General features: G+C 45.4%; 3 protein-coding genes and 1 pseudogene across 4 annotated transcripts in view; 3 read left to right on the top strand and 1 right to left on the bottom strand.

Annotated features, from left to right (window-relative positions):
* The window catches only part of LOC146007448 (uncharacterized), a 102,289-nt gene extending 89,194 nt beyond the window's left edge, over window positions 1-13,095 (top strand). Inside the window, 2 exon segments of the mRNA XM_083145800.1 lie at window positions 4,495-4,635; window positions 4,638-13,095. Coding sequence (XP_083001926.1) covers window positions 4,495-4,635; window positions 4,638-8,164 — 3,668 coding nt within the window. The 3' untranslated portion in view covers window positions 8,165-13,095.
* A 10,254-nt stretch (window positions 13,096-23,349) lies between these two features.
* On the bottom strand, window positions 23,350-42,887 carry LOC146007447 (uncharacterized). The gene is made up of 3 exons (XM_083145799.1): window positions 42,748-42,887; window positions 30,874-30,965; window positions 23,350-25,857 (listed from the first exon to the last, which is right to left on the bottom strand). Exons 2-3 carry the CDS (start codon window positions 30,938-30,940, stop codon window positions 24,047-24,049), a joined length of 1,878 nt encoding a protein of 625 aa, XP_083001925.1. The 5' UTR covers window positions 30,941-30,965; window positions 42,748-42,887; the 3' UTR covers window positions 23,350-24,046.
* On the top strand, window positions 42,704-93,854 carry LOC146007446 (uncharacterized). 2 transcript variants are annotated; one of them, XM_083145796.1, is made up of 4 exons: window positions 42,704-42,909; window positions 60,111-60,165; window positions 85,338-85,505; window positions 89,528-93,854. In XM_083145796.1, exons 3-4 carry the CDS (start codon window positions 85,361-85,363, stop codon window positions 93,094-93,096), a joined length of 3,714 nt encoding a protein of 1,237 aa, XP_083001922.1. In that variant the 5' UTR covers window positions 42,704-42,909; window positions 60,111-60,165; window positions 85,338-85,360; the 3' UTR covers window positions 93,097-93,854. The 2 variants fall into 2 exon arrangements, with proteins under 2 accessions (XP_083001922.1, XP_083001924.1); XM_083145798.1 differs by lacking the exon at window positions 42,704-42,909 and adding an exon at window positions 50,657-50,851.
* LOC146012793 (U2 spliceosomal RNA) lies at window positions 86,148-86,283 on the top strand (annotated as a pseudogene).
* Window positions 93,855-144,179: the final 50,325 nt, after the last annotated feature.

The raw sequence follows: 144,179 nt of genomic DNA, 5'->3' as shown, positions 1-144,179 counted from the left end.
GGAACGCCCATGAAACGCCGGGCGTATGCATAGGGTAATGAGGCTAAGTAGCCCCTCACGCCCCTCTACGCCCCCTGTGCGGCGTATAAAGAATCCGTGCGGCGAAATCGCCTGCACATGCGCAGAGTGACCTCTGCACATGCGCAGACGATCAACATCGGCGGTCCGTCCGCATGCGGGAATTTCCGCACCGATCAGAATAAGGGCCAGAGTCCCGTTCTGAGGACTTGCGGGCATTGCATCTCAATGTGTTTTGGAATTTACGATGCTGTATTCTGTTGATTTAGTTATGTAGTCATGGTGATGGTGGCACACACTGGCAGTTCAAGTCCCTGGCGCTATAACACTTGTCCCTGCTCACGGGCCCCTAGTAGATGTCAGCGCAATGAGCACCAAACTAAACAAGGTTTAAATCTCTTTCCCTGCAATCAGCCCAGTTCCCACCTGTGGTTGTGCAGGTCTGAAAACCTGGATTGGAGCTGTGTGCCTGAAAGCCCATCCATCTTTCCTCCAGGCACACCTCAGAGATCCATTCCTGGCTTTGCAGTGAACCAGGTTCTGTTACCTGGTTGCAAAGCACTCTCTCTCTCTTTAAAGCTGAATGCCCTTTATAGGGCAGTTGTTACCAGAGAAATACACAACTCTGTGGTGAAACTAACCCCGTTTCACTACTACTATAAAACGGACCCCTAGTAATTTTGTCCGTGTATTTTGGGAACCTGGACTGGCCCTTGAGCCCGGCGCTGGTTTTAAAAATTCATTTTTTTGGCCCGCAAAGTTTTAAAACCAGGATCGTCTCTTTAAGCCCAGGGCTGGTTACAGCCTTGGGAATGGGGACCCCGTGCCGTTTAAAAAAAAAGGTTTTATTAAATGTATTACTTTTTTTTTTACACTGCAGCCTGCACAGATCTGACTGATCCGTGCAGGCTGTGACTCGTATTTGTATTTAGCGGCCGTATATATGGCAGCCAAATATGAATATGGCGGTATTTGACCACCTACACCAGGGGTCTTCAACCCGTGGCCCGCGGGCCACGAGTGGCCCGCTGAGTTGTTTTGAGTGGCCCGCCGCATGTCATTCCGTGTAAAAAAAAAATCCTTGTGGAAGAGGTGGATGTGCAGTGGCTGGGGCGGACGGGACTGTGCGCAGACATGCGCATTGTATATTTCCTGATGCCGCGCACACGACCCGGCTGCGCCCTTTCAGTGAAGAGAGTGACAGCCACCAGCCCTCTGACAGAGCTGTTGTGTTTCCTGAGACCTCTGCCAGGGACACGGCGCATCTTGTGACATTGCAGAAGATTCAGGCAGGTTTCTTAGGGAAGGGGAAGCTGGCTAAATGCAGTGCTAACTACGGGGGGGCTGTCTGCAACGCGGTGCTGACTATGGGGGGTGGGCTGGCTGCAATTCTTTGCTGAACATGGGGGGGTGGGTGGGCTGCAATGTGGTGCTGACTATGAGGGGGGGGGGGGCTACCTGGCTGTGTGGTGCTGACTATGGGGGGTGGGCTGGCTGTGAAATGTGGGACTGACTATGGGGGGCAATACTGGGGCATTTTGTGAGGGACACTACTGGTGGCATTTTGTGAGGGACACTACTGGTGGCATTTTGTGAGGGACACTACTGGTGGCATTTTATAAGAGGCACTGCTGGGCGCATCATATGTATAAGCAGGAGTATTGGGGGCATCATAGTGCAATGGGCATCATGGCCAGGGCAGCCGAGAGGTATTCCCGGGCCCCGGGAAAATTTGGGGGGTGTGTCCTAATAACGGGAGGCATGGTCACCTCCCCCGATCAGGCCACGCCCCAAAATGTTTAGAGGTGGTTGAAAAACCACTCCAAAGTCCCCCCCCCCCCACAGCAGGCTCAGCATGAGCTCTCACGCTTTCAGTGAGACACTGCTGCCCGGGATGGAAAGGGGGTGGGTGGACCAGGGCCCATCTAGAAAGCCCGGGCCCAGGTAATTAGTACCCGCTCCCCCCCTCTCAGCGGCCCTGATCATGGTGTGTAGCATAATGTGTAATGGGCATCATGGTGTGTGGTATAATGTGTAATAGGCATTACGGTGTGTTGCACAATGTGTAATGGGCATTACAGATAAACAGTGTATATTGATTTAAGTAGCCTGTCATTGTTTGGGCTTGATTTGTGAGGCATACTAGGTCACTGTGTGGTCCTTAACCCCTTCCCGACGCAGCATGTTTTTGCCTTCCTGACAGAGCCCTTTTTTTCCAATCTGACATGTATCACTTAAGTGGGGATAACTTTTTTTTGCTTTTACTTATCCCAGTGATTTTGAGATTGTTTTCTCGTGACACATTGTACTTTAAATTAGTGGTAAATTTTGGTCAATACAGTTTTTTTTTTTGTGTGAAAAATACCAAAATGTCGTAAAAAAATTGAACATTTTGCTATTTGCAAAATGTAAAATTTGCTGCTTGTGAGACAAATAATCATACCACTCAAAATAGTTAATAACTAACATAGACCATATCTAAACTTTATTATTACATCATTATTTCAACCTCCTTTAATTTTTTTGGACACTAGGGGGCAGCAGAGTCTAAATTTTACACATTACACAGTAAACGCTGCTTTTGGCTGTTCACGTTTGAACAGCCAATCGGAGCGATCGCCTATGGCGGGGGGCATCGCTGCCCCCCCTGGGCAATGAGGGAAGATGTCTGCTGTCAGGGACAGCAGACATCGTCCCTCTGTCACCGCGTCTATAGACGCGGTGGCACTTCAAAGGCATGACGTACATTTATGCCATGTGTCGGGAAGTACATCCCGGCCATGACGTAAATGTACGTCAAATGTCGGGATGGGGTTAATGTTTATATGTCACTGTGCGGCCTTTAGCCAGCCAAATTAAGTGTATAAGGACAACAGCCATTCCTGCGGTAACCAATGTCTGGTCATGCAGGTTGCAAAAATGAGATGTCAGGTAATGGTTTTCCTGCTAGTTCATACTCTAAAGGTGCCCATACACTAGTAAGATTTATCTTCAGATCTGGCTGGTTGGAACAAAAACATGGTTATGGACGAGTGACAGTTTGGCAGTTTTCCAGCATTTCCAAGCAAATGGTCAACTGTCATTTGCTCTCATCCATAACCATGTTTTTGTTCCAGCCAGCCAGATATGAAGATAAATCTGCATGTGTATGGCCACCTTTACAATTAGACCACGCACTTAGAATTAGGCCACATCCCTTTTTGGGGTGTGGCCTAATTCTCCCCATACATAAAATGTCTTCAATATAATACTATGTATGGGGGAGCTGCATTTTTTCTGTTTGCACTGGGACCCTAATTGTCTACAAATAGCCATGGTGCTGACTATATATTGGGGGTGGGGTTTATGTGTATGGGCAGCTGTGTCAACTATGTATGGGGGGGGGCTGTGCTGTCTATCTATAAAGGGCTGTGCTTAATGTGGGCTGTGATGTCTATCTATGAAGATTAGTGGCCCTCGGGCTTCGTTGAATTTTTTAATGTGGCCCACACTGTCGTAAAGGTTGAAGACCCCTGACCTTCACCATTGGGCTAATATGAATCTGTAAATACAGCAGATTAGTAAATCTGCCCTACTGTATATATGAATTGTACATTTTAGAATCTTAGTAAATAAACAACATATACATATTCGCAGTGGTACTATGGACCCTTAAATAAAACTGAGAGTCTGAACGCAATGCATTTAATAATGAATTATATAAGTAATGGTACAAGCACCATGCGGGAGTGCTTGTACCATTACTTATGGAACTTGATGCTTGTACCATTGATTATTTCATTCATTATTCAATGCATAGTTGGGCCGATTCAGGATCGCTCCTTGCGATCCAAATTCAGCTCCAGCCCATTTCTGCGCATGTGCAAACCCCGGCAGCGAACAGCTTTGGCGAGTTACACTCTTGCTGAGACGTTCGCTGTGGTGATGTGTAGTTGCCGGAGCAGGGGAATTCCCAGCGTTTTATGAGTGTCCCCATAAAAATACCGGGCGTTCCCCTGAGATGGCAGATGAGGGTGGGCGTACTCCGACGGAAATAAAAGTCAGTTTACAGTGACTTTTATTACCGAAGGGGAGAGAAATCATTCGATGGTCAGCGACCATCAAATTATTTCACTCCCCTTCGGCCGCATGCGAGGTGATGTGTTCACGTACATCCCCTTGCATGTTACCAAGTGGATTCGGCGGCGGAGGAGGGGGCGGGCATTTAGCCGGGCGTGGGCGGCGTTTATGGGCCTGCTAGCCAGTAAATGTACGCTGCTGGGTGAGCCATGCTGAAACAGGCCCAGCGTTCGGAGTACCATTAGTTTTATTGGCCACATAGCGCACCCACTTCTATCTCCAATATTTACAGTATATTATATATTTAGCTTGTTCTTACTAGCAGCTGTAACATTTATAAAAATTAAAAGGTTACAATTGAGTCAGGAAGGAACCTTCTTCAGCATAGATGACTGTATGTGTTTTGTTGTTATACAGGTATCACTTTATGGAACCGTCAGACATTGAGAGAGAATGTGCATCCATCACCTCAAGAGCACACATTTTTTGACATTGTAGTCAACGATACGATTTCTGATAAATTATCAGCTCTGGATGTCTCAGGATCTATAACACTCAGTTCCTCTCTGGTCTGATAGAAGTTGGTGGATCTGGAAGATACCTAAAAGACAAGAAGACATCTCAGAACCAAGCCAGAGTCACTCTAAAGTACTCAAGAACCACAAGGTTTGAGCAGCTGAGTGTGGACCATTTAGGTGGTCAGAACATGACTTACCCAGATGTGTTTGACCATGAGACGGCCACCCATGTGGTCACTGGTATAATGTATGGGGCCAAAGCCTTCTTTGTATTTGACCGTGAGGTGTCTACATCAGAGAGCACTCAGGATATACAAGGAAATCTCTATGCCATGATTAACAAAATTCCTAATTTAACATTTGGTGGACAGGTTGATCTGAAAATTAACGATAAAGAGAAGGAAGATGTTAAAACATTTAGCTGTAAGTTTCATGGAGACTTTGCCCTGGAAAGAAAACCGGTCACATATGAAGATGCTGTAAAAGTTTGTACAGACCTCCCAAAGTTGCTAGGAGAGAATGGAGAAAAGGCCATTCCTGTGACAGTCTGGTTGTATCCACTGAGGAAACTAGACAGTAGAGCCACCTGGTTGGTTAGAGACATTAGTGTAGATCTTGTTATCAGGACAGAACAGGTGATACAGCAAATGATAGACGTTACCATGCAGTGTAATGATCTGATGAGACATCCGGTTGCAGAGACCTTTCCGGACATCAAGAGTGACCTCACTCAGTTCAGAGAGCTGTGTGAGCAATTTACTCTCACATTTAAGAAGCAGCTTGCACAGACTCTCCCCTCTATCCGTGGTGGGGGAGCAAAGGAGGCCGCACTTCATGACATATTGCTTGGTATAAATCAATCTCCATTTGACAATCTCCATATTACACAATTTTTGAGCCGAAAAGAACAGGAGATGGATACTGTGAGCTCCTATCTCAGCAAGATGCCCAACATCAAAGTGTTTCCAAATAAAACTGAAAGAAAGAAACTAATATCTGACCCTATCAGTGAATATGTTGTGTGTTTTAATTTTACTTCTTTAAATGAGGAGGATCCATATCTTTCTGATATGGTTAATTGGCTTCAATCATCTGAACACAACGTCTATGAGAATAAAAACATCTCATGGTTGAAGGACACATGTGTCGCTGAGAGAGTCAGGGAATGTGTGAGAGCATTTCAGGAATTTGCTGCAGTCAACGCATCCAGTGAGAAGACCCGATTCATAATATCATCTGTCCCCGACCCAAGTAATCCTGGAGCCTCTATTTACCTGTATAAAGGTGGAGAATTGGTGAGCACAAAGTTTATGCCTCCAACTAAACCTAATCCTCCCGTTATCAGTGGTAGGACCCATGATAGTTTGGAGCTCATCCTCAGTCCTGCAGACTTTGGGAAAGAGTTCATAGAAGGACACCACATAGAGTATAGATCTTCTGAGGAGGAGAACTGGTCACCTGTTTTAACAAATAATAAAAATGTGAAGACCACAGTTGCAGGACTAAAACCTAATACAAAGTACCAGTTCAGATATTCTGCAGTGCATAAACTAGGACTCAGTGCTGCCAGTGATGCTGTAGAAGATGAGAGAACTCTTCCCACTAGTCCACCAGAAGCCAAAGTGGTCACTGCTGACCCGACTTATATTATATTACATGTCAAGGAACCAACTATAATCGGAGATGGAGCCATAATCACCGAGTATAAAGTAGAATACAAGGTAGAGGCTGAAAAGGAATCAATGGGTTGGCTGGAATATAGATCCGGATGGAAAGTAGAGACTTTTAATATTGAGGGTCTTAACCCAATGACATCCTACATAACACGTGTGTCGTCCATATGTGGTGACTCTGGTGACAGCGCTCCCAGTGAGGAGATTGTAATTATGACAACAAAAGAAAACTCCACTAATCTAAAAAGAAAAAAAAAAGAAAGCAGCATTCTACTAAAGGAAAGAGAAAAGGGAAAGCCTTCTGTTTATCAGCTGGGCATGGGACTTTCTTACTCTGGATTCCGTAAGTACAGACTGGGAAAAGAAAATCTAGAGAAACCCAATAAAGTGATTCTATTAGTAGGAGCCACTGGAACAGGGAAAACAACCCTGATAAATGCGATGGCCAACTACATCTTGGGTGTGGACTGGAAAGATGACTTTAGGTTCCAACTTGCCAATGAGGTTACAGATAATTCTCAAGCGCATAGCCAAACCTCTGTAGTTAAAGCCTACGAGATGAACCATGAAAATGGCTACCAAATCCCTTATTCCCTTACGGTGATAGACACACCAGGGTTTGGGGACACACGAGGAATAGCACAGGACAAAAAGATCACTGAGGACATCCGTGCATTCTTTACAGCAGACAATGGCATTGATCAGATAGACGCTGTGTGCTTTGTAGTTCAGGCATCTTTGGCTCGACTGATGCACACCCAGAATTTTATTTTTAGTGCAATTTTTTCTATCTTTGGGAAAGATATCAGAGATAACAACCTGATCCTTATCAACTTCTCAGATGGTGAGAGACCTCTAGTACTGGAGGCCATAATAGCTGCTGATGTCCCCTGTCCATTGAATGGAGATGGTGACCCTGTTCATTTCAAGTTCAACAACTCAGCTCTTTTTGCCAACAATCAGGCCAGTAACATGAATTTGAATGAAATGTTTTGGACCATGGGAGCAGAAAGTATGAGGTCATTTTTCAGTGATCTAAGTAAAATAGAAACCAGAAGTCTGACTCTGACCAAGGAAGTCCTCGGGGAACGTAAACAGCTTGAGATTATGTTGCAGGCCTTACATCCAGAGATTAAGGCTGGGCTAATGAAACTGAATTACATAACAGAGACCAAGGAAGCTCTGCAGCAGAACAAGGATCATATGGATGCTAATAAAGACTTTGAGTATGAGGTCACCAAAACTATCCCTATACAGAAAGACATAACAGATGCCAACATAACCAACTGCCAGCAATGTCATTTTACCTGTCACTTCCCATGCCGGATTCCAGATGACTCACAAAAACATCGCTGTTCTGCTATGCGTAATGGATACTGCACAATGTGCCCAGGTAAATGTATCTGGAGTGTGCATTTCAATCAAAAGTATAAGTGGGATTATCTGAGTAGAACAGAAAAAAAAACCTTTGATGAATTGAGGAAAAATTATGAAGCCGCTTCTGGAGAGGTGATGACTGCAGAAAAGTTGTTCAACGAACTAAACATGGAATATTTTATTGTGAAACAAGCAGTGTTAGACCTTATTAACAAGTCCTCCCAGAGCCTGAAGCGCCTCTGTGAGATCGCCCTAAGACCAAACCCTCTGTCAACCACTGAATACATTGACCTGATGATACAGAGCGAGGAACGAGAATCCAAAGTAGGGTATCGGGAGAGAATAAAGTCCCTGCAGGAGGTCAGGCAGCAGGCGGAGTTGTTAGGGAAGATCCAGAAAAGAGAGGAGATGCTGCCTGATGGGCATGTAAACCGTACTGAAAAAACGCATTTGGAAACAGTATCGGCTGCTACCGCTCAATGTTCCAATAGGCAGAGTAACGGGTGCCAGATGATGTAGCTGGGAGAGCACTGTTTGCAATGCACAGTTGTGGTCCATGTTGTTGGGGCTTCCATCCTTAAAGCTACCTATGAGAATGCCATAAATGATCACAGAAACAATTAAAAATAGTGCAAAGTGCTGAACACACAAGACAAAGGGGAACACAAGGTGGAAGCAACCTCAAGTTAAAAAAAATACAAATAGAACATAAGTCAACCTAAGTGGAATAATTCTTACAGAGACACAGAAAAAAAGTATTAAAAAAATTACTTAGAAGAAAAAATACCACTAAGAGAGCTTAAAAAAGACAATAGAGATAACACTGGCTGGTAAAAAGGGGGAGTAATAGTTATGGGAAAATATGAAATATTAAATTTGCCAAAGAGCTAGAAAATCATTTAGAAGAAGGCTTACAGATAGGAATCCTGAATAAAAAGAAATTTGAGTATATAAAACTAAGATTCCAAAGTTCTACTTCCTTTGCAAAATCCACAAAAAAACATTACTACCCCTACGGGACATCCAATAATATCAGGCATAAATTCTATTACTTCAAATTTATCAAAATACACTTATTATTAGTTACAAGAATTTGTATCCCAAAAAAACTACTGAATAGATAGATACCACAAGGATATTACAGACAACTGAGGAATTCTAGCTATAAGATGTGCACAACAGCTAGATCACTGTACATATGTATAGTACATGACAAATTATGCAACCCCACCAGATATTACCTGTCTTTAAAAACAACACTACCTAATCAACAAATCAACTTCATTATGGCCAATATAGAATTTATTTTAACACACAAGTATTTCTAACACAAGGAATTTTTTTTATTTAAAACAAAATAAAAAATATGCAAACACCATGGGCCTCCTATGTTGCCAAGTTATGCAAATGTATTTGTGTCCAAGTAGGAAACTGACAACATTTGGAACATGAATAAATAAAGAAAAAAAAATATCTGATATGTTGGCACAAAACACATAAAAGTTGTCTTTTTTGTCTGTGGAGTAACGGAGAAAGAATTGGAAAAGTTCATACAATATATTAATAAAAACAGATTCAATTTGGAATTTCACACCACAAAAAGTAAACAGAAAGTAATCTTTGTTAACCTAAATATTCATAGTTAACAACCCAATAAAAATTAGAACGCACATCAAAGAGGTTAATAGTCACAATATGCTACCTTCATCCAGCAATCATCATAAAAACTGGATATCAAATATCCTAATAGGACAAATCAAAAATATAAAATAGAATTGTACCAAAATGGACACTTTCCGAATACAGAGTAAAGATATGATGAGAAACCTTGTTGAAAAGGGATATCCAGAACACATCTCCTTAAACAACTCAAAGAAATAGAAAAAATAGACAGAAAATAATTAAATATAACAAAATGTCAGAAGAAAGGAAACCCAGCATTGCCTTCATCACACAATTCAACAGCAACACAACATGCGGAAAGCCTGACAGTAGCGCACGCAGGGGGGTTTCTGAGTACCCAGAAACCCCCCCAGGAGTCTAAGGGCCCTGAGGGCCCCTCTTTCCATGGGTACAACAATTTAAAAAATCGGTCCTTGGGAACCGGAGATATCTGACTTCAAAGCAGTGGTCCCCATCCAAGCCTGTTAATTGCTTTTCCCAGTCAGATATTTCAGGTTCTGTCTGACAGTTTTTCTGAGGGTATATTCCAAAAGCTGGGACTCTCCCCCTTTGATGGACACTAGTAGCTTGTCTCTACTATTCCCAGAAACAAAGATATCAGCCTTCCAGCAGCTGGTTACTGCTCTAGCTCCACACACCTGGTATGTAGTTTTGTATACTCGTTGGCAGATTGCTCTTCCTCCTGAACTCTCATCCCCTAGTCCCCAATACCAATTGGTAGGTGGAATTCTCTAGTTTTTAATTCCATTAAAATCTAAGAAATCTATTTCCGGGAACTGGAGATATCTGCAGTCAAGCAAGCTGTCCTCCCACCAGAAAATTATGAATAATAAGCCCACTCCACTATACACCCCTCCTCCTCATATTAAACATCCTCTACCACCCTGGAAGTTATGTATCAGGGCCCCTTCATTCAGCCCAATGCCCCCTTCTCCCACCCCATCTCCCACCATCTGTGCAGTAAAGGGGTAATTAGTGTAAATTACTGATCCAGGCCCTACATGCTGAGCGGTTGATATAATACCCCCTACCACCCGCGGGACATCAAAGCTTCCCCCACCCCTACCTCTGGAGGATCGGTAGGGGCCCCAATACATTGCTATGCCCAGGGGGGTACACTGCTGTTGACGCCCCTGTATTTATGTATATATATATATATATATATATAATTATTATTATTTATATACATTTGGTATATCTATAATACTTTAACTGATCCGGCATGTAATGGGTCACCTAAGTGTCCATCTCCGTGCTTTGTTCCGCCCCTCTGGAAACCCCCTTCTGAAAATCCTGCGTTTGCCCCTGCCTGATGTGTTCACATTGGCACATCTTACAACTGGATGGAACTTTGAAACTTATCTTAAAAGAAAATCCATTAATTATCTATCGAAAAGCAAAAACATGTAAAACACGAGCTGGTATACAGCTTCCTACTGTAACTAGTCTAGATAAACCAATGACTTCAAAGAAAACAAAATGATTTTATGACTGACTCAACTGCGTGGCATTCAAAAATAATGAAATATCAATTAAGGTATCAGACACATTCAAATCAAACAAAATGGGAAAAACCTATAATATTAAAGATCCTCACTTGTGACATAGAGGAAGTTGTTTACCTTCTGGAATGCCCTTGCGGGCTACCATACATAGGGCAGACAAAAAGAAAAAAATGAAATTGAAGTTTGTGTAACTTTCATATAAAATTAGAAGGGGCACAACCTATTGAACCATTTTTTTTTAGAGCCACGTGATTTCTTTCATCTGGATTGAAATTTACACCAATACATAAAGTAAAAAAGAATTGGAGAGGAGGAGACGTGGTACACTTAAGGAAAACAAAGTGGATTTTTTAATTAAAAACCTTAAAACAACTTGGCCTTAACATAGATATAGAATTAAATGTCTTTTTTTAATAAATACCCTATCAAAGTTTTTTGATGGACTAAAAAAATGAATATATTTGTTTAAAAATGAAATTTTACAAATAACTACAACATTTATATACACAACATCAACACAGAAAAAAAAATGTATTTTTAGAAATTTTGTAAGATTTTATCCAATTGCAAATAATTGCACAAGGCTTAAGTATTAAATGGGGTACCTGTTATTTTTAATTGTTTCTGGGATCATTCCCAGCATTCTCAATAAAGTTACACAGCATAACAAAATGTTTAGAATTCGTTAATTGTTCTGATTCATCACAATAATTGTAATACATATTTAATGATCACCCTGGCTGGTCAGCCTGGGCTGGGTCCCCTCCAATAAAGATCCCCCCCCCCCTCCAGGGGAACCCTGGCCCCGGTTGTCCGCACCACCCCTGGGCTGTGGGTGGAGTGTTAAAAGTGTAAAACAAAATAGAGTAGTATTGTGTGGTGCTGTAGAACTACAAGAACCAGCAAGCCTCCCTCACATGCAGGGACTTGGAGCGCATGCGGGGCATTAATGGACCAGCTGTTTTTTGTAGTTCTGCAACACAACCGGAATTAAACACTCACACACTGAATAAAGTAAAGCTTTAGGACATACTACATTCACACATACGTCCCAATAAGGTCTCCCGTAGGCCTGACCTCTTCTCCAGTAGAAAGCCACAATGGGGAACTGTGAAAAGAAATGATACTTACAATCCCATCTGGTGTAGATCACGTCCTCTTTGGTCTATGTAGCAGATTGTTCCAGTGTGTTGACACTTGCAGCTCCTCCCCAACAAAGAGGGAGTACTCGGTGATGTCATTCATAGGTTCCTTCCTCAGTCAATTCCATGTTATGAATTTTTAACATGGGCATCTATGCTTCACACCATAGACGCCCATGTTAAAGGTTTAACATGGGCGTCTATGGAAGTTTTGTCTTAACTAACTACAGTATCCTTAGTAATCCTTTGAATAAACCAGAATATCAGATTTTAGTTATTATTCAAAAATGGCAGCAAGGAACAAGATGGCTGCTCTGAACATTTCTGATTTCATTAATCATATTGGACAATTAGCTTGATACACACTGATGCTAAGCTTCTCCCTAAAATAATTGCGGTACTTAGGGGCTCGCCATGCTTCAGGCACGGTGGCTCGCTGCGCTCGCCACACTATATAAAATCAACTCCATGCGTAGTTGGATAGTAGGGGTATGAAAAAATGTGGTGCATTTAACATGGGAGCCCAGATAATACATAAGTACCATAATTGCTTATAGACGGCAAGGCATTGGAGGTGGGAAGGATGTGGATTTGCCACCTACTCTTCCGGGGTTGCAGCCTTCACTGTATACAGCAGACCTTCTTAAATCCCTTAATGTCTCCTGTAAAACTTACCTACTCTCCCAGAAGTTGAGGGAGACTCATGCTTTTGGGGTAACCCACCTCATCCCTGGAAGAGTTGGTAGTCCTTCCACTTCCCACCCGCTTGATAGGGAAGTAGGCAAGATGAACAGATAAAGTCAGTAATCATGACTCCTCAGAGTGGGTGGGGCTAAAATACAAATTTTAGCCCCACCCTCTCCTCCGATGATTTGTTGGATTTACCATCATGCTAAAATTTTGAAATGTTCAAGCTAACCAGGGTGGTGGAGGGGGGGGGGGGGGGGGGTTAGGTGTGGGTGGATTACTGAGAGAGAATGTCCACGTTCTTTCTTTTCCTTGTTTATGTTTTTCCCATTTTTTTTAAATTGTATTGGATTAATGTATTAAACAGTAACATAATTATATTGTAAATCAACACATTTATGTTGTCTGACTTTTGTATCATCTAACAACTCGTTTGCCACAAAAATGATTGCTTTGTATTTTTCTGCATATAATGCTTCAATAAAAAAAGAATATTTAAAAAAATAAATAATAATAAAACTTTTCCTGCTTTTCTCTCTTTTATTCTGCCAAAATTTTGCTGCACATATGAGATAAACGCTATTTGTGGAAACTTGATTGTAACATTTGCACATTCTCACACAGCCTCTGCGCACAGAATCGGTGGCGGCATTTACAGATGGAGCGCCTCTCGCTCTTGCAGGGGATGGTGGAAGATTCCCCGCCGAGGTTCGCCCGGGGTCCCCGCCGCCTTGCCGCCCCCCCTAACCCTGTCCGTCTCCCTGAAGCGGAGACGGACAGGGTTCCCGTCCCCCCCGCCGACGGGAAACTGAGACGCGCGTGTGTCAGATGGGGCGCCTCTCCGCCAGATTCTGGCACTGGCGGAGGGCCAGCAATAATGAGAGGCACTCCATCCATACGTCAGTCTCTGAATACTCACTGTGTCAGGGGCCCATAGTAACGGGCATGGGTCAAAGGGTCGACTGCTTGAAGGTCGACAAGCATTAGGTTGACCACTGAAAATCGACAGGGCTTAGATGGCAGCTGAAATATGTCGACATGGCTAAGGTTGACAGGGTCAGAAAGGTTGATACAAGCATTAGGTCGACAATGGAAAGGTCGAAAGTCAAAAGGTTGACGTGAGTTTTTCATGTTTTTGAACCGAATGTCAACATGGACACCGTCTAAGTGTGCCCTTGCGTGGCTCGCTGCGCTCGGCACAGTATTTTATTCTCCCACCACGCCGTAGTCTATGGTAGGGTATGAACCTACCGCCTGTCGGTTGAAAAAAAAGTGTAAAACTCATGTTGACTTTTTGATTATCGACCTTCCCACTTTCAACCCAATGCTTGTGTCGACCTTCCAACCTTGTTGGACCTTAGCCATGTCAACCTATTTCTTATGTCGACCTTCAGTGCTCGACCCAATGCATGTCCACCTAATATGGGTGGGCCTTATATTGGTCTACCTACTGACAGTATCCATTCTTCCGTCAGGTCACCGCAGTTTACCCCAAGCTGTCCTCTGCCGCGTACTAATGCTGACCATATCTTCCCACAGACTAACCGTGACCATCCCCCAGAGAGAGAGAGAGAGATACAGATGTACCACCGTACTCACCATTCCAAAGAATGGAGTGCAAACAGCACCCACACTTTCCAGGTTGGGGTGCAGTGGCCTGGCCAACCTGTGGCTCTCCAGATGTTGTCAAACTACAAATCCCATCATGTCTTGCCACAGTTTTGCTATAAGGGAGTGTTAAAACTGTGGCAAGGCATGCTGGGATTCGTAGTTTCACAACATCTGGAGAGCCACAGGTTGGCCTGTCGTGCTCTAGTAAATACAAGCACAGGGGGCCCAGCACTCACCATAATAAACTAACTCACTTTACCATACAAATAATCAATGAAATAAATAATGGGGTTTTAGTTCATGAATTGATCAATGCATTTAAGCTTGCAGCCCATCGCCAAGGAACCTCATTTCACTGCAAGTCCTACACTAACAACTGGTCTCTCAAGGACCTGGCAACGACTGACACATAGCTAAAATGAACTTGAGTTTTTTCTTGGTTTAGAGCTCACCTGCCAACTACCTTCTTTGGCTCCTGTGAGAACTGTCGACTCCAAGAGTCGATTGTAACACTTTATTGAGGGATTGAAGAATTGTGGTTCAAACGTTGATTTGGGTCTGAATGGATGTGCAATCCGGATGTCTTCCTCATTTAAGTTTTAAGTTGCGCAGATGTCGACTTGTGTCAATCTTCCAATCTATCTCATTAAAGTGATTGGTCGGAACAAAGGATAAACCATGATTCAGAACTTTCTCCTCAATATCGGACAAAATGTGATTGGAGAGGATGACTATAAGGTTTACTTCTTGTACTTCCGACTTTGTCTCCCTCTTGCTCTGCCCACCCCTACAGGTGCGGCGCCGCCGGCTCCTGTGCGTCTCATTGAGCTCCCAGAACCTTGTATGCAGAACCCAATGCAGCCATAGCCATGACTCCTTCAACCCCGATCATAAGCCACCAAGATCAGCAAGCGGAGGTAAGCGGCTCCTGTTGGAGCGCACACTTCCGGATGTTTGCGTTCCAGTGAGTTAGACCGCGGCGCGGGAGATGACGTTATGTGATGGCGACTACATGCGGGCAGCGAAAGGTGAAGGGATCATGTCACTGTATGTCGGGTATAAAGGTAAGCAATTTTTTGTATTCTATGTTCTATGAAGAAAAATCCAATTCGAGATTTGAAACGTTGGATAAAGATACCAAAGTGCGGTGTATTTATTGACATCTTGGAAGTTCGTAAGAGTGCCGTCTGACTCACGCTATATATATATATATATATATATATATATACATATATATATATATATATATATATATATATATATATATATATATATATATATATATATATATATATACACACCAATGTCTTGGTCTCGGCACTCCAAACGATAAATTTGTAATCCAACTTGTGCGGTGCCCTCCTAGGACTGGCGGTCCAAATATACAGGTACGGGACGGCGGCACTCACATTCAACAAATATTAACGTTTTCGGTTTACTTAACCGTCATCAGATCTGATGACAGTTAAGTAAACCGAAAACGTTAATATTCAAGCACTGAGTGGACTCAGTTTATTTGTTGAATGTGAGTGCCGCCGTCCCGTACCTGTATATATATATATATATATATATATATATATATATATATATATATATATATATATATATATATATATATATGAAAGCTGCTGCTGGTGACAGAACATTGCTTGTTCCCCTATTCCAGAACCTAAAAGGAGGGCACTTATACAAAATTTTGACCACCCCAACCTAAACATGTTCTGATGCCCCTTAACATCAGCCCGGCGCCCACAGTCCAGGGGTGCCAGGGAGTTTCTACGCTCCCCCAGGGACCTGGCCAGGGCTGATCAGCCACAGCTGTCATGCTTTGTCCGGAGGAACTTCTGTCAAAAGTTTCCCCTGGCTGTGGCATGACACTGCTGGCTATTGAAACCTGGTAATGGTTTCCAAAATACGGGGGACCCCTACTCTTTTTATCAACTGTATTTCGGTAACCAGGACTGGGCCGAGAGCCCGGTGCTGGTTATGGAAATACAGGGGGAAACATGTCTTTTCCCCCCTGTATTTCTGGAACCGGGACTGGTTATACTCATGTGGGGTTATTAATATATATATAGGGCACCCCAAAACTAGGAAAGGTGAGTGCTGATGTTAAGTGTATATATTATATATATATATATATATATATAGTCGCAGTACGGTCCGGCACTCACTCCAAACGGTTAATGGCCCCGGTGCCTGTCTCAGTGAACAGTGTAGGCTAGAAAAGAAGACTAGCACTCGTAGGTCTTTCTTAGAAATTTGTATTCAGCAAACCAACGTTTCGGGGCAGCGCCCCTTTGTCAAAGGGGCGCTGTCCCGAAACGTTGGTTTGCTGAATACAAATTTCTAAGAAAGACCTACGAGTGCTAGTCTTCTTTTCTAGCCTATATATATATATATATATATATATATATATATACGATAGTGCGGTCCGGCACTCACTCCAAATAATCAGCTGCCCCGGTGCCCATCCAAACAGTGGGATACTTGCAAAGAAGAGACTAGCACTCCAGGGTCTTTGTACAAAAACAGTATATTCACAGCGGGTGATAAAACATCCAACGTTTCGGGGGTGCGCCCCTTTGTCAAGGTGTGTGTGGTAATTGATCTTCTCATTGAGACCACCAGGCTGGATAGAGCCAAACAGTTACTTTTGCTTGAATCAAGATGGATCTTCAGGTTGGGTACTATCCAGCCTGGTGGTCTCAATGAGAAGATCAATTTGAATAGCCTTATATGAGTATCATATGATTCATGTACTGTATTTATATGTATCCCATCCTGCAGTATGCTTTTGCCTTTCTCCCTATGTTTTATTAGTATTGCATTGTATTTATTCCTCTTTTTTGTCTTCTTTGCCCAGGCCACAGCAACCCATGACATTTGGAGTTTGTGGGGACAACCAGAGCTGCACATCTGGATTGGAGGTTGGTTACTCCTGCATGGTGAGTACCTGGTACTAATCCGTGATGGCGGGGGTGCAGTTCCCAAACAGTATAGGTTTAAACAGAAGGCAAGAGAGGAAAGGACTGTTATTTAGGGAGCGCACTTCAAACGAAAAGAGTATTTACATCAAATTTAACTTTTAATATGTCATATTCTAAAAAATCCCATTATATGATATGATGGGAGGCCGCAGTGAATTTCTAGGGGTTAAAATCACACATACAAACATATATATACACAAATGGTGTTTACGTGACAATAATAGAAGAGAAAAAGTGATCCGAAAAAGATCTCTAACTGAAAATGTCAATTTTATTTATTCCAGCATGACTTCAATGTATAAAAAGAAGGTTTATTACCAAGAGGATGTCTTTATTTAATGAATTACTCTGATAATTAAACTCCTTTTGCAAACACTCAATATGTCTACTGTTTTCACTGACACTCTTGTTTTCTATGATTTTGCTGTCCTCTGCTGGTCAGCTGAGGGATCCTAGGCACTTTTATATACAAGAGCCAGGAATAGAAATATGTATGTCTCCTGTGCTATATTCTCAGGGGCAAATGCAGGATTTTCAGAAGGGGGTTTCCAGAGGGGCGGAGCAAAGCACGGAGATGGACACTTAGGTGACCCAGTATATGCCGGGTCAGTTAAAGTATTATAGATAGACCAAATGTATATAAAAAATAATAAAATAAATAAATATATATATACAGTATATATACATACAGGGGCATCAACAGCAATGTAGGCCCCTGGGCATAACATTGTATTGGGGCCCCTACCAATCCTCCAGCGGTAAGGGTGGGGGAAGCTTTGATGTCCCGCAGGTGGAAGGGGGTATTATACAGTATCAACCCCTCAGCATGTAGGGCCTGCATCAGAAATTTCCACTAATTACCCCTTTACTGCACAGATGGTGGGAGATGGGGTGGGAGAAGGGGGGCATTGGGGGCCCTGATACATAACTTCCAGGGTGGTACGGGATGTTTAATACGCAGAGGAGGGGTGTATAGTGGAGTGGGCTTATTATTCATAATTTTCTGGTGGGAGGACAGCTTGCTTGACTGCAGATATCTCCAGTTTCCGGAAATAGAATTCTTAGATTTTAATGGAATTAAAAACTAGAGAACCCCATCTACCAAATGGTATTGGGGACTAGGAGATCAGAGTTCAGGAGGCAAAGCAATCTGCCAACGAGTATATAAAACTACATACCAGGTGTGTGGAGCTGGAGCAGTAACCAGCTGCTGGAAGGCTGATATCTCTAGTTTTGGGAACAGTAGAGACAATCTACTAGTGTCCATCAAAGGGGGAGAGTCCCAGCTTTTGGAATATACCATCAGAAAAATGCTAAGTCAGACAGAACCAGAAATATCTGACTGGGAAGGGCAATTAACAGGCTTGGATGGGGACCACTGCTTTGAAGTCAGATATCTCTGGTTCCCAAGGACCGATTTTTTTTAATTTTTGTACCCATGGAAAGAGGGGACCCTCAGCTTTAAGCCTAGGGCCCTTAGACTCCTGGGGGGTTTGTGGGTACTCAGATCCCCCCTCACCTGCGTGCGCTTCTGATTCTGGTACAAACAATTAGATACAGTCACCTAAATCGGACCGGGTGTAGTAATGCTGGCAATATTGCCTCTATTCTGTTTAAAAGAACATAACATTGAATTTTTTCTATTCAGTGTAGTACATATTGGTATAGTTAAATATCTAAATACATTGAGGTAATATTTCTATTCTGCTGATTGACATTCAGTTTAAATCTAAATTCTGGGTACTGTTAGTAGTCCTTCATCAACCGATCGCAGTAATCAAGTGGGACAATAAGGGTCATGTAGAGCTTTAAGTCAGTAAGCCAATCTTGAAAATTATTCGCCATCTTATAGGCAGCCAGTGAAGGGAGTACAGAATGGGTGTTCTGTGGCTGGAACGGGGCTGATTGCCTGGCAGCTGTATTTTGTACCATCTGCAAGCGGTGCAATTCTTTTGATGGGAGACCCGGGTAGAGAGCATTGCAGTAGTCTAGGCGCGATGATACAAATGCATGTATTGACTTTAGGCAGATCTTCTGAGGGAATTAAGTGCTTGATTCTGGCTATATTCCTTAAATGATAGAATGAGGATTTAATTGTGGCTGATACCTGATGTTTACATGTCAAGCCACTGTCCAGGACCACACCAAGATTCCGCACATGTTCCGTATTTTGAAGTTCTGAACCCCCAAGCGTAAGTCCTGTTGGTTGGCTCTTCTGCAGTCTTGTCCTGTGACCTATAATAAACACCTGTTTTATCAGGGTTCAGTCGCAGCCACCTGGCACTCATCCACTCCTGGGTACTTGTGTATTATCTGGGCACCCAATTTTTTTATTGGGTCGGAAAAATCGGGTCGATCGCATCGCATGCGTCCAAATCGCATGCGATGCGATCGACCCGATTTTTACATTGGATCCAATGTTAAATGGTCCCTGAGACACGATTTTACATTGGGTCCAATGTTAAATGACCCCCAGACCCAATTTTTTATTACCGTATATACTCGAGTATAAGTCGACCCGAATATAAGCCGAGGCACCTAATTTTACAACAAAAAGCTGGGAAAACCTATTGACTCAAGTGGTACCCTCACTCGAGTATAAGCCGAGGGGGGGCTTTTTCAGCATAAAAAATGTTCTGAAAAAGTAGGCTTATACATGAGTATATATGGTATATACCCACCCTGTTCATACCCCCACTATCCAAGTGGGCATAGAGTTGATTTTATATAGTGTGGCGAGCGCAGCGAGCCCGAAGTGTGTGTCTTGTGCTTTATACTTACCCTCCTCCGGGCCTGGCCACCGCGTCCATCAAGTCCGCCGATGGGCAGCGTTCAGTCCCCCTCCTCCGGCAGTCACTCCCCAGTGCCATCGTTCAGTCCCCCTCCTCCGGCACTGGCAGCGGACAATGTACGCAATTAGCGTAGTGCCGCTGGGGGAGCAGGGAAACCATGTGATGCTCACCCAGTAGCAATACGCTGAATTACGTACATTGCTGGTGCCGGGGAATGACTGCCGGAGGAGGGGGACTGAAAGCTGCCGCCGGGGACCGCTGACAGGAGGACGGTAAGTATAAAACAAAGCACCCACCACCCTGCTCCCTCTGCCACCGACCACCCTGCTCCGACTGCTCCCAAACGTAGCGTAGAGCTGCTGCCGTGAAACTAAACAAGTACCTAACTTTATTATACAGACTGTAGCATCACAGTGTGGGCATGAAGCCATACTCACCCAATAGCAATAACATGTGTCTTACTTGTAAGGTATTTAGCTATAGTGTGAGCTGGCACCTGTGGCGAGTGATCACAATCCCATACAGGGGCTGCAACACACATCAGGGGCAAACATCAGACCCCTGACAGCACCGTGGGGCTGATCCTGAGTTAGGTGCATCTGCTGCCTCTTATCCATTCCACAGCGGAAGCCTGCTTACTAATCTATGCTAGTGGGAGAATCTGCCCAAACATGCAAAACATCTGTGCCACTGAGTGTAGAGGCTTAACCCACCCACTGGTCTTCTGTCTGCACTGTCATCGTCAGTATCTGACCTGGCACCAGCCCCGTGATGAGTGCAAATGACCAGTCTGAAGCAGTTACTCCTGCACTGAGCTGGATAACCCGCCCTTGCCACTCTCACAATTCGGGGCTGTTCTCTTGCGATCACATGGTCACCACCCAGTTACCACCCAAAAACAGCTATTTCATTGGATCAGTCTGTATGTAGTAGAAATCTCCATCAGTGTAAGCCTGGTTCTGCGCATGACAAGTGTCATTTTATCTGGCACATGTGTAGTAGCTGAAATCCATCATATGCATCTGTTTCTGCATATATATATATATATATATATAAACTTGTTTGCAGGGCCGGGCACAACCTCCGAATAATTGGTACTTGCCGGGTGCCTTTGCCAACAGGATAATGTAGACTTCTTTCACATAGGACACGGCACTCCAGGTCGATATAAAACGTAGAAATTTTATTGAGACGGCAACGTTTCAATACATCCGTATTGGAGCCTGATGATAATACGGATGTATTGAAACGTTGCCGTCTCAATAAAATTTCTACGTTTTATATCGACCTGGAGTGCCGTGTCCTATGTGAAAGAAGTCTATATATATATATATATATATATATATATATATATATATATATATATGACTCTGCATCAGACCCAACGGGCCAGGTTTAATGACGTCTGAGTTCAGAGGTCATGCGGGATGCCGGCCAAAAGCAGACTTTTCTTTAAAAAAGGGGCATTCATTTACATGACAAAACCATGCCTTGTAAATGATTGCCCCTTTCGAAAAACAAAAAATCCAAGTTCGGCTAAAATCGGACTTCATTACATCCAGCCCAATGTGTCTAAAATATATTATTGTAAATGGAAAAAGGGCCTTATTCTGGTTCATTCGCTCGGACACACATTCACAAGCATCGGACCAAACAGCACCCACTCGCACACGGCCAGCGAAGGCAAAGCCTCCAAGCTACGCGAACCTGTTCGTTCACATCCAAAGACACAGGGGAGTGGCGTTACACTACACATGCGCTAAAGTGTTCGCCCGTAACTCAGCCTCTTCGCTCGGACAACCAGTGGACGTCCTCGCGAATACGGTCTGCGGGAGTTTCACACGCCCCAGCACGAATGCGCTCGCAAGTCATTAACAGCCCAATAACCAATCACCCTAATTTCATGCTGTTTAGTGGTTTCAATTAATTAATAGCCTCCCCAAATTGAACTGGTAATTAACCGTTATTACCTGTCTGTTTCTAGTGTTGGTGTTGTTAATGTTTAACTTCCCAAACTAAATGGCGATGTACAGTACGAGTCCCACAAATGTCTTGAAAATTAATGTGTCACTCATAATTTTTCCTATACTTTTGTTTAATTGTTGTGGCTTAACCCTGATGCTGATCCTGGAATGTTTGCACGTTTGTATGAGAGTTGACACATGTCGACTTTTTTGGAATTGTCTGTACTATTGAGGCACAATTGTGTGTTAAAGTTTGTTAGTTTAAAATGGCACACAAAAGCAGCAAATCCTACAAGTGCAATTGTAGAAAAAAACAATGCAATATATAAGAGACATGAATGCAAAGAAGTGTAAATGTTTAAACTGCAAAACTGCCTGTAGTTAGTTAATTGGTTAATGAGAGAAACTGGTATGCTGCATCGGTGTGTATTGCGTGCAGGTTTTTTTTTGCAATTGTGCGTGCGGATCGCCCGTGCGAATGTGGGGCCAAGAAGCGGCTGGCAAATGATTTTGAGCTTGAACAGTCCGAGCGGTCGCAGAGTGGAGCGAGGCCACCACCCAGCACATGTAGCCAGCACCCCAGTACACACCCTGGTTACCGCCCAGTTTTGTGGCCGCGCCCATCCATACGCCCACATTAGGCCCACTCTGCACGAGTTCGTTTGCTAGCTTATTTCTACTCTTAAGGTTGCCCAAACCTGCACTTGTGCCTTGCGAATGGTATGCATGCGCAGTGAGCTAAGGTACGCTCTGCGAACAAATTTGAGCCCGAGTGAGGCAATCAGAATAAGGGCCAAAGTGTGTTAAACTACTGGCTAAAAAGAGACGTCAACCGGAGACATCGCTCATTCACAGTTGCATACACATTCACAGCCTATAAGCAAGAACAAGGAGAAGTAACTATAAGGGCAGCTCTATGGCCATGCAGACTGGGCGCGCAAATAAAGACGATGGCGCCATGTTTGTCTGTGTACATGATAGCAGCTGACGTCAGATAGATGACCCAAAACCGACGATGACAGGCTTGTGTTTTTGCCGTCACTTCCAATAGGAATTCACTGCCAGTCACACCAACCCTTTCCCCTTCATCAGTCACCAGGGCACTAAGCTACAATGTCCAATGTAGCAATGTCCTATAGCCCCACCCACCCTGCCTTATATAAGGATGAGACATACAGGAGATGGCAGTAGTACTACATAGACACTTATATCATGAGTGTTATACAGCACCTAGAACCTAGATAATGCTGTCTCACAGTACCAAATGGGTTATTGCATCCTGTAGTCTGGTATAGGAATACAAGGACACACATACGTTTATAACCTTTATTTTATGAAATCTCTAACATGTATCATTTGTAACAAATCAGAAAACATTGTGCAATAATGTGTATATATAGATTCAATTATACGTATACATGCACATATCACTCTGTATGTAACAGGTACAGTAACGCCTTTCCTTACATATATATGTATGCAATCTCAATGTACGTAGAAGACTTATCCATAGCTACTGTGGAGATTGTGGGAATAATGCAACTTCTCCATCAGTGATTTGTGGAATGAGGCCAATATCGGAATACACACGTGTTACCGGCACTTAGGATGCCGGCAGCCAAAAGACCAACAAAGGAATCCTGATGCGGAGGATCCCGACAGAGACTCCGTAAGTACCCCAACCGTCTATCCCTGCCTGCAGCCTAACCCTCCATGTTAATGCACAACGCTAGCCCAAACCCAGCAGCCTATACCTAACCCTTCAAGTTGGTGCACAATACTAACCCTTTCCCTCAGGCAGCCTAACCCTCCCCTTTCTGTGTGAAACATAACACCCCTTTTTAGTGCCTAAACCTAAAACCCAGCCTATCACTGTGATCCCCCGCATACTGTGAGAATAAAACAACATTTTTGTGGTAAATATATAAAATTACAACAAATTCCTCATAGCTGTATGTGAATGACCAACTTCTTATTGGTATTTTCTCCAAATAATGGCTTTGATGTGCTCGGACTCATTGTGCACATTACGGTTTTGAAAAGAAGGAACACACTGTCTTTTCCAAACCATTGGTAGCACCCCTGGCAGCAACCTTGGCAGCACACCTGGCAGCAACCTTGATAACACGCCTGGCAGCAACCATGGCAGCACCCCTGGCAGCAACCTTGGCAGTGCCCCTGGCAGCACCCAACATTTTGCTAACCCTTCCCTGTTCCTCAGGCAGCAGGTTTTCACCCTTCTCAATCTTCTCTAACACCTCCGCCTGCTGCCTGACCTCCTGCAGGGACTTTATTCTCTCCCGGTATCCTGCTTTGGCTTCTTGTTCCTCGCTCTGTATCATCAGGTCAATGTGTTCAGTGGTTGACAGAGGGTTTGGTATTAGAGCGATCTCACGGAGGCGCCTCAGGCTCTGGTAGGATTGGTTAATAAGGTCATACACTGCTTCCTTCACATCATTATAGTCATCATTTAGTTTTTTTAATAGCTTTTCTGCAGTCATCACTTCTCCAGAAGCTTCTTCATAGTTTTTTTTCAACTGTTCAGAGGTTTTTTTTTCGGTCATAGTTACATATTCCCACCTATACTTCTGGTTGTAATGGACACTCCAGACACATTTACCTGGGCACGCTGTACAGTATCCATCACACATAACTTTACATTTAATTTTATCTCTGTCATCACCTCTCGAACAAGATTTGTGGCAGGTAAAGTGACATTGCTGGCAGTTGGTTATGAAGCCACCTGTGTTGTTCTCTTCCTGCACCGGGACAGTTTTGGTGACCTCATACTCAAAGTCTTTATTAGCATCCATACGGTCCTTGTTCTGCTCCAGAACTTCCATTGTTTTACTTAGTTCATCCAGTTTTATGAGCCCGGCCTTTATCTTTGGCTGTAAGGCCTGCACAGTAATCTCAAGCTCTTTCCGTTCCCTGAGGACTTCCTTGGTCAATGTCAGACTTTTGGTTTCTATTTTAATCAGAACATTGAAAAATGACCTCATATTGTGCTCCCCGATCTTCCAAAACATCTCATCAAAGCTCATGTCACGGGCCTGATTGCTGGCAAATAGTGCAGAGTTGTTGAAGTTGAAGTGAACGGGGTCACCATCGCTGCCCAGAGGGCAGGGGATCTCAGCCTCTTTGATGGCCGCCAGTACTGGAGGTTTTGCTCCATCTGAGAAGTTGATCAGGATCATGATGTTGTCTCTGATATCTTTCCCAAAGATAGAAAACACAGCATTAAATATATATCTCTGGGTGTGCGTCAGCCGAGCCAGAGATGCCTGAACTACAAAGCACACAGCGTCTATCTGGTCAATACCACTGTCCGCAGTAAAGAATGCATCGATGTCCTCTGTGATCTTCTTGTCCTGTTCTATTCCTCGTGTGTCCCCAAACCCTGGTGTGTCTATCACAGTGAGGGAATACGGGATTCGGTGGCCACTCTCATGGTTTATCTTGTAGGCTGTAACTACAGAGGTTTGGCTGTGAGCTTGAGATTTACCTGTAACCTCGTGGACAAGTTGGAACCTAAAGTAATCTTTCCAGTCTACACCCAAGATGTAGTTGGCCATCCCATTGATCAGGGTTGTTTTCCCCGATCCTGTGGCTCCTACTAATAGAATCACTTTATTGGGTGTCTGTAGGTTTTCTTTTCCCAAGCTGTATGTACGGTATCCAGAGTCAGAAAGATCCATGCTCAGCTGGTATACAGAAGGATTTCCATCTTCTGTTCCCTTTCTTAGCATCATCAATTCTTTAATATATTGATGTTTGTTGTAAGCGGATGTTTCCTTTGTTGTCATATTTACAATCTCACCACTGGCAGCGCTGAGTCCTGCGTTACACAATAATGACAAAATACATACAGTCATCTTAGCTGCAACAGACTCCATCTTGTATCAAAGTTGCGGGTGGGGTGTACTGTGCTCACCTTGAGAATGTTTTGGAGCGCTGCTCAGCCACAGGGGTATCCCTACCCCCTGTGTGTTGAGTATATAGAGAAAACAATGGGTGGGCTTAAGCGCTGCTCCTATGTATGTCTGTCTGTTGTCAATAAAGTGGATATCCCAATTTATATGTGAATTCTGTTTATTAAAAATACAAATTACAGTAAGTAAAGTGAGAGTAAAGGTAAATGGGGTGACATTGTGGGGGTGGTTGGGCAAAGTCTGGGTGCACACTGGGACACGTGAGAGCCCCTCAGTGGATCGGGGGATCAACAGACCCCTTTCTACCATAAACCCACTGGCTTATGTCTCTCCGTGTCCTCTGTGTTCCTGATGGTATGCTCCACACAGTGATGTTGTTTACTGTGTTGAGAGTCAAATGTTAGGTGTGAGCAGTGTGCGGCGTCCCGCTGCACTGCTCCTTACCATTTGGGTGCTGGTGCCTCTTGCGACAGGTCCTGCTGACCCCCGGTCAGTCCTGACCGACTGCAGGGGGTGATGTTCTTTGGACCCGGAGGCAGTAGGGGTGTGGAGTGGCGTAATCGGCATCTCTGTGTTAGGACTGCTGCAGCCGCAGCGTCCTCTGTCCGCGCTGTGTGCGGCTTCCCCGTCAGTCTGTGTGACGCGACTTCCGGGTTTCTGTTCTCGCGAGAACAGTGCTGTTACCCGTGGTCGCGTCTGCAGGCTGTGAACGCTCGACTCCTGCCGGAGGAGACTGGATGCTGGATATTCCTTTGGTGTAGTGGTTAGGATGTTTTAGGTGGGTCTTTGTTGAGGGCGTGTGCGTGTACCAACGCGTTTCGGCATATACTGCCTTTTTCAAGGGCAGTATATGCCGAAACGCGTTGGTACACGCACACGCCCTCAAAGACCCACCTAAAACATCCTAACCACTACACCAAAGGAATATCCAGCATCCAGTCTCCTCCGGCAGGAGTCGAGCGTTCACAGCCTGCAGACGCGACCACGGGTAACAGCACTGTTCTCGCGAGAACAGAAACCCGGAAGTCGCGTCACACAGACTGACGGGGAAGCCGCACACAGCGCGGACAGAGGACGCTGCGGCTGCAGCAGTCCTAACACAGAGATGCCGATTACGCCACTCCACACCCCTACTGCCTCCGGGTCCAAAGAACATCACCCCCTGCAGTCGGTCAGGACTGACCGGGGGTCAGCAGGACCTGTCGCAAGAGGCACCAGCACCCAAATGGTAAGGAGCAGTGCAGCGGGACGCCGCACACTGCTCACACCTAACATTTGACTCTCAACACAGTAAACAACATCACTGTGTGGAGCATACCATCAGGAACACAGAGGACACGGAGAGACATAAGCCAGTGGGTTTATGGTAGAAAGGGGTCTGTTGATCCCCCGATCCACTGAGGGGCTCTCACGTGTCGCAGTGTGCACCTAGACTTTGCCCAACCACCCCCACAAAGTCACCCCATTTACCTTTACTCTCACTTTACTTACTGTAATTTGTATTTTTAATAAACAGAATTCACATATAAATTGGGATATCCACTTTATTGACAACAGACAGACATACATAGGAGCAGCGCTTAAGCCCACCCATTGTTTTCTCCATCTTGTATCAGTTGCTACGATGAACAAGCTGCTATATACTGTAGTGCTAGGATGGGTTAGAGGAACAAGCTGCTATATACTGTAGTGCTAGGATTGGTTAGAGGAACAAGCTGCTATATACTGTAGTGCTAGGATGGGTTAGAGGAACAAGCTGATATATACTGTAGTGCTAGGATGGGTTAGAGGAACAAGCTGCTATATACTGTAGTGCTAGGATGGGTTAGAGGAACAAGCTGCTATATACTGTAGTGCTAGGATGGTTTAGAGGAACAAGCTGCTATATACTGTAGTGCTAGGATGGGTTAGAAGGACAAGCTACTATATACTGTAGTGCTAGGATGGGTTAGAAGAACAAGCTGCTATATACTGTAGTGCTAGGATTGGTTAGAAGAACAAGCTACTATATACTGTAGTGCTAGGATTGGTTAGAAGAACAAGCTGCTATATACTGTAGTGCTAGGATTGGTTAGAAGAACAAGCTGCTATATACCGTAGTGCTAGGATGGGTTAGAGGAACAAGCTGCTATATACTGTAGTGCTAGGATTGGTTAGAGGAACAAGCTGCTATATACTGTAGTGCTAGGATGGGTTAGAGGAACAAGCTGCTATATACTGTAGTGCTAGGATGGGTTAGAGGAACAAGCTGCTATATACTGTAGTGCTAGGATGGGTTAGAAGGACAAGCTACTATATACTGTAGTGCTAGGATGGGTTAGAGGAACAAGCTGCTATATACTGTAGTGCTAGGATGGGTTAGAAGAACAAGCTGCTATATAATGTAGTGCTAGGATTGGTTAGAGGAACAAGCTGCTATATACTGTAGTGCTAGGATTGGTTAGAGGAACAAGCTGCTATATACTGTAGTGCTAGGATGGGTTAGAGGAACAAGCTGCTATATACTGTAGTGCTAGGATTGGTTAGAGGAACAAGCTGCTATATACTGTAGTGCTAGGATGGGTTAGAGGAACAAGCTGCTATATACTGTAGTGCTAGGATTGGGTAGAGGAACAAGCTACTATATACTGTAGTGCTAGGATGGGTTAGAGGAACAAGCTGCTATATACTGTAGTGCTAGGATGGGTTAGAAGAACAAGCTGCTATATACTGTAGTGCTAGGATTGGTTAGAGGAACAAGCTGCTATATACTGTAGTGCTAGGATGGGTTAGAGGAACAAGCTGCTATATACTGTAGTGCTAGGATTGGTTAGAGGAACAAGCTGCTATATACTGTAGTGCTAGGATTGGTTAGAGGAACAAGCTGCTATATACTGTAGTGCTAGGATTGGTTAGAAGAACAAGCTACTACAGTATATACTGTAGTGCTAGGATTGGATAGAGGAACAAGCTGGTATATACTGTAGTGCTAGGATTGGTTAGAAGAACAAGCTACTACAGTATATACTGTAGTGCTAGGATTGGATAGAGGAACAAGCTGGTATATACTGTAGTGCTAGGATTGGTTAGAAGAACAAGCTGCTATCTAATGTAGTGCTAGGATGGGTTAGAGGAACAAGCTGCTATATACTATAGTGCTAGGATTGGTTAGAAGAACAAGCTACTACAGTATATACTGTAGTGCTAGGATTGGTTAGAGGAACAAGCTGCTATATACTGTAGTGCTAGGATGGGTTAGAGGAACAAGCTGCTATATACTGTAGTGCTAGGATTGGATAGAGGAACAAGCTGCTATATACTGTAGTGCTAGGATTGGATAGAGGAACAAGCTGCTATATACTGTAGTGCTAGGATTGGTTAATAGAACAAGCTGCTATATACTGTAGTGCTAGGATTGGATAGAGGAACAAGCTGCTATATACTGTAGTGCTAGGATTGGTTAGAGGAACAAGCTACTATATACTGTAGTGCTAGGATTGGTTAGAAAGTCACACCGGGAAATCCGATCTTGCCACGCCCGTGCAGCCGTCGTACTTGTTAACAAACATGTTTGAGCAGCATATGAATGAGCAGGGCCAGATTAACATTGGGGTGGATGGAGCTCCAGGACTACACCAAGTAGTCCTGGAGCTCCATCTACACCAAGAAATCATTCGATGGTCATCGACCATCGAATGATTCCGGGCCCGCACGCTACTCTGCGAATTGATATTTATGCAAAACATCCATTCGCAGTGCATCGGGTACATTCGCCATGCAGCAGGGTGGGGACGGGCATTCGTAAGACCGGCGGACAACGCTACAAGGCTCGCTAAGCAGCAAAAATAACGCTGCTTAGCAAGCCAACCAGAATGACCTCCAGAGTTAGATTTGGGTGGGGGGTGTTCAGACTGATATGTATATTGCAGTAAGAATAAAGCAGCCAGTATTTACCCTGCACAGAAACACAATGGGTGACATTTAATAGGATGCGATTTTATCGCATTACCGAAATCGCACCATAGTGGTTTTTAAAATATATTTTTTTTTGCAGGAATTTGCATATTTAATGAGATGCAAATTTACGGCAACAAAGTGCGATATGGTGCGATTTTTAGTCATGAAAATTATTTCCTGGTCCATGATTGGCTGGTGGGCGGGGCCTAACTCCCAGTCTGTGGGCGGAGCCCCAGATGTAAACAGAAGACCGGCTCATGGCTACAGCATTGCAGGGGTCCCGGATAAGTACCGAAGACGGCTAGTGAGTATGTTTTCCTTCAACAGGGACCCCACATGGATACTACTGGAGAAGTGGACCGAACTACTATCAACATAGGTAAGTATCTGTGTGTATGGGCTCCGTATGTAATAAAGTTTTATTTATCTGGTGTGTGTGTGTGTGTGTTTATTTATATATTTGTACTGCTGTGGGACTACAAGTCCCAGTGGGCCCTTTATTGCCCTGCATGCTGGGACTTGTGGTTCTCCAAGTCCCTGAATGCGGTGCGGACTTATAGTTCCATAACAATACACAATAGTTTTTTTTTCTTTTACACTTGGCATCAGCCCGTTGGCCACATCCCAGGGCCATCGAGGACAGCACCAGGCTTCCGCCGGGGCAGGTAAGGGTACTTGTTTCCTAGCACGGCCACCACGATTTCTATCGTGGTGGTCGTGTCGGAAAAAATCGTGTCGGTCGCGTCGGGTGCATACCAAAACGCACACGACGCAACCGACGCGATGTACCCGATTTCTCCATAGGCTTCAATGTTAAAAACATTGTCACACAATAACTCCCCCAAATCTATCTCTCTCTCTGCACATGTAACATCTGCCCCCTGCAGTGCAGCATGGTTTGTGCTACTGTATTTATGCATTGATAACAAAGCTGAATCAGACACAAAGGCCATTACATGCTACAGGATAACATTATATTACATTACCTTTGTCTTCCTCCTTTATTCTTTGCTTTCCTCCTCTCGCACCAGAGGGCGCTCTGCGTTTTGGCATGCTGGTGTAAGTGTTCCAACAAATCCTATGCACAAAATAATGGTAATTACAGTAAAGTTACTACTGGACGTCTGCCCTCCAGCGTCAGGATTGCAGCTATACTGTATATGGTGAAAAAGAGGCGCTCAGCGGCGAAACGTCAGTTTGAGCTTTGTGTGACCAATACACGTGTTTTTCACCTTTAAAGCCGTGATTGCCGCAGTGTTTTTTTTCCTGCTACACATCCACCCCTCGGAGGTCACCGCAGTCCTTTTTGCTAAGTAGAGGGAGTGCTGGTCTTTCCACAAGTATATATTTATACTAGGTGATTCATCGCGCCCTACGGGCGCTCTTCACACCGTCGTAAGGGGCTGCGCCCCCTTAATTTGTGAACGTTTGTATATGAGAAATATGGTTAGAATTGTATGAAAGATGCCCTGTATTGCAACTTAGGTGTCCGCGAATCGCGGGATGGGGGGTCGCGGAGGGTGCCGCGAATTGCAGGAGGGGGGGTCGCGGGGGGGGCCGCGAATTGCAGGAGGGGGGGTTGTGGGGGGGTGGATGCTGCGAATCGCGGGAGGGGAGGGATTGCAGAGAATCGTGGGAGGGGGGTCGCGGGGTGGGTTGCCGCAAATCGCGGGAGGGGGGTTACGGGGGCGGGGGTTGCGGCAAATCATGGTAGGGGGGGTCACGGGGGGTGTGCCGTGAATCACGGGAGGGGGGTCACGGGGTGGGGTGCCGAGAATCGCGGGGGGGGGTGTGTGTGTGCCGTGAATCGCGGGAGTGGGGGTTGCGGGGGGTGTGACGCGAATCGCCACAAGAAAAAATCAACACAGAAAGGTCAACACATGTAAATGTTGACATAAGTGTGGCACTTCATTGGTGTCCATGTCGACACATGAGAATGAATATGAAAATATTCAAAAATGAAAAAAAAAAACTTCAAAAACTCATGTCAACCTTTTTCATTGTGGACCATAGCCATGTCAGTGTTTTCCATGTGCAATTTAATTCTGGAGCTGCCGCGAATCACGGGGGGTGCCGCGAATTGCGGGAGGGGGGGGTCACGGGGTTGGGTGCCGCGAATCGCGGGAGGGCGGGGTTCACAGGGGTTCCGGTGGGGGGTTGCCGCGAATTGCAGGAGGTGGGGGGTCACGGGGGGTGCCACGAATCGCGGGAGGGGGGGTTGCGACGCGAATCGCCACAAGAAAAAATCAACACAGAAAGGTCAACACATGTAAATGTTGACATAAGTGTGCCACTTCATTGGTGTCCATGTCGACACATGACAATGAATATGAAAAAATTAAAAAAATTAAAAATAAATCTTCAAAAACTCATGTCAACCTTTTTCATTGTCGACCATAGCCATGTCAGTGTTTTGCATGTGCCATTTAATCCTGGGGCTGCTGCGAATTGCGGGGGGGGGGGGGGTGCCGCGAATCGCGGGAGGGGGGTCGCAGGGGGGGTGCCGCCAATCGTGCAAGGGGGGGTCGCGGGGGGGTTCTTTTTGCCGCGAATCGCGGGAGGGAGGTTGCGGGGGGGGGGGGGGGGGGGGGGTTCCGTGAATCGGGGGGGTCCACGGGTGAGGGTTTGCCGCGATTCGCGGGAGGTGGGGGTCGCGGGGTGGTGGTTATGCCGCAAATTGCGGGAGGGGTCGTGGGGGGGGGTTCTTTTTGCAGCGAATCGCGGGAGGGGGGGTCGCGGGGGTGTTTTTGCTGCGAATCGCGGTAGGGGGGGTCGCGGGGGAGCGGGTGTTTTTGCCGCGAATCGCGGGAGGGGGGGCGCGGGGGGGGGAGAGGTTTTGCCGCAAATCGCGGGAGGGGGGCGCTCACCTGGTGGCTGTGGAGTAGCAGTGCTGGGCAACATGGGAAGGCAGTGGGTGTCTGGCACTGTCTGTGGGCTCACTGGGCTGGTTCTCTGTCACATACCTCCCAACATGACCCTCTCCAGGAGGGACACAGTGCTCTGTTTCTAGACTTCCCCTTAATGTATGATTGCCATCACCTGTTTTAAACAGGTTAATTTCTCAGAAAGGTGTTCAGCACAGATGAAGGCAATCACACATTAAGAGGAAAGTCCAGGAACAGAGCGTTATAGACACAGACACCCACTTTGAGTGACAGATGTAGCCAAATATATAGGAGATATATATATATATATATATATGTGGTCGACGTGGAAATGTTGAAGTGGGGGTATGAAAAAGTGAAGGCAGTGGTGGGATTCAGCCAGTTCGCATCGGGTCTGCAGAACCAATACCTAATGTGCTGTCGGTTCCGCAGGACCGTTTGCTAGCGCCGTACGCTGCTTGTAATTTGGAAAGCCACGAGCCACACACAATGTATAGCTGTGATAGCCATGCGGAGAGCTGTGCGCTGCCCGGCTGTATGCACAAAGCAGGTCGGCAGCTATTTTGAACTCTCCCGCTGGACCGCAAGCCAATAGGGGCTTGGGGGTCGGCAGCCAATGAGGACTGGCAGTGGTGGCTATTGATTGGCTGCTGGGCCGCAAGCTCCTATTGGCTTGCGGTCCAGCTGGAGAGTTCAAAATAGCTGACCTGCTTTCAGGGGCTATGTACAGTACAGGGGCTTTGCACAGTATATGGGGCTTTGTACAGGGGCTATGTACAATACAGGGGCTATGTACAGTACAGGGGCTATGTATAATACAGGGGTTATGTACAGTACAGGGGCTACGTACAGTGGTTATGTAGAGTACAGGGGCTATGTATAATACAGGGGTTATGTACAGTGCAGGGGCTATGTACAGGGACTATCTGCAGTACAGGGGCTATGTACAGTACAGGGGCTATGTACAGTACAGGGGCTATGTACAGTACAGGGGCTATGTTCAGTACAGGGGCTATGTACAATACAGGGGCTATGTACAATACAGGGCTATGTACAGTACAGGGACTATGTACAATGCAGGGGCTATGTATAATGCAGGGGCTATGTTCAGTACAGGGGCTATGTACAATACAGGGGCTATGTACAGTACAGGGGCTATGTACAGTACAGAGGCTGTGTACAGTACAGGGGCTATGTACAATACAGGGGCTATGTACAATACAGGGGCTATGTACAATACAGGGGTTATATACAGTACAGGGGCTATGTACAGTACAGTGGCTATGTACAATACAGGGGCTATGTACAGTACAGGGGCTATGTACAATACAGGGGTTATGTACAGTGCAGGGGCTATGTACAGGGACTATCTGCAGTACAGGGGCTATGTACAGTACAGGGGCTATGTACAATACAGGGGTTATATACAGTACAGGGGCTATGTACAGTACAGGGGATATGTACAATACAGGGGCTATGTACAGTACAGGGGCTATGTACAGTACAGGGGCTATGTACAGTGCAGGGGCTATGTACAGGGACTATCTGCAGTACAGGGGCTATGTACAGTACAGGGGCTATGTACAGTACAGGGGCTATGTACAATACAGGGGCTATGTACAGTACAGGGGCTATGTACAATACAGGGGTTATGTACAGTGCAGGGGCTATGTACAGGGACTATCTGCAGTACAGGGGCTATGTACAGTACAGGGGCTATGTACAATACAGGGGTTATATACAGTACAGGGGCTATGTACAGTACAGGGGCTATGTACAATACAGGGGCTATGTACAGTACAGGGGCTATGTACAGTACAGGGGCTATGTACAGTGCAGGGGCTATGTACAGGGACTATCTGCAGTACAGGGGCTATGTACAGTACAGGGGCTATGTACAGTACAGGGGCTATGTACAGTACAGGGGCTATGTACAATACAGGGGCTATGTACAGTACAGGGGCTATGTACAGTACAGAGGCTGTGTACAGTACAGGGGCTATGTACAATACAGGGGCTATGTACAATACAGGGGTTATATACAGTACAGGGGCTATGTACAGTACAGGGGCTATGTACAATACAGGGGCTATGTACAGTACAGGGGCTATGTACAATACAGGGGTTATGTACAGTGCAGGGGCTATGTACAGGGACTATCTGCAGTACAGGGGCTATGTACAGTACAGGGGCTATGTACAATACAGGGGTTATATACAGTACAGGGGCTATGTACAGTACAGGGGCTATGTACAATACAGGGGCTATGTACAGTACAGGGGCTATGTACAGTGCAGGGGCTATGTACAGGGACTATCTGCAGTACAGGGGCTATGTACAGTACAGGGGCTATGTACAGTACAGGGGCTATGTACAATACAGGGGCTATGTACAATACAGGGGCTATGTACAGTACAGGGACTATGTACAATGCAGGGGCTATGTATAATGCAGGGGCTATGTTCAGTACAGGGGCTATGTACAATACAGGGGCTATGTACAGTACAGGGGCTATGTACAGTACCGAGGCTATGTACAGTACAGGGGCTATGTACAATACAGGGGCTATGTACAATACAGGGGCTATGTACAATACAGGGGTTATATACAGTACAGGGGCTATGTACAATACAGGGGCTATGTACAGTACAGGGGCTATGTACAGTACAGGGGCTATGTACAATACAGGGGCTATGTACAGTACAGAGGCTGTGTACAGTACAGGGGCTATGTACAGTACAGGGGCTATGTACAGTACAGGGGCTATGTACAATACAGGGGCTATGTACAATACAGGGGTTATATGCAGTACAGGGGCTATGTACAATACAGGGGCTATGTACAGTACAGGGGCTATGTACAATACAGGGGCTTTGTACAGTACAGGGGCTATGTACAGTACAGGGGCTATGTACAATACAGGGGTTATGTACAGTGCAGGGGCTATGTACAGGGACTATCTGCAGTAAAGTGGCTATGTACAGTACAGGGGCTATGTACAGTACAGGGGCTATGTACAGTACAGGGGCTATGTATAATGCAGGGGCTATGTATAATGCAGGGGCTATGTACAGTACAGGGGCTATGTACAATACAGGGGCTATGTACAGTACAGGGGCTATGTACAATACAGGGGCTATGTACAATACAGGGGCTATGTATAATGCAGGGGCTATGTATAATGCAGGGGCTATGTACAGTACAGGGGCTATGTACAATACAGGGGCTATGTATAATGCAGGGGCTATGTACAGTACAGGGGCTATGTACAATACAGGGGCTATGTACAGTACAGGGGCTATGTACAATACAGGGACTATGTACAATACAGGGACTATGTAGAGTACAGAGGCTGTGTACAGTACAGGGGCTATGTACAATACAGGGGCTATGTACAATACAGGGGCTATGTACAATACAGGGGTTATATACAGTACAGGGGCTATGTACAGTACAGTGGCTATGTACAATACAGGGGCTATGTACAATACAGAGGCTGTGTACAGTACAGGGGCTATGTACAGTACAGGGGCTATCTCCTATATATTTGGCTACATCTGTCACTCAAAGTGGGTGTCTGTGTCTATAACGCTCTGTTCCTGGACTTTCCTCTTAATGTGTGATTGCCTTCATCTGTGCTGAACACCTTTCTGAGAAATTAACCTGTTTAAAACAGGTGATAGCAATCATACATTAAGGGGAAGTCTAGAAACAGAGCATTGTGTCCCTCCTGGAGAGGGTCATGTTGGGAGGTATGTGACAGAGAACCAGCCCAGTGAGCCCACAGACAGTGCCAGACACCCTCTGCCTTCCCATGTTGCCCAGCACTGCTACTCCACAGCCACCAGGTGAGCGCCCCCCTCCCGCGATTTGCGGCAAAACCTCCCCCCCCGCACGTCCCCCCTCCCGCGATTCGCGGCAAAAACACCCGCTCCCCCGCGACCCCCCTACCGCGATTCGCAGCAAAAACACCCCCGCGACCCCCCCTCCCGCGATTTGCAGCAAAACCTCCCCCCCCTCCCACGATTCGCGGCAAAAACACCCGCTCCCCCGCGACCCCCCCTACCGCGATTCGCAGCAAAAACACCCCCGCGACCCCCCCTCCCGCGATTCGCTGCAAAAAGAACCCCCCATGACCCCTCCCGCAATTCGCGGCATAACCACCACCCGCGACCCCCCCTCCCGCGAATCGCGGCAAACCCTCCCCCGCGACCCCCCCCGATTTGCCGAAAAAACACCCGTGACCTCCCTCCCGTGATTCGCGGCAAAAAGAACCCCCCCGCGACCCCCCCTTGCACGATTGGCGGCAACCACCCCCCACAACCCCCCCTCCCGCAATTCGCGGCACCCCCCTGCGATTCGCGACAGCCCCAGGATTAAATGGCACATGCAAAACACTGACATGGCTATGGTCGACAATGAAAAAGGTTGACAAGATTTATTTTTCACTTTTTCAATGTTTTCATATTCATTCTCATGTGTCGACATGGACACCAATGAAGTGCCACACTTATGTCAACATTTACATGTGTTGACCTTTCTGTGTTGATTTTTTCTTGTGGCGATTCGCGTCACACCACCCCGCAACCCCCCCTCCCGCGATTTGCGGCACCCCCCGTGACCCCCCCTCCCGCAATTCGCGGCAACCCCCCACCGGAACCCCTGTGAACCCCGCCCTCCCGCGATTCGCGGCACCCACCCCCGCGACCCCCCCTCCCGCAATTCACGGCACCCCCCCGGGATTCGCGGCAGCTCCAGAATTAAATTGCACATGGAAAACACTGACATGGCTATGGTCGACAATGAAAAAGGTTGACATGAGTTTTTGAAGGTTTTTTTTTCATTTTTTGAATATTTTAATATTCATTCTCATGTGTCGACATGGACACCAATGAAGTGCCACACTTATGTCAACATTTACATGTGTTGACCTTTCTGTGTTGATTTTTTCTTGTGGCGATTCGCGTCACACCCCCCCCCACCGCAACCCCCACTCCCGCAATTCACGGCACACACACACACTCCCGCGATTCTCGGCACTTCACCCCGTGACCCCCCCTCCCATGATTCGCCGCAACCCCCGCCCCCGCAACCCCCCTCCCGCGATTTGCGGCAACCCACCCCGTGACCCCCCTCCCGCGATTCTCTGCAATCCCTCCCCTCCCGCGATTCGCAGCATCCACCCCCCCACAACCCCCCCTCCTGCAATTCGTGGCACCCCCCGCGACCCCCCCTCCTGCAATTCGCGGCACCCCCCGCGACCCCCCCCTCCCGCGATTCGCGGACACCTAAGTTGCAATACAGGGCATCTTTCATACAATTCTAACCATATTTCTCATATACAAACATTCACAAATTAAGGGGGCACAGCCCCTTACGACGGTGTGAAGAGCGCCCGTAGGGCGCGATGAATCACCTAGTGTACAATACAGGGGCTATGTACAATACAGGGGTTATATACAGTACAGGGGCTATGTACAGTACAGGGGCTATGTACAGTACAGGGGCTTTGTACAGTACAGGGGCTATGTACAGTACAGGGGCTATGTACAATACAGGGGATATGTATAATACAGGGGCTATGTACAGTACAGGGGATATGTATAATACAGGGGCTATGTACAGTACAGGGGCTATGTATAATACAGGGGCTATGTACAGTACAGGGGCTATGTATAATACAGGGGCTATGTACAGTACAGGGGCTATGTACAGGGGCTATGTACAATACAGGGGCTATGTACATTACAGGGGCTATGTACATTACAGGGGCTATGTACAATAAAGGGGCTATGTAAAAATACTGGGGCTATGTACAGTACAGGGGCTACGTACAGGGGTTACGTACAGTACAGGGGCAATGTATAATACAGGGGTTATGTACAGTGCAGGGGCTACGTACAGGGACTATCTGCAGTACAGGGGCTATGTACAGTACAGGGGCTATGTATAATACAGGGGCTATGTATAATACAGGGGTTATGTACAGTGCAGGGGCTATGTACAGGGACTATCTGCAGTACAGGGGCTATGTATAATACAAGGGCTATGTACAGTACAGGGGCTATGTACAGTACAGGGGCTATGTACAGTACAGGGGCTATGTACAGTACAGGGGCTATGTACAATACAGGGGCTATGTACAATACAGGGGCTATGTACAGTACAGGGGCTATCTACAATACAGGGGCTATGTACAGTACAGGGGCTATGTACAATACAGGGGCTATGTACAATACAGGGGCTATGTACAATACAGGGGCTATGTACAGTACAGGGGCTATGTACAGTACAGGGGCTATGTACAATGCAGGGGCTATGTACAATACAGGGGATATGTACAGGGGCTATGGGGTTGATCCTATTAACCCCGAAGGGGGCAGATGATTCGCCGAGTGCGAATCATCACGACACCCGGCACACTTTACGGCTGCCCGAATTCGCTGAAAAGTGCTCGCACCTCCACAGGGGTGCGAGCAAATTTCAGTGAATTTGGCCCTGCGAAGGGTATGAGTTAGGGTTAATTCGGGTGCTGTTTTCAGTGTGAAAACGGCACCAGAATGGCAACTCGCACCCTTCGGGGTTAAGAGGATCCACCACTATGTAATGACTATTACATGGTTGTCTAACTGACCCTCTCCAGGAGGGACACAATGCTCTCTTTTTGGACTTCCCTCCTAATTTATGATTTGATAATGGTCACCTGTGTTGAAACACCTTTCTTATCAATTAACCTTTTTAAAACAGGTGATGGCAATCATACATTACCAGGGAAGTCCAGAAAGACATGGACAGGGTCATGTTGGGAGGTATGCCAGTCTCACTTGCCTACCTGACCCTCTCCATGAGGGAGAAAATGCTCTGTTCCTGCACTTCCCTGGTAATGTCTGATTGCCAGCACCTGTGTGACACCTTTCTTATCAATTACCCGGATCCCCACAGGGGCTGGCAATCCTACATTATCCATACCTCCCAGCATGCCCATCTCCAGGAGGACACAATGCTCTGCTCCTGGGCTTCCCTGGTAATGTATGATTGCCAGCACCTGTGGGGAGCTAGGTAACTGATAAGAAAGGTGTCACCACAGGTGCTGGCAATCATACATTACCAGGGAAGCCCAGGAACAGAGCATTGTGTCCTCCTGGAGAGGGGCATGCTGGGAGGTATGGATAATGTATGATTGCCAGCACCTGTGGGGAGCAGGGTAACTGATAAGAAAGGTGTCACCACAGGTGCTGGCAATCATACATTACCAGGGAAGCCCAGGAACAGAGCATTGTGTCCTCCCGGAGAGGGGCATGCTGGGAGGTATGGATAATGTAGGATTGCCAGCACCTGTGGGGAGCCGGGTAATTGATAAGAAAGGTTTTACCACAGGTGCTGGCAATCAGACATTACCAGGGAAGTGCAGGAACAGAGCATTGTGTCCTCCTGGAGAGGGGCATGCTGGGAGGTATGGATAATGTATGATTGCCAGCACCTGTGGGGAGCTGGGTAATTGATAAGAAAGGTTTTACCACAGGTGATGGCAATCAGACATTACCAGGGAAGTGCAGGAACAGAGCATTGTGTCCTCCTGGAGAGGGGCATGCTGGGAGGTATGGATAATGTATGATTGCCATCACCTGTGGGGAGCTGGGTAACTGATAAGAAAGGTGTCACCACAGGTGCTGGGAACCATACATACATTACCAGGGAAGCACAGGAACAGAGCATTGTGTCCTGGAGAGGGGCATGCTGGGAGGTATGGATAATGTATGATTGCCATCACCTGTGGGGAGCTAGGTTACTGATAAGAAAGGTGTCACAACAGGTGCTGGCAATCCTACATTACCAGGGAAGTGCAGGAACAGAGCATTGTGTCCTCCTGGAGAGGGGCATGCTTGGAGGTATGGATAATGTAGGATTGCCAGCACCTGTGGGGAGCTAGGTAACTGATAAGAAAGGTGTCACCACAGGTGCTGGCAATCAGACATTACCAGGGAAGCACAGGAACAGAGCATTGTGTCCTGGAGAGGGGCATGCTGGGAGGTATGGATAATGTATGATTGCCAGCACCCGTGGGGAGCTGGGTAATTGATAAGAAAGGTTTTACCACAGGTGCTGGCAATCAGACATTACCAGGGAAGTGCAGGAACAGAGCATTTTCTCCCTCATGGAGAGGGTCAGGTAGGCAAGTGAGACTTGCATACCTCCCAACATGACCCTGTCCATGTCTTTCTGGACTTCCCTGGTAATGTATGATTGCCATCACCTGTTTTAAAAAGGTTAATTGATAAGAAAGGTGTTTCAACACAGGTGACCATTATCAAATCATAAATTAAGAGGGAAGTCCAAAAAGAGAGCATTGTGTCCCTCCTGGAGAGGGTCATGTTAAGAGGTATGGACTTGGACTGAAGCTGAGCAGCTGATATATTGTACTATGGAAGGAGGGACAGAATAATGTGATTGCATAGAAACAGTTAATGCATGGAGTGGGGATTGTGTGGCCTGTGTAAGATCAGTGTGTAATAGTGTAACAAGTCGTCACAGGCTTGGACCTCACTCTATCCATCATTATCCCCCTCTCCAATCTCCTATCACCCCATTGGATCATGCAATCCTCCACACCAGCGACCCTCTTCATCTGTGTGACTGTGATGATATGCAGGCTATGTGCCATCCACTCCTGGGCAGAGCTAACCTCTGACCCAGGGAATAACCCTGACACTACCACTGCCCAATGCACTGACATTGTCAGCACCACCACTGTACTCACAAGTAGGGATGGCCATCGTTGCCATTGCCATCAATGGTTGCCATTGATGGCAATTCGGCAACTGGCCATCGATAGTGCTTAACTATGCAATGGATGACCATCGATATTTTTACATATCGATGGTCATCCATTGTGTTTGATTGATTGGCCTCTGGGCCAATCAAAACACAGGGGCAGGGCTTCGTGGGTGTCGGGGGGTGGAGCTATGCTCCGTGTCCCGGCACTTTGAAAAAAAAAAAAAACAGCAAAACATCGTTTTGCTATTCCATCGATGGAGGGAAACCATCTGGTACTCCCCCATCGATGGCAAAAGTATTAGACATCGGCCATGAACCATCGATGATTTCGAATCATCGATGGTCGATGGCCATCCCTACTCACAAGTGATCACTTGAGTCACAGCTGCCTTGAATTTATCGCTGGTGCAGCCAAGTACAGTACACGCCTACTCTATACAAACAGTCAATAGGCATGCAGCTTACTCCCTGGCTAGGGTTTGTGGGAGTTGTAGTTTCAGTATTATACCCCTTTTATACACTCGGCAGGTGGTGGTGTTAAATGGGTCTAAAATCAGCAAACTACCGCTGCATTGCGAGCCAACCAGAATCAGGGCCATAGGGCCTTATTCTAGTTCACTAAGGCAAATTCCTTCTTAGCTGGACAAAACCATGCGCACTGCAGGTGGGGCAGATGTAACATGTGCAGAGAGATTTAGCTTTGGGTGGGGGTTTTCTTCAAAGTGAGATCTATATTGCAGTGTAAAAATAAAGCAGTCAGTATTTACCCTGCACAGGAACAAAATAACTCACCCAAAGCTAGATCTCTCTGCACGTTACATCTGCCCCACCTGCAGTGCACATGGTTTTGTCCAGCTAAGAAGGAATTTGCCTCTAAGAGTGAACCAGAATCAGGGCCATAGTCTCTGGAGGACAGTATCACACTACATAAAATATAACTACAAGTTAATGAGGCGTCACTCCACACAGTCCCCGGCTGCTGGGGGGAGGACGTGTCATGGACACAAAACAGCGGAGACTAATAAAGTTGGGCCGCTCGCGGTCAGAGCGGGAAACCCTGCGCGCCCAACACGAGGGTATATAAGGGGGTGCTGACTGCTGAGCGGCGGAGAGCAGAGAGCGCCGGCTGAGGGGAAGCGTGAGGGGCGGAGCGGTACACAGGGCAGCGCTGGGTGCGGGAGCTGAGGGGACGCCGCGTACCTGACTGTGACAGCGGCAGCTCCCGGCTCTTCCCCACGGGCAGCGGCAGTGACTGGGGCCGATGACAGACAGCGTGGGTTCTAGATGAAGTCCGGCCACGGCGGTGTCAGCTGACCTGTTACGCTGAGGACGGAGGCTGTACCTTGTGGAGGAGAGGAGCTGGTGCGTCCTGCCCCTGGGAGCCCCATATATGGTTCAGAGGAGGCGGCTGTTGGGGAGATTGACAGCAGGGTGATATGTACCTTTAGCCACAGTGCTGACAATGTTATATTCCATAGAGACGGGGCTATTATACAGAGTCTCCCAGACAGATAATTACCTCAGTGAGGAAGCTATGAAGGGACATTACACAGTCGGCTTTAGGAACCGGCAGCATTTTACAGTGTGTGATACATGTTACCGATGGAATGTACGCAAACACATCCCCGCACGTGCCCTCGAAGGGGAGAGCAGTCATTCGATGGTCGCCAACCATCGAATGATTTCTGTAGTGCTCGCTAATCTAAGTCACTAATGTAATCACTCGCTAATCTAAGATCCGGTGACATCAGCCGCCCACCCCCCCGGAAGGTAGGTGGCCACCCCCATTCGGAAGTGACGTCCAGCGGTTTCCTGGGCACACCCAGCGTTTTCGTCGGTACGCCCACATGGGAACGCCCCCAGTCCGCCTCCTAAACCCCCCACCCCAGTGTGAGCGCCTCGGAGACTATGCAAGTCTCCGAGGGCGCCCTCAGTGAAGATCTGCACATAAGCAATTATGCGCATGCACAGGCTGGCAGCATCGGTCCCCGTTGCAAATTCGCAGGAGACCGAATCAGCCAGAATCACCCCCATTATTACCAAGAGAACTTCATCCTAAATGGCAAGTGTTACAGTTGTTGGATATTTCTATATATTGCACAATAATAGTTGAAGCTGAGGTACATTATATAGGAATGTGACTTTGTAATTATATTGCACTAATTTGTTGATTTTAAATGTAAATTATACCCTTGTATTTAATGCAAATCTAACTTGTTTGTTTCATAGCCGTTATAAGGTATCAGTGACGTAACTACCGGAGGCAATGGAGACTTTGGCCGATGGGCGTTAGCCACTGGGGGGGGCACACAGTCCCGGGGGCCTGTCTGCTGTGAGACTCAGGTATTAAGGTCTCCGCTCTAAAATGCCCTCCTGCTACTCGCCGTGGATCAGATCTCTATTACGGATCCGATCCGTGCCCATACGCTTCCTATGGCAGCGCTGCAACGCACTGGCAGCCGTTAGTCTACACAGCTGAGCAAAGGCTCAGCTGTCCAATGGTATTTGAAACTGCAGCCTGTGGCACATTGATTGGCTGGTGTGCAGGCTGGGAGTAAGGAGCCTAAAGTGGGATCCCTGTGAGTGTAGCTTGTTCTGCAGAGGGAGGATCATGGAGCTCCCCCTATATGTGGCTGGCTGTGTAAATGCTTTTTTATTGTTATGCATAAAAAAAATGGGTCCTAGGTGCTTGCTTGGGTTGCCTAATGGTAAATCCGCCTCTGGCTAGGTGGTCTGGCAAAATGTGAACTGAACTGTTGGTAGATCTTAAGGTTTGGCCAACCCAAATGTTGTTTTTTTTTAACATTTAGGCGAGTTATATTTAATATAACTAGTTACATACAAAAAATCCTGTTTCCCTAAAAACCTTTCTATGCATCTCCATGCGCACAATTCACAGAGCATACTTATTAATGTACAGTACTATACAATACCTTTCCCCAGCCAGACTGACTGAATGCTGTATCAGCCCTTCCTTTGCATTCACACCAACCTTCTCTGTGAAAAGAGCAGTCTCCCAGGGATGGGAGAAGGAGGTGGGATGGGCTGAATGCTGTGAACACAAATCCAGAATGGGACTCTATATTGTGTTTGAGACGCTGGAGCATCTCTATGTCAATGAATGGCATTACGGCTCCATCTGCATGGGATCCCTCATTACGTAAACTCATGAGAACAGGTTGCTATCACCAGGTGTCATAGGCTAGTGGATAAGTGCACCGCTCTCCATGCTGGAGACTCAGGTTTGATTCTTAGAGGGATTATTTTCTTTTCAGGACTCATTGTTCATTTTTATGCTGAAAATAGTTCTTAAAGACATTGCCTGTATGTTTGGGGTCATTGTCCTGCTACAGAATACATTTGTAACAAATCAGACACCACCTTGATATAATCGCTGGGGGTGTGCACCGGGCACTTTTCATGTTTTGGGTCTGTATCTCCATCCATGTTTTGGATCTGTATTTTTTTTTTAAACCTAGCAAATGCTAAAATCGCAGAATTCAGGATTTTTTTTGCTGCTACGCCAGTGGTTCTCAAACTTTTTTGAATCACGGCACCCTAGAGCAGTAGTCTCCAACCTTTTTTGGGGCGGGAGCTACTCGAGACAAAATATACTGCATGAAGAGCTACTAAAAAAAAGAAGAAAAAAAAAGAAATCTTAACAGCTGAACAGCGGGGCTCAGAGTGTAGAGGGGTAGGAGTCAGGAGCAGTACTTTACAGGCCCAGCAGCCATCCAGCAGACCATGGTGTATAGCCGCGTGCAGCTGCTTGTAGCTGAGGGTGGGGAGAGCAAACACACAAACAGTGACGGGCAGGCATGCGCAGGAGGTCCCAACAGCGCCGGGGGAGATAGTTGAGCAGAGGGGTCAGAGTGTAGAGTGGGTAGGATTCAGGAGCACCACTTTACAGCCCCAGCAGCCGTCCAGCAGACCAGAGTATATAATCACGTGCAGCCGCTTGTAGCTGAGGGTGGGGAGAGCAGATAAACAAACAGCGCCGGGCATGCGTACGCAGGAGGACTCAAGTGCTGGGGGAGATGGCTGCGCAGCAATGTCCGGACAGCCACCGGAGGGGTCAGGTGGTCACTGCCACAGCTGCCGTCCAGCAGAGGGATGCAGGAGACCACGTGCAGTGGAGGCCATGGGACGCAGACAGATGGCGCCGGGCGGGTGCGTTTAGCAGGTACCGATGGCGCTGGACTTAGTCAGCTGTGCGGAGATGCCCAGTCAACTGCAGGAGGGTTTGGGTGGGATCTGTGGGTTGTAGTGGCGGTCGGCGGGTATCAAAAGCTGGGGAGCACACGGAGCCCTATGTGGGTGCTGCTGCTTCCTCCAGCGCCGGAATCGGAAGTAAGCAACTGACTTTAAATAACAATTTGTGTTACAGACAGATGCCTCTGGGACAGAATTAGGAGCAGTCCTTTCCCAAGAGATAGATGGAGAGGAGAAGCCCATCCTCTACCTTAGATGTAAATTATTGCCCAGAGAGCGCAAGTACTCAACTGGCGAGCAGGAGTGCTTAGCAATTAGGTAGGCAGTCAAATCCTTAAAGCATAGGTTCCCAAACGCGGTCCTCAAGGCACCCCAATGGTCCAGGTATTAAGTATATCCATGCTTGGCCACAGGTGACTTAATTAGTAACTCAGTCAGTCTGATTTAACCATCTGTGCTGAGCCATGGATATACCTAAAACCTGGACCCTTGAGGACCGCATTTGGGAACCTCTGCCTTAAAGTATTATTTATTGGGGCGATAGTTTTTGTTGATCAGTGACCATGCACCTTTACAATGGATGCATGCAAACAAAGAGGTGAATGCTCATGTGACCCATTGGTTTTTGGCCTTACAGCCATTAAAGATTGAGGTGAGGTATCGTCCGGGGAAACAGCACCTCAGTGTGGATGCCCTTTCCAGGAGGTTTGTAGGTCCTGATCCTCCAAGCAACCCTATGGCGATGCTAGAGGAAGAGGGTGAGGTGGGTGACCTCTGGAAAGGGGTGGAGGGCTGTGTACCCAGGCAGGTGACACAACTAGATCTGGGCGAGGCAAAAAGCTCACCTGAAAATTAAGTAGCTTCACCAGTGTGGTTGGAGCTAAGGGGGGAGGAGTGTGACAGATTCAGCATATTTCCAAATGAGGATAATGTGGAAAATTCAGACCAGGTTTTAGATCAGCAGCAGCATAGGGAAAATTAGTTCCAGTGCAGCTTTCCTAATTGTGATCAGGGTCAGGCTGTTTAGGATCAGCAACGAAATGCGTTTCTCCGCACTGCATATAACGCAAGCGGCTTCCCCTGGACTGGTTGAGCTGGGTGGCTCTAGTGCGGCACACCATTACATTCTATTAACACTGAGCACTATCTTTTCCTCACTAACACTTTCTTCGGCACTCTTTACCTAGAACGGCCACAGCGATTTAGATCGCGGGCATCGCGAGTAAAAAAAAAATTGCGTCGGTCGCATCGCATGCGGCTAAAAACGCATGCGATGCGACCGACGCGATGCCCGCGATGTTACATAGGGAATAATGTTAAATGGATAATTGAACTCAATTTAAATAGGGAACAATGTTAAATGGGCAATTGAACCCAATTTACATAGGGAACAATGTTAAAGGCACCCTGAAGTGTGAAATGGCCCCCCCCCAATTGTTAATGCCACCCCACGATCAACGTGAACCCGAAGCGTGGCGAGCCCGCGAGGGGCAGCGGTACGCGTCCTCCGACCTTTTCATACCCCCACTATCCACGTTGGCGTGGAGTTGAGAATAGAAAGTGTGGCGAGCCCGAAGCGTGGCGAGCGCACGCGGATACCTTCACAGGTATCTGTGTACCTTCGCGGGCTTCACAGGTATCCGCGTACCTTCGCGGGCTTCACAGGTATCCGCGTCCCCTCGCCACGCTTCGGGCTCGGTGGCTCGCTGCGCTCGCCACACTTTCTATTCTCAACTCCACGCCGACGTGGATATTGGGGGTATGAAAGGGTCGGAGGACGCATACCGCCGCCGCTCGCGGGCTCGCCACGCTTCGGGTTCACGTTGATCGTGGGGTGGCGTTAACAATTGGGGGGGGGGGGGCATTTCACACTTCAGGGTGCCTTTAACATTGTTCTCTATGTAAATTGGGTTCAATTGCCCATTTCACATTGTTCCCTATTTAAATTGAGTTCAATTATCCATTTAACATGTAAAATCGCGGCCCTCGCGGTCATTCTAATTTAACATTATTCCCTATGTAAAATCGCGGGCATCGCGGTCAATATACATTTAACATTATTCCCTATGTAAAATTGCGGTCATCGCGCATGCCATTATAAATTAGCCGCGATGCCCGAGATTGTGGCCGTTCTAGGTAAAGAGTACCCTTTCGTCAATATTTTTATTACATTACATTTTTTTCTTCTCTCTCTCTATACATAGCTTCGGCATCCTATAACTAATATTTATGAACACTATAGTATCTCACTGGTGTGCCGCTCTAGGCTTTCCAGCTTATATATATAGCGCTAGGGACCCCAATATACAGAGAAGCCTTGATGGCGGCTTGGGGGCATAGCATACACCTGCGCAGGTATATGCAGTGGCGTAACTATAGAGGGTGCAGGGGATGCAACTGCTATGGGGCCCGGCAGCTTGGGGAGGCCCGAGGTCCTAGCAGGCAGTCCCCTGTACCCTCTATAGTATTTTTCTATTCTCAGATGTTTGCCCCCTTCCCCTTCCCCCTACCCGTTAGCAGCTGGGGCTCCTCACAGCTTGACCTTTCTAGCAGCAGAGGGGACCCGTCGGCAGCCAGTTGGGGACTCGGGAGCAGGGCAGCGTCCCAGCGGTGGTGGCTGCGGCTGCTAGATGGGGATCAGGCGTCCCGGCAGCAGCCAGCTGGAGAGAAGGAGACCCGGCTGCGATGGTGAGTGCGGGAGCAGAAGCTCCGGCAGCAGCGGCCTTAGCGCGGGGAAGCTGACACTTTTAGAAGAGGCAGCGGCAGCACTGAGTGGGGATCTGAAGTCCCGGCGGCAGCGGTCCTTAGCGGTGGGAACATAGGAGGCGGCGGCAGCAGCAGCACTGAGCGGGGGAGGAGAAAAACCAGCGGCAGCGGCCTTGAACTTGGGAGCATGGACCTCTGGAGGTACTTTTGAGGAGATCCAAATTTGTTCACATTTTACTGTATGTGGAGGAAGTGCAGATAGGGTATATTAGAATGTACAATATGCCTTTCACAGACTGGCTCTCCCTCTCACCCCCCCCCCCCCCCCCCCAGCACCCTCCTTTATCTCTCTCTCCCACTGTATATTTTCCCCCCACCCCAGTGCCTCTTCTCTCTTCTTCTCCTCCTCCTCCTCACTCTCTCCTCTTTTTCTCCATCTATGCTCCCACTCCATATCCATCTCTTCTTTTTCTATCTCCCTTGCTCCCCCCCTCTCCCCTGTGCTCCCTCACTTTCCCTCCTCTCTTTTTCTCCATCTTTTCTCCATCATACCCCCTCCATCTCCTTCCTCTTCCCCCCATCCTCCTACACCTCTCACTCTTGCGCTCCCTTACTTTCCTCTCTTTTTCTCGATCCTGTGCTCCCCCTCCATTTACCCCACTCTCTATCCTCTGCTCTGTATTTCTCACTCCTGTGCTCGCCCCACCCCCTTCCACTCTCCATTAAGCTTAAGCTCCCCTTCTCTCCTTTTTTTCTCCATCCTGTGCTGATTGCCGCTCACTCTTTCTTCTGCCTCCTAAGGGGCATTATAGTGACAATTGGGGGGAGGGGGCCCCTTTCCAGATTTTGCTATGGGGCCCTCAGAATTCTAGTTACGCCCCTGGGTATATGTTACCAATATCTCTGAATTCTATTATCATGTAGTGTTCTACACTGGTTACTAATACCATTCAGTGAGCTGGGGGAAACCATGTATTTTTACTAACCTGCAGTATAGCAGCTGGAAGTAATGTACTTTGCTGCAGTGGCTGATCTCGGTCACAGGCTGCATGTACCCAGAACCAGAGCTAGAACTGGCAGGATATATAAACAAGGACTGGACTGGAGACAGGACACAGATTAGGACTGGACATACTGTAGGATACACAACACAAAAAAACAGGTGCAGGACAACACAGCGAGGAAGAATACAGGAATGCAGAAAAAAACAGAGAGACTGGAAACTGTACTGGGTGCAGCGACCATGTGATGAGCTTACTAAAATGAGGTTCTAGGGAATATCCCCAGCAAACAGGAACTGACCAGAATCCCTAATGAAAGGGAGACAGACCAATCACAGGAGAGTCAGGCTGGAGTCAGGTGATGAGGTGTTCCAAACAGGTGTGTTCTGCATGTACTGTAGCAGCCAGCATCGTAATCATTAGGGAACACCTGGAATACAAATAATAAGGAGCTACAGTGGCATCTAGCAATTTGCTACGCAAGAGCCAATCATATAGCTAACTGCAGGAGCTGCATGTAACAGTGACCGACCATTGACACAAGACACCTATCACCCACCAAACATATAAGGAAGGAAGGATGCAAAGAAAAGTTAAATTAGAGATATATAGTGGCAAGGAATCACATACACTGGATCAGATGAAGTCTTGGCATTTATTGTTGTAGCAAGTGAACAACATACCAGGTAATTCGGCAGAGCAAGAATGGTTACAGCATTGTAGGTGTCACAGCATATACAAACTCTTCCGGTGGTCCCTACCGCAGCCCACATGAAGCCTATCACCTGGGGGATATTCCACCATCAGGAGCAATGGCCCTCTGCCCTGGAAACCCTTATATCAGAAGAGCACAGGTGCTGCTAAACAGCCTGACCCAGTTCTGGGTTTTTAGGTGCATTTACCTTCATTGACTGTATAGATCTGCTGGAACACCTAACCAGCAGTAGCATCATCACCCTACCGGGGGAGCGGTTATGGTAGAAGGTTGAGAGGAGACCATTGTGATTCTAGTTGGTTTTAGATTGTTTTGGCCGGTGACAGAGTTTTAGGGTACGGGCTGACATTAATTGTTCTTTCTGTGTCCTCATACTTTACTTTTATTTCTACAGCTATGTAAGTACTATATATAGTTAATTTAAATATAACATTATTTCTGCGAAATCTACAGTATGTCTCTGTGTCCTTTTTTCATGAAGGTATGGTTGAGTATCATGATGAGTACCCGGGGAAATCCTCAGCCGTTAGGAGGTTTATGTTTAATATATCAAAGAGTAACCTGACATTTCCTAGCTTGATCTCAGTAAGAAACAGAAAGGAAACAAGCAGCCTTCTTATTATACATGCGGCAAGCTACAAGAAACGAAACCCAGCCAGCGGCATTCTAAGTAAGTTCTTCTATGTAAGATGAAATCCATGATTCTGTGGCTATAGAAAATCTCCCGTATACAGTAGTTCAGATTGTACAGTAGTTTGTTGGAATGATAACAAATGCGTGACAGTGCCCTCAAATATCTACAGAGTTCTGCAAGGGTGAGAAGTGCTGCAGGGTACTTTGGGGGTAATTCAGCATGGCTCGCTAATCAGAGAATTCGCAGTTGTCTGCAAATATGGAAGCCACCGCCCACACAGAAAGAGAAAACACCCCATGCAGATCTGTGAGTGTATTGGAAAACTATTGCAGTTCTCAGATCCATATGCGGGTATGGATCATTGGATAGACAGCAACTAGGTCGACAAGCTTTAAGGTTGACATGCAAGAATGTCGACCTGACTGAAGGTCGACATGGGTTAGGTCGGCAGGGTCATTAGGTCGACATGGGAAAGGTCGACAGTCAAAAGGTCGATATGGGGTTTTTCAGTTTGTTTTGTCCTGAATGTTGACATGGACACTGAAATGTAGCACGGCGTCCCATGCTTGGCTCGCTATGCTTCGGGCACACTATTATATTCTCCCACCACACCCTAGTTGATGGTAGGGCATGAAATACCGCCTGTCGGCATAGTTGGTTCAAAAAAAAATACTGCGTCGACCTTTTGACTGTCGACATTCCCCACGTCGACCTAATGATTGTCGACCTAATGACCCTGTCGACCTAACTTATGTCGACCTTCAGTCATGTCAACCTTCCTGCATGTCGACCTTCAGTCATGTCGACTTAGTGGTGTCGATCTAATGCTTGTAGACCTAGAGACCGTATCCCCCATATGCATATCCAGGAACATCGAAAGGACTTTGTGCAAATGTGAGTAACCCCGAGGCTGCCTCTAATCTGTGACTGATTGAGGCCAGCGTCAGAGACCCCCCCCCCCTAAAACACCTGGGTACACTTGCATTTTTTCTGCCACTCCTGGAAAACGTCTGGTTACCACCCACAAATATCGGCTTCCTGACTGTGAAGCTACAGCCGCATTGCATACGCATTTTCTGTCGCTATTACAACTTGTGCAATCAGGCTGCGTACAGTACACACGCAATCCTTGGGTAATCACTTGATTTGCAAATTCTCTAAATAACGATCCATGTTGAAGGTGCTTGATCCACCATCGTTCTCTGGTCTCTCGGGTAAGACCAACATAAACTCGCTCTCAGGGGCAGATGTACTAAACCTTCTAAAGTGATAAAGTGGGGAGAGATAAACTACCAATCAAGCAGATCCCAACTGTCATTTTTCAAACTCAGACTTTAGCATGGCAATTAGGATTAGCTGGTACTGTATCACTCACCCTTATTCTGGTTCGTTCTGACCCCTTAGTTCACCCTTGCGTCTGCATATGAGCAGAAATAAGTCTGCGCACGCACAGATGCATTTCTGCTCATGAGCAGACTCAGGGTGCGTGCGGCCAACGGGAACAATTTGCGGGGTGCACACCCAAGATAGCGGACAGGCGCGCCCATGGGAATCAGGTGGAAATGGGTAACAACTGCGCTGAGTTTGCAGTATCGATGGTTGCTGCAGATTTTACCCTGGGTATACTACAGGATACCCTATACAGAAGTATACATACAATAGATGTGGTGTGGGTATATTCTGCGCTAACCTTCACTGCTTAATACAAGTGTATTAAGCAGTGAAGGTTAGCGCAGAATATACCCACACCACATCTATTGTATGTATGCGCACATGGGAATGCCCAGCCTATCATGGGCGTTCCCTTGAAAATGCTTGGTCTTCCCATGGTAATCGCCCGGTGACGGGAGTGGGCAGCTGACATCACCGGATCCCAGCTGCCTGCCCACTTCCTCCCGAAGGTCCACGCATATCTAAGTGACCTGAGAGTCACTTTAGATATGCGTGCACTCGGCGACCATCGAAAGATGTGGGAGCTTCCCCCTGGCCGGTGAATGGATGTTTATGTTAAATAACCATTTGCATGCCAGGCGAACAAGCGCAGCGTGTGAGGGGGAGGCAGGCAATTCGGCGGGCGGCATCTGGTGGACTCACAAGGCTGTAAATACGCAGCCTTGCGAGTCAACCAGAATAAGGTACTATATCCAACCAGTGAGCATACTGTAACAAAAACCATATAGGAACCATGGCCACCATCAGGAGGCACAGCCTGGACCATGGGAGGCCCGGCAGCATGGACCATGTGGAATTCGGCTGCGGACATGAGACAATCACTGCTTATGGACAGGCAGTCAATCATGAGCGGATGCTGCAGTGGTGGCATGTCAAATTTGAGTTGCCTCATCCATGGAGCACAGGCATGGGGGGAAGCCAAAGGCAAGGCCCAACCTCCTGCCTGCCCAGGGCTTGGTTCTCTGCATGGAGATAGTGGACTGAGTGGTGGAGGCAGCTTCTTGGATGGACTATTCTCCGTGGCACCCTGCCAGGATAGGGGCAGGCCGGTGGGAAGGAAGAGAAGGGATTGTGCTCAGAGCATTATTTTGTTACTGGGTTTCCTAATCCAAATAAAGGACCCATGTTACTTGCTGCCAAAAATTGGGTTGGCTTATTGCTCTCGGCATTGGATTCGGTATCACTTCATTGATGATATATAGAGTTAACTATACTTACAAAAGTAAACATTCAGTTTAGAATGACCATGCAGTGGGCTAAAGGTGGTCAATCTTGTATTGAAAAACATTACTATTGATGCACCTGTAGGCTCCTGTAACTGAAGATTGGAGAGACTTCAAACATTCTCCTGACACCAGGGCTGTGTGTCAGTACTTGTACTGTTCTTATTTAGCAAAACTCTGGAATGGGACCAAGCCTGACTGATAAAGTCTCTTCTCAATCTGGTGACCAGTTCTAATCGCAGAAGATCAATGACTTTTTCAATAGGAGGACTTTTTGCTCACTCCGATTTTGGGCAGGATATAATGAAGTCTGAGTTCAGTGGCTATGCGGGACCATGCCTTATAAGTGATTGCTCCTTTATAAAAACGTCCAAGTTCGACTGCTTGTGGTCCACACAATTGCCGAACTTGGACTTCATTACATATAGCCTGTTATTTTCATTAGTGATAATCAGCAGAACACAGCAGAGAACGTACACTGCTGCCAGGAGTGGTGGGATAAGGATGATGTCAGCAAGTCCCATCCCCATGCAATTCACGGGTCCTTGGATTGGGGGAGGTTATAAAATTATGTAAAATTACGCTGTACGCGTCATTTTAGCCCAGCTGCTTTGCCACGAACCCACAAAATCCAGGACATGGTGCAGCGGGTAAGGGAGTGTGGGGGGAAAGCAGGAGAATTGCCTACCTTCCCAGGGGGCCGGGAGGGGGACCTGATTCTTGGTAGCTTCACGGCCATTCCTGGAGGGTAGGCAAGTATGCAATAAAGGCAGGCGTATACAGATGGCTGTTCTGGGACAGCTGCGGTTCTGTCCTCTCCACCGGCCCGTTGTCACCACACCCATTCAGAGAAGGGGATTAATACACAGATGCGGAAGGTGAAAGTGAAAGTGCTTCAATGTACATTGTGTTCCTTGTGCAATGTCCCCTCCCTTATAGCCTGTAGCAAATTAAAGATCTTCATTATCAGACGTCCCGATCTGCTGTCAGCACCCTTCTGTGGACTCTCAGGTAAGGCTACATAACTCAGTATATATAATATGTGGTATGTGTAAGAAAAAATGACTAGAATTATTGGAGTATCACATTATTCCCCCCCTAATATCCAATCCTGTAGGGAACATAATTATCTGACATTCATGCCCACTCACTGCACCTTTCAGTGGTCTCTCAGATAAAACTGACATTAACGCTTTGGGGTAAAGTTGGTTGCCCATAGAAGGTATAGATTTGGTCTATCACACAGGTTCTCAAAGTCGGTCCTCAGGACCCCATATAGTGCACGTCTCCCCACAGAATTGCAAGTTTAATAATTAGCTCCACCTGTGGCTCTTTTAAAATGTGTCAGTGAGTAATGAGTGCACCTGCTGGGTGACACAGAAAACGTGAACTATATGGGGTCCTGAGAACCGAGTTTGAGAACCACTGGTCTATCATTCTATATTTTAGCCTATAAAATGATAGGCAGAATCTTATTGGTTGCTATGGACCTTAGGAAATTTACCCCTTTGGGATGGAATTCAATAGGCTCCGAGAACAGTTTCACAAAACAGTCTACTGCAGATTTATGACAAGCATCTGCCTAATATGGTTACAATAAACATTCATTATCAATACTTATACCAGTGGCTCCCAAACTGTGTGGTGCCCCAGGACACTTGCAGGGGTGCCTTGGGTGGTGGATCAGGATCGATTCATATTATTTATGGTCAATGTAACAGGCAAAACCAGCGCTGGTGGCTGCCAATCATAATATACGGAAACAAAGAGAAGCAAATCCTGTCCCTCACCACATAACTGTGATATAGAAACACCATGTACTTCACCTAATTTATTTTCCTTAATTTCCCAAAACATTTGGCCCTGTGAGTGCCTTGAAAACATTTGGCCGTGATTCATAAATGTTTTGGAATTGCTGAGTTACTGTATACAATGGGGGTAGATTAATTCCGCATCTGAAAATCTTCCCCTTTCTTGTTTTCGCCACAGCGCCATGTCAGGGCGTTGTCTCGTGCTGTACTGTAGAAGCATACCGTGGGGGACATTCAGCATGGATCGCAAAAGCAAATGTCTTTTTATTGGACAAAATCATGCTGCCCTGCAGGTGGGGCAGATGTAACATGTGCAGAGAGAGTTATGGGCCCCATACATCAGCAATTAGTTGTGACAATCCTCCGTTCTGGAGATGATTGTCACAATTAATCTTTAATGTGTGAGCTCCCCCTTTTGGTGATCCCAATCAAAAATTAATAGGGATCGCCAATCGATCGCTGAATCAGATTTTTAAACCTGTTTAAAAATCTGGTTTTATTGGAGTTTCATTTTTGTATGTGTGGGCACAGGAAAAATCTGCCGATCACTGAAACAAATCTGTAGTGTGTGGGCGAGTCAAATAGATTGAAGAAACCATTTATCTGGGGGGAAAAAAATCACTGGATCTGAGAAGCAAATAATTGTGATGGCTGATGTATGGGGGCCATAAGTCACCCAAATCTAATGGGACCATACATCTACAGATCGATTGTCAGATTGGGCTGGTTGGGGCAAAAACCTGGTAATATCTGAATGTCAGTTTTTGGCAGTTTTCCAGCATTTCAAAGCAAATGGTCAACTGTCATCTGCTCTGATCCATTACCAGGATTTTTTCCCAACCAACAAGATCTGACAATCGATCTGTAATTCTCTCTCTGCACCTGTTATATCTGCCCCACCTGCAGCGCAGCATGGTTTTGTCCATTAGAGATTTTGCTTTTGCAAGACAACCTGAATTAGGCCCCATGTTTCATCATTAGATAATTGTGGACCAAATCTTTAACATAAAGCTATGTGGCATGCAGCACTGGAGAATTAATTAAGAGTGAATACACTGCACCACAGCAGGTTTATAAACTGTACCTAAACCACAACAGCGGTGGTCTCATTACAATGACTCCATTCTGCATTATATGACCACATGTACTGTATATTCAGCTACAAGGGATATTAACGGCATGCCCGAATAGTGTAAGAACTGACTTAGAACAATAAATTATCACACAGCAGCACTGGAAATAGGGTGTGATTGCTATGTCGGTGACAAAGTATTTCCCCAAACCATCAGTTAGATTTGTGCCGACAATAAATTCTGAATAATTGCATGGGCGAATGAGGTGCAACATACAGATATCTGTCTAACGAACCATATAGGTAATTATGGAGTAAATCTGTTGCGCACGCAGCAATTATCAACAGCACTGACATCAGTAACTCTGTGATTTATGTGCTTGAAACAATATATAGGGGTGCGGACTGGCGGTCCTGTGGCCGTGGCTCTCTGAGGTTTCTCTGGGATAACAATACATTGTAAATAATTCACCTGGCTCATATACAGTGAAATATTACACAACACCAGGTATATGCCTACATATACACTCCCAACTTAACATACCACAATAAGAAAGCATCCATCTGTAATATATTCCCTAAACCTGCTGCCAATTATGGCTAATAAGCAATTATATTTACAGAATCATAAACCCAGAGCAGTGGTTCCCAACCCTGGTCCTCAAGTACCCCCAACAGTGCATGTTTTCCAGGTCACCCGGCAGGTGCACTCATTATTCAGGCACATTTGAAAAGATCCACAGGTGGAGCTAATTATAGCACTTGTGATTCTGTGTGGAGATCTGCAAAACATGCACTGTTGGGGGTACTTGAGGACCAGGGTTGGGAACCACTGCCATAGAGAACAGAGTGACAGTACAATTTGTACTGAGGATACAATAACAGAGATTCGAATATTAAGTAATAACGGTACTTGTGTACTAGCACGGCGCCCATCGCATCACAGACCATATCGCATGCGATGCGATATCGGGCGATGTTCCACAATGTCATACAATTTTAAAATTGTATGACATTGTATATGGCATACAATGCGATGAGATGCTATTATAAATTGTATAAGCACCCTAATGGGTACTTACAATGTTAAATGGACCCCCACGCCACCCCTCACTATAAACCTGAACCCAAAGCGTGGCAAGCGCAGCGTGCCCGCGAGGGGCGGCGGTTCGTGTCCTACGACCTTTTCATACCCCCACTATCCACGTCGGCGTTGATTTCATAAAGTGTGGTGAGCCACCGAACCTTCACAGTTATCCGCGTCCCCTCCCAGGCTTCACAGATATCCGCGTCCCCTCGTGGGGCTCGCTGCACTCGCCACGCTTCGGGCACTTTATAAAATCAACTCCACGCCAACGTGGATAGTGGGGGTATGAAAAGGTCGTAGGACGCGTACCGCTGCGCTCGCCACGCTTCGGGTTCACGTTTATACTTGGGGGGTGGCGTGGGGGTGCATTTAACCATTGTAAGCACTCATTAGGGTGCTTATACAATTTTATTTTGCATATGGGTCAAAATCGCATTGCATCGCATGACATCTGGTGTATGGCATGCGATGCGATTAAAAATCAGGCGACTAATTATCGTGGGTGCCGTGCTAGTACACAAGTACCGTAATAACACTCACATGCTGTTAATCTCCCCAGACGTAACCTTCCAATAATTATGGAAGAACAGAATAAACAAAAGAATCATTTATTTGAGGCATTATCAGCCCAAAATATAGAATTACAAACAAATATGAGACGCCACGATTAAACCGTGTAAACTGTTTTTCAACACTTTTTTGTGACTTATATTTTTTAAATTCTATTAGTAACACTTAAAGGATTACACCCTACTCAATAGGAATTTCATTTAACAAAGCTCTTTTCATTGGAGCTCAGAAATAGAATCCGTAGAGTGCACAGCACAAGTCTCTTTCTATTTTAGTTTTTTTCTGAATACTATATATTTCGAGAGACGGAGCACCACCCCGAATCTGTAAGGGGACAAAAAGCAATATGGAACACCAATACTCTAGGTGCTATAAATAAAACATACATAAGTATCTTTGAAAGAGATTCGTGTGGACCAAATAATTCCCCATCCCCCTTCTTTCAAAATAATATGACAAGCATCTGCCTAATATGGTTACAACAAGCATTCATTATCAATACTTATACCAGTGGCTCCCAAACTGTGTGGTGCCCCAGGACACTTGCAGGGGTGCCTTGGGTGGTGGATCAGGATCAATTCATATTATTTATGGTCAATGTACCAGACAAAACCAGTGTTGGTGGCTGCCAATCATAATATATGGAAACAAAGAGAAGCAAATCCTGTCCCTCACCACATAACTGTGATATAGAAACACCATGTACTTCATTTAATGTTTTATTTCCTGAATTTCCCAATACATTTGGCCCTGGGAGTGCCTTGAAAACATTTGGCCCTGGGAGTGCCTTGAAAACATTTGGCCCTGGGAGTGCCTTGAAAACATTTGGCCGTGATTCATAAATGTTTGTGAATCACTGAGTTACTGTATACAATGGGGGTAGATTAATTCCGCATCTGAAAATCTTCCCCTTTCTTGTCTTCGTCACAGCGCCATGTCAGGGCGTTGTCTCGTGCTGTACTGTAGAACCATACCATGGGGGTGATTCAGCACGGATCGCAAAAGCAAACGCCTTCTTTATTGGACAAAATCATGCTGCCCTGCAGGTGGGGCAGATGTAACATGTGCAGAGTTACATTTGGGTGGGGTGTGTTTAAGCTGAAATCTAAATAGCAGTGTAAGAATAAAGCAGTCATTATTTACCCTGCACATAAACAAAACAACTCACCCAAATCTAACTCTCTCTGCACATGTTACATCTGCCCCACCTGCAGTGCAGCATGGTTTTGTCCATTAGAGAGAGATTTTACTTTTCCAAGCCAACCTGAATTAGGCCTCTTGTTTCATCATGTATGGACTTGGTACGGTGTCCATGTCGACAATGTCAACATTCGGGACAAAAAACCTCATGGAAAACTAATGTCGACCTTTTGACTGTGGACCTTCCCATTGTTGACCTAATGGGTACTTGTGTAATAACTGGGTGCCCGATTTTAAGATCGTGTTGGAAAATCACATCGAGATCGCATGCGATTCGATGCGATTTTGCATAGGATTCAATGTTAACAAGGTCCTGTTCATTTCCCCACAATCCAAGTGGGCATAGAGTTGATTTTATATAGCGTGGCGAGCGCAGCAAGCCACCGAGCCCGAAGCGTGGCGAGCGCAGCAAGCCCCGCAAGGGGACGCAGATTACTTGCAATGTATTCCGCGTCCGCTCGCCACGCTTCAGGCTCGCTGCGCTCGCCACGCTATATAAAATCAACTCTATGCCCACTTGGATAGTGGGGAAATGAACAAGACCTTGTTAACATTGAATCCTATGCAAAATCGCATTGAATTGCATGCGATCTAGTATGCAATTTTGATGCGATTCGATGCGATTTTGCCCGAAATCGCATTAAATCGCATCTGATTGTATGCCTTAAGGTAAGGCATACAATCACAAAATCAGGCGCCCAGATATTATACAAGTACCACCTAATGCTTGTGTCGACCTTCCAACACTGTCAACCTCTGCCACGTCGAAGCATTTCAGGTCCTGTCGACCTTCTATGGTCGACCCAATTCATGTCGATGTAAATAGAGTGGACCAATACCCCTTGTATTAGACGTCAAAGTTGCTTCTTTTTCATTTCAGAGTTAAAGCTTTTACAGTGTTCCCTCATCCCCTGCACCTTTCTCCAGGCCTGCAGGTAAGTCTGACAGTAACTATCAGTGTATACAATGCTACCCCATATACCCCAGGAGAGTATGTCCCAGAAGGGTTGGGAGAAGTCCATGTAATAGCCTGCGAATTTGCAAGTTTAAGGCTATTACATTGGGTCCAATTCAGACCTACTCTCTAGGATGCAAAAGTGTACACAGCCATGCATACAGGGTGGAGATCACTCACCATTGAATGATCCCCCTCCCCTCACGGCGCTGAGTGAGCCAGGACTCACTCAGGAACGCAAAACTGGCACCACAGAATGCAAAACTGGCACCTCAGAACGCACCTCAGAATTCAAAGTAGGAAGATTCTAGGGTGATACAACTGCATACTGTCAGCCTAGACTTAGCCTGGACTTAAGCTGGACAGAAACTGAAGGAAACTACAATGAACATAAGTGCAACTCTTTCAACATACGTCCATAACCAGCATTCCTCCCATGTATGTGATTTAAATTGGACAGCACTACAAGTTGCAGCTGTCTACTCTACATAAACTATACCTCCCAACAGTCCCGATTTTATCGGGACAGTCCCGATTGTCAGGGCCTGTCCCGATGTCCCACCCGCGGGCGGCAGTGTCCCGCGGTGTGGGGGGGGGGCTGTTGGGAGTCCCCCCTGTCAGCTGCTAAGCAGCGGGGAATAAACGCTGTGCGCATGCACATGCAGAGCTTCAAAAGTTGGGAGGTATGCATAACCTCATATGAGCCCTATACGAAGTAGAGATTAGAAAGTGGGAATTACTCATGAAGAACAGTTTAAAAAAAACAGTGAAAAACATTGAACATCAAGCAAGGTAAATACAATACTTATCACAAATTACTACTATCCTTATCCACTCTACGTAACCCTGTATTAAACATACACACAATCACATCATGCTCACCACACAGCTACTACTCATTTCACTACATGGAATACTCACCAAACTTCAACCATCCTATAATCTCCCTGACACTCACCACTCTGTGCACATTGCCTCTTCCATTATTCACTCCCCTCTCCTAAACACTCATGAGCTCTTTACTTACTTCTCTACTTGTACTTTCACATCCACATCCCATCACCAATACAAGAAAACACAAACATCCACCTTTATCTATCTCTCCTTTCTAATCTTATTAGCTGGTGACATTGTTACGGATCTGGGTGTTACCCACCATTGGAGTCCGGAGACAGGGTGTTGGTGTGGTGCTGCAGGAGGCAGGGAGCTGGAGATCAGGCGTAAGTCCGTAGCTGGGACCGCTGTTTAAGATGGCCACAGCGAAACCTACACTGACTATGTTGAGTCCCCCGGGCAGATGGAATACCCCTGCAGAGTGCTAGGCTTCGCCTGTAGCCGCCGCGTTTGAAAGAGCCAGTTACGCCGGCTCTAACCCCGATGCAGCCAGGTGTTATGATGTGACAAAGGGTAAGCGATCGCCAGGGGGGATCACAAGAGGACCGTCTAACTACAGGGCCTACCTGGAAGGGAACCCCTGACTAGCGGCACCAGGCCAAGAACAGGGAGAGGCGACCCATTCGCAAACACAACTGTGGGAACAAGGGAATCTCTGATGTGAGACAGAGAAGGACTACTGATTCCCCAAAACCGAGTGCAGTGGGAAAAGGGGAGAACCCCTGCCTGGCAGAAGCTATGGAAACAGACAAAATAAGACAAAGGAAAAGATATGGTGACAACGTAACAACCAATTAAGATACCCACGGCGGGGTACAGCCACGGCGGGCCTGGATGGTATCAAGGTACCCACGGCGGGGTACAGCCACGGCGGGCCTGGATGGTATCAAGGTACTCACGGCGGGGTACAGCCACGGCGGGCCTGGAAGGTATGGATAAGTGACACCAAGCTCCAAAGGAGCACTTACGTGACCCACAGGAACAAAGGAGGGTGACGTGGACAGACGTAGGAGAAACCTGAGACCAGAAGATACTCCAGCCGACAGAGTGGCAGGGAGGCTGGATATCAGAACTCCAGGGACGGGAGCAAGAGAATCCAGGGACCGGGTGAAGAGGCTAAATGCAGGGCTGCAAGAAGCTGGGCTGCAGAGGATATATCCTGGGATCCAGACAGGAGACCGGAACAAGGGACCAGACAGAAGTTCCATGCACATGCAGCAGGAACTTAAACAGGAAGCTATCACTGGCACAGATCCCCAGGAGAGCATGGTTTATAAAGGCCTCAGGTGATTGAAACACCTGGTGGGTCTCCAGGCAGCTCCTGATTAACGAGCTAATACCTCACAGCCTGTGAATAATGCTCACAGAACCCAGGGCTGTAATGGCAACAGACCTACCACTGGAGGCCACCAGTGAGTCAAAATGCCAAACAGAAACAAAACAGACTGAACCATAAAACCTGGCTCCTGACAGACATATCACCAAACCCAGGCCCCAACCACCTGACCCACCCAGATTTAATGGCTTCTAAGCCTAAAAATTCGGCTTACCTCATAAATATCACATGCCTTCCACCACACACCAAACAACTTAAATGTGCCCTATTTTGCAATAAATTAACATCCATCCATTACCTCTTCATCTCTCACAACTTCAACCTGATGGCCATTACAGAAACCTGGGTCACTCAATCAGACACGGCCTCGCCTGTAGCACTGTCACATGGTGGTTTCCACTTTACTCACACCTCCAGGCCTGGTAACTGTAAATGAGGTGGGGTTGGTATATTACTGTCACATGGTGGTTACCACTTCACTCACTTCCAGGCCTGGTAACTGTAAAGGAGGTGGGGTTGGTATATTACTGTCACATGGTGGTTACCACTTCACTCACACTTCCAGGCCTGGTAACTGTAAAGGAGGTGGGGTTGGTATATTACTGTCACATGGTGGTTTCCACTTCACTCACACTTACAGGCCTGGTAACTGTAAAGGAGGTGTGGTTGGTATATTACGGTCACAAGCCTTCACATACTCAGTTCTACCACCAGTTCCTTCACTCACATTTACATCATTTGAAGTTCACTCTATTAGGGTTTTTTCCCCTTTCTCTCTGCGTGTTGCTGCTATCTATCGCCCACCTGGGCTTCCCAAATCTCAATTTCTGGAAGATTTCTCTGCCTGGCTCCCCCATTTCTTATCCTCTAACATTTCCACCTGTTCCACCGTTTATTTTCCAGCAGCAAAAATTCAAAAGACAAGTCTAAAAACAGGTCTAAAAATGGAAAGAGATTCCTTAGGTGAGTGGTGGTCTGGGTTACCTCCCTATCTGGATGGAAGGACCCCCAGTAGCTGAAGATGACAACCAGCACCAACCACAAACCTCCTGGGTGATCTCTTTACCTCCAACCAACGCGTTTCGGGCTGTGGAATAAGCCCTATTTCAAGGACCTTGAAAAAGGGCTTATTCCATAGCCCGAAACGGGGAGGTAACCCAGACCACCACTCACCTAAGGAATCTCTTTCCATTTTTAGACCTGTTTTTAGACTTGTCTTTTGAATTTTTGCTGCTGGAAAATAAACGGTGGAACAGGTGGAAATGTCAAATTTTTACAAGTATTTGGAGTCAGCAAGTTACCTGTGTCCTGTGAGGAGGCGAGACGTATTTAAAGAAACCTTTCAGTGAACATAGGGCACCTGATCTTGAGGAGTGTGTACTTCAATGGCTACCTGGTGATGGTATCTGACTGGATTTCGCTATCTATGTATGCTGATGTTGAGAAGACTTAAAGAAACTGCTACGCGCACATAGGGCAATTCTCCCAGGTCAGTTCTTAATTCCTATAGGAACGACCAGACAGAAGAATTGCGGAGTTCAGTTTTATTCCACTGGTGACAGATTTTGATCATCTAAAGGAGGGGACTACAGCACCAAATAGATCACCATTTGTGTTCCTCACATATAAGACTAGCTACCACTCCTACTGCAATGCTTTGGACACTGCCAAACAAACAACTACCAATCTTTCATCTCTGCTCATGCCACCAACCCTAATCGACTTTTTAACACATTTAAATCTCTTCTGTACCCTCCCCCTCTTCCCCCACCGGCTACCATCAGTGCGCAAGAACTTGCCTCCTACTTCAAGGACAAGATTGATAACATCCGAGATGAAATGGTATGCTCCACAACCTCTAACCCTCTTTCTTCCCCACCTGAACCCTCTGGCACTTTCTCCTCATTTGAGCCCACAAATGAAAAGGAAGTATCCACACTCTTCTTATCCTCCTACTCTACTACCTCTCCTCTTGATCCTATACCTGCACAAGTCATTAAAAATCTATCTCCTGTGCTTATTCCAACCTTAACTAAAATCTGCAATCTCTCTTTTGCTACTGGTACTTTTCCTTCTCTGCTCAAACATGCAGTGATTACTCCCATTCTGAAAAAAAACACCATGCTGACCCTAACTCTCTCTCTAACTATCGTCCTATCTCTCAGCTCCCATGCCTCTCCAAGCTACTCGTGAGACTTGCCTACTCTCGCCTTACAAACTCTCTGAACTCTCACACCCTTTTAGACCCGCTTCAGTCAGGCTTGCGCTCCCAACACTCCACTGAGACAGCACTGACTAGTGTTGAATGATCTGGTAACTGCTAAGTCTAAAGGCCATTACTCACTACTTATTCTTCTAAATCTTTCTGCTGCGTTTGACACTGTGGATCACACTTTTTTTCCTACAAACACTACACTCCCTAGGTCTTAATGATACAGCCCTTTCCTGGTTCACATCTTACCTATCTGATCGCTCTTTCAATGTTTGCTTCTCTGACTCTACTTCCTCTTCACTACCTCTGTCAGTCGGAGTTCCACAAGGCTCAGTCTTAGGTCCTCTGCTTTTCTCAATCTATACTTCCTCTCTTGGCAAACTAATCAGCTCTTTCGGATTTCAGTATCACTTGTATGTGGATGATACTCAAATCTATCTATCAACCTCAGAGTTGTCACCAGTGGTTTTGGGCCGAGTCTCTGAATGTCTCATCTTGGATGTTTTCTCGCCAATTCAACCTCAATATTTCCAATACGGAATTACTTATATTCCCGCCAACTAAGAACAGTTACCATCCTGACATCTCCATCGCTGTTGACAACTCATCAATCTACCCTACCCCACAAGCTCGTTGCTTAGGGGTCATCCTCGACTCAGAACTGTCCTTTCTTCCACACATTCAATCTGTCTCCAAATCATGTTACATGCATCTAAAAAACATATCCAGAATACGACCGTATCTCACACAAGACACTACTAAATCTCTTATCCATGCACTCATTATATCCCGCATTGATTATTGCAATAGTCTCCTAACTGGTCTTCCCAAGAACAGACTCTCACCACTGCAATCCATTCTAAATGCTGCTGCTAGGCTGATCTTCCTAGCAAGATGCTCATCGTCTGCTGATCCTCTCTGCCAGTCCTTCCATTGGTTGCCTGTATCTTACCGTATTCAATATAACACACTTCAACTCGCATATAAAGCTACTAACCATACTGCACCAGCTTATATCTCTCTAATTATCACAAAATATCTCCCATCTTGACCACTCCGCTCTGCAGAAGATCTGCGTCTCTCTTCTGCACGGATCCACTAGCTCCCATTCACTATTACAGGACTTTCATCGGGCTGCTCCCATCCTATGGAATGCCCTTCCACGCACAATAAGACTCTCCAGGAACCTCCAAACTTTTAAGTGTTCCCTGAAAACTCACCTCTTCAGGCAGCCTATCATATTTATATACCGCACGCATAACCCTCTGAGGCACGTATGTATTATATACAGGTAGCTTCCCTTCTGGACTTGTAACTTGTTGGGACTGCTATGCTATTACTGGTGCCTGTCCTTGTGTTTCCCTCCTATATCCCTATAGATTGTAAGCTTGCAGCAGGGCCCTCTAACCCCCAAGTCTGTCTGTTACCCAGTTTGTTTTATCACTGTCTACTATTGTAAAGAGCAACGGAATCTGCTGCGCTATATAAGACACTGTAACGGAATCTGCTGCGCTATATAAGACACTGTGACGGAATCTGCTGCGCTATATAAGACGCTGTGACGGAATCTGCTGCACTATATAAGACGCTGTAACGGAATCTGCTGCCCTATATAAGACGCTGTAACGGAATCTGCTGCTCTATACAAGACACTGTTACGGAATCTGCTGCGCTATATAAGACACTGTAACGGAATCTGCTGCTCTATATAAGACACTGTAACGGAATCTGCTGCGCTATATAAGACACTGTAACGGAATCTGCTGCGCTATATAAGACACTGTAACGGAATCTGCTGCGCTATATAAGACACTGTAACGGAATCTGCTGCGCTATATAAGACGCTGTAACGGAATCTGCTGCGCTATATAAGACATTGTAACGGAATCTGCTGCGCTATATAAGACGCTGTAACGGAATCTGTTGCGCTATATAAGACGCTGTAACAGAATTTGCTGCGCTATATAAGACGCTGTAACGGAATCTGCTGCGCTATATAAGACACTGTAACGGAATCTGCTGCGCTATATAAGACGCTGAATTGGAATCTGCTGCGCTGTATAAGATGCTGTAACGGAATCTGCTGCGCTATATAAGACACTGTAACGGAATCTGCTGCGCTATATAAGAAGCTGTAAATAAATAAATAATAAAACTGGCACCTCAGAACGCAAAACTGGCTCCTCAGAACGCAAAACTGGCACCTCAGAATGCAAATCTGCTGCGCTATATAAGACACTGTAACGGAATCTGCTGCGCTATATAAGACGCTGTAACGGAATCTGTTGCGCTATATAAGACGCTGTAACAGAATCTGCTGCGCTATATAAGACGCTGTACCGGAATCTGCTGCGCTATATAAGACACTGTAACGGAATCTGCTGCGCTATATAAGACGCTGTAACGGAATCTGCTGCGCTTTATAAGACGCTGTAACGGAATCTGCTGCGCTATATAAGACACTGTAACGGAATCTGCTGCGCTATATAAGACACTGTAACGGAATCTGCTGCGCTATATAAGACGCTGTAACGGAATCTTCTGCGCTATATAAGACACTGTAACGGAATCTGCTGCGCTATATAAGACGCTGAATTGGAATCTGCTGCGCTATATAAGACACTGTAACGGAATCTGCTGCGCTATATAAGAAGCTGTAAATAAATAAATAGCAAAACTGGCACCTCAGAACGCAAAACTGGCACCTCAGAACGCAAAACTGGCACCTCGGAACGCAAAACTGGCACCTCAGAACGCAAAACTGGCTCCTCAGAATACAAGTTTCGGTACTTATGTAGTATCTGGGCGTCTGATTTTAAGATTGGGTTGGAAAATCGCATCGAATCGCATTGCATGCTATATTGCATGCAATTCGATGCGATTTTGCATAGGATTCAATGTTAACAAGGTCCTGTTCATTTCCCCACAATCCAAGTGGGCATAGAGTTGATTTTATATAGCGTGGTGAGCGCAGCAAAGGGGATGCGGATTACTTAAAATGTTTTCCGCATCCCCTCGCGGGGCTCGCTACACTCGCCACACTTCGGGCTCGGTGGCTCGCTGCGCTCGCCACACTATATAAAATCAACTCTATGCCCACTTGGATAGTGGATAGTGGGGAAATGAACAGGACCTTGCTAACATTGAATCCTATGCAAAATCGCATCGACACGCGTCGAATCGCATCTGATTGTATGCCTTAAGGTAATCACAATATCGGACTCCCAGATACTACATAAGTACCCAAGTTTCATTACAAGGTGCAAGTTTAACTGAAGATGGGATGTTGCCCATAGCAACCAATCAGATGCTACTTATTATTTATTTAACACCTTTTAAGGTGTCCATACACGTTACAATTATTGTATACAATATCGCATCTCATCCGATCTGGGTTTTGCGATGACATCAAATGAGATGAGATCTAGTACAAAAAGTATGTGCAGCACATACTTTTTGTACTAGATCTCATCTCATCTGATGTCATCGCAAAACCCAGATCGGATGAGATGCGATATTGTATACAATAATTGTAACGTGTATGGGCACCTTTAGAAGATTATAGATATAATCTGATTGGTTGCTATGGGTAACATCCCATCTTCAATAGAACTCTTAGTAAATGAAGTCCTTTGAGCTGATCCTGGTTCCAAAAATACAGGGAAAAAATGTATGAGGTCCCCCTGTATTATAAGAACCAGCACTGGTCTCTATTACTGCAGTCAGTGATGTGAACTGATGCATCGTACTCAGAGATGGGAACTGATGCATTGTAGTCAGTGATGTGAACTGATGCATCGTACTCAGAGATGGGAACTGATGCATCGTAGTCAGTGATGGGAACTGATGCATCGTACTCAGAGATGGAACTGATGCATTGTAGTCAGTGATGGGAACTGATGCATCGTAGTCAGTGATGGGACTTGTGCATTGTAGTCAGTGATGGGAACTGATGCATCGTAGTCAGTGATGGGAATTGATGCATCGTAGTCAGAGATGGGAACTGATGCATCGTAGTCAGTGATGGGACTAATGCATTGTAGTCAGTGATGGGAACTGATGCATCGTAGTCAGTGATGGGAACTGATGCATCGTAGTCAGTGATGGGACTAATGCATTGTAGTCAGTGATGGGAACTGATGCATCGTAGTCAGTGATGGGACTTGTGCATTGTAGTCAGTGATGGGACTAATGCATTGTAGTCAGTGATGGGAACTGATGCATCGTAGTCAGTGATGGGACTTGTGCATTGTAGTCAGTGATGGGACTAATGCATTGTAGTCAGTGATGGGAACTGATGCATCGTAGTCAGTGATGGGACTAATGCATTGTAGTCAGTGATGGGAACTGATGCATCGTAGTCAGTGATGGGACTTGTGCATTGTAGTCAGTGATGGGACTAATGCATTGTAGTCAGTGATGGGAACTGATGCATCGTAGTCAGTGATGGGACTAATGCATTGTAGTCAGTGATGGGAACTGATGCATCGTAGTCAGTGATGGGAACTGATGCATCGTAGTCAGTGATGGGACTAATGCATTGTAGTCAGTGATGGGACTAATGCATTGTAGTCAGTGATGGGAACTGATGCATCGTAGTCAGTGATGGGAACTGATGCATCGTAGTCAGTGATGGGAACTGATGCATCGTAGTCAGTGATGGGAACTGATGCATCGTAGTCAGTGATGGGACTAATGCATTGTAGTCAGTGATGGGAACTGATGCATCGTAGTCAGTGATGGGAACTGATGCATCGTAGTCAGTGATGGGACTAATGCATTGTAGTCAGTGATGGGAACCGATGCATCGTAGTCAGTGATGGGAACCGATGCATCGTAGTCAGTGATGGGAACTGATGCATCGTAGTCAGTGATGGGACTTGTGCATTGTAGTCAGTGATGGGAACTGATGCATCGTAGTCCGTGATGGGAACTGATGCATCGTAGTCAGAGATGGAACTGATGGATTGTAGTCGGTGATGGGACTTGTGCATTGTAGTCAGTGATGGGAAATGATGCATCGTAGTCCGTGATGGGAATTGATGCATCGTAGTCAGAGATGGAACTGATGCATTGTAGTCGGTGATGGGACTTGTGCATTGTAGTCAGTGATGGGAATTGATGCATCGTAGTCAGAGATGGAACTGATGCATCGTAGTCAGTGATGGGACTAATGCATTGTAGTCAGTGATGGGAACTGATGCATCGTAGTCAGTGATGGGACTAATGCATTGTAGTCAGTGATGGGAACCGATGCATCGTAGTCAGTGATGGGAACCGATGCATCGTAGTCAGTGATGGGAACTGATGCATCGTAGTCAGTGATGGGAAGCGATGCATCGTAGTCAGTGATGGGAACTGATGCATCGTAGTCAGAGATGGAACTGATGCATTGTAGTCGGTGATGGGACTTGTGCATTGTAGTCAGTGATGGGAATTGATGCATCGTAGTCCGTGATGGGAACTGATGCATCGTAGTCAGAGATGGAACTGATGCATTGTAGTCGGTGATGGGACTTGTGCATCGTAGTCCGTGATGGGAACTGATGCATCGTAGTCAGTGATGGGAACTGATGCATCGTAGTCAGAGATGGAACTGATGCATTGTAGTCGGTGATGGGACTTGTGCATTGAAGTCAGTGATGGGAATTGATGCATCGTAGTCAGAGATGGAACTGATGCATCGTAGTCAGTGATGGGACTAATGCATTGTAGTCAGTGATGGGAACTGATGCATCGTAGTCAGTGATGGGAACTGATGCATCGTAGTCAGTGATGGGACTAATGCATTGTAGTCAGTGATGGGAACTGATGCATCGTAGTCAGTGATGGGACTTGTGCATTGTAGTCAGTGATGGGACTAATGCATTGTAGTCAGTGATGGGAACTGATGCATCGTAGTCAGTGATGGGACTAATGCATTGTAGTCAGTGATGGGAACTGATGCATCGTAGTCAGTGATGGGAACTGATGCATCGTAGTCAGTGATGGGACTAATGCATTGTAGTCAGTGATGGGAACTGATGCATCGTAGTCAGTGATGGGAACTGATGCATCGTAGTCAGTGATGGGACTAATGCATTGTAGTCAGTGATGGGAACTGATGCATCGTAGTCAGTGATGGAATTTGTGCATTGTAGTCAGTGATGGGACTAATGCATTGTAGTCAGTGATGGGACTAATGCATTGTAGTCAGTGATGGGAACTGATGCATCGTAGTCAGTGATGGGACTAATGCATTGTAGTCAGTGATGGGAACTGATGCATCGTAGTCAGTGATGGGACTTGTGCATTGTAGTCAGTGATGGGACTAATGCATTGTAGTCAGTGATGGGAACTGATGCATCGTAGTCAGTGATGGGACTAATGCATTGTAGTCAGTGATGGGAACTGATGCATCGTAGTCAGTGATGGGAACTGATGCATCGTAGTCAGTGATGGGACTCATGCATTGTAGTCAGTGATGGGAACTGATGCTTCGTAGTCAGTGATGGGAACTGATGCATCGTAGTCAGTGATGGGAACTGATGCATCGTAGTCAGTGATGGGAACTGATGCATCGTAGTCAGTGATGGGACTAATGCATTGTAGTCAGTGATGGGAACTGATGCATCGTAGTCAGTGATGGGAACTGATGCATCGTAGTCAGTGATGGGACTAATGCATTGTAGTCAGTGATGGGAACCGATGCATCGTAGTCAGTGATGGGAACCGATGCATCGTAGTCAGTGATGGGAACTGATGCATCGTAGTCAGTGATGGGAAGCGATGCATCGTAGTCAGTGATGGGGAACTGATGCATCGTAGTCAGAGATGGAACTGATGCATTGTAGTCGGTGATGGGACTTGTGCATTGTAGTCAGTGATGGGAATTGATGCATCGTAGTCCGTGATGGGAACTGATGCATCGTAGTCAGAGATGGAACTGATGCATTGTAGTCGGTGATGGGACTTGTGCATTGTAGTCAGTGATGGGAATTGATGCATCGTAGTCAGAGATGGAACTGATGCATCGTAGTCAGTGATGGGACTAATGCATCGTAGTCAGTGATGGGAACTGATGCATCGTAGTCAGTGATGGGAACTGATGCATCGTAGTCAGTGATGGGACTAATGCATTGTAGTCAGTGATGGGAACTGATGCATCGTAGTCAGTGATGGGAACTGATGCATCGTAGTCAGTGATGGGAACTGATGCATCGTAGTCAGTGATGGGAACTGATGCATCGTAGTCAGTGATGGGACTAATGCATTGTAGTCAGTGATGGGAACTGATGCATCGTAGTCAGTGATGGGAACTGATGCATCATAGTCAGAGATGGAACTGATGCATTGTAGTCGGTGATGGGACTTGTGCATTGTAGTCAGTGATGGGAATTGATGCATCGTAGTCCGTGATGGGAACTGATGCATCGTAGTCAGAGATGGAACTGATTCATTGTAGTCGGTGATGGGACTTGTGCATTGTAGTCAGTGATGGGAATTGATGCATCGTAGTTAGAGATGGGAACTGATGCATCGTAGTCAGTGATGGGACTAATGCATTGTAGTCAGTGATGGGAACTGATGCATCGTAGTCAGTGATGGGAACTGATGCATCGTAGTCAGTGATGGGAACTGATGCATCATAGTCAGAGATGGAACTGATGCATTGTAGTCGGTGATGGGACTTGTGCATTGTAGTCAGTGATGGGAATTGATGCATCGTAGTCCGTGATGGGAACTGATGCATCGTAGTCAGAGATGGAACTGATTCATTGTAGTCAGTGATGGGACTTGTGCATTGTAGTCAGTGATGGGAATTGATGCATCGTAGTTAGAGATGGGAACTGATGCATCGTAGTCAGTGATGGGAACTGATGCATCGTAGTCAGTGATGGGAACCGATGCATCGTAGTCAGTGATGGGAACTGATGCATCGTAGTCAGTGATGGGACTAATGCATTGTAGTCAGTGATGGGAACTGATGCATCGTAGTCCGTGATGGGAACTGATGCATCGTAGTCAGAGATGGAACTGATGCATTGTAGTCGGTGATGGGACTTGTGCATTGTAGTCAGTGATGGGAATTGATGCATCGTAGTCCGTGATGGGAACTGATGCATCGTAGTCAGAGATGGAACTGATGCATTGTAGTCGGTGATGGGACTTGTGCATTGTAGTCAGTGATGGGAATTGATGCATTGTAGTCAGTGATGGGACTAATGCATTGTAGTCAGTGATGGGACTAATCATGCATTGTAGTCAGTGATGGGAACTGATGCATTGTAGTCAGTAATAGGAACTGCAAGGTTGAAATGTAGCGCATAAAAACTAATAATGAGCCAGGCCCATAGAATCTGGACTTTAAAGGGGATCTATAAACCTGTTTGCTAGGCTGCTTATGTTCTCAGCCTTGCGAAAGTTAGACGCTGCCTGCCGAATGAATCCCCCCTCTAGCATGCGAGGGGATGTGTACACTAACACATCCCCTCGCATGCAGCCGCACGGAGGAGAAATAATGTGGTGGTCGCTCTCCATGGAATAGGAATTTTTTGGGTATAGATTGACCTTTTGTGCTGATCTTCGCCGGTGGAATATATGGGAAAATATGGATCACCTTTCCATACAAGGGTGAAATGGACAAAAAAGAAAAGTATACTAGTATATCCCTTTGGCGCTGACCGTGTTTTTCTTATCTCTCATGTGTTAACCCAGAAAGAAAAGAGAAAAAATACAATAGTGCAATACAGTTTTTTTCAATTTGCATAATAAATCTTGACCATATTTTTGAATATAGGTGACCTGTACCCTTTTGAAATGTCTACTTTGTTGTAGATACTGTACGCTCTTCAGGAAGCGGTAACATCACTCAGGGGCGGAATGGCCATTAGATCTACCGGGAACTTTCCCGGGAGGCCGATGGTAGTGAGGCCGAATTTAAAGCTGCAGGGGCTGCACAGAGCAGAAACATACATCAGCACCTCAGGCTGGCTCAGCCGCTGAGTAGTAGGGGGCCGCGGCGTCACTAGTGGCAGCAGGCTCAGACAGTGAAAAGTCCATCCCCGTGCCGTGTGGCCCTGCCTCCGCTCCGACTGTCACTGATGGATTAGATAGTGGCCCGGCCCCGCCTCCTCCCGAGCGTTGAGTCCTGGCGTCAGCCCGCGCTCCCTCTCACCCGCCCTGTGCTGTCCTCCTATGCTCTCCTCCTGCGCTGTCCTCCTGCGCTGTCCTCCTGCCTGCGAGCAAGCTGGCTCGCGATGTGATGTGCTGTGGGCACACCACGCTCACTCCTGCCCGCCCTGCGCTGTCCTTCAGCGTCCCGCCCGCCGACACACGCAGAACTTGATTTATGGACCTGTCTGTGGAAAAACGTGCAGTGCTGTAGCCTATTCCTGTAAGTGCTGGAAAGGTTAGTGCAGCCATCATCCAGAATTAGAGCAGATTTTCATTTGGTTATTTTTATAAATGAGGCAACAATAAATGTCTACTGTTTTCAACCTAGTACTTTCAGTTTGTGTTGTGCCTTGTTCTGTTTTATTTTACATGGTAAATGCAACCTTTTTTAGTTGTTAATAACACTAGTGTATGGATTGGACATAATGTATAGATTTTGATTTTAGGTTTTAGTACCACTACTGAGAGCACTGCTAGTAGTAAATACACAGAAAGGGGAGTTGGCCACATACTGTGCTGCTCTAATCATGGCATGTTATCTGGGGACTATGTTTAAACCGGACCGGACTAGACTCCGGACCGCCGGACAGGACATCAAAATCTGCAGTCCGGAGCTTATAGGGTCCGGTCCGGGGGGTGTCCTGTTCGGGGGGTGTCTTGTCCGGGAGGGTCCCTGTGATAGCTATCATCAGGGACATGGGGAAGGGGAGATTACAGCCTCTCCCTGTGTTCCGGACCGTCCGGTTTTTGCTACATGCCCGGACCATACAGGGAGACTTTATTCTACCCCCCCCTCCTCTACCTGGTGACAGGTGTCACAGGCAGAACCCCCAGACAGGACACCCCCCCGGACCGGACGCTACAAGCTCCAAAATGCAGAGTTTGATGTCTGGTCCGGCGGTCCGGGGGTTTTGTCCTGGTCCGGTTTTTACCCATACCCTGTTATCTGACACTGTGGGGGCATATGTGTATCTTGCACCAGGGGCGTAACTACCATACAGGGGCGGATTGGCCCACCGGGAAACCGGGCTATTTCCCGGTGGGCTGGCCCAATTCAGCCATGTAACGGCCGCTCCCCCCCCCTGGCTGGGCCGCAGACCACCCGACCGCCATCTCCGCGGTTAGCGGCCGCGGCCACAGCACTTTTGCCCACAATAATGATGGCCGCAAGTGCGGCGGTAGAAATTCACGGCGAGCGCTGACACGGCGCATGCGCCGGAATGCGCCATGACGTCATGGCGCCGGCGCGTCCTCATCTTGCGTGCCGCTTCGGCACTTAAACTGTTCAGAGGACGGGCCGGGCAGTCCAGCGACGTAGTAAACAGGAGGGGGAGGACACTGGCTCGAGTCAGAACCTGCGGAGAGAGATTGAGTGAGTGGGCATACTAATACTGCGCTCACATATTTGCCAATGACTGTACCTGAAGTGTTTTTCAGGCGCTGCTAAGCCCTTTTGGTTCAGATGCAAAATTGTTGGGTGGGCTTGAGCCTCAACAATTTTGCATCTGAACCAAAAGGCCTTTAGCGATGCTTCAGCCTGTGTGCTTTGATTGTTTGGAATGAGAAGAGCCAGAATAAAGTTGAAAGATACAGTTTACAGTGATGGTTAATATTTTATTAGTTCATAATTTGGAGGTGTGGGTCATGTGGAACATGGGGACTAGTATCCTCATCTAGGATAAGTACCATTAGTCCCCATGTTCCACATGACCCACACCTCCAAATTATGAACTAATAAAATATTAACCATCACTGTAAACTGTATCTTTCAACTTTATTCTGCTAAACACGCAACACCCATTCCATCTTTATTAACCTATTCTTCTCATTCCAAACAATGAAAGCATAGCATACAGGTAGCGGCGGCGCTCAACTGACTGACTGGTGCAGGCAGGCTGGTGTCCAGGGCCCCCAGGGGTATCCAGAGGTTTCCAGGGGCCCCCAGGGGTGTCCAGTCCCCCCCCTATAAAGGTTAATCTCACCCGGTCTCCGTGGCTCTAGGTCATTTCAAATGCGGCACAGCTCCTGAGCCAATCAGCACTCGCGTACCGGCAGCCACGGTGATTGGCTGATGGGCCGCAAGTTCTGATTGGCTCAAGAGTCAGCGTGTCATGTTTGAAATGGCCGGGAGTCGCAAGGTGATTGAGGGACGAAGCCTGTGGTGCTGTGGCTGCGCTCCGCTCTCAGCAAGGTACGGTAGCAGCGGCGGATGCGCCGGATAGGTGCGGGAATTGAAAGTGACATAGAGAAGGGGGGCAGCAGCCAGTGGGGCAGACAATTATGTGTTTGTCGGTATGCCATTCTGGAGAGACACAGACATGAGTGAAGGGGCAGAGGTCCAGGGACGTTGGAGGAAGTTACATGAGCTAAGAGGTGGCCACATCCTGATTACCCATGGGGCCTGTCTTGCACTGTCACTATTCTGTTTAGTGATTTTGCTAGTGTTTGGGGGCTGCAGTCAGGAGAATTGGAATGAGGCAGGTGCTGTGTTCACATGCAGCCGGGATAGTACAGAAGTAAAAGGCTTCATTCTGTCCCTTTTCCTCCTTGCAATAGTATTGCAAGGAGGAAAGGGGACAGAATGAAGCCTTTTACTTTATGACCTGCCTTTATGGTACAGGGGCCATGCCACACATTGCTGCAATTCACAACCCCTGCCTCTGATTTCTGTCTTTAATGGATGTATGTGGCATAATGTGCAATGTACATTGTGGTATGGGCATTATGGTATGTTGTATATTGTCTAATGGGCAGTACAGTGTGTGGCATAATGTTTAATGGACATTACAGTGTGTGGCATAATGTGCAATGGACATTATGGCGACATTATGGCATCTAATGGGTATTAAGGTATGTGGCATAATGTTCATGTTCATATGTGCGGGGGGGGGGGGGTGTCATGTTACTGTGTGCTGCTATTTGCTGGCATCCCATCACGTGATTTCAAACAGCCAAGGACCTGCTCTAAAGACAGCTGGGCAGCCCACCGCTTCTGCCCGGCTGTCACACTGTTTCACTGCAGCCACTACGGACCCGCTCTTTAGACAGCTGGTCAGCACACCCCACTCTGCCCGGCTGTCAGACTGCTTCCCCCTGGATAGGAGCATGTAAACCCGCTTGGCAACAAGCACTAAACCTCCTTGGAATGAGCATGTCGGTAAGCAGTACTTATGTGCCATAATATGTAATGGGCATCACGGTGTGTGTGGCATATCTGTAATGGGCATCACGGTGTGTGTGGCATATCTGTAATGGGCATCATGGTGTGTGTGGTATATGTATAATGGCATCAGGGTGTGCGGTATATGAATAATGGGCATTAAGGTGTGCAGCATATGTATAATGGGCATCACTGTCTCCCCTCCCTGCATCCTCCACCACTTTGTGACTCCTCTCCCTGCATCCTCTGCCACTCTGCATTCCCCCTCCTACCCTGCATCCTGTGCTACCATGCCCCCTCACACTCTGCGTCCTGTGCCACCCTGCGTACGTCCTCCCTCCTTTCATTCTCAGCCACCCTGCATCTCCCCTCCCAGCATTCTACGCCACCCTCCATCCCCCCTCCCTCCCTGCATCCTCTTCCACCCTGCCACTCTACTCTCACCCCTCGTCACCCCCTACTCACCCTTCATTACCAACCCCTCTCACCCTGCACCAACCCCCTCTCACCCTGTGTCTTCTCATTCCATTGCATAATGTGAACTTTAGCTTTTTTTTTTTTTACGCATTCTGTGTGGCATTTTGTGAATTTTGGATCATTGTGTCATAATGTGAATATTGGCTCATACTGTGTGGCATAAGGTGTACAGGTTTTTCGATAGAACAAAGGGCCCTCTTGTTATAGTGCATAATGTGTTCAAGGGAGGTGGCCCATACTCAGTGTCCCACGGCGGGGGGACAGTTGGGAGACCCCCTGTCTCTATCTCCCCAGCCCCACAGGCTGCAGAATAGACGCTGTACGCTTGCGCCTATTCTGCAGCCTGAGGGGCTGGGGACATATCCAGCAGCTCGGAGAGCCACTAGCCATGCCCCCAAAATTGGGCGTGACCTTGTTTAAATAGACCACACCCCCTATTAATAGGCCACGCCCCCCCAAAAAATCAGGCACGCCTCCGGCGCGCAACAACACACCCCCCCCTTTAGGGCTGCTTTAAAATATTTCCCGGGCTGGTTTTGATTCCCAATCCGCCCCTGACATCACTGTATGGTCAGTTTAGGTCCAATTCGTAAGTTACCATATAAAAGAAAAACTGGATATTGTCACGACCACCATGTCTGCCACCCATGCCTCCCACACTGAGGCGCCATGATGCTGTGAACTCTGCCTGGGCCTTGCTGGACACGCTGCCTGGAGTGTACTGCACACACTTCCTGGTTCTGAAACCTGTCGCCTTACCTGGCGGCGGCCATCTTGTTGGTTTCTCCAACTAGGCTGCACTAATTACCTTCAGCCAATTACAGTGCAGCTCTCCTTTTAAATACTGACCAGCTGGGCCAAACAGGCAGTCAGTACAATGATGTCCTTTTCCTAGGCATCTGACTCCCACTCTTGCTGAAAGCGCTGCTGCCTGTCAGCTATCTCCAGACTGAATCCATTCCTGCTCACCTACTGTGAAGACCATCCACCTGCAGAACCCTGTTGCCGCCTCTACGGTCCAGACAAGGTTAGCCGCCCAAAGGGGATCACCCATTCCTCACCTGACGGTTACTTCCACTGCAACTCTCCCTGGTCACAGCTACTCAGGCCTGCTGCAATACTTCCCGGATTCATCCTATCAACCGTCCAATCATCCAATCGTTCAACCATTCAATCTTTCGTTCAATCATCTCTTCAAGTAAATCCTTCAAATCAACTATTCAAGTTTACGTTTATTCTTCAAATCTACACTTCAAGTCATCTTCAGTTTTCAACCTTATTATCCATCCACTACGAACTTTACAATAAGTTTTATATACTGTATCATTGATGCAAAAAGAAAAAGAAGGAAGCAGCGCTGGTACTACAATGAAGAAATACACAATCTCAATGAGTTATATTTAAAGAGGTTTATATAAATAAAAAGTTTAAAACATTGACATGTGCAAATACATTTGAATACAATATAACAATGAAAATACAATAAAAAGGGAAATGCAAGAGGGGTATCTCACTCTCAGGATGGACGCTGGATTTTGGTTTAATGATGGGTAAGTGCACTTAGCCCAATAGCTGGTATCTGAGAAATCACTGCTCCAAGGTGGAATGGGGAGGGAAGTTACAGGTCCTCACTATGTTGCGGGAGCTTGTATCTTTTTTGCCGCTGGAGGGTTCTGTACATAAGGTTTCTTTCGTGCCCAATGGTCCTCTCTAGTTGAAGCGGGGGCCACCAAAAGCCGCTGGAGGGTGAGATGGGCTGCGGAAAGTCCCGTCAGGACAATCCTTAGATGGTGTGCAGAGATCAGTCCACTTTCATTGGGGGAAGGGGTAAATGGGTAAGGCCCCAGTGGGTGCTCTGATGAATGTCCACCGATGGTATTGGGGTACTGGTGCAGATGATGATATACGAATGCGCCTGGAGTTACCCACTTGGCAACTGATCACAATGGATCTGATTACTGGACTGTACCTCTTGGGGTGGGGACGATAACAATGTCCATGTGCCACTGATGGCTTGGGAACACTGGGGCCTGGTGGTATCCCACTTGGTGGATGGTGGCAATGGATCCTCTAACAGGTGGCTGATAAGGGAAGGCTCACCTGGAGGTCACCAGTAGAATGTCCAGATCTGTTGGATATAAGGGGGCAAAGGGCAATTCCCCAATTGAATGCAGGGATGGTGGAGGTCAGTGAATAAAGGTAGCTGGCAGTCCAATCCTGGAGGTCACAACTGACGCGTTTCGCCACTGGCTGTGGCTTTTTCAAAGGATTGGAATGCCAGCTACCTTTATTCACTGACCTCCACCATCCCTGCATTCAATTGGGGAATTGCCATTTGCCCCCTTATATCCAACAGATCTGGACATTCTACTGGTGACCTCCAGGTGAGCCTTCCCTTATCAGCCACCTGTTAGAGGATCCATTGCCACCATCCACCAAGTGGGATACCACCAGGCCCCAGTGTGCCCAAGCCATCAGTGGCACATGGGCATTGTTATCGTCCCCACCCCAAGGGGTACAGTCCAGTAATCAGATCCATTGTGATCAGTTGCCAAGTGGGTAACTCCAGGTGCATTCGTGTATCATCATCTGCACCAGTACCCCAATACCATCGGTGGACATTCATCAGAGCACCCACTGGGGCCTTACCCATTTACCCCTTCCCCCAATGAAAGAGGACTGATCTCTGTACACCATCTAAGGATTGTCCTGACGGGACTTTCCGCAGCCCATCTCACCCTCCAGCGGCTTTTGGTGGCCCCGCTTCAACTAGAGAGGACCATTGGGCACGAAAGAAACCTTATGTACAGAACCCTCCAGCGGCAAAAAAGATACAAGCTCCCGCAACATAGTGAGGACCTGTAACTTCCCTCCCCATTCCACCTTGGAGCAGTGATTTCTCAGATACCAGCTATTGGGCTAAGTGCACTTACCCATCATTGAACCAAAATCCAGCGTCCATCCTGAGAGTGAGATACCCCTCTTGCATTTCCCTTTTTATTGTATTTTCATTGTTATATTATATTCAAATGTATTTGCACATGTCAATGTTTTAAACTTTTTATTTATATAAACCTCTTTAAATATAACTAATTGAGATTGTGTATTTCTTCATTGTAGTACCAGCGCTGCTTCCTTCTGTTTCTTTTTGCATCATCTGTCCCAGTGACAGCCCAACAGGGACTGACTACCCCTGTTACCAAGCAGCAGCTTTGAGAAACCACTCATATAACAGGCGCCCTCATATATACTCTTTATTAGAGTATATAATTGGTCCTTATATATCATTGACTCTGTATCGCAGTATCTTTATTAAAACTGGTTTTCTTTTATCCAATTGCATCCCTTCCTCCTGTCGTCTATGCAAAAACCTTACATCAAGGCACCTAGCCTCCGTTACACTCCAGCTGGTGCTACTGCTAGCGTGACAGACATAGGCGTGCGCACGGGGGGTGCCAGGGGTGCACAGGCACCTCCTAATGACCTGGCACCCCCCACAGGATTGCACGCAAAACATATTTTCAGCAGCACCCGCGGCGGTCAGGACTGCTGCATGACTTGCCTGCCGCCGCTGGTCTCCAGCACGCCAAACAGATCACTGCGGCTGGGGACATAATGGGTGTTGCTGCTGCGTGGATGGACCTGCTCGCTGTCTCGCTCAGCTCCATAAGGTAAGTCCCCAGCCAGGCAGGCAGAATTGACACAGCCGGTCAGACACTCGGTATGACTCTCCTCTTGCAGCTAGCTGGAGGCGATGGGAACTGCAGCTGAGCAGCAAACCGGAGCTCAGCGAGGGGAGAAGGAACTCGGCAGGGAGATGCCACTGAGTGGGGAGCTGGAGCACTGCCGGAAGCCGGAGCTCGCATGGTGGGTTTGCGAGCCCCGCTCCCCTCAACTGGAAGCCGGAGCGTGCAGGAGTTTTTCACGATTTTTTCTGAATAAACTTTTTGCGAATTTTTAAAGTGGAGTGGATTGCATTTATCTGAGAGCATAAGAACCATCCTGGTTATACTGATTCCAAAGGTCTAGCGCTGTGGAAGAACACCAAAAATCTTGTTTGATTTTTTTCTGGAGCGTGCAGGGTCACGGTGGGTTTGCGACCCCCACTCCCCGCAGCTAGAAACTGGAGTACGCAGGGTCACGGTGGGTTTGTGACCCCCGCTCCCCGCAGCTGGAAGCCGGAGCACGCAGGGTTGGTTTGCGGCCCCCCTCCCCTCAGCCTTAATGTAGGGGAAGCTGACAGCCAGCTTGTCTTCACGAGCTGGATGGTGTAGGAGGGAAGGTGCTGATGAGCACTCTTATGTCCCTCCTGCCTACAGCCCTGCAGGCATGCGCGGAGCCCTCCAAACCTACTGCACATCCCTTAGCTCCTGGCTGGAAAGGAAACACAGCCCACTAGCACAGACATCCAGGTAACTGCTCAACTGGGCACCTCAGCGTAAGCTCTTCTGCCCAGTCTCATTATGCTGCCCCTTCTCTGATCTCTCCCCATGCCTCTCTCTTTCCCCATGATTCTCGCTCCCTATGCCCCCTCCCGGCCTGTCAACATATATTTAGGGGCAGCCAGAAAACATTGTGCCTAGGGGCGGCCTGACCCTTAAATTTGCCCCTGGCTTTAATGTGTGATGGGCATTACAGTGTGTGGCATTATATGGGCATTACAGTGAAAATGTTTGCAGCCTGCCTTTGGCACGCACTCTCCAGATTTCTAGTGTATTTAAGGGGTATGATTCTTTCTACAGTGCATATACATAAATAAGTCACCTTGTATTTTGTGTGCATTGATGGCCAATAAGAGTTTATAGACACGCCCAGAAGGCGGTGATGGACACGCCCAGAAGGCGGTGATGGACACACCCCTCCAATGGTGCACCCCCTAAAACAATGGGCTGCGCACGCCTATGGTGACAGATATAGTGCATCCAGTTTTTAATGGTAAAAATGAACAACGTAAAAGGCAAATGACAAGGTAGGCTCTCACCAGATAACACAGTCTACAAGGAAAATTGTAGACAAATGCGCAGATATTATTAAGAGGTCCCAAGTGTCCCTGATAGCTCCCAGGTTCCAATCACACCAAGTACTTGTCACTTCCAGCCGCCAACGCGTTTCGAAACAAAATGTTTCTTTTTCAAGGCATACGAAGGAGACCTACTTGTTCCGGAATGAGGTCATTAAGTATGAGGGGAGCAGTGTGGGGTATGAGGGGAGCAGTATGGGGATATGAGGGGAACAGTGTGGGGTATGAGGGGAGAAGTGTGGGGTATGAGGGGAGCAGTGTGGGGTATGAGGGGAACAGTGTGGGGTATGAGGGGAGCAGTGTGGGGTATGAGGGGAGCAGTGGGGGGTATGAGGGGAGCAGTGGGGGGGTATGAGTGGAGCATGAGGGGAGCAGTGGGAGGTATGAGGGGATTTCTCCTCCTCTGCTTGGCGATTGCATATGGTGTTTGACACAGGAGTCAATCAGTGGCTGGTCGGATGCAAGCAAAAATACCGCCCCAATTTTGCTTCAATCCGTCCAGCCAACGAGTGACTCCTGGGTCACACAGAACCCACGGGTTCTGGGCAGCAGAGTAAAAATTAGTTTGGATAGTCCCTCATAGTGTTTCTATGGGCGCCCCTACCATTTTTGTGAGCTCACCCATGAAATGCCAAAGGACCGCACCGGACCACCTTCACCTGTTAGTCAGGCTGCTAGTGCTTCGGCCTGAGAGACCCCGGGGACTAATTCCCTGAAAAGTCATATTAAAAGTCATATTGTATGTGGTTTACCTATTCAAGTCTTGTGATTGCTGCCCTGTTTTTTCCTGGAGGAAGGTACTGGAGCCACTCACCCAGTTGGGATACCGGAGTCCCGGGGTCCATAGGCGAATCTAGAATTATGGTAATGGGCGGTCCCAGATCCAGAGACAACAGTAGGGGGACCTTTGCGCAGCGTGGCCTCATGGGAAGGAGGTGTGGCATCACAAAAAGGGGTGTGGTATTACACTTTAGACCATACACATTAATGCCCATTACACATTTTAGCAAACTCCGTAATACCCATTACACATAAAGCCACACGCCATAATGCCCATTACACATTGGGCCACGCATCATGATGCCCATTACATACTATATAACAAACCGTAATGCCCCTTACATATTTGCCACATAAGTGCTGCTTACCTACAGTACGTGCTCATTGCTAGGGGGTTCTTGCTTGATGGCACCATAGTACCTGTTACACATGATGCCGCACACCATAGTACCCATTACACATGATGCCGCACACCATAGTACCCATTACACATGATGCTGCACACATAATGCCCCTTACACATGATGCTGCACACATAAGGCTGCTTACAAAAGATGCTGCACACCTTAATGCCCCTTACACATTAAGCCATACATTATGCGTAATGCCCCCACATACCGCCACTTGTAGCGTCCCTTAAGTAATGCCCCCAAAAGTGACACTTACTGTAAATTTATATATGAGCCTTCGCTGCTGCTGCTGCTGCAGGGAGAGATGGAGAGCGGTGCAGCTGCTTCTAGGGGGAGAGGAGCAGAGCACAGCGCAGAGCCCGCTCCCACTCCCCTCCTGGTGTCCCCTCTAGCCGAGTGGATATTTGAAATATTGTGCATGCTGTTGTTGTGTGTGACATAGGGGGAGCACACCGGGCGCCGGCACCACATGATTAAAGGGGGGGCTGGCTGAGGTGAAAGCGGGGAGAAGAATTGGAGTGGAAGCTGCAGGGTTGACAGTCATTGACAGCTGGGCAGAGAGCAGGGGGCTGCCCGGCTGTATTCAGAGCACTGCAGGTCACGGCTGTTTGAAATAATACCCCTTTCACAACAGAAAATGCAGGGATTTACCCGGGAATATGGTGCCAGGATCATGCAGGTGTGAGGGGGAGAGACAACCACTCCCCTCTCCCTACCCCCCTTTAACCAACCAGCTATATCTTCGGAACCAACTGACCAATTTACATGAGACCAGTATCATATTGAAGAACTTTTGAGTTGGCTTCAAATGATTTTGGTCCCGTTTGGTTCCAGAGAAATCTGCTCTCAAAGAACATAAACAGTCATGAAATTACATTTAAGAAATGAAAATAAAACGGTTTAACCTCAATATCCCTGGAACCAATTAACCCATATGGATCCAGCCTGGTATCAGATTGAAGGCCCAGCGATTTGGGTTCGACTGAGATCAACCTCGAGCTTCAGTGATGCCGAAGGAGGAACTGGCAGCCGTTGAACTGGGTGGGGGTCGGAATTAGCGGGTCCCATGTTATCCTATAGGGAAAACGTTCCAGCTTTGCCTGGCAGTATCTCCGGTTACCAGGGGGCTAGAGACACAGGGCTGGGCTTTTTGAAAAGCCCCATCCTTCAGCTACAAAATGGGTGGTCCTGTGCACCCCCGGACCACCCCCTAGATTCGCCTATGCCGGGGTCTACTTATATTGTGTAGTTAGACTAGATGGGGCAAGTGGAACCTGTCTGCCCTCACCATTCCATGTTTCTATGTCCAATGTATTTTCATTGGTCACAGGCTCTATCATTATTAGCATCTTGTTTCCCACCAGCTATCACCTAGGAGCAGTGAAACATCTCAGATGCCTGATGTCCCTGCATCAGGTTCCCTTCCCTGTACGCACCATTTAGAATTGCTGAAAGCTTTGGACACCGGCCCCTGACACTCCCTCAGGGACGTTCCGCGTGTTGCATGGTCACTGTATCAGCCCCAAGGTAAATAATGTGTAACTCGGTTCATACTTCGCAGCAGTGTCCTGATCCCCCATGTCACACCAGCGCTGTCATAAATCACATGATTTGACAGTATCATACTACTCTGTATATCTTTTTCATTACTCCATGTAACTGGGTTATGCCAGTGCTCAACTGATCTGTGTTTACATTACATTACAGGTGTCTCACTTACTGACCTGGTCATGAATTCACCACCTCAACCAAGGAATCCAGGATCTGGGAAGTCACATGGAACACAGGATGCAATGACCATGGAAATACCGGCACTGGGGCGCCCGTTTACCCTTGGGATGCTGTATGATGGTTGTAACGATAAGATCATCCCAGGTAAATGCACATATTAATGTTCTACTTACTGGAAAAGAATAATTGAACCCAGAGGTTTGGCCCACAGGTTTACAGGGGAGCGCACTTCATCAGGGAAACTGGGAGCAAGGGGTCAAGATATATGGAAAGCAATAATTTCGTTCTCCTTGGGTCTTAATGAACACTATCAATCAAATAGCCCCATTCCTATAAAATCAACAAAAAGAACAATCATTCTATATATTTTGATACACTCACCGGACGTGTTTCCTGTAGAGTTTGTCTTGCATTTTTGAGGCTCGGTTACTTTTAATTGAACTATAACATTTTTATTTATTCTTTATCTCTACGTCAAACATCGATGTTTAACATCGTGAATAACTCCAGCCACAAGGAGACATGTAAAAGAATTGTCAAACAAGAACTTTTATTTGAACATTTATTCCAGTGTCACTGATGTCGGGGAGTATGATCTCGTAACGGCGAAGGACCGCTTTGAATCCGACACTTCGCTGTTAGAAAAGCATACCTTACCTAGGTGCCCTTCTAGGGGGATCGCATCCCCCAATACAAACAAGTAAACTTTAAGACTTTGAAATGGTAAAATGAATCTGTTTATTTCTATGTTTTGGGGTCCAACAACTCCTTCATTAGGACACACATATCGATTTTTGGCCTTTTGTCTAAGATCAAGTGTAGTATCTGTTCTTATCAGTGGGTGTGGACCGGCCCCTGGCAGAAGAACAGAGAAAGGCTGGACTGATTAATTGCTCCAATGGGCGGAGGGGACGGAATCCCTCATGCCCAGGGCAGGGAAAAGTCTGGCTTAGTACCTTCACCTTGCCTGTGGTGGGTGAGGTTGATGCCATAATTCCACTGGTAAGGGAGGGGAGAAACACTGGAGGAGGAGGGTGATGTAGGCCAGTTTGAGGAGGAGGGTGCAGAGGATGAGGAGGGTGAGGCTGCCCCTATGCCAGGCCGTACTCCCAGTGGGTGCCATGTGCATTTTTCATATGAGAACAGTGCCTTTATCAGGGAAATGGAGCCAGTATTTCACCACCTTCAGGGCAAGGATACCCACTACACTAATATGGCACATAAGCACCAAATGTGGGTGGACATTACATCTCCCTTTTAGACATAGACTACAAGATACTCACAAAAATAAGAGCAGAAAGACTAATGACATTTCTCCCTACCCTCATCCACACTGACCAGACAGGATTATTAATGGCCAGAAATCCAGTCACCAACATCAGAAGGGTTTTGTCCGTGTTACACCACTCCCAGGGGGACCTGTCGGGCACCCCTCTAGCAATATTATCTCTTGATGCAGAGAAGGCGTTTGACATGGTCCACTGGGACCACTTATTTAATGTTTTACACAAATTTCCCCACCAAATTTATCACTTTACTACACACCCTCTACATAGACTCAGCATCTAGGATATTATGTAATGGCATACTCTCAGATCCTTTTCCAATACTGAGGGGCACCAGACAGGGATGATCCCTGTTGCCCATGCTATTTTCCTTGGCCCTTGAACCCCTGGCTATTGCCCTCAGGCAGTCCCCATCCTTCCGGTGCATCCAAATTGGGAAAGTGGATCTGCGAGTATTACTATTCGCAGACTATATGTTATTATTCCTGATTGCCCCAGAACGCTCCCTAACAGCGGCTTTGCACAGTATACAACAATTTAGCACTTTCACTGGATATAAAATAAATGACAACAAATCAGAGCTGATGATACTGAGGGGACCGCCCCCACTCTTCCCAGATAGAGAGGATTTATGCTCCATCAAAATCCAATCTTCCCAGATTAAATATTTGGGAGTACAAATTCCTGCCAACATCAGCAGACTCTATTCTTGCAATTATGACCCTATTTTACAATCCCTATCAAAATTCATGGATACATGGAGCGATCTCCCTTTGTCTCTGCCGGGAAGAGTGGAGGTACTCAAGTCCATGGTACTACCCAAGTTACTATATGTCATGCAAATGGTCCCGATTAGATTAACTAATCATCATTACATACTGTACAACGTCTACAATCCCACATAATCCAGTTCCTGTGGAAAAAATGATCTAAAATAGCATTACATAGATTACATCTCCCTCAAGCCCTGGGAGGTCTCAATGCCCCTGATCTGAAGCAATATTCCAGAACATTACTCTGTCGATTTCCCTTGGGCTGGCTACTAGAAATGAACACATACTCTGACTTCAAAATCGACTGTGCTATGTTCACCCCATACTCTCCATGCACCTTACTACACACCCCCACATCACATATCCCCCCACACATTTTACATAACAATCTATTCCATGACATACACACCGCATGGTGGTCTGTCTCCGCTGCTCCTGACCATGACCCACGTATCTCCCCCTGGATGCCGATATGGGGTAACCCTATGTTCTCCCCAGGGGTGGAGATTTTCACAGTCTCCACCAAAAAGGCCTCAATATGCCTGAACTACAAACTATGTTTGGTCTCCCTGCTAATAGCTCATTCCCACTTTTCCAACTGCGCTTTTATGTCCAAGCACTTCCTAACCTGCTCCCTTTAACCCCTGCACTGACACTGCTAACCAGGCTGATACCCAAGCTTGGATTAGGTAAATTTAAAACAAAATTCTTGTATGAAACTCTATCATCGATCCCAGCTGATCAAATTTGGAAGACTATAACGCACAAATGGGCATTGGATATTCCTTTATTGACAAACAATACACTGCTGTACCAATATTCACAGAACAATACGTATACAATGTTCATCTATTCTCCAAGAAGTTCATATTAGGATGCCCCATAGAGCATATACACTGAGTGGCCAAATTATTATGACCACCTCCTCAATACAATGTTGGACCACCATTTGCCCTTAATACTGCATGGATTCTTCTTGGCATGGACTCTATAAGATGTTGGTAGGTGGTATGAGGAATTTGAGACCATATCTGATGAACTGCACTTTCCTATTACTTAAGATTTGATGGTACTGGATCCAGCTGCCTGATCTCATCCCACAGATTCTCAATTGCAGCATCGCCTGGGGAAAAAAAGAATTTAGTGACACCATCCACCTCGTCCCTCAATTTGGATGGATAGAGCATTTAATACTTTAAATCTAGCTCTCTAAGTCTTGATTTTCTTGATGTGGTGCGCAGCCTGCACCCCTCTTCCTGCGCAGCTCCTCCAAGCGTGCCAAGTCACAAACACAGAACTCAACCCCTAACTGCAAAAGCTCCATTGCTCAAACCCTCACAGGTGCCCTTGATGATGTTGGGGTATATGTAGGGGTGTTTCTGATGATAGTAGGCCTCACCTGTGTTACATTTAACCCTTTGCATTATTGTTGATGGTGGACGTATTCAAAATCGCCTATCTCAACCTGGTAGTGTGTGAGTCTTAGACACATTTCCCTTGCGATTTCCAAATTCGCACCCTATTACCTTTGCAAATTGTATATAATGGGAAAACACCTGGATGTGATTTCACGTACAAACAAAAACCGACAGGCCAAAATGTGTGATTTCACCGGAAAGAAGTGCAATTTATACCGGCCTCTTTTTGGCCAAAGCTCTCAAAAGTCAAAAATCTCATCCTATTACACGTCACCCTATGTAGCAGATAAAGGTAAGTATTAGTCTAACAACATGCAGTATACATAATCATAATGTTACTAGGGACCCTCAAATAAAACCGAGTCTGAACACAATGCATTTAATCAATAATTAATGCTGGAGTGCTTGTACCATTACTTATAAATTCATTATTAAATGCATAGTGTTCAGGGTATCATTAGTTTTACTGGCCACATAACATGTCCCCTTCTATCTCCAGGCCAGTTGTGACCAGTTAGGAGGCCAAAAGTGCCAGATGGCCGGTTTGGCTCTGTATGTACAGTATATTATATATTTAGCTTGTTCTTACTAGCAGCTGTAACATATTTATAAAAATGAAAAGTTTACGACTGAGTCAGGAAGGAACCTGCTTCAGCATAGATGACTGCATGTGTTTTGTTGTTATACAGGTATCACTCTATGGAACCATCAGGCATTGAGAGAAAACGTGCAATCATCACCTCAAGAGAACACACATTATGACATTGTAATCAAAGACACAATGTCTGATAAATTATCAGCTCTGGACGTCTCAGGATCAATAAAAGCCAGTTTCCTCGCTGGTATGGTAGGAGTTGGTGGATCTGGCAGATACCTAAATGACACGAAGACATCTCAGAACCAAGCCAAAGTCGCTCTGAAGTACTCAAGAACCACAAGGTTTGAGCAGCTGAGCATGGACCATTTAGGTGGCCAGAACATGACCTACCATGATGTGTTTGACCATGGGACGGCCACCCATGTGGTCACTGGTATACTGTATGGTGCTCAAGCCTTCTTTGTATTTTCCCGCGAGGTATCTACATCAGAGAGCACTTGGGATATACAAGGAAATCTCCAGGCTATGATTAACAAAATTCCTAAGTTAACACTTGAAGGAAAAGTAGATGGGAAAAAGACAGAAAAGGAAAAAAAAGAAACAAATGGATTTAATTGTAATTTTCATGGAGACCTCGCCCTGGACAGAAATCCGGTCACATATGAAGATGCTATAAAAGTTTGTACCGACCTCCCAAAGTTACTAGGAAAGAATGGGGAAAGGGCCGTACCTGTAAAGGTCTGGCTGTATCCACTGGAGAAACTGGACAATAGAGCTGCACAAATTGTTAATGTCATTGATGCAGATCTTGTCTTCAGGACAGAACAGGTGATACAACAAATGATAGACGTTACCATGCAGTGTAATGATCTGATGAGACATCCGGCTGCAGAGACCTTTCCGGACATCAAGAGTGACCTCACTCAGTTCAGAGAACTGTGTGATCAATTTACCCTCACCTTTAAGAATCAGCTTGCACAGACCCTGCCCTCTATCCGTGGTGGGGGAGCAGAGGAGGCCGCACTTCATGACATATTGCTTGGTATAAAACAATCTCCATTTGACAATCTCCATATAACACAGTTTTTGAGCCGAAAAGAACAGGAGATGGATACTGTGAGCTCCTATCTCAGCAAGATGCCCAACATCAAAGTGTTGCCTAATAAAACTGAAAAAAAGAAACTAATATCTGACCCTATCAGCGAATATGTTGTGTGTTTTAATTTTACATCATTAAATGAGGATCCATATCTTTCTGATATGGGCAATTGGCTTCAATCGTCTGAACACAACGTCTATGAAAATAAAAACATCTCATGGTTGAAGGACCCATGTGTCGCTAAGAGAGTCAGGAAATGTGTGAGAGCATTTCAGGAATTTGCTGCAGCCAACACATCCAATGAGAAGACCCGATTCATAATATCGTCTGTCCCCGACCCAAGTAATCCTGGAGCCTCTATTTACCTGCATAAAGATGGAGAATTGGTGAGCACAACGTTTATGCCTCCAACTAAACCTAATCCTCCCGTTATCAATGGTAGGACCCATGATAGTTTGGATCTCATACTTAGTCCTGCAAACTTTGGGAAAGAGTTCATAGAAGGACACCGGGTAGAGTATAGATCTGAGGAGGAGGAGAACTGGACACCTGTTTTCACAAAAAATACAAATGTGAAGACCACTGTTGCAGGACTAAAACCTAATACAAAGTACCAGTTCAGATATTCTGCAGTGTATAAACTAGGACTCAGTGCTGCCAGTGATGTTACAGAAGATGAGAGAACCCTTCCCTCTAGTCCACCTGATGCCAAAGTGGTCACTGCTGAAACATCTTGTATTATATTACAGTTCAAGGAGCCAACTATAATCGGAGATGGAGCCACAATTACTGAGTATAAAGTTGAATATAAGGTGGAGGCTAAAAAGCAAGATGAGAGGTGGTTGGAGTATAGATCGGGAAGGAAAGTAAAGACTTGTAATATTGAGGGGCTAAAGCCAATGACATCCTACATAATACGTGTTTCGGCCATATGTGGTGACTCTGGGGACAGCGCTCCCAGTGATGAGATTGTAGTTATGACAACAAAGGATACATCCTCTAGAAATCATCAATATATTGAAGAAAATATGATGATAAGAAAGGGAACAGAAGATGGAAATCCTTCTGTATACCAGCTGAGCATGGATCTTTCTGACTCTGGATACCGTAAGTACAGCCTGAGAAAAGAAAACCTACAGACACCCAATAAAGTGATTCTATTAGTAGGAGCTACAGGATCGGGGAAAACAACCCTGATCAATAGGATGGCCAACTACATCTTGGGTGTGGACTGGAAAGATGACTTTAGGTTCCAAATTGTCCATGAGGTTAAAGGTAGATCTCAAGCTCACAGCCAAACCTCTGTAGTTACAGCCTACAAGATAAACCATGAAAGTGGCCACCGAATCCCATATTCCCTCACTGTGATAGACACACCAGGGTTTGGAGACACACATGGAATAGAACAGGATAAAAAGATCATAGAGGACATCCATGCATTTTTTACAGCGGACAATGGCATTGGCCAGATAGACGCTGTGTGCTTTGTAGTTCAGGCATCTCTGGCTCGGCCGACAAACACCCAGAAATATATTTTTAATTCAGTCTTTTCTATCTTTGGGAAAGATATCAGAGACAACATCCTGATACTGATCAACTTCTCAGATGGAGCAAAACCTCCAGTACTGGAGGCCATCAAAGATGCCGGCATCCCATGCCGACTGGACATTGATGGTGACCCCGTTCACTTCAACTTCAACAACTCCGCTCTATTTGCCAACAATCAGGCCAGTGACATGAGCTTTGATGAGATGTTCTGGAAGATGGGGGAGCAAAGTATGAGGTCATTTTTCAGTTATATGAGTAAAATAGAAACCAGAATTCTGACGCTAACCAAGGAAGTCCTCAGGGAACGGAAAGAGCTTGAGATTACTGTGCAGGATTTACAGCCACAGATAAAGGCTGGGCTAATGAAACTGCATGAAATAAAAAAGACCCAGGAAGTTCTGCAGCAAAACAAGGACCGTATGGCTGCTAATAAAGACTTTGAGTATGAGGTCACCACAACTGTCCCAGTAAGGATAGAGATAACAGACGGCTTCATAACCAACTGCCAGCAATGTCACTTTACCTGTCACTATCCCTGTAAGATTGCTGATGACTCAGAGAAACATGGCTGTGCTTCTATGTGTGATGGATACTGTACAGTGTGCCCAGGTAAATGTATCTGGAATATTCATTTCAATAAAAAGTATAGGTGGGATTATGTGACTACGACTGAAAGAAAAACCTTTGATCAGTTGAAAAAAACCTATGAAGAAGCTTCTGGAGAAGTGATGACTGCAAAAAAATTGGTCGCACAACTGAACAGGGAATATAGCACTGTAAAAGACGCAGTCTATGACCTTATTCACAAGTCCTCCCAGAGTCTGAAGCGCCTCCGTGTGATCGCTCTAAGACCAGATCCTCTGTCAACCACTGAAAACATTGACCTGATGATACAGAGCGAGGAACAAGAAGCCAAAGCAGGATATCAGGAGAGAATCAGGTCATTGATAGAGGTCAGGCAGCAGGCGGAGATATTAGAGAAGATCCAGAAGGGAGAAGAGCTGCTGCCTTAAGAACAGGAAACATGGAAAACAATGTTCAATTCTGCCAAGGGTGCTGCCAAGGGTTTTACAAAAGTGCTGTACATAAAGCCATTATGTGGAGAAAATAACAATATGAAGTTTGTCATTCACATACAGCTACGAGGATATGGTTGTTATTATTTTATATATTCATATTTTTTTTTTCTCACAGTATTAATTAAAGAAAAGCCAGTGCACAAATATTCTTCCTTTTCTGAGAGGAAAGAAGCACATACTGTAATCTAGGGTTATTTTGCAGGGAAGAAGGGTTACGGTTGGGCAATAATGGAGAGAGTTAGGCTGCGAGAGGGAAAAGGTTAGGTTATGCCACATGTGGATGGTTAGGGCTAGGCTGCAGGGTTGTAGACTAAAAATGATTAGGGTTAGGCTGCAGGTGGGGTTAGGCACAGGCAGGAAGGGTTAGGAGTTAGGGATAGAGGGTTGGGGTACTTACAGAGTCTCTGTCGGGATCTGCCACATCAAGATTATTTTCTCAGTCCTTTGACCGTCGGCATCCTAAGTGCTGTAACATGTATGTATTCCAGTATTGGTCTTGTTCCACAAATAACTGATGGATAAGTTGCATGCCTAAATTATACTCCTACAATCTCCACAGTATATATGGATAAGTTAGGGTGAACCCACCCCAAGGGTGGGGAAGGGATCTGGGGGGCGCTTGGTAGGAGTGGCTTCTCAGCAGCTGCTCAAAAAACAGGTTAGTTAGGCCTGTATAAGTGTACAAAGAAGAAGAAAAGGGGGTGGTAGCAGCGCTCAAAATTAAAATTGGCAAATTGGATGATCTTTACACAAAATACTTTACTGAGATAAAAACAATAACATAGCCAAATGTATACATAATAAAAACAATAGCATACAATTTGCAGCAAATTGATGCCCAATTCCACACTATAGTAGTTAGGAGAGTCTTTTCCTATTAGGCCCAGATGGAAATATGGAAGATTATATATTTACCGCTCCACACACTGTGATATGAATGTCCTGGTGTCCACGTGGTCGGCCCAGATTGGCACAAATAACCGAAATCCACTGGAAGAATCAAGGACAGATGATAGAGTCCTCAGGTACCTGGGTGTTGAAATGTGGGGTGATGTGGTGAAATAGCGGTTTCCAAATATCCCAATATGATGGTGTCAACAGATAGTTTTCCTGGGCTGGTCCGGACTACAATCCAAAGTGGTAATGATGGAAGAAAGGGCAACAGCACTCCTGACGCGTTTCGCCGCTACAGCAGCTTTATCATAGGTGTACCTTTCTTCCATCATTACCACTTTGGATTGTAGTCCGGACCAGCCCAGGAAAACTATCTGTTGACACCATCATATTGGGATATTTGGAAACCGCTATTTCACCACATCACCCCACATTTCAACACCCAGGTACCTGAGGACTCTATCATCTGTCCTTGATTCTTCCAGTGGATTTCGGTTATTTGTGCCAATCTGGGCCGACCACGTGGACACCAGGACATTCATATCACAGTGTGTGGAGCGGTAAATATACAATCTTCCATATTTCCATCTGGGCCTAATAGGAACGGACTCTCCTAACTACTATAGTGTGGAATTGGGCATCAATTTGCTGCAAATTTTATGCTATTGTTTTTATTATGTATACATTTGGCTATGTTATTGTTTTTATCTCAGTAAAGTATTTTGTGTAAAGATCATCCAATTTGCCAATTTTTATTTTGAGCACTGCTACCACCCCCTTTTCTTCCTATATGGATAAGTTGTCTTCTACTTACACTGAGCTTACAAACATATATATGTAAGGAAAGGCTTTACTGTACCTGTTACATACAGAGTGATATGTGCATGTATATGTTTAATTGTATCTATATACACACCATATTGCGCAGTGTATTCTGATTGGTTACACATGATATGTGTATGAGGCTTCATAAAATAAAGGCTATAAAAGTACATGTGTGTCCTTGTATTCCTATACCAGACTACAGGATGCAATAACCCATTTGGTACTGTGAGACAGCATTATCTAGGTTCTAGGTGCTGTATAACACTCATGATATAAGTGTCTATGTAGTACTACTGCCATCTCCTGTATGTCTTATCCTTATACAAGGCAGGGTGGGTGGGGCTATAGGACATTGCTACATTGGACATTGTAGCTTAGTGCCCTGGTGACTGTGATGAAGGGGAAAGGGTTGGTGTGACTGGCAGTGAATTCCTGTTAGACTCAGGATCCGTTCCACGGTGCTGTCAGTAGAAAGAAATATATATATACTAGGTGATTCATCTCGCCCACACCGTCGTAAGGGGCTGCGCCCCCTTAATTTGTGAACATTTGTATATGAGAAATATGGTTAGAATTGTATGAAAGATGCCCTGTATTGCAACTTGAGTTATAGGTGAAATGTGTTACATAGAGAGCATATGATGTGGAAGGGGGTGTGTATTGTTTTGTTTCATTAAAAAGCGGTTACAGAGTAAGATGTACATTCATAGTGTGGATGGTACAGTGACATTTGTGGGTGTGGGGGGGGGGGGCAGTGCCAGATTAAGGTCTAAATGGGCCTGGAGCTGAAAATTATCAAGGGCCTATTCTGCCTAATAATAGGGGTTGTGGCCAGGACCTAATAATGTAGGGGGCGTGACCAGTGTTCTGGTTGGGTGGTCTGCTCATGGGTGTGTCTCTATTTTGTGTAAATACTTTCAACTAATTATATATGCCTGGAAATGGCAGGGGGCTGTCATAGGAAAAATGCAAAGGGTTTAGTATAGGATGGAAAATGGCAAAGAGGTTGGCATATGCAAGGCCCTGGCACAGAAAAGAGGGAAAATAGAAGCTGCAGATATACTTACCTTCCAGCGGTGGCTGCAGTGCCGACTATGCGTCGCCAGCACCTAGAGCATCAGATGATATACACAGGGCTGGCAACAGAAATCTTGGGGCCCGGAACACTGATATCTCTGGGGGCCCGTCAACACCGAATGCGGATTGTTATTAAATTGCATATTAAATGTAATTTTTTTATTATTATAAATAAACAGATAATTAATGTTTACAATGCAATATAATAGGGAATGGCAGATGGGAGGGCACAGCATTGTGTGTTGTGTGGTTTGGTGTGTTGCGTGATGTCACTAAAGTCATTAGAACGGGTAGCCAGACTGGTGATTAGGCAGCCATGCTTACACCTCCTGAGTCTCTGAAAGCCTTGCTGCCCATCAACTGGTCGGGGCCCGGTACAAGTGTCCCCTTTGACCCCCCCTGTCACCTGCCCTGGATATACATGCACACTCCCTCCAGCCAAAGAGTGCAATGGCATATATATATATATATATATATATATATATACTAGGTGATTCATCGCGCCCTACGGGCGCTCTTCACACCGTCGTAAGGGGCTGCGCCCCCTTAATTTGTGAACGTTTGTATATGAGAAATATGGTTAGAATTGTATGAAAGATGCCCTGTATTGCAACTTAGGTGTCCGCGAATCGCGGGAGGGGGGGTCGCGGAGGGTGCCGCGAATTGCAGAAGGGGGGGTCGCGGGGGGTGCCGCGAATTGCAGAAGGGGGGGTTGTGGGGGGGTGGATGCTGCGAATCGCGGGAGGGGAGGGATTGCAGAGAATCGTGGGAGGGGGGTCGCGGGGTGGGTTGCCGCAAATCGCGGGAGGGGGGTTACGGGGGCGGGGGTTGCGGCGAATCATGGTAGGGGGGTCGTGGGGGGTGTGCCGTGAATCACGGGAGGGGGGGTCACGGGGTGGGGTGCCCAGAATCGCGGGGGGGTGTGTGTGTGCCGTGAATCACGGGAGTGGGGGTTGCGGGGGGGTGTGACGCGAATCGCCACAAGAAAAAATCAACACAGAAAGGTCAACACATGTAAATGTTGACATAAGTGTGGCACTTCATTGGTGTCCATGTCGACACATGAGAATGAATATGAAAACATTCAAAAAATGGGAAAAAAACTTCAAAAACTCATGTCAACCTTTTTCATTGTCGACCATAGCCATGTCAGTGTTTTCCATGTGCAATTTAATTCTGGAGCTGCCGCGAATCGCAGGGGGGTGCCGTGAATTGCGGGAGGGGGGGGTCGCGGGGGTGGGTGCCGCAAATCACGGGAGGGGGGGTTACGGGGCGGGGGTTGCGGCGAATCATGGGAGGGGGGGTCGCGGGGTGTGCCGTGAATCACGGGAGGGGGGGTCACGGGGTGGGGTGCCGAGAACGCGGGGGAGGTGTGTGTGTGTGTGCCGTGAATCGCGGGAGTGGGGGTGGGGGGGGTGGGGGGGGGGGGTGTGACGCAAATCGCCACAAGAAAAAAATCAACACAGAAAGGTCAACACATGTAAATGTTGACATAAGTGTGGCACTTCATTGGTGTCCATGTCGACACATGAGAATGAATATGAAAATATTCAAAAAATGAAAAAAAAAACTCATGTCAACCTTTTTCATTGTCGACCATAGCCATGTCAGTGTTTTCCATGTGCAATTTAATTCTGGAGCTGCCGCGAATCACGGGGGGTGCCGCGAATTGCGGGAGGGGGGGGTCGCGGGGTTGGGTGCCGCGAATCGCGGGAGGGCGGGGTTCACAGGGGTTCCGGTGGGGGGTTGCCGCGAATTGCGGGAGGTGGGGGGTCACGGGGGGTGCCGCGAATCGCGGGAGGGGGGGTTGCGGGGGGGTGTGACACGAATCGCCACAAGAAAAAATCAACACAGAAAGGTCAACACATGTAAATGTTGACATAAGTGTGCCACTTCATTGGTGTCCATGTTGACACATGACAATGAATATGAAAACATTCAAAAAATGAAATAAATCTTCAAAAACTCATGTCAACCTTTTTCATTGTCGACCATAGCCGTGCCAGTGTTTTGCATGTGCCATTTAATCCTGGGGCTGCCGCGAATCGCGGGAGAGCGGGGTTCATGGGGGTTCCGGTGGGGGGTTGCCGCGAATTGCGGGAGGGGGGGGGGTCGCGGGGGGGGTGCCGCGAATTGCCGGAGGGGGGGTTGCGGGGGGTGTGACGCGAATCGCCACAAGAAAAAAATCAACACAGAAAGGTCAACACATGTAAATGTTGACATAAGTGTTGCACTTCATTGGTGTCCATGTCGACACATGAGAATGAATATGAAAATATTCAAAAAATGACAAAAAAACTTCAAAAACTCATGTCAACCTTTTTCATTGTCGACCATAGCCATGTCTGTGTTTTCCATGTGCAATTTAATTCTGGAGCTGCCGCGAATCACGGGGGGGTGCCGCGAATTGCGGGAGGGGGGGTCGCGGGGGTGGGTGCCGCGAATCGCGGGAGGGCGGGGTTCACAGGGGTTCCGGTGGGGGGTTGCCGAGAATTGCGGGAGGTGGGGGGTCACGGGGGGTGCCGTGAATCACGGGAGGGGGGGTCACGGGGTGGGGTGCCGAGAATCGCGGGGGAGGTGTGTGTGTGTGTGCCGTGAATCGCGGGAGTGGGGGTTGTGGGGGGGGGGGGTGTGACGCGAATCGCCACAAGAAAAAATCAACACAGAAAGGTCAACACATGTAAATGTTGACATAAGTGTGCCACTTCAGTGGTGTCCATGTCGACACATGACAATGAATATGAAAAAAATAAAAAAAATTAAAAATAAATCTTCAAAAACTCATGTCAACCTTTTTCATTGTCGACCATAGCCATGTCAGTGTTTTGCATGTGCCATTTAATCCTGGGGCTGCTGCGAATTGCGGGGGGGGTGCCGCGAATCGCGGGAGGGGGGTCGCAGGGGGGGTGCCGCCAATCGTGCAAGGGGGGGTCGCGGGGGGGTTCTTTTTGCCGCGATTCGCGGGAGGGGGGGGTCGCGGGGTGGTGGTTATGCCGCGAATTGCGGGAGGGGTCGTGGGGGGGTTCTTTTTGCCGCGAATCGCGGAAGGGGGGGGGGCGCGCGGGGGGGGGGAGGTTTTGCCGCAAATCGCGGGAGGGGGGCGCTCACCTGGTGGCTGTGGAGTAGCAGTGCTGGGCAACATGGGAAGGCAGTGGGTGTCTGGCACTGTCTGTGGGCTCACTGGGCTGGTTCTCTGTCACATACCTCCCAACATGACCCAATGCTCTGTTTCTAGACTTCCCCTTAATGTATGATTGCCATCACCTGTTTTAAACAGGTTAATTTCTCAGAAAGGTGTTCAGCACAGATGAAGGCAATCACACATTAAGAGGAAAGTCCAGGAACAGAGCGTTATAGACACAGACACCCACTTTGAGTGACAGATGTAGCCAAATATATAGGAGATATATATATATATATATATATATATATATATTTTGCCAAGGTAGAGGTGTGGCATTTGGACTAACAAAACAGGACAAATAAAGGAGATGACTACTCCATCTGATGACGATCAGTTTATTAACTGTTTTCAAGTCACTTATATATATATATATACACATACACACACATACATACACACACATATACATACATACATACATACACACACACACACACACACACAATATCTTCACTGGCACTCCGGTGTCCCAAATCTGGGTCACCTCCTTAGGGTTGATTCCATTCTATACGGTTGCAGGAAAGTAGGCGGCACACATAAGGCTCCAAACTTATTAAGAAAAGTGCTGGTGCAGTTTAATGCGTATATCTATCTAATATATATATATATATATATATATATATAGAGAGAGAGAGAGAGAGAGAGAGAGAGAGAGAGAGAGAGAGAGAGAGAGAGAGAGAGAGAGAGAGAGAGACTGCAGGCACTCCCAATACCCACAGCGGGGTGTAGTAGCCCGGGTGCCTGGTGCTGCCAGGCCTACGCTGGCTGACAATGGGGTTTATTCTGGTTGGTGCGGCTGGTCCGTAAGCGTAGGTTCCGGTTTTTTTTTTTATCTGCGCATGCGTACCATCTGCAATGCGCAGGCGTGACCACTCCACAACGCTTACGGATGGGTCTTTCCGTGCAAAAAAACCTGTACGCGAGAGTACGGTCATTGTGGGTGGCATAGGGGCGTGTTGAGGGGAACGGCCGAAATAATGAGGGAAAATGGGCGTAAACAAGGGCGTACACGGGGGTGTGCACCAAAAATGTACGGTGCTACTACCGCTCGATCGGCGAAAACACCGTTCATTTTCGGACACAAAACAGGCGGCCTCCACTGCCACCTCAGACCACCCCTACAGAAACCGCATGACAGCGGATGCCTGGGTCTGCTAATTATTATTTTTTTTTTTCAAATCTTTATTTCATTTTTCAACAGATTACAAATACAATCACATAAACATGTAAACATACCCACACATACTAGTACATATCTTATGTCGGTAAAATAACCCTCAATTGCTAAATAGAGAAGGGACTTAATTTACAGAAAGAAAAACAGAAAAAAAAAAAACAATATCTATTTTAGGGCTGCACTATTCAACTAACTGCTTAGAGGAAATGTTAGCTCGGCCTATTTAGAGCATCAGGGGGGCTTCTATGATCGAGACGTTTACCTCTAGTTGGTACCACATTATATGAGGAGTACCTTGGGCTTATTATTAAAGGGGGGGGGGGGTCTACTTAACCTTCTTCTGAATTTACTTGGACTAGGCAGAGTACGATGACAATATAGGGAATTAATTAGGTACGTGATTAATGCTTGTTAATATGGAGTCTCTCTTGGTATTATGGTTGTATCCCAGTCTATTTATGGAATCCTACAATGACTTAACGGTGAAATAAGATAAAAATAATATCAATCCAGTGTCGTTATTTTATCGTGTAGGTGAATATTTATGTGTCGCGTTGTCTCACCAACGACATAAAGAGTTACTAAAGTGTCTAAAGAAAAGAATTTAAAAAAGAGCTAGGAAGATATAAATCTATTTTTAAAGTTAGAGAAAGCAATACTCTATGTCTTGCTTAAACTTGCTTACGTGTAAGTAATTACCTATCAAATATCAGTTCAACGTGAGGTGAGTGGTTTATAAATCCATTGTCGCTTTGTAGCTTTGTAGCCGTGTAGTGTGGCTACATGGCTATCAACCTATCTCCTACTTGTGTCTCTGAAAGTGTAGTGTGAAATCTATCCCTTATTTATCGTGGTCAGTGACCTGGAAAAAGGCGGAATTTACCCAGTATTGCCAGATCTTATCAAATTTAGCCCTAATATTCCGTTTAATATATATATCTTTTTCTTGTCTATAGGTGTAATTGACAAGTGCCGTCCATTTATTAAAATCAGGGCCTTTGTTAGACATCCATGTTCTTGCTATTATTACTTTGCCAGTGAGCAAAGATTAATTATATATGATCTTTCACATCCCAAAATTCTATCTCCTACAATCCCTAGGATACAACACTTGGGAGTAAAAACTTCCTTCGCGAGGCCCGTATCTACCATAGCTTGCGTGATTCTGCCCCAAAATTCTGCTACGACATAGCATTCCCATAAAAGATGTATGAAGGTACCCAGGAGTAATCCACACTTCGGGCAGGTTGCGGATGCTCTACCTGCAAACTTAGATAGTGTAGTGGCAGATATATATGCTCTGTGGAGAATGTACAGTTGTATCTGTTGTGTCCGAAGAGCATTTGTGGCTTTCGCCCCAGAAGACTTTGCCACTGTCCATTCATCTTCCCCCAAAGTCCCCAGGTCTACCTCCCATTTCTCCCTCAGCTTGCTTAGCCCCTCGTCATGTCGCTTCCTATCCAAAGTACGATACAGTCTCGAGACTAGTTTTTTCCTGTTATTAGATTTCAATATCAATTTGAACGGGGATTCGCCAAATATTGGAGGTTGACCCGAGGAGTGCCCATCCAAGACGCTTCTCAATTGTAGGAAGCGAAAATGGTGTGTATGCGGTATTGCAAATTCCTCCCTCATCTGCAGGAAGGATTTAAGGCCCATTGAATTATACAGCTGGGAGAGGATCGTCACATTATAAGGATGCCATGCTTCTTTAATCTGGAGATCTTTAAATTCCCTATCTGATAATATGGCGTCCAGTGGGCACTCCTGATCTATGAAGTCAATCTCCATCATTTGGTTGGCTTCACGCCATATTCTAATGGCCTGGTCCAATAGCGGAGGATCTGCGGCCCGTGTGTTGCCCCGCAGGATCCTCTGTAATGGAGTTTTACCCGGGGATGAGAGCGTTACCAGGGCCCTTGCCATGTCGCAGCCATATTGCTCGTGGTAAAGCCATGGGCTTATCTGTGATAGCTGGGCAGCTATATAGTACCTTCTTGTGTCGGGTAGCCCCAATCCACCCTCCCCTCTTGGCCTCATTAAGTTATATAGCTGGATTTTAGGGCGGGCGCCATTCCATACAAATGTGGAGATTATACTATTGAGTTTTCTAAATATTGGTTTGGGGAGATAGACTGGTGAGTGTTGCATCATATATAGAAATTTGGGCAGGACAACCAATTTGATTAGGTTTATCCTTCCTGACACTATCAATGGTAGTTTCTTCCAAGATTTTATTTTTTTCCCCAACCAGTCAAACAGGGGGTGTATAATTAGCCGTATATAATCTTTTGGATCCCAGGATCCTGGGTCTGCTAATTAACGCTGATTACTACTCAAACACATACACCTGAATGTAATAACCAATGCTGCAGTCTATTAAGTCCAAACCATGATTTCACTACCTGCAAGCCACACACAGCACTCAAACACATTGGAAGCTTATCTTTCTATACTTCTCTACATTTAAAGGTTTGTTTAATTTAAGGTAAGAATCTTTTTAAGACCTGCTTATATATGCTAAGGTAGGTATTTGCTAAACAGTTAGACACATTCACTACGTGCTTTCATAGACTTTACACAGTAGCACACTCAATCTACACAAGTCGACATGTGTCAACGTGTTCACTCTAATACAAACATAGGTTTTGTATTTATGATACAATAACATAAACCACATCTAACACCTACAAAGGATGTTTCAGCAATGTTTTAAGCCCATGCCCACTATTTTGCACACAATCTTTGTATAGTACCCAAAATACAGAACTGTACCACTATCTGATCTGCTATGAATTGGATTTTACTACACTCTGGATGTAAGATGCCACCAATCACATTATTGCACTCACATCTCTCTAACAAAGGATTCCTACATCTGCTTATGACACTGTAAAATCATATATATTTAAAAAGTTATACATGTTTGTTCACAAGCAATTTTCTCATGTTTGGCCGATTCACACATCTTTTTTTAGGGAGGACACATATGCATTCCTACACAAATGTACCTTTTCACCCTTGTTTGTCTGCCTCACCCACTCCATGAGGAAAGCATTGTTCTGGACCTGCTTTTACCTACTACTGTAGGAGCTACCTCACCTGCACACAAACTGCTTTCTCACCTATTAAGTTGCTCTGCACATGTGCTGACACAAACTAATTAGCAGGGAAAAGTTGGATAGGAACATGGGAATGGCCATGGAGAGGGTTACACATGGGAAACTTCTAGCACACTTCAACAAATGTTCAAAAATACCCTGGTCAGTAAGTACACATAAATCTAGTATTTGTTTCACACAAGAAATTACACATACAACAATTTTGTTTTAATTGGTAAAATACATTTATTTGCTGTTCAGCATCACAGCTTATTTGACACTTTCATGTCATAAATCAAATAAACAAATAAAATAGACAAAAAAATAAAAAAAACAGCCAGAACAAGAGGTTGCATATCTCCAAACATGTGTTACCCTTATGGAAGTACATTTATTTATATATGCAAAGTCTATCTAATTTATTCATTTCGCACGCAACCAATAATTGAATGTCCAGATTTATAATCAATGAATATTATTTATAAGTGTAAACTGATGAAACTGTATCATGGATTACAAAATATAACAATACAGGTATTTATACATGATAACGATTATATATTCCAGCATCCTTAAATAAAGCTAACCTCAGTGTTAAATAATGTGTATGTGTATTACAGTGCTGGGAGGGGGCGTGGCTTATGAAGAAGCAGCCATTTTGTGATACCAAGTCTTTGTGTCCGCCATTTTAGATACCGCCGCATGGCATTCAAACATCTTATGGTAACTGTCGGCCATCTTAGATTCCACTACATGGCACACAAAGGAAACCTTAACAAAAGACTAATAACTTCCGCCTGGCAATCACACATACTGACTGTATGTTCATAATTCCTTTCCACAACATTTATTCCAAATTACCTCTAGCTTGCATCATACGATACGCTCAATCCTTACAATAACTCGCACATTCAGCAAACACACTTTACCTGCAGCATACACAATTGAATATCATTTAAGCTACAATGTACTTCTCTGTACAGAACACCTAACTGGCACATACAATCTATGGCCTTGTTATATCATACTCACATCACATGCCGATACACACACACCATCCGAGCATCATGCTATCAACATTTGTATCATATAAGTTGGATTTATCCGATAGTTTATCTAGATATTCTCACATGATATCACACAAAGCATTAACACTCTGTTCTTGCATAGCCTTACACATGCATTCAAATACCAAGAATCCCTTTGAGAACAACACACTCTCTTTCATACAAAGAGTCCATACCATATACTACAGAACTCCTTTGCAACCAATCCCTTGGACACACACAGTGGACGTACACGGTTATATCTACCAATTTAAGCATATCCTTGCTCACAAATCATAACAGCTACACATCCCACTATATAATCTACCGACTGCTGCTGCTATATAGCTATTGTGAACCACAATACAATCCATGAACTACAGGCTAGCTATACATCATTCACCCAGATCATTCTTAACTACAGACAGAAGCTTTCTTTGTCCAAACCATAGGATACGCTGGGCCTATGCACATGTTTATATCTGAAGACAGACTAAGAATGGAAGTTAACTACTTTTAAACTCTCTAGCATAATCCATTATTCCATAACCGGGGTCCTAGTACACAATACAATTATATGATACATAATACTTATCAAATCCAAATCCATATGTTATGGAAGGAGCCTCCCGGTGAAGCGAGACCCATCCTCTCTGTGTCTTGAACGAACAGCAAGTGACTATTTGATTTTCTCTGGCTTTCAAGAGAACTCTCGGGGGAGGAGTTGATCCTATTGTCTTCCCCTGGTATCACTTAGCTTATGTTTACAGTATCCGATGACTGGCTTAGCTGGATCCTTTTGCACATTCTATCCATTAGCTTATAGACACGCCCCTCTGATTGCTGTATCCTAATCTTATGTGAACTTATGATTCGTAATAACATGTGAGTGCAATATGATATGGAATTCTAATAACTGTCATCTGACAGTTATTATAATTTCGCACATTTTGAGTCCAAACATGACATTATGTTATATCTAAAAATATGTAAACTAATATTCGATCTTTTCCTTACTTATGAGATATGAATAATATTTATCTCAGACTATATTAATTTAGTGGGCATGATTATAATTATGATTATGGAAATTATATGCTGGGAGAAATTAGGCATTGACAGTCGCCCATTTGACAGATTATAATAACTGTCACATTAATAATGCATAATTTCCGCATTAATTTTCACAATTCATAAAATTTCAATATTTTTCATAAAAATATTTTTCATTGATAAAAAAAAAGATTTTTAAAGGGTGGAACTTATGTGTGTGTATAAAGAAAGAAGGAGATGTATCATTTTTGCGCAATGGCTTAATCCGTGATTAATAATAAATGGGGGAGTGCATTTACTTAACGCCGGCATGTCCAGACCATGACCTCACAATAGTTGTAGGGCCACAGCCCAGACACACACGACTGAATGATACATTTGGGGAGTGTATGTGTAGCTGTTTAGGTGGGTGTAGTGTTCCTGCATAGGTGTTGTGTAACCTACCGCAGGGTGTACAGGGTTGTACAACCTTCATATGTCCTACAAAGGATGCTGGGTAAACATGGATGAACAACATAACAAAAAAACAATTTTAACAGAGTATTATAAAGATTTCCTGAAAGAGTGGAGAACAGTCATTTCTCCTTGGGCAGTAGGGGATTAAAAAAACCTGAATAGGGTCCCAGGGTAAAAAACCTTCTACGCCCTTTTGGGTCATTCCTAGTGTCTCTTGACATTAAAACTATGGGCCAAAGAAAGTCTCTAGTGGGTCTTCTGCTCATCACGACGTGGGGTCGTCTGGGGTTCATCATTCTCTTGGTCGGCTTGTGTATTTCGTCGGCTCTTGGGGCTTTCTAGCTGGGTTCCTGTCTAGTCATCTGTCGGTATCCAAGTCGTCATCTCGAGGACCATCATCTGTCTACTGCTGGGCTCGTCTCTCCCTCTCCATTGCATCTGTAGGAAAAAGAAGTATCAATATTTTTGCATTTCCACCTATTTTCCCTACCATCCTTGGCTTCTTGTATTCCATCCGATCCACTTGTAGACTTCCGATAGTTCTGTCGTCGACTTGTTTCCCTGCAGAGACATAAACAGAAAGAACTTCCCAAGCGTTAAAAAAACATCCCGCCTCCCACATCTGCGAAGCTTCTACACTCTAGAGTGCTATAGTTTAACCCTCGCCTTACTGTCTTTTGACACTAGGTGGCGCTCTAATTTATTTAAGGGTATTTCTACCCTGTACTACCAAACCTCTTTCAATTTAACCTCTATACCACTCCATATATTACAAATACAGTTTTCTGAGCCAGATAATCTGTGTTCTTCTTCGGAAAAATGTGACTAGAGGAAATCTGAGATATTCAGAATATTCAATCTCTCATTTTCCTCTTCTCTGTCTAATCACTAGGGACTATCAGTTACTTGACATCTGGACCTAACACTATCAATATCTTGAGATTTTTAAATCTCATTTTAAAAAAAAAACACTAATATATATATATCTCGTTGTCTAGGGGATGAAACTTTTTCAATGTTAGGTCCATACGCTCTCCATGCAGTTAGGAGCAATAGGGGTTTCCAAATTCAATGCGTCACATTTGACCGGGTCCAATCACAGCTCTTTCTGGCTTAGCTAAACAACACAAAGAAAAACAAGTCGTTAGACATCTTACACGACACATGTCTGATTCTGCGAACCATCAAAACAAACAATGACAATCAAACAAACAAAAGAGAGTACGTATAAACTATCCATTAACTTCCATTTCTCCTTACCTGATTCCTAAGAACCTGGACTGACAATTACACCACATACAAGTCACCACTAGGTGGCTATTAACTTTTTTTTAACCACTTCTCTATATCTATGTGTTTACATACATATGTGTCATGGGAACTATGTGTCATGTAATGAACAAGCATGTTTCAAAACCAAATTTCCTTATACGTCGTTACCCTGGTACCGAGGGCGGATCGTATGCAGTACTCCTTTGAATAGAACATGTTATCTTGTTCTCTACCTTTCCTCGTGTTCTATACCTGTATGTCTTACCATAGTCTAAACCTTTATGTGTTTGCTGTAATATTGTGTTCTACGTTTAAATCTTTAATCTATTTGTTAAAAAGGGGAGAAAGAAAGTTTAGGAGTCTTGTTTGCTTCAGTTCTTCATTTGGGTGACATCTCTGCTTCTCTATACCTACAGCAGTTATTAACCTGGGGATGTAATTAATTTCAAATACAATTTGGCATTCTCAATTTATCTTGTTACCTTAATACTTATTACCTGAGTCAATGTGAAACCAGTATACCTACTTCTCCAGCTGTCAATTTGGCGTCAACTGTACCTTCTCTTACCACTTGGGAAAAACAAACCTCATCCTCTCTGGCTGTTTGACTCCGCCTTACATTTGACTTCTCTCGTCTCGGAGATGACAGCTGTCTTGAATATTACGTCAACACTTAATAATCCTTAACAAGGAGTTGACACAGGGTATAGGTTAGTCAGTTTCACAATTACATCAGACACTTTAAAATAACTGGTCCCATTATATATGAATGGGGGGGTATTGCTATTCCGCATTAACAGTCTAATTGCATTTTTATTATCACTTTTCCTATTGCCATTTTCCTATACCACAGTTTTAAACAAACACTATGCCTCCTCTTACCTCGCGTTGATGAGAGCAGACATTATTTTCAATTCTTATTGTGTAATTCATCCGGTTCGAAGCTATCAACACTGGGAAATTCTAAACTTGCTGCCTGTGTATTCCTTTTTCATTTGGCAAACAACTGCTCGTTCACCGTGCCCACAGCACTTAATAAAAGCAGCCATTCCTTTTGGCTGGCTTGCTTCCTCCCTAACATGCACGTTATCACAGCGTGACCCGTTATTACCCATAATTACAGGAATAAACGTTCACAGCTTAATAGATAATCGGTGGGTTATTTAAGTTGAGAGCTCCCCAACCACTCACTTCTCCACACAGCGACACTTCAACGCAATCAAGCGAAGAGCCCACAATGCGAGGTAACGTACTCAATCACCAAGTCTTTCAACTAGCAGCGAACTTCTAGCCAACTTGCTTGGTGCGGCACAATTTTTCCAGGGTATAACAAACTTGTTTTCCTATACCCCCAAAAATCGGATTTCTAAAGTAGCTAATCGGAAACAAGTGCGTTCCGATATATCTTCTTGTACCCTCCTAGCGGAATCAATTCCACTGAAGGGGCAGTTCCTATGTGTACATCGGCACGTACACTCTGTCCTAACTGGACCTGTCCTACACTGGACTACACTGCGCTTGGGTCGTGTCCGTCCCACACCCGTTCGCCTCAGTTATGTTTCACACTGGGCGCTATACATCTTACGGTCTTATGCTTAAACTTGAAATATTTCTGTACAGAAAATTTTTCCTAGGCTGTTAGCTTTTCTACTGGATGTCACACGAGTGTTCCCTTGACTATCAATGGGAATTTAATCAATACTATTTGAATTTCTTGAATTTTGAACAATAATAAAAGAATCCTGTTTGTAACTCAACAGGAGTCTTACTCAATATGTATGAATTATAATTATCACTCAATTAAGTATCACTACCCATCCTTGGGCATTTACCTGTACAGCGTACCTAGGCAATCACATGTGCCAGCACATGTGTCCGTCACGCAAACAGTGTCTCAATGAGCGGCAGACGTTGACACCCATGTGTCCGAGTCCCGCCTTCTTTTGTATACTTTGCAAACCTATTTGCACTTGTATTTAACTTAATTCTTCAAGAAATCCCAATAGCACACTCTTTCTATAACATTTGTGGTTAGCAAGGATATGGCACTATGAATTTAACACCTCTTACAATACTGTAGATATCTCATATTCACATGGGAAAACAAATGCAATTTTACTCTTAACAGGTACAAACTCCACACAGTACAATACCTCTTACCAATTTTCATGCACTTATGCATTTGGGGTAACAGATCATAACAGTTACAAAAAGATATATTCTGTCTATTGAGCCTATTCAATACTACAGTTGCTGCTGAGAGAAAAAAAAACAAATAAATCAATCCTATTCAAATGCCCCCTTTCTAAAAGAAGTTCTTTGTCTAAGTTTCCAGGTTCAATCTATTGTCTCAACACCTTAATTTACATCTAAATACCCACTGGCTGGCCCTTTTAGAAATAAAAAAAAATCTTTTTTTTTTTTTGTCTTTTTGGCCTGGAATAAAAAAGAAAAAAATGTTATATATCATGTTTGCTAACAATTACTTTCAGTTTCAGGTTTAATACTTTAGAGTAACATTCAAATTTCATACTGCTTGGAATTTGTTGATTTTTAACTGTACTTGATTTTTCTCTCAACTGGTATTTTATCTCTCTCTGCTTTTATCTTTCTAAAGTTAAAATACTTATGACTCAATCCTATCAATTATGGGAATGAAAGTTTACCATTAAACACTCTTAGCCACCTTGCCCACTATTCTCATTACCATATGTTGAAAGGTATACTAAAAATAAAATAAATTTATTTAGTAGAAATAGCATTTTTACCCAGAGTTCTTTGCAACATACAATTATACATATGGCTTTCTCAGGTTGAGATGGTCTGCAGTAAAATACCTGCAATTTATGGCTATACATTATTCCCCTATAATCCGCTTCTGCTGCAATTATAAAAAGATGTGCATTTATTTAAAATTTGCACTGCTTATAAAACAATTCAAATTTAAAAAAAAAACAATTCAACCTGAAACAGCCCTTGCTAATCATATCTGACTATTATTTAAAAGATAAGCATCAAAAGGAGATACCATCACATGAGAAAAAACAAATTATTAAAACATATTTACTTATTGAATCGCATCTTGGTATTTAAATATAAATAAATGTTTTTCCTTTTGTCCCAAAGTTCAAATTAGAGCTTTGTAATACTACAGATCCAACACAGGCCCCTAACCGGCAGTAATATGGAAACACACAAAATGCACCAGAAAAAAAATAAAAAAAAACTTTTTCTTCCTTTCTGGTAGATGATCCCACACCTGCCGATATTCGCAACCCTGCGCATATCTGCACATCGTCAAATGCTTAATCCCCGGACTGAGGCCCCATCTATGGAAGTACATTTATTTATATATGCAAAGTCTATCTAATTTATTCATTTCGCACGCAACCAATAATTGAATGTCCAGATTTATAATCAATGAATATTATTTATAAGTGTAAACTGATGAAACTGTATCATGTGATAAACCAGATATTTATCTGATAAGATTAGATATGATAAATAACCCAAACCAAATTTATTTACTTTATTACCTTTAAATATAACGGCAACGCTGAAATGATTGCACACCCACACAACCTTGTTATAAAAGGTATGACAATGCTTTACTTAAAGAATAGCTTCATTACAGATATTTGCAAATGCAGACTAACACAAGAAACATAAAACTGACTAGCTAATACTTAAACAGCAATTCTAAATCAAATCAAAATGGACACCTTTCAAGGACAGTGATCAGCCATGATTAAACCTCCTTCATAGTTACCTCCAGCCTCCCCGTGCTTGCTGGTTCTTCCTCAACTGCCTTTCTCCTCCCTCTATCACTCTGATATTTAAACCTTTATCACATTAATTAATTAATTACTCATAAGCATTGAGTCTTATTGGCAAGCTCTGCTTTCAATCATGATGTCATAATTAACCCAACACCCAACTTCAGTGGCCTTGTGGGTCTACGCATGTGTGGCCTTGTTCCCATATTATTCAGTTTGTGGAGTCTAGGTGTCTGTCCTTGTTCTCTGTTACATCAATAAGGCATTCTTAAACCCAGAAATCCAAAACAATATCTCATAAGAAATTACTTATTTCAGCAGTATTCTGAACGCCATCTTGTAACGAGATATGCAAGTCATGCCTAACAAAATGGCTGCTGCTTCTAACATATAATAACTGTTTAGCGCAAAGGGAAGGCCTCATACGCAATGAATAGTACATTGTGCAACAAGCTAAAGTCATCTGCAGCAATAATAGCGGCAGTCAGGAAAACAGAATATAATAAAAGCATAGATTTATTGATTAGTTGATTTTCTGTATTATCAGTCCATCCTCAACTTTTTTCATATCTCCGAAAAAAAGTTCATATCTCTCGTACTGTGCATCATTTGTTTCTCTCTTAATACATCGGAAAACCTTCTTGAAGCATTTCACTAGTATACAGAAAAATCAATAATATTATCTTGGCAAAAACATTAAACTTCTTAAAGCATATATAACATTGACTTATGCGAACCAGTTATTGGGGTTCAACCAAATAAACCAACTGTAGGGAATCACATCACTCACACCTGTTCAATAAACTAAATTTTTTTTCAACCCAAATAATTTCATTCAACTTTCTTTTTAATGTCACCATCCGTTTAGTATTTGTGATGCTTGTACCATATTTTAATTATATTCACAAATTCAAATACAATTTTATAAACTTGGGATAATGTAAATAAGTGTGTTTCTTTAATATACCATGTGTTACTTTCAAATCTTTATGTTGAATCACCACTGTATTAATTAGTAAAAGTACATTTTATTACAATAGATCTTGTTTGTAACCATTTAGAAACCTTATGTTTGTAAATATAGTATAATCCTTGTGGTAATATCCATGGCTTATGAGACAGTATGTTTGAGAAAACATCATAAGAAACAATTCAATGAGTACCCCTTTTTTTTTCTAGATGTTATACTAGCACACCCAACTCTGTCACATAACTACATGTTTTGTTGTACTCCAAAATATCTCCTGTTATTACACTCTTGACCAATTTTAAACCTAGGGAGAGTCAGTAACCTTATAAGATTCACTTGTGTAAATCCTACATAGAAAATTAAGTGTTGTTTGATTTGACTGCAAATATAAGTAGCCATTTACCCAACATTACCGGAGTGATACCGTAGATGACAATATAACCAACAACCAGTTTACCTTATTGTTCTTTTTATCAGCTCATGATGAGCGTCTAAGGAAGAAATGTCAGTTTGCATATAGATATTATGTTTGCACCATTGTTACCATCCTTACTTAGAATGCCTCTTCTTTACTGATACCTTACTAGATGTATTCTATCAATGGTTCTGGTGTGGATGTTCTTAGTTACTTTTATGTTATTACTCATATATTTATTTTAAACCTTCTAATTAGATTAACATATTGGCTATCAGTATTTTATTACCATCCTCTGATGCATACTGAAACCTGGGAGCATCAGTAGTATGATGTATATGTGTGTCTGTTATGATTATTACTATACTTGTGGGATTAAATTTAAAAGCAGAAGTAGAATACACCACCATGACTCTAGTAATACCTCTTTGATAACTATACACACTGTCCTTGCCAGCAACCAATCCCTGGTAACCCTCATTCACTATAAAAATATGAAAACTTAAAAAACAAAAATGACTTCTTCAGTTAGTGAGTGTATGGGAAACTTGGTCACTCATGGGGATCATTGTTTTACACCTTGTCCACAACCCGCAGGGACACCACTAAGGGTATCCCCCGATTCCGTGGACCTCTTCTTGCCCACAACCCGCAGGGACACCACTAAGGATGCCCCCCGATTCCGTGGACCTTGTCTTGGTCTGTGTGGGGGCCCTGGACAGGCCCATCATCAAATAAGTTTATTAAGTTAGAATCACAGTCACAATATTTATCTGCATCAGTTTCTATTTCTTTCAACTGATATCACCACCAGGTCGGAAACCTTCTTGCAGTGAGACGCATTAATTCAATTGGTTTGTTTCACAGGGACGGGTCTTGCCTTTGATCTATGAGACTTTTAATTGTAAGAATTTTCTCACTATTGCATAGTCTCCAGGCTGGACCTTATAACAACATCCCTTCATAAGCTTGTTTGCTTTTCTTATAAAGTATTTAGATGATGTGAGAATTAGAGTGCCAAGTCTGCTGCTGGATGTTGAATAGGGTTTGCTGGTCTCCCAAAAATAAAAAAAAAATGTATATATAAATTAAAATAATGATCTTATAAGGGGACAGGTTCAGTGGCTGCTGAGGAGTAGTGTGAATGTCATACAAAACCGAAGACAAAACTTCAAGTCAACTCATGGTAATTTCCACACCCACCCTAAATAATGTGTTCTCAATGTGCATTTGTTAACATGTTCAATTTTGACTAAAACCTTTTTAGTGTGTGGTGAGTGCAACCAAATTTTCATACCCATATTTTGACTTATTCCTTAGAATACCTTTCCTGTCAAAATATGTACCTCTATGATTTCTTTAATACCATATACCTCATGGGATAACATATCTGAATACAAATTTCTCAAAACATTTCTTTGCTGTAAAGGATGCTGTACATGGGACAGCTGGGATGTTCCTTCTAATCAAGATAACATCAGATACCATTTAAATATAATGACAATTTTAAATGCATATAAATTTCCCAAAAAATATTTTTAACCTTAGGAATGGACCAGTGGTAGGATAAATGTTTGATGGTTCTATAGGAATAATTTTCCTGAGTTCATTCTTCTGCAGATGCGTTTGGGCCTCTGCATAAGATGAAATCAACATACATGCCCTCTCTCTCCTTACATGGGTCATCCCATGGGCAGCTTCTGCATATGCCAGGAGGAGGGGTTTGGGGAGCTACTGGTCTGCCCCCACCATCTTTACATAGGCCATTAGCCTTTTGACTGTATCCATTCATCATCCATTGGCACATTCCTTTTAAATACACAACTCTTGATGTTTTATGAGCTTCTGCTAAAAAAACATTAAATTGTATAGTGGTGTGATTCACAACAGTGGCCATCTTATTTTTGTTACCAAGTGCAACAAGATCACTTTATAACATGTGAGCTTGACACTTAACAACTACTGCCTTTGCAGGGAGTTGCACAGCCTCAATGAGCTCCTTTACTTGCTGTGATATTAGCGTATTATATCACAGCAAAATCACGATGGAAAATGAGGATCTCTAAATCCAATACTACCGCATATCCCGTATATGGCCATCCTGAGTCTCCTTGTTGGTGACAACTACAATCTTTGTAGATGGTAGTGGCGTGTCAGAGATATCAGGTCTAATTGGAGAAATTTTGCTTTAAATATTCCTCACAATCATGTTCTAAATCCTGCCTCTCATCCATCCTCTGGGACTCCCGGGTCCCACCAGGTAGCAGAGTAGCAGGATTTAGCGTACCACACCTGACAATGGTCAGGTCATGTGGCGCTGGGAGCAAAAGTTCCCAACGAGAGAACCATGCACTGGAAATGTGTCTTGTCAGTGAAGAGTTCATTAGAAAAGATGTAGCATTAGAGACACATAGTGAGCGGTGTTCTGTAATTTCTATACAAAGGCTGCAGCAGCCGCCACAGTCCTTAAGCATGTTGGTAAAGCAGATGCCACTCGGTCAAGTGTGCAACTGTAGAACCTGATGGGTCTATGTGAACCCCCATGTATATGTGTTCAAACTCCCAAGGCCGCTGCTTGTTGTTCATTACAGTAAAGACAGGTATATGATAAATCTGATATATCCAGTGCTGTGGCTTCTGTCAGTGCGTTTATCAGAGCCTCAAATGAAGCAATGATGTCAGTATATTGTACTTTGTCAGCTCTGTGTCAGTTAGATTTAGTAGTAGTAATAGAAAAGGTGTCAGTAAGAGAGTCCTGTAAAGAATTTAAACACATCATTAGATCATAAACATATTGAATCAGCATTGTGGTAGCAATCATGCAACTCATTGTGGGACATAGTGGGGCTGTCCATAAAACTTTGGCTTAATTAAGTCCACGTATATTGGACTGTGCTGTAAATAAATGTAGTAAGTCCTGACTATCTGCTTTAAGAACTATGCAGATCATAAATCAATGATTAGATGACTGTAATAATCACATTGGGTAGATAACCTACAATAACAAAGTGTTGCAAATACTATGGGTATTAAATAGTATGCGTTGTTGTAAAATTTGAAAAAAAACTATTTCTTGTGGTCCATAGATGTTTAGAAACTTGTGACATGATTAGTAATGAAAAACTCATCAAAATCCTCTAACCCCGTGAGGGTCCTCATATCGGTTAGTGCCTTCTGACAGCAATCTCTCATGGATTCCTGTTAATAATACACAATTTCTTCCAAACCACTCTGAGAAAAAAATAATAATTAAATCATTACAAATATTTGAGAGAATATCATGATTAGTTGTACAGCAAATGCGATTACTAATAGCAGTACCTAGTAGTGCTGCACCTAATTGTGACCTCCATTCCTTATTTGTGGGCTCATATGCATGACCAATGGATCTAGTAAAGTGGCAACATGCAATCAGATAAATCAGTAAGCATAAAAATGCAACTCAATATGCATCTTATAATAATCACTATAAAATCTGTATTTTTCAATAAGGATTCTGCAGAGGTACCTGCAGACTCAATATTTTTTCTAAATAATTTCTTGTGGCTCAGTAATAATAATAATATTAATAATAATAATATTTTTTTTAAAACACTTGCTTTTTCTGTGCAAAATGAAATGCATCAATTTGTAAATTAATCTTTTCTCTGGAATAGTCACACCTCTATTGGCTGGGATTTAATTTAAATAAAACAAGCAAAAGCAATAGCATTATTAAGCTCAGACATCATATTAGCATTTGTCATTTGGAAAAAAAAAATGGCAGTTTTTAAACAGATGTTGACAAAACAACATTATCACTTGAGGAAAACAATGGGGAGGGGGCTGGAGGTCATCCTTGGGTATGGCTGATCACTGTCCCATACAGAACATTGCAATAACTTTAATCTATTCATTGTGCTTTTTCAAAAGGGTAAACAATATCTTCAATTCTAAAATCTTTCATGTCCTTGTTATGGAAAACAGTTCTGTGACACTCCTTGGATATTTCACATTATTTAGGAATAAAACTTTACTCTCTTATCAATCTCATTAACCATTTCCTGCCTTTAATCTCCTACAGAGTTATTTCTGATGTTACTCTCACCTCATCACTGAAAAAAACTTATTCCCTTCTGCTTTTTCAAAAATAAACAAAAAATTTCAAAATTATTCTTTTTTTTCCCCATTTTTTTCTTTTTCTCCCTAAGGCTCTAAAAGACATATCACCTCTCCTCACTTCTCACTGAACAGAATTAACCCCTCAGTGGGACAGTACAATCTTTCCAAACATATGTGGGTTAGTGGGATATACTATCTCAATTCTTGAAGCTTTCACCACCTGTCACCAGACCATTGCGCGTTCACTCTCATCAAATAATCATTACCTCACAGGTGCATCATCATCGCCAATTCCAACTAACTATGACCAGCATAGTATTTTCTATTCCTTCTCACTTGCTCACACTAGTCACATACTCAGAGAACTTTCTGTGATCCCATACAAATGCTTAAAACAGTGTTACCTCTTTCAAAGACAAAAATGTAAATAAAATAAATGAAAAATTTCCCCAAAAAACCTAACCTTGCGTTATGTGTCTGTCACTGTTATCACACCTACGCCTTCCACATACTGTCCTCTGTTATCAGTATAGTGGGCCACCTACTGTCCATCTCTGTTATCAGTATGGTGTTTCATCTACTGTCCTCTGTTATCAGTAGTCACGTGTCCCACCCCCACCCTGTCTTCTCTTGTTATGTTTCCCCATATATTCTACCTTGTACGTAGGTGGCAGATACCCCCTGTGAATCTCGCTACCGGTCAACACTCTTCACAGGAAAAAAATCAACTCATCAAATCAGAAAAAAAATTATATGCAATATGTCATTCTTTGTTACCATATCTGCACATTGTCTAAGTGATCATTACACGATTAGATCACTATCTCCCTTGGTTATCTAGCTAACTGTGGCCACAGTATTAACCCCTTAAGATACTCTATCAATTTAGTACCCTCCCCCTTTCAAAAACAAACAAAATTAAATAAACACAAATCAAAAACAAAACAAAAATTGGCTTAAAGAAAACCCCACAGCCTTGAGTCAGTTATCACTGATTACCTTCCATTCATAAGAATAAAAATAAACCCAGGATTTATCTGCGCATTACTCAAGGTATATCTGATTCAATATATGTATCCAGATTAAGCAAATAGGCAATAGAAATTGCCAACAGAAAACACGGTCTAATATGTCAATATGAACCTTTAAGAATAGATGTTATATTGGACTTATATCTCATCGATATATATATCACTTTTCTTATCCAAAATGTATTACTCATTAAATGGAAAAAAACATTGAATTCACATGATCATTTCCTGTTTCTTCACCTAACATGGACAACTCCTTATCTCGCATTACATCAACTGAATCCATCACTTTAGAGTTTCCAACTCACAGCTGCTTTGTTTAATAAACCAAAAAAATTAAATCAAAAACCCATAGCAGAAAAACATCAGTCCTACATTACGTACTTCATCTCCACAAGACAAGAAAAAACTTTACAATGAGATAAACTCGATCTTTCTTTGTTATAAACAATATTCCAATTAACTTTATTTATTCTGGTGGTAAAAATGAACTGTTACTTGGCTTACAATATTAGCGTCTACTCCTTTAAACTCTGTATTTTAACGGACCTCTGTCTATGGATATAAAGAAATTAGCTCAAACTGTTATTGTAATCAGACTGCTTGCTAGCTCTAACAATGCAACGTATATTTAATTATTTATTAACATTTTCTTATATAAACCATATACAGTAGAAAATCCGAGGGTTTCCAAACAATACAGATTATGGATAAATCATGCATTCCATTTCTTCCACATATTGCTGGCCAGACAACCAGAAAGAAACGTAAATGCACAATCTCCTCTACCTATCTCTAATCACCAAATTATAAGCACGGGAAAACCTACAACAAATATATGCAACTTCTTTCAAATTTATAGATTGGACAAACAAAGAAACTCTAATTATCAAAACAACCACTACAGATTAGTTACTTCAGCAATATCCTCAGCAGACAATATACACCAAACAATCCAACCGCGGTCAAAAAATAAAAACAAACAAAAAAAAATACGGTTATTTAAAGAATATTATTTTTTTTAAAAGTAGAAAATTTATTGCCAGCATAACCTTTATACCAATATGCTTGCTATAGTCTGCACGCTTTGCAAATAAACCAAAGAAATACTCTTCCTGACCCAAGCAATGTTGTTTACAACTTCTTGCCAAGTTTCTCGCTGCTCTCCTTATCTATTCTCTGACACAGAGAAGAAATGGGCGATGCGGGGGGGTTTAGCAAGCTGACAGTCTGCAAAATGCAGCGTTGTCTTTCCATGCCTTAAATTACGATCTATTTGTTTTATAATTAAATAGCGAAGTTGCTTCAAGTAATTGTGGATTACCATACCTTAACAGATGTTTGAGAAGATTAGGGTACACAAATGCACCGACTTTAAAAAAATTTCTACACATATTTTTTTTTTTTTTTTCCAATAGCTAATTTTTTTTTTTTTAAACTTTGATCTTCTCAATAACTGATAAAATATGGACACCAACCATCATTGAATCTCGCTGGGGCCTCCAACTGATAAACCAGATATTTATCTGATAAGATTAGATATGATAAATAACCCAAACCAAATTTATTTACTTTATTACCTTTAAATATAACGGCAACGCTGAAATGATTGCACACCCACACAACCTTGTTATAAAAGGTATGACAATGCTTTACTTAGAGAATATCTTCATTACAGATATTTGCAAATGCAGACTAACACAAGAAACATAAAACTGACTAGCTAATACTTAAACAGCAATTCTAAATCAAATCAAAATGGACACCTTTCAAGGACAGTGATCAGCCATGATTAAACCTCCTTCATAGTTACCTCCAGCCTCCCCGTGCTTGCTGGTTCTTCCTCAACTGCCTTTCTCCTCCCTCTATCACTCTGATATTTAAACCTTTATCACATTAATTAATTAATTACTCATAAGCATTGAGTCTTATTGGCAAGCTCTGCTTTCAATCATGATGTCATAATTAACCCAACACCCAACTTCAGTGGCCTTGTGGGTCTACGCATGTGTGGCCTTGTTCCCATATTATTCAGTTTGTGGAGTCTAGGTGTCTGTCCTTGTTCTCTGTTACATCAATAAGGCATTCTTAAACCCAGAAATCCAAAACAATATCTCATAAGAAATTACTTATTTCAGCAGTATTCTGAACGCCATCTTGTAACGAGATATGCAAGTCATGCCTAACAAAATGGCTGCTGCTTCTAACATATAATAACTGTTTAGCGCAAAGGGAAGGCCTCATACGCAATGAATAGTACATTGTGCAACAAGCTAAAGTCATCTGCAGCAATAATAGCGGCAGTCAGGAAAACAGAATATAATAAAAGCATAGATTTATTGATTAGTTGATTTTCTGTATTATCAGTGGATTACAAAATATAACAATACAGGTATTTATACATGATAACGATTATATATTCCAGCATCCTTAAATAAAGCTAACCTCAGTGTTAAATAATGTGTATGTGTATTACAGTGCTGGGAGGGGGCGTGGCTTATGAAGAAGCAGCCATTTTGTGATACCAAGTCTTTGTGTCCGCCATTTTAGATACCGCCGCATGGCATTCAAACATCTTATGGTAACTGTCGGCCATCTTAGATTCCACTACATGGCACACAAAGGAAACCTTAACAAAAGACTAATAACTTCCGCCTGGCAATCACACATACTGACTGTATGTTCATAATTCCTTTCCACAACATTTATTCCAAATTACCTCTAGCTTGCATCATACGATACGCTCAATCCTTACAATAACTCGCACATTCAGCAAACACACTTTACCTGCAGCATACACAATTGAATATCATTTGAGCTACAATGTACTTCTCTGTACAGAACACCTAACTGGCACATACAATCTATGGCCTTGTTATATCATACTCACATCACATGCCGATACACACACACCATCCGAGCATCATGCTATCAACATTTGTATCATATAAGTTGGATTTATACGATAGTTTATCTAGATATTCTCACATGATATCACACAAAGCATTAACACTCTGTTCTTGCATAGCCTTACACATGCATTCAAATACCAAGAATCCCTTTGAGAACAACACACTCTCTTTCATACAAAGAGTCCATACCATATACTACAGAACTCCTTTGCAACCAATCCCTTGGACACACACAGTGGCTAGTTTAACTATCCAGACACATAGCAGAGAAAAGCAAGCTATTTACACTCCTTGCATACAAACGATCCAGGAACTAGGCCTCTGCTTTTCCACATGGCAGTAGCAGGCTTAGACCTCACTTCATCCACATGTAAACGTACACGGTTATATCTACCAATTTAAGCATATCCTTGCTCACAAATCATAACAGCTACACATCCCACTATATAATCTACCGACTGCTGCTGCTATATAGCTATTGTGAACCACAATACAATCCATGAACTACAGGCTAGCTATACATCATTCACCCAGATCATTTTTAACTACAGACAGAAGCTTTCTTTGTCCAAACCATAGGATACGCTGGGCCTATGCACATGTTTATATCTGAAGACAGACTAAGAATGGAAGTTAACTACTTTTAAACTCTCTAGCATAATCCATTATTCCATAACCGGGGTCCTAGTACACAATACAATTATATGATACATAATACTTATCAAATCCAAATCCATATGTTATGGAAGGAGCCTCCCGGTGAAGCGAGACCCATCCTCTCTGTGTCTTGAACGAACAGCAAGTGACTATTTGATTTTCTCTGGCTTTCAAGAGAACTCTCGGGGGAGGAGTTGATCCTATTGTCTTCCCCTGGTATCACTTAGCTTATGTTTACAGTATCCGATGACTGGCTTAGCTGGATCCTTTTGCACATTCTATCCATTAGCTTATAGACACGCCCCTCTGATTGCTGTATCCTAATCTTATGTGAACTTATGATTCGTAATAACATGTGAGTGCAATATGATATGGAATTCTAATAACTGTCATCTGACAGTTATTATAATTTCGCACATTTTGAGTCCAAACATGACATTATGTTATATCTAAAAATATGTAAACTAATATTCGATCTTTTCCTTACTTATGAGATATGAATAATATTTATCTCAGACTATATTAATTTAGTGGGCATGATTATAATTATGATTATGGAAATTATATGCTGGGAGAAATTAGGCATTGACACCCTGCAAATGCAATGGTGAAAGAAATGGGGACACCAGAATACGTACTGCAACAACCAGGGTGAATACTAAGCAAGATACACACCACCAAAAATTTATCCTGCATTTGTAGAGGTCAAAATAAGAACTTTAATGCCCATGGCACGAAAATGGATAGATGGCCAACTCAGGAAGTGGATGTCCAGTGCAATTTAAACATTTGGGGTCCAACCACAGAGGAGGTGAACCAGGTCTCATTATTTGGGCCCTTTTTTCCCCCTTTTAGATGGGGCCTTGGGGACAGGGGCCTTTGGCTCAGATGGCTTGCGGCGTCTTCCCCTAGTGGACACAGGAGGGTCAGCAGAGGTGGAAGGTTGGGGAGCAGCTTGGGGTGGGCCAGCAGATGGGGGATTGTCCCTTAGGGACCTGGCGGTGGTCAGCAGCTCCGCAAGAAGTTCATTCTGGCGGCTGAGGTGTTGGCCAATGCTTTGCATGCCAGCCGCCAGAGTGTCATTCATGCGGTTCAAGGCCTCACACTGCTGCCTGTTTGTGGCCTTCCACTCCGCCAGAAATTCCCCAACCTGCTGCTGACGGATCGCAGCATCCACCCCTTGCTGCTCGATCCTCTCCAGCATCACCATCACGCTCTCATCCCATGTCTCCTGTGGCTGGGGCTGGGGGTGTCGTCTTGGTGGAGGCTGGACCACTTGCTCCACCTGTGGCTCTGCAGAGGAAGATGCTGCCGGTTCATCCTGGGTTTCTGCTTCTGCTAGGATAATAATTGAAAACAATGTCACCATCACATACGCACTAAAAAATATCTTTCAAAATACAATGCATTACTGTGACTTACCATCAAAAGCAGCAGCAAAGACCTCCGCCGGGAGCTCACTGTCCATATTGGAGATCCCCCTGACCTCGGCCACATCAATGACGTCCAAGGCGTCCTGCTCCAGGGGGGTATACTCCAAATGATCGGGCATAGGCCCTCTCCCGGTGGACATGCTGTGGTTGTACCGGTCAGTCATCTTCCTCTTCATTGCCGTTTTGAAGTCAGTCCACCTACAAGTTTAAAAATACAAATATCACCATGAGATATGTGCACCACTGTGCTACGTGACATTTCCTAGTGTGGGTGATCTTATGTTTTGTAGCCATATGTGTCCCACACACACATTAATGTCTCCATTAGGAGGCATTTCAGTGTCTCATCTCATTCATTAGGCCACTAAATGCACATACATAGATCACTATGCAGAAATGACATCATCCATGGCCAAATTATGCACCTCCACCTGTTGTGAAACTACACATTCCACCATAGCTTGACAGTGTGGTTATTATGGAGTAATTTAACTATGGGATGGCATACTGGGATGTGTAGTTTCTCACCAGCTACATGTGCACAGTTTGGTCATTCTTGTTTCAGTAGCATCATATGGAACATGTTACAACAACTCTTTCAAAAACACACTTTCTCTTGTCCCATCACATACTTCACATGAGCAGAACTGTGCCCATAACCTCACATCACACCAATGGTGCATGTTTCATATATCAATGTAGGTTATTAGACATGGTTGTGTTCACATGTGACATTGAAGTGTAGCACTATCTACAAACACACCTTTCTATTATTCTCAAAACATACATGTAACATATATACACACATATGACATTATCAGGGGGACAAACACACTTGCCTTTTCTTCACCGCTAGCCAATCTCTGACCACTGGTGACACCTGGTTCACTTCCTCTGTGATCTTGTCCCAAAGGTTTCTCCTTGCACTGGCACTTGGCTTCCTGGTTGCCAATTCTATCCATTCGCGTGCCCTGGGCACTAAAATTCTTAATTCTGCCTCTACAAATGCAGGGTTTCTCTTTCTGGTGGTGGTATCCTGCTCAGTCCTCACCCTAGATGTTGCAGCTTGTTTTCTGGTGGCCCCAGTTCTCTCACCATGCACCTGCTGGGTCACACCTGTTTGGAGAGATGCAACCTCTTGTTCTGGCTGGTTGCTTGGCCCTTGTGGAGCTGGTGGCATTGCAGTAGTGGCTGTTATTGAGGGGCCCCCTTGGTCTTGGGTCCTCCTTGTCCTCTCCTGCTCCCTCTGCCTCAACCTTTCAAGCAAGGATTCTGCTCTTGCTCTCTGGAGAGCGTCCTCAGCTGCGGAATCGTTTGAACTAGACATGTTTGCAGCAATTCTGGCCTGCATCTGACTGAATATTTATATGTTAATCTCCCGCCATGAACAAGGGGGCGTATATTTTTCCCCGCAATGTAGTTGCTAATTTACGCCGATATTTCCCGCCGATAATTGCCGCTTAAATTACGCAGGTCTCAACGCACCTGATCAATCACCTGTATATGCACATACACAGGTTGTGGAGCATTGTGTGCTACATCGTGAAATGTGTGCACCTGTCATTCCAATGATGAGTGTTGTCAGCTGGTATCTGTTGGAGTTCGTGTATGCTTTGTGAGTCACATTTCCAAACATCACGTTATAATACTTTCCTTACATATGTAATGAGTATGAAATTGTCATACACCAACATGTTGCATTGTGCCCCTTTTAGCAGCGTATTTATTAGTAGACGGTTGCGTGTATTCTTTTCCGCACACTGTATATACAGTACGTCTCTCCATGGAAATCGGTGTATTGTGCCCCTTTAAGCAGCGTATTTATTAGTAGACGGTTGCGTGTATTATTTTCCGCACACTGTATATACAGTTCCTCTCTATACATTGAATGCATGCTGTTGGTTATGGTGTGTGTATATCGGAACGGTCCGCGTAAGTTTCTATTCGCATCCAGTTTGTTAATGTAAGAAGGATTAATAAAGTTAATACCAAACAAACAATTTTTTACACCAATCAGCAAGCACCAAAAGTGATATATGTACCTGCAATTATTAACTGCGCCATTGCCACTATGACTTCAACCAGGGCTAGGGCGTTTTCGACCCAGGAGCTGTTGGCCTTGGTTGAGGTCATGGACCGTCACCTGGGGCCCAGGGGCCCATATGTGTCCAACATGGACAAGCGGCGGGCGTATACTGCTGCCCGCCGCCTAATCTACACCCGGACCGGCGTCCGCAGAAGCCTGGGCCAAGTGGAGCGGCGCTGGTCTGACCTGCGCCGGCGGCAGCCAGTCTTACTATCGACACTTCGCCGCCATATTGCCCGATGTAAGTTTTTATTACTAGTATGTCTGCGTTTTTTTGCAAATGATTTCTGTACTTTTTATAAATATGTTCCTGAGTATGTGGGTGTATATGGGGTGTATATGGGTGTATATGGGGTGTATATGGGTGTATATGGGGTGTATAGGGGGTGTATAGGGGGTGTATATGGGGTGTATAGGGGGTGTATATGGGGTGTATAGGGGGTGTATATGGGGTGTATAGGGGGTGTATATGGGGTGTATAGGGGGTGTATATGGGGTGTATATGGGGTGTATATGGGTGTATAGGGGGTGTATAGGGGGTGTATAGGGGGTGTATATGGGTGTATAGGGGTGTATAGGGGGTGTATAGGGGGTGTATAGGGGGTGTATATGGGGTGTATAGGGGGTGTATAGGGGGTGTATATGGGGTGTATAGGGGGTGTATAGGGGGGGTTAAAGTAGTTGCTCAGTTTTTGGGTGTAGCATATCAATTAGTTTGCATGATAAATGTCTGAAATATAACAGCAATGATAATTTGGAAGGTTATGAGCATGACTAATGTGAATTTTTCTTTCCCACTTTTTTATGAAACCCAATCTTCGATTTCTATGCCATCAACATGAACATTTCAGCACGGGCAAGAGCCCGCATAGAAGCCCGGGAGCAGGCAGCCCGGGACCAGGCAGCCCAGGAGCAGGCAGCCCAGGAGCAGCCGGAAGAGGAGGAGGAAGAGGAGGAGGAAGAGGAGGAGGAGACAATGGGTCAAGCTGGGGCCCACCAAATTTCGCCATCCCCTTCCCCCACCCCCTCCCCAACCCCCACCCCTTCCCCAACCCCCACCCCCTCCCCAACCCCCACCCCCACCCCCTCCCCAACCCCCACCCCCACCCCTTCCCCAACCCCCACCCCCACCCCCTCCCCAACCCCCACCCCCTCCCCAACCCCCACCCACACCCCCACCCCCTCCCCAACCCCCACCCCTTCCCCCTCCCCAACCCACACCCCCACCCCCTCCCCAACCCCCACCCCCTCCCCTACCCCCACCCCCTCCCCTACCCCCACCCCACCCCATTTCAAACCCCCCTACACCTCTCCACCACCCACCCCCAAACCTCTCCAATCCCCACTCACACCCACTACCAGTATCCCAAGTCCTATCCCATCCCCCTTGCTCCTGACCCCCCCAACCACCGCACACCCAACCAGCGGCGAGCAGGATGGCTCAAGTAGCCGTAAGTAAATAATGTGTCTAATGTTTACCTACACATTTCTACACATAAACAATCACAACAACCACATATGTGTATCCAACATCAACAATAGTTGCAACATATCACTGCAGGGCGACCATGAGGTGTGGCCTGTCCTTCTCCAGGAACAAGGGTCCCCTTGGTGGTTTTTTGGAGTGTGGCCATGCCTCACCCCTTGAATAATTGACATAACAGTACATCCAATGAGATATCCGACATTAGTGGTGTTGTAGTTATGTGGCTCCAGGTGTTGGGTAACTCCACTTCCCAGCATGATGTGCAACATAAATTTATAGATTGTTTTGTTAATAGTGTGTGAGGCCATGCGGATGCATGCTTTACAAACATAGCTTTAGGCCTATAATTTGTACAGCAATGTCCTAAATTTAAAATAGTAAGGAGTGCTTAAGCCGCAACAATGTCATAACCCTTAAATAGCACAGCCTAATTGTGAGGTTAGAGGAGAGTTCCCCAAAACCAAACTACCAATTGGGATACAGCATACATTCATCCAAGAAGGAGTAATTTAATTAATGTTATTTACTATGTACAGTATGTGTGTGTTAATATATTATTTTTTAGTACTGTGTTTACAGCAGACCCATCTTCAATGTAGTTTAAAAATGTATGTGGCCTTCACACATAACTCACAACTTTTTATTATGTACAAATACAACAAACATTTGTGTATGTTATATATTAATTTTTTTTTTTTATCCCTTCACTACAGACACTGAACAGCACCAGGAGGAGGTGGACAACATCTTGCGGGAGATATTCCTTACCCTTTTTTATTTAAATCTTTTTTTACGTTTGGAGGCCCGCATTTAATTTATTTTTATCCCCCCTTATTATGTTTGTTCATAATAAAAGTTTAAGTTCAGATAGAAGTTGCCTGTGTTTTTAATAATAAATATGTTAGAGGGCTTGTAAGGGTAGGTACATACAGATGTGTAATGTAAGTTATATTTGTAATTTGAGGTGAGGGGTAATGATTGATGTGTGAATGTGTGTGTTTTTGAGTAAAATAACACATAGTGAAAATGCATGAATGTTTAATGTTGTTAGATTAAAACATCACACATAACATCAGGGTAGGTATACATGTTACACATTTTGGACAAACTAATTATGGACATAATTTAGTACATATACAGAAACACCAACATAACTTGATTTAAAAGTAACAGCAATATGGGGACACATAGATAGTGATTAAAATGCCACATTAGAACATAACAAATATACATGTAATGAGGGTTAAAATGTTGTTTTATTAGGGTCTTTATTAAGGTAGACAATTGAGTTAATAGAAAACAATAATTGAATAACAATTAGAATAATTAATTAATTGTCTGATTTGTAGTTGAAAGGCAAGATTTGCAGGTCCATATATGTGAAGGGTATGCCAGCGTGCACGGACGTACGCTCACTCTCATGAGCGGTGACATAAGCTGAGTTTTCCATTGAAAACAATAGGGACCCGTCCGTGCAAGCTGGCGTACGCTCAGATCTCCGCAAGAAGTCGGTGGGAAGACGGACGAGAGACGTCCGTAAACGGTGGCGTACGCTCTGTTGTATGCCAGTTGTCGGAGTGTAAGGGCTGGCCCGTCCGTGTACGTTGGCGTACGCTCAATTCTTTGACGTTGTTTCTGGCCGTACGTATGCGGCTGAGTTGTGGGTGGACTTAACCCCAACGGCCGCGTACGGATAGCGTACGTTAATAGGGAACGTACGCACGTTTGGCCGCTCCGATCAGAATAACCTCCTTTGTGTATAGTATATATGGGAGTAACTCTCTCAGTGTATAGTATATATGGGAGTAACTCTAAGTGTATAGTATATATGGGAGTAACTCTCTCAGTGTATAGTATATATGGCAGTAACTCTCTCAGTGTATAGTATATATGACAGTAACTCTCTCAGTGTACAGTATAGTATATATAGGTGTAACTCTCTCAGTGTATAGTATATATGGGAGTAACTCTCTCAGTGTATAGTATATATGGGAGTAACTCTCTCAGTGTATAGTATATATGACAGTAACTCTCTCAGTGTATAGTATATATGACAGTAACTCTCTCAGTGTATAGTATATATGGGAGTAACTCTCTCAGTGTATAGTATATATGGGAGTAACTCTCTCAGTGTATAGTATATATGGGAGTAACTCTCTCAGTGTATAGTATATATGGGAGTCACTCTCTCAGTGTATAGTATATATGACAGTAACTCTCTCAGTGTATAGTATATATAGGTGTAACTCTCTCAGTGTATAGTATATATGGGAGTATCTCTCTCAGTGTATAGTATATATGACAGTAACTCTCTCAGTGTATAGTATATATAGGTGTAACTCTCTCAGGGTATAGGCAGTGCCGGATTTGCCCCTAGGCCAGTGAGGCACGGGCCTAGGGGCGGCACATTTTAAGGGCGGCAGCCAGCAGGGACGTTTCTACAGGGGGGACGAGCTGTGCACTGTGTGCAGCTGCACGGAGCAACGCACAGCTCATCCCACAGCAGCAACATCCCGCCGGTCTACCGCATCTCAGCGTCAGATCTGCGCCGGATCCGGGGCTGCTGCGGACAGGAGAGTTGCTGGCGGCAGCCTCACTGACAATATCCAGGGAGCGGAAGCTGGACAAATGAGAGCTCGCTGGCGGCATCATTCGCCGCACAATGGCTGATGAAGCTAGAGCCGCAACCCTCCTCCTTCACGCGCACACACTCCCGCTGCCTGTCATCCGCTCCCCGAGTGTCCGCCTGTGCACACTATGGGCTGCCGCTCCCTCCCTCAGCCTGTCAGGGTGCGTGACCCGGCTCCTAGCTCTTACCGCTATTGCTGCTGCTCCTTCTGCTGCCGCCCGGGTGTCTCAGCCCTCTCCCAGCCTGCCCTTGATTGCTGCGGTGGAGGACCACGGTGTCGTGGCTGCCGGTGCCTGGCCAAGAGGAAAAGGTAACTCCGGGGAGCAGCCCTCCTGATCTCCCTCCCTCCACTCTAACCTATTTTAAAAATCCCAAAGGGCTCCTCTCTCAGGCTCTAGGGGGCGGCCAAAAACTTGGTGCCTAGGGGCGGCCTGACCCCTAAATCCGGCCCTGGGTATAGTATATAAGACAGTATCTCTTAGTGTATAGTATATATGGTAGTAACACTCTCAGTGTATAGTATATATAGGTGTAACTCTCTCAGTGTATAGTATATATGGGAGTAACTCTCTCAGTTTATAGTATATATATGACAGTAACTCTCTCAGTGTATAGTATATATGGAAGTAACTCTCTCAGTGTATAGTATATATGACAGTAACTCCCTCAGTGTATAGTATATATGGGAGTAACTCTCTCAGTGTATAGTATATATGACAGTAACTCCCTCAGTGTATAGTATATATGGGAGTAACTCTCTCAGTGTATAGTATATATGACAGTAACTCTCTCAGTGTATAGTATATATGGGAGTAACTCTCTCAGTGTATAGTATATATGACAGTAACTCTCTCAGTGTATAGTATATATGGGAGTAACTCTCTCAGTGTATAGTATATATGGGAGTATCTATCTCAGTGTATAGTATATATGGGAGTAACTCTCTCAGTGTATAGTATATATGGGAGTAACTCTCTCAGTGTATAGTATATATGACAGTAACTCTCTCAGTGTATAGTATATATGGGAGTAACTCTCTCAGTGTATAGTATATATGACAGTAACTCTCTCAGTGTATTATATATATGACAGTATCTCTCTCAGTGTATAGTGTATATGACAGTATCTCTCTTAGGGTATAGTATATACTGTATATGACAGTATCTCTCTCAGCGTACAGTGTATATGACAGTATCTCTCTCAGGGTATACAGCCTACCAGCTCTTTCTATTTAAATTGTTTGTGCGGCAGCGGCCGGCAGTCTAATTTGTGTTCCGGGGCACTCCCGGACCACCCCTTAGATTGTAATGATTTTCGGGTCCTGTCCCGCTGTCCCACCCGCGGCAGGCATTGTCCCGCTGCGGGGGGTGGCAGTTGGGAGACCCCCCAATCTAATAGCATAGACGCTGTGCTCATGCACACAGCGTCTATTCTCATATGAAAATGAGGTCGCGGCTAATTAGCATAAGCCGTGCCCTCAATTGCATACGCCCCGCCCCCTTTTCGGATGCTCGCGCGGCTTCGCCGCGTGAGTGTCCCTATTTCATCAGCACAGAAGTTGGGAGGTATGGTATTGTTTCGTTGACTTTTAGACACAGATTTTGTTTTATTTGTAAATAGACCCATGTAATTTTGTAGCCAACCAAGTTGCAACTCGGCATAAACACAGGAGCTTAGTAAATTTACCCACTATTGTGAACATTATTAATAAATCTACCCTGTTTGTCTATGAGAAAATCTTATGGGTCCAAAGTACATATTATTCCATCTCTTTGGCAGATATTTATCAAAATTGGAAGAGAGAAAATGTAGAGATTACATACCAACCAATCAACTTCTAACTTTCATTTTCCAAGCGCAACCGGTAAAATGAAAGTTAAAAGCTAATTGGTTGGAAGATTATCTCTCTCCAAGGTTGTATATAAATAATTACCTTTATCCTGTAGTAAACATTCTTGTCAGCAGTCTTTTCTGAACCTTCATCTGGACTCCTAGGTAAGACTGACATAAACCATCAGCGTATAGTGTATATGACAGTATCTCTCTCAGGGTATAGTATATACTGTATATGACAGTATCTCTCTCAGGGTATAGTATATACTGTATATGACAGTATCTCTCTCAGCGTATAGTGTATATGACAGTATCTCTCTCAGGGTATAGTATATACTGTCACACGTAGCCGCGACGGAGCGCGGCGGGTACAGTACTCACCCGCCCGCGCCCGCCGCCGGCTAGCGTGTGCAGGCTCCGGTCTGCGGTGTGCGGGTAGCGGCAGCTCTGGGTAGGGATGGCAGCAGTAGTGGTGCCGGGAGGCCGGCGTCGCCATCTTGGTTGAGGGCAGGAGACAGATTGGCCCAGAGTGGAGGTTCCCTCTTCATCCTGTGCTGACAGCCAATGGCAGCCATCCCCTGGGGATATAGGGGATCTGCCTAGGCTGTTCAGTGTCAGTGCAATGAGTCTTTGGAGTCATTCACAACTCCTAGCTGATTCCCGGATCCTGGCTCTTTCTCTCCTGACTCTGGTGCCTTGCTCCCTGCATCTTGCTACAAGGAAGTTTTCTCCTGACACCAATGCTGCAAGTCCTACCTAGTGCTTGTTCCTGCTTGTGTCCCAGAATTACCCTGCACAGCTTCCCGCTGTCCTCCTTCATACAACTCATTCATTCCATCATCTTTCAGTCATCCGGATCCATTTCTTCTGTCATCAAATCAACCTCCTTCCGGATCCTCATCTATGTACTCTGGCTCAACAAGTATACGTTTCCAGATTTCCCTGCCTGTTATTAGTATTGTGCTGGACTCTATTTAATTTATTCCAACTGTCACTTAAAGAAGTATTTGAGTGAAGTTTATCATTTATGAAATCCGTTATTAAACCTGCACGTTTCAATCCTACTCCTCCTGGTCCGTCTCCGGTTCCTGTGCACCACACGACTCCATCCAGCCCTTTAGCCGTGACAGTTTGCACTGACCCGATGGAATCGGGTGAAGCACAGGCCTCCATGACGGATGTTCTTCAAGGCATCATGGCTCGATTGGAACAAGTAGAGACTACCCAGCGTCAAGTGGCTCAATTTCTCCAGACCTTGTCATCACCTCAGGCGGCTCCCTCAGTTTCAGCAGCACCAACCTCCGGAGCTTCGGCCCCTGCTGCTCCCCCTGGGCCAGCTGCTCCTCACCAGCTACACCTGTCAACCCCCAGTAAATATGACGGGTCCCCGAGGGGGTGTCGAGGATTCCTGAATCAATGTGACGTCCATTTTACCCTCCAGCCTTCCAATTTCCCCTCTCCCAAGACTCGGGTGGCTTACATCGTGTCCCTACTGGCGGGCCCAGCCTTGGAGTGGGTGTCCCCCCTTTGGGAGCGTGCGGATCCCATCCTCAATAACTATGAAGAATTTGTGGCCTCCTTCCGTCGCATCTTCGACGAGCCTGGCAGAGTGTCCTCCGCAGCCACGGAGATCCTAAGGATTCGTCAGGGCAGTCGCCCAGTGGGACAATATGTCGTACAATTTCAAACCCTGGCTTCCGAACTCAGATGGAACGAAGAGGCTCTCGTTTCTGCCTTCTGGAACGGCCTAGCCGGGCGCATCAAGGACGAGTTAGCAACTCGCGATTCTCCTTCCACCCTGGCTGAACTCATTTCATTATGTAACAAAGTCGATCTGCGACTCCAAGAACGCCAACTTGAGAGGAATCGCTCTGATCGCCTTCGCCCTCGATTTCCTTCCAATGTCGCACCAGCCTCCAAACCAACCCCGCCTCCTGCGGTGTCAACAGATGAGCCCATGCAAATCAACCGCTCCCGTCTCTCTCTCGAAGAGAAGTCCCGAAGACGGCGAGAGAATCTATGCATGTACTGTGGCTCCTCAGCTCACTTATTGGCTTCCTGCCCGCTGCGGCCGGGAAACGACCGCTCCTAATCTCCCCGAGGGAGGTCCGATTAGGAGTCTTGCTTCCATCTCCCTCTTCTTTTGATTCCACCATTCCGGTTACCCTTGTGTGTCCCCAAGGGAGAAAAAGAGTTCAGGCCCTATTGGACTCTGGAGCAGCGGGAAACTTCCTTTCTTCTTCTTTTGTTACCCAACATGCCCTGCCTGTGCAACCCCTGGATCACTCGCTGGTCCTCACTGCAGTGGATGGGAGTCGAATTCGTAGTGGACAAATCACCCATCAGACCACCCCGGTGACACTGCTCATAGGAGCTCTACATCAAGAGACCCTCGAATTCTTCATTCTTCCACAGTCCTCACACCAAATGGTCCTGGGCCTTCCCTGGCTCTCCAAACATAACCCACACATCGATTGGACCAATATGGAGGTCAAGGCCTGGGGAACAGATTGCCAGTCTACTTGCATTCCTCAGATCCTTCCGGTCTACCAGACCCATCCACAACGTGAGGGTAACTGTCCTTCATCCTCTTCAGCTCCACCCTTGTCGATACCCGCACCATATCGTTCATTTACAGATGTATTCAGTAAAGGTGGTGCCGACACCCTGCCTCCTCACCGTCCTTGGGACTGCCCGATAGAGCTGGTGGCCGGGAAATTCCCTCCTCGTGGCCGCATCTATCCCCTGTTGCTACCTGAGACTGAGGCCATGTCCTCGTACATTCAAGAGAACTTAAACAAAGGTTTCATTCGACCATCTACTTCTCCGGCCGGGGCCGGGTTTTTCTTTGTGAAAAAGAAAGATGGCGGTCTTCGGCCATGTATCGACTATAGGGGCCTGAACGACATCACCATTAAAAACCGCTATCCCTTACCCCTTATCGCAGAACTATTCGACAAGATCAGAGGGGCAGCAATCTTTACTAAATTGGACCTGCGAGGGGCCTACAATTTGATCCGGATCCGTCCAGGTGACGAGTGGAAGACGGCTTTTAACACGCGCGACGGCCACTATGAATACCTGGTGATGCCCTTCGGCCTTTGTAACGCCCCCGCTGTCTTCCAACAGTTTGTAAATGATATCTTTCGGGACTTGCTGTACCACTCCATCGTAGTCTATCTAGACGATATACTCATCTTCTCTCCAAATCTCCAACTTCACAGACAGACAGTGTCCGAAGTCCTACGACGTCTTCGCCAAAATCAACTGTTCTGCAAGTTGGAAAAGTGCGTTTTTGAGGTCACGTCCATTCCATTCTTGGGTCACATTCTCTCAGATAGAAATGGACCCAGAGAAGGTGAGAGCCATCCAAGACTGGGCAGCCCCCACAACACTCAAAGGAATTCAGAGATTCCTAGGGTTCTCAAACTATTACCGGCGATTTATCCGGAACTTCTCTACTATCGCTGCTCCCCTCACTGCTCTCACTTGCAAGGGAGCTGATCCAAGCCGATGGTCGCCAGAAGCATCCTCTGCCTTCCAGCAGTTAAAGAGAGCATTCATGACGGCACCAATCCTCCTCCAACCAGACCTCGACAGGCCCTTCATTCTCGAGGTGGACGCATCCTCGGAAGGGATCGGGGCCATCTTGTCACAAAAAGGTGAGGATCAAGAATTACACCCTTGTGCCTTCCTCTCCAAAAAATTCCTCCCAGCAGAGAAGAATTACCCCATCGGGGAACAGGAGTTGCTTGCAGTCAAAACTGCGTTAGAGGAGTGGCGATACCTTCTGGAGGGGGCACGACATAAGATCACCGTGTATTCAGACCACAAAAATCTGTCCTTTCTTAAACAGGCTCAGTGCCTTACTGCCCGCCAAGCCCGTTGGGCCATGTTTTTTGAACGCTTTGATTTCCAAATTAAATTCCGACCTGGAACCACGAATACTAAGGCAGACGCTCTATCCCGCTCCTTTGAGACGACCTCTGACCTAGAGACACCTCCTCGTCCAATCCTCAATCCGCTGGTCTTCGCCCAAGTAACCGTACAGCCATCTCCTCCTCCAGGTAAAACGTTCGTTCCCCCCGAACTTCGCAAGAAAATATTGTCATGGGCACATTCTTCCCGCTTCGCAGGGCACGCAGGAGCACAAAAGACCTTGATGTTCCTGTCACGTTCTTATTGGTGGCCAACCATCCGCCACGACGTAACCAACTTCGTTGCCTCTTGTGTAAGATGTGCTCAGCATAAAGTGCCCAGAACAACTCCCGCTGGTCCTCTCCGCCCTCTAACCATTCCCACAGAACCATGGACCCATCTGTCAATGGACTTCATTTGCGAACTACCTCCCTCAAAAGGTCATACCGCAATCTGGGTAGTGGTCGACCGATTCTCGAAAATGGTCCATTTTTTCCCACTAAAAGGTCTCCCCTCTGCTCCAGTACTGGCTCAGCTATTCATCTCAACCATTTTTAAACTTCACGGACTGCCCAAAGAGATTGTATCCGACCGCGGAGTACAGTTCGTTGCAAAGTTCTGGAGAGCTCTCTGTGCCGCGGTACAGGTCAAACTCAAGTTTTCCACTGCCTTTCATCCCCAGACCAACGGCCAGACAGAACGGGTGAATCAAGACTTGGAGGCCTTTATCCGACTGTTTGTCTCGTCTTCCCAAGATGACTGGGTGGATCTTCTCCCGTGGGCAGAATATATGCATAACAACTCCTATCACTCTTCCTCCGGAACCACCCCCTTCTTTACAGTATTCGGCAAACATCCACGGTCTCCGGATTTCTCAGAATTATCCTCTTCCGAAGTTCCTGCAGCAACCACTTCACTACAACGCTTTGCTAAAATCTGGTCGGATGTCCACACCGCTCTTCTTAAATCTTCCGCCCGATACAAGAGGATGGCAGACAGGAAAAGAAGGGCAGCGCCCAGATTGAAAGTCGGAGACCGGGTATGGCTGTCTACCCGCCATATACGCCTCCGTCTGCCCTCTATGAAGCTGGCTCCCCGGTTCATTGGGCCATACCCTATCATCCAAGTCATTAATCCTGTCGCTTATAGACTTCAACTTCCTCCTTCCCTAAGGATTTCGAATTCTTTCCATGTGTCCCTCCTCAAGCCTTTAAGGTTGAACTCTTATCAAAAGAAGATTCCCAAACCGCCCAAGATTAACTCCGAAAGTGGGGCTGAATTCGAGGTAAGACGCATTATAGACTCTCGTTGCCGCAATTCTCGTACCAAGTATCTGGTGGAATGGGTTGGGTTTGGTCCCGAAGAGAACTCTTGGGTGGATTCCATTGATTTGCACGCTCCAAAACTGGTAAAGCAATTTCTCCAGAGAAATCCGCACAAGGCCCATAGGCGCCCTGGGGTCACCCTGAAAAGGGGGGGTACTGTCACACGTAGCCGCGACGGAGCGCGGCGGGTACAGTACTCACCCGTCCGCGCCCGCCGCCGGCTAGCGTGTGCAGGCTCCGGTCTGCGGTGTGCGGGTAGCGGCAGCTCTGGGTAGGGATGGCAGCAGTAGTGGTGCCGGGAGGCCGGCGTCGCCATCTTGGTTGAGGGCAGGAGACAGATTGGCCCAGAGTGGAGGTTCCCTCTTCATCCTGTGCTGACAGCCAATGGCAGCCATCCCCTGGGGATATAGGGGATCTGCCTAGGCTGTTCAGTGTCAGTGCAATGAGTCTTTGGAGTCATTCACAACTCCTAGCTGATTCCCGGATCCTGGCTCTTTCTCTCCTGACTCTGGTGCCTTGCTCCCTGCATCTTGCTACAAGGAAGTTTTCTCCTGACACCAATGCTGCAAGTCCTACCTAGTGCTTGTTCCTGCTTGTGTCCCAGAATTACCCTGCACAGCTTCCCGCTGTCCTCCTTCATACAACTCATTCATTCCATCATCTTTCAGTCATCCGGATCCATTTCTTCTGTCATCAAATCAACCTCCTTCCGGATCCTCATCTATGTACTCTGGCTCAACAAGTATACGTTTCCAGATTTCCCTGCCTGTTATTAGTATTGTGCTGGACTCTATTTAATTTATTCCAACTGTCACTTAAAGAAGTATTTGAGTGAAGTTTATCATTTATGAAATCCGTTATTAAACCTGCACGTTTCAATCCTACTCCTCCTGGTCCGTCTCCGGTTCCTGTGCACCACACGACTCCATCCAGCCCTTTAGCCGTGACATATACTGTATATGACAGTATCTCTCTCAGCGTACAGTGTATATGACAGTATCTCTCTCAGGGTATAGTATATACTGTATATGACAGTATCTCTCTCAGTGTACAGTGTATATGACAGTATCTCTGTCAGGGTATAGTATATACTGTATATGACAGTATCTCTCTCAGTGTAAAGTGTATATGACAGTATCTCTCTCAGCGTATAGTGTATATGACAGTATCTCTCTCAGGGTATAGTATATATGACAGTATCTCTCTCAGCGTATAGTGTATATGACAGTATCTCTCTCAGCGTATAGTGTATATGACAGTATCTCTCTCAGGGTATAGTATATACTGTATATGACAGTATCTCTCTCAGTGTACAGTGTATATGACAGTATCTCTCTCAGCGTATAGTGTATATGACAGTATCTCTCTCAGTGTACAGTGTATATGACAGTATCTCTCTCAGCATATAGTGTATATGACAGTATCTCTCTCAGTGTATAGTATATATGACAGTATCTCAGTGTACAGTATATATGACAGTAACTATCTCAGTGTATAGTATATATGACAGTAACTCTCAGTGTATAGTATATATGACAGTAACTCTCTCAGTGTATAGTATATATGGGAGTAACTCTCTCAGTGTATAGTATATATGACAGTATCTCAGTGTATAGTATATATGACAGTAACTCTCTCAGTGTATAGTATATATGACAGTATCTCTCAGTGTATAGTATATATGACAGTATCTCTCTCAGTGTATAGTATATATGACCTATCTCTCTCAGTGTATAGTGTATATGACAGTATCTCTCTCAGGGTATAGTGTATATGACAGTATCTCTCTCAGGGTATAGTATATACTGTATATGACAGTATCTCTCTCAGGGTATAGTATATACTGTATATGACAGTATCTCTCTCAGCGTACAGTGTATATGACAGTATCTCTCTCAGGGTATACAGCCTACCAGCTCTTTCTACCCGGCTGTCATTTCTTTAAATGGTACTTGTTTCCTATCTGGGCGCCCGCTAAGTTAATTGCGCACCATGCTATTCTCCGTAGAGAAATCGGATCGCATCGCATCGTACACATACACGATATTGAACGATGCGATGCGATGCGATGCGATCCGATTCGATTTCCCATAGGAAACAATGTTAAATGGCTCAATTTAGCCAAATTCTCATAGGAACAATAGTAAATGGGCCAAAAACACCCCTGAACATTGAAATGTCCCCCCAAAAGTAGTTGACGCCACCCCGCCATCAACGTGAACCCGAAGCGTGGCGAGCGCAGCGAGCCCGCGAGGGGCGGCGGTACGCGTCCTCCGACCTTTTCATGCCCTACTATCCACGTCGGCGTGGAGTGAGAATAGAATAGTGTGGCGAGCGCAGCGAGCCACCGAGCCCGAAGCGTGGCGAGCGCAGCGAGCCCCGCGAGGGGACGCGGATACCTTCACAGGTAAACGCGTCCCTTCGCGGGCTTCCCAGGTGTCCGCGTCGCCATGGACACCTGGGAAGCCCGCGAGGGGACGCGTATAACTGTGAAGGTATCCGCGTCCCCTCGCGGGGCTCGCTGCGCTCGCCACGCTTCGGGCTCGGTGGCTCGCTGCGCTCGCCACACTATTCTATTCTCACTCCACGCCCTAGTGGATAGTAGGGCATGAAAAGGTCGGAGGACGCGTACCGCCGCCCCTCGCGGGCTCGCTGCGCTCGCCACGCTTCGGGTTCACGTTGATGGCGGGGTGGCGTCAACTACTTTTGGGGGGACATTTCAATGTTCAGGGGTGTTTTTGGCCCATTTACTATTGTTCCTATGAGAATTTGGCTAAATTGAGCCATTTCACATTGTTTCCTATGGGAAATCGAATCGGATCGCATCGCATCGCATCGTTCAATATCGTGTATGTGTACGATGCGATGCGATCCGATTTCATTACGGTGCCGTACGTAGAAAACCTGGGCGCCCAGATAGGAAACAAGTACCCTTTAAATTGTTTGTGCGGCAGCGGCCGGCAGTCTAATGTGTGTTCCGGTGCACCCCCGGACCACCCCTTAGATTCGCCTATGGTGGCCGTGGGGATGCTGCCTCCTCCTGGGTGTGTGACAATGAGGATCTGTATGCACCTGGTTGTTGCCCCTGTGCAGTGGGCGGTGGGGAGAGCACTCGCTGCTCTGGGCATCTCTGTTGCCCTCTGTTTGCTGCCACTTGCTGTGTACATGGGTGTGCAGCCCAGCTGTGATGTTTTCAGTAACCCCATTTGCATAGTGCATGCTGATTGGTTGATTATGAAAAACTCCATATGGGATAGGGCGATGGTGAATATAAGTAACCCTCCCAGGAGACCTGCACTAACTAATAGTGACAACTGCAGAAGAATTTGATTGATGGGTTGATGGGATTAGCGTGCGACAGACAGACAGACAGATGCACCTCAAGGACTTTGCTTTATACCACTGTATGTAAGGAAAGATACGCCGCATACACTGAGTATACTAAGGGGGTGATTCAACACCATTCGGATCGTTCTGATGGTGGGGGCTTGCACATCCGCAAGGGCGTATTTGTGCATGTGCAGTCCCGGCAACGAACAGCTTCATGTAACATGTAACTCGCTGGCCAATTCGGTGCAGGGATGGAGAGTCGGGTGCGGACGGCGGCATTTTCAGGGCATCCCCATGAAACCACTGAGTGTTCCCACAGGAGCGCACATGGGCTGATGCCTGCCACGCCCGCCTGCGGACAATGAAGGAAATAAAAGTCAGTTGCGACTGGCTTTTATCTCAGAAGGGTTAAGAAATTATTCGTTGGCCGCTGACCACGGGGGCAGAGGGAGGGGGTATTGAGCAAGGCGCCGTCACAAGGACTCTGTAAGCCGCGAGCTTGGCAGTGCTGTACACCAGTATCAGCTCAATGCCCACCGCCCAGGGGCATTGAGGACAGCACCAGGCTTCAGCCAAGTCCTTTATTGGGGGGGGTCCCCACTCCCCCAGGGCCCTTGGCCAGGCTGACCGGTCGGTAGGGTTAATGCTTTGGCCGCGGGACCTTATCTAATAAGTGTCCCCCGGCTGTGGCATTACCCTGCTGGCTGGTTTGGCCTGGGGCTGGTTCATAAAATACGGGGGACCCCTACTCATTTTGTCCCCCGTATTTTGGGAACCAGCCCCGGACCTGGAGCCTGGGGCTGGTTGTAAAAAACCGGGGAACCCCTATTTGCCGGCTTCCCTGATATTTTATAACCGGCCCGGCTCTGTCAGCCTGGTGCTGGTTACAGCTGTGGGGGGGACCAAGCTGGTTTTTTTTATTTCTTTATTTTTCTATTTTTTTACACTGAAGCCTGCACAGATCTGACTGATCCGTGCAGGCTAATGCCAAATACGACTGGGAAATAAAGTGTATTTTCCTGCCGTATTTGCCCGGCCATTCACGGCCATTTCACGCTAATTAGCGGCCGTATTTTCTTATGAATGGTGATTCCTGTCGTATTCTATCGGGGGTGTATTCATTCGTATTTGTAAATACAAGTACTAATGTCCCATCAATACGAATACGAAAATTCTTATTTTTGGCATAGTAAATGCCAAAAATACGTATACGCCAAAAAAATCGTATGTTCGTATGAAAATACAATTTTTTTCCACAAATTGTTGCTAGTAAATTTCCCCCATAATGCCATACTTCCTATGCCTGTTTCATCCCCATGGGGGACATTATATGGTATGTAATATATGTGTGAATGCCTTCACAGAAGGCAACAGGGACTTCCATAGAAAGCAGTATATATTTATTAGAAATTGATAGCGGACAAATCACATATTAACTGTCCCCCACCAGAGGGCAATGTACCGTCCCACTCCCCATGTACTGAACCCCAAGCACCCCTGATTATAGGGGAGATTAATGGGGGCTGATGGCGAACACATTAATAAAGTTTTACTGTTCGCAGAGAGAGCGGGTAAGTGTGTTCAGCGCGAGAAAGAGGAGATAAAAGCTGCATCCGTTAATGGCTGTGGGGCAGTGTTCCTGAGGAGATGATTCGGAGCAGAGCTGAGCAGCCAAGGGAAAGAGGAGAGCGGTGCTGTGACAAGAAAAGAGGGCTTACCTGAGTAATATTGTGGCTCCGTGCGGTCTCCTTCGGTTCCGGTGGCTGGCGGTGCAGAGCGGAGTAGCCGGAGCGCATCCATCTCGCAGGGGAGTGTGGCCGCTATAGCACTTGTACGGGCCCCAAGCGAGACCATCCAAATCCGTAGATCTCAGTGGGGGTGCAGCCAAAGACACTGATTAATGCAAAAAAATGTCTTTCTTTGTTGGCGCACAGAAACAAAGAGAATTGTGTTTATAATAAAATTCCAATATTTTACTTGAAATCATTAAAAACTGTCAAACGTGTGAAATATTTCTGTGTTAAATACAAAATAAACAAACAATTGTGTTATTAAAATACGGCGTCCTTGTCTTTTTGATATTATTTTATACTTTTTGGAGTGATTCAGGTAGTACACTAGTGCGTTTCAGGAAATCTATGCCTTGGCCTCCAATGTGTTGCCCGCCTGGGTTATTACAATTTAATGAGTTGAATGAACAGTGAAAGTAATAAAAAGGGGGCAATATTAATAAGGCCATAAGCATAAGCCATTATTTTTTTAAATATATATTTGCCTCACTTATAATTACAATCACCAGCCGTGTAATCGGCTTTCATTGTGAGAAACTTCAATGAATTATGTTCAATTGAAAATATACAGGTATTAAGCAGATAAACACCATCTCTTATGAGAAACTTACAGGGGTATAACAGCGGTGATATAACTATAATTGTAACTGCTGACCACACACTGTACAATCCGGCCTCAGCAGATCAGCCGCCTTATACGCTATTCTCTGCCCAGCACCCATTTTCTAAATCTTGCTTGTAAATAGCTAATAAGGGTATAAATCTGGTGCAGAAAAAGAGATAGGAGATAGTGCCGGGACAATAATGATACGGCCATAATTACAGCCATAAGTTATCCACATAACCCACCTTATCGATCTATCTAACAATCGATACTGGCTGCATAATATTGTTGGAAACACTAACCAAATGTGCAATTGATATAGTATCTTGATAGAATATTTGGTCTGTGGACTCTCTGTCTGTAACACACTGGACATTGGCCCTTATTCTGATCGGTGCGGATATTCCCGCATTCTTACGGTGCGGTCCGCACGCCACGGTGTTTTGCCGCGTGCGGCCATCGTCCGTAGAAACGCCCACGTGTCCTCCGCATTCGGACGGACTCACTCTTTAAGAACAGGGCGTGTTTACGGACGACATACAAAGCATGCGTGTGCGGGAGAAACACTCCGATTCGGCACGGTATTACAGAGTATTACAGAGTATGCTCGGGAATACCGCATCCGAACGGGAGCCAAGCGGTGCTACCGCACGTAAGCGGAGTATTTACGCCAAACAACCCACTATGAAGTATCTTCTGCTATACATCACATGACCCACTTATTCAATTACCTATCCTCATAAAAAACTTCTTATTTTGAATTGGAATCAATTAGATGCCAATATATCCTTACAAGCATGCCTAACACATGCATTGCACACATTAACCCCCTACAGCAATTGAAGTGCAATGGTTTCAATTAAAGCACTGACAAGCGTCCTATTAGTGAGTAATGAGTAAAGGAGTAGATTCTATTGGGTTCAGGTGTTAATGGTTGTAGTCATTAGGCGTACGTTCGCCTACCGCATGAACGAGTGGTGTCCGCAAAGCAATAGTACACTTGTGGACACCGCACATTTCTGGCCTTTTTGATCGCGTGCATTCGGAGTGGTTTCCGAATGTACGCCCCCCAACATAAGTGTACTCCCCCGTGTCCGCCCATGTTTCCGCCCCGTTTTGCCCACTTTGAAACTACGCCCATGTGTCATTCCGCATGACGCCCATAATACGCCCCTATTTCCCGAATGATAGCGGTGAACAGTTCTGGACGGGATCTGGCCTTACTGGTACCGAGTCAAGGCGTGGCACATGCGCGTTGCGTTCTCCACGCATGCGCAGACGCCGTAAACACGCGATCCGAAAGTATGCGGTAAAGTCCGCGTCAATCAGAATAAGGGCCATTGTCGGCAACACACCACTCAATCTGATTGTCTTAGATATCCATACCACCTTCCATCTAGTACCTAGTATTAAGTGGTGCCCATACAGAATTTAGATAAGAGGCATTCAAAAAGTACAAAAACGGATGTGGATACAGAGATAAAAGACAGTAGTGGGAAGATATTGGTATTGGTATGGCTATGAATGCAACTGTTAATCATCTATTACATAACCTACGCTATTACTCTATTTAAATATCGGGTACTGATTGTAAAAATCTTATCTCTTATATATTTGGTTACATCTGTCACTCAAAGTGTGTGAGTGTGTCTATAACGCTGGGTGGAGCCTCTGACTCACATGACTGACTCACATGACAGAGAACCAGCCCAGTGAGCCCACAGACAGTGCCAGACACCCTCTGCCTCCCCATGTTGCCCAGCCAAGACTGCTACTCCACAGCCACTAGGTGAGCCCCCAGCGACCTCCCCTCCCACGATTTGCGGCACCCCCGGTGACCCCCCCTCCCACGATTCGTGGCAAAACACCCCACACCCCCCCCCCCGTGATTCGCGACCCCCCAGTGACCCCCCCCTCCCGCAATTCATGCCCCCCGTGACCCCCCCTCGGCACACCCCATCTCCCACGTTTCGCGGCAACCCCCGCCCCCGCGACCCCCCCTCCCGCAATTTGCGGCAACCCCACCTCCCGTGATTCGCGGCAACCCCCCATCCCTCAACCCCCCTCCCGCGATTCGCTGCAACCCCCCGCGCCCCCTCTCCTGCGATTATCATCACCCACCCCCCCCTGCGACCCCCCCTCCCGTAATTTCACGGCACCCCCGCAACACTCCCACCTCCCGCAATTCGCGGCACCCCCCCGCGACCCCCCCTCCCGAGATTCGCGGCACCCCCCCACCCCATGACCCTCCCGCAATTCGCAGCACACCCCCCCCCCTCCCACGATTCGCGGCAACCCCCGCCCCCACGACCCCCCCTCCCGCGATTCGCGGCAAAACACCCCCCCATGGCCCCGCGATTCGCGGCACCCCTCCTCCCCGCCCCCCCTCCCGCGATTCGCGGCACCCCCCGCGACCCCCCCTCCCGTGATTCATAGTGGGGGTGGAGTGGGGGTGCATTTAACATTGTAAGCCCCCATTAGGGTGCTTATACAATTAAACATCGTATAGGGGGCTTATACAATTTAAAATGCCATTTAAGATGCGATTATATGTCGTGCGACCTAATATCGTGGGCGCCATGAAAATACACAAGTACCGTGTATTGTGTATATAACACAGAAATATTTCACACATT

This window comes from Crinia signifera, chromosome 6, assembly GCF_055691185.1.
Source record: "Crinia signifera chromosome 6, ASM5569118v1, whole genome shotgun sequence".
NCBI classification, from domain to species: Eukaryota; Metazoa; Chordata; class Amphibia; order Anura; family Myobatrachidae; genus Crinia; species Crinia signifera.
The sequence above is the reverse complement of the archived record's forward strand: the minus strand, read 5'-3'. Positions and strand labels throughout refer to the sequence as shown.

Coding starts and splice junctions, on each gene's coding strand:
- LOC146007447 (XM_083145799.1), bottom strand. CDS start 30,940: ATGCCAAAACGCAGAGCGCCCTCTGGTGCGAGAGGAGGAAAGCAAAGA. Junction 25,858..30,873: donor AATAAAGGAGGAAGACAAAG/GTAATGTAATAT, acceptor TGTGTAACGCAG/GACTCAGCGCTGCCAGTGGT.
- LOC146007446 (XM_083145796.1), top strand. CDS start 85,361: ATGAATTCACCACCTCAACCAAGGAATCCAGGATCTGGGAAGTCACAT. Junction 85,506..89,527: donor TAACGATAAGATCATCCCAG/GTAAATGCACAT, acceptor GTTGTTATACAG/GTATCACTCTATGGAACCAT.